Source organism: Gymnodraco acuticeps, unplaced genomic scaffold, assembly GCF_902827175.1.
Source record: "Gymnodraco acuticeps unplaced genomic scaffold, fGymAcu1.1, whole genome shotgun sequence".
Taxonomy (NCBI): Eukaryota; Metazoa; Chordata; class Actinopteri; order Perciformes; family Bathydraconidae; genus Gymnodraco; species Gymnodraco acuticeps.
Genome location: NW_022992081.1, coordinates 772,821 through 916,999, shown reverse-complemented (window position 1 = coordinate 916,999; position 144,179 = coordinate 772,821). Strand labels below are relative to the sequence as shown.

General features: G+C 41.5%; 8 protein-coding genes across 11 annotated transcripts in view; 4 read left to right on the top strand and 4 right to left on the bottom strand.

Moving 5' to 3' along the window:
- The window catches only part of myh11a (myosin, heavy chain 11a, smooth muscle), a 30,788-nt gene extending 24,676 nt beyond the window's left edge, over nt 1–6,112 (bottom strand). The window contains 3 exon segments of the mRNA XM_034202398.1: nt 1,628–1,784; nt 2,011–2,375; nt 5,974–6,112. Coding sequence (XP_034058289.1) covers nt 1,628–1,784; nt 2,011–2,352 — 499 coding nt within the window. The 5' untranslated portion in view covers nt 2,353–2,375; nt 5,974–6,112.
- An 18,880-nt stretch (nt 6,113–24,992) lies between these two features.
- On the bottom strand, nt 24,993–27,178 carry cep20 (centrosomal protein 20). The gene is given in 5 exon segments (XM_034202456.1): nt 24,993–25,441; nt 25,443–25,503; nt 25,846–25,930; nt 26,266–26,463; nt 27,112–27,178. Coding segments are annotated over 5 exon segments (441 nt in total). The 5' UTR covers nt 27,140–27,178; the 3' UTR covers nt 24,993–25,372.
- A 407-nt stretch (nt 27,179–27,585) lies between these two features.
- abcc6a (ATP-binding cassette, sub-family C (CFTR/MRP), member 6a) lies at nt 27,586–74,237 on the bottom strand. 2 transcript variants are annotated; one of them, XM_034202454.1, is made up of 31 exons: nt 73,677–74,237; nt 55,936–56,112; nt 55,685–55,810; nt 45,307–45,444; nt 42,501–42,623; nt 41,288–41,349; nt 41,029–41,160; nt 39,773–39,979; nt 38,376–38,553; nt 38,034–38,195; nt 37,848–37,940; nt 37,105–37,308; nt 36,445–36,591; nt 36,231–36,318; nt 35,611–35,680; nt 35,403–35,529; nt 35,127–35,303; nt 34,864–35,031; nt 33,217–33,400; nt 32,818–32,902; nt 32,610–32,727; nt 32,273–32,480; nt 31,861–32,171; nt 31,372–31,571; nt 31,032–31,158; nt 30,578–30,679; nt 30,323–30,469; nt 30,040–30,198; nt 29,721–29,887; nt 29,415–29,609; nt 27,586–28,848 (listed from the first exon to the last, which is right to left on the bottom strand). In XM_034202454.1, the coding sequence occupies exons 1-31, from the start codon at nt 73,785–73,787 to the stop codon at nt 28,740–28,742; spliced, it is 4,602 nt and encodes a 1,533-aa protein (XP_034058345.1). In that variant the 5' UTR covers nt 73,788–74,237; the 3' UTR covers nt 27,586–28,739. The 2 variants fall into 2 exon arrangements, with proteins under 2 accessions (XP_034058345.1, XP_034058346.1); XM_034202455.1 differs by lacking the exon at nt 73,677–74,237 and adding an exon at nt 58,862–59,066.
- A 13,939-nt stretch (nt 74,238–88,176) lies between these two features.
- coq7 (coenzyme Q7 homolog, ubiquinone (yeast)) lies at nt 88,177–91,680 on the top strand. Its single transcript, XM_034202374.1, has 6 exons — nt 88,177–88,386; nt 88,902–89,080; nt 89,448–89,562; nt 89,796–89,935; nt 90,946–91,014; nt 91,193–91,680. The coding sequence occupies exons 1-6, from the start codon at nt 88,302–88,304 to the stop codon at nt 91,268–91,270; spliced, it is 666 nt and encodes a 221-aa protein (XP_034058265.1). The 5' UTR covers nt 88,177–88,301; the 3' UTR covers nt 91,271–91,680.
- Nucleotides 91,681–98,255: 6,575 nt separating this feature from the next.
- On the top strand, nt 98,256–100,460 carry LOC117537283 (protein ANTAGONIST OF LIKE HETEROCHROMATIN PROTEIN 1-like). Its single transcript, XM_034202466.1, has 2 exons — nt 98,256–98,610; nt 99,221–100,460. The coding sequence occupies exons 1-2, from the start codon at nt 98,285–98,287 to the stop codon at nt 99,765–99,767; spliced, it is 873 nt and encodes a 290-aa protein (XP_034058357.1). The 5' UTR covers nt 98,256–98,284; the 3' UTR covers nt 99,768–100,460.
- On the bottom strand, nt 100,446–102,130 carry LOC117537284 (transcription factor Adf-1-like). The gene is made up of 2 exons (XM_034202467.1): nt 101,684–102,130; nt 100,446–101,151 (listed from the first exon to the last, which is right to left on the bottom strand). The coding sequence occupies exons 1-2, from the start codon at nt 101,811–101,813 to the stop codon at nt 100,628–100,630; spliced, it is 654 nt and encodes a 217-aa protein (XP_034058358.1). The 5' UTR covers nt 101,814–102,130; the 3' UTR covers nt 100,446–100,627.
- Nucleotides 102,131–108,153: 6,023 nt separating this feature from the next.
- Nucleotides 108,154–114,294, top strand: notum2 (notum pectinacetylesterase 2). The gene is made up of 12 exons (XM_034202476.1): nt 108,154–108,348; nt 108,527–108,989; nt 109,181–109,233; nt 109,759–109,854; nt 109,962–110,022; nt 110,201–110,313; nt 110,389–110,491; nt 110,863–111,051; nt 111,428–111,528; nt 112,327–112,474; nt 112,572–112,619; nt 113,913–114,294. Exons 2-12 carry the CDS (start codon nt 108,529–108,531, stop codon nt 114,214–114,216), a joined length of 1,677 nt encoding a protein of 558 aa, XP_034058367.1. The 5' UTR covers nt 108,154–108,348; nt 108,527–108,528; the 3' UTR covers nt 114,217–114,294.
- Nucleotides 114,295–117,044: 2,750 nt separating this feature from the next.
- On the top strand, nt 117,045–121,083 carry rps15a (ribosomal protein S15a). 3 transcript variants are annotated; one of them, XM_034202490.1, is made up of 5 exons: nt 117,045–117,175; nt 118,000–118,137; nt 118,420–118,499; nt 118,876–118,961; nt 120,951–121,083. In XM_034202490.1, the coding sequence occupies exons 2-5, from the start codon at nt 118,005–118,007 to the stop codon at nt 121,042–121,044; spliced, it is 393 nt and encodes a 130-aa protein (XP_034058381.1). In that variant the 5' UTR covers nt 117,045–117,175; nt 118,000–118,004; the 3' UTR covers nt 121,045–121,083. The 3 variants fall into 3 exon arrangements, with proteins under 3 accessions (XP_034058381.1, XP_034058383.1, XP_034058382.1); XM_034202492.1 differs by having other exon boundaries at nt 117,157–117,180; XM_034202491.1 differs by lacking the exon at nt 117,045–117,175 and adding an exon at nt 117,202–117,370.
- The last annotated feature ends 23,096 nt before the right edge of the window (nt 121,084–144,179 follow it).

Below are 144,179 nucleotides of genomic sequence, written 5' to 3'. Positions count from 1 at the left end.
CACCCCTACAAACACAGATAAATCCTCCTCCTTCTTGTTTACTTCTGACGCCATGTTTACACACAATAGCTGTACTGGTAAAAACTATTATTTCCTGTGTCGCGGCCTCGTGGAATTTAAAATCCTCCAGTGAACACATATTAGTGACAGTTGCATTCTTAAAGTACTGGGAGGCCTTAAGCTTCCATAAAGCATTGCTTAGCTTGAGTGTGTTGTGGTTGATGCTTATAGTCAGTGCAGGAAGTATCATCAACGTGTTTCAATGTTTTGGATCAATGACTAGTGCAGAATTATTCATTTTTCTCAAACCGGGAATGTACATTTATAATTTGGTAGACTTAGCCGTCTTTATATCATGAATTATATTGTTATTGTATATTTAAAAAATCAAGTGTATGCTTCTCATGGGTCAAATCCTCCATATCATAAGCTGAGTGACTTGGCAGATGTATCAGTTTCTCCGTTTGCAGCCGCAGAGATTAAATGGTGTGTTTTTGGAGGATCTGGGAAAATCCCCACTTTCTTCAGAGCGCTTTAAACAATTACTTCCTAACTTAACTGTAAGTCCTGTCCAAACATCCTGTTTCATTGGAATACTCATCAAACCAAAGCAGAAAGTACAATCTCAAACTATTTCTCAAACCCATTTATAGGAACTTTTATTTCTCCTTTCTCGTGCAAGAAAAAAAACGTTTGTATTCACACTGACCGAAAGAGAAAAAAAGATGTAGAATTTAAATGAATGAGGAAGGGGAGGCTGCTGAAACAGGAAATGTTTTACTGCCCTCCACCCATCTCCCCATCCAGATGTCAACTCCTCTGAGAGATCATCCTCACGTCAACATGAAGTCCAGTGGGCACGACCCCCTGGAAGCACAAGAAACGGATTCTCTGGGAAACCAGCTGCTCTAAGGACTGATCCCAGAGCCATTTACTGTAAGCAGAGAGCACCACTCTGCCAGGGCCACTATCGTCACCTCTACAAGACGACACTGACTCTCAAATAGGCCATAGAATCATTCTTTTTGTCACACTCCATTACCAACTTCTTTGTAATTCATTAAAGCAGACAGATGCTGTGAACTATAAAGTTGATTTTATGCCGTACAAAATAATAAACACAGTTCTGCTTTTGAAACCATCAGCCTGACAGCGTTGTGGTTTTGTCAACATGACAGAGCTAAATGCTGCCGGCCACCATCACTCAGACAGAAGTGAGACATTTGACAGCTGATACCACAAGCTCACACTGATACCGAGCTCTTTAAAGCTAGCAGCAAACACTTCAATTTGACAGACATGACTTGAAAACACAAGAGGCTAGCAGCTTAGTTATGTGTGAAGACTGTCAATGAGTAACAATAGCTCTTATGCCACCCTTTCATGAGCTAGTTTCCTATCATTGATTCATTTACATTTGATGAGTTATTGGGTGTTGTAGCTAATACCAGGAAGGCTACCAGTCCCTCATAAAGAAAACAACCCATAGACAACTCTTAACATACACAACTCTATTACACACAAAATAACTGCAAACGAATGGAACGTAAATGATATTGCTGCTCCATCAGAGGGAAATGGCATAAGTGGATTTCCCAAAGAGATGGGAGCTTCGGGAACATCGTACCTTGCATCATGTTCCTGTAGGCATTATCAGCGATGGCGTAGATATGAGGGGGGACTTCATGTCGTTTCTTCCCTTTGTACATGTCGATGATCTTCTCTGAGTAAATGGGCAGCATTTTATAGGGGTTCACCACCACGCAGAACAGGCCGGAGTACGTCTGAGAGAAAAGAGGGCGAGAACATTTAGTGTGTAGAGACTCGTGTATGTTCGTGTTGTATTTCTATAATTCAGGAGACTTCAACAAGTCAGGGTCAGAAAGCAATGATAAAGACTTTGTGTCATAATTAAGATTACAACATAAGGTTCCAATTCAGGGAATGTCAGAGAGATACCCAATAAATATATAAATTAAGAGCATTAAGATGTTTTTACTGTATACTTACGTAAATAAGTCCAGAGAAGTACCTCTCGCGGATGTTGTGCAACACGGAGGCTTCGTTCAGGCAGGTGAGCTCCGCCATGTCCTCCACCTTGCTGAACTTGGGCGGGTTCATCTTCTGGATGTCGTCCTTGTTGACCGTCAGCTTCTTGGCACTGTCAGCCAGCACCACCAGCACCTCGTCGCCGTGCTCCTCCTTGATACTGGCCGCCTCGAAGCCATGCTTCTCAGACGGGATCCACACCAGCTTCCTTGCGGACCAGTCAGCCTGAGCCATGGGGCTGTTCAGGAAGTCTTTGTCCACAAAGAGGAACTTCTCATCATCGGACGGGGCCTTCTTGGACATCTTGGATTGAGTTGGAGGGCCAACTGTTGGAGGAACCAAAGATTAGATGTTAGAAAAGAGCAAACAGTTAAGGAAGCAAGGACCGAAGGGAGCTGAAACGGAAGGAAGGAAGCAACAGAGGAAATAAGGGACAAAGCAAGAAAGAAAAAGATATGAAGGGGCAAGAAATTAGGCTATATTCAGAGCGTTAACATTTTATAAAAAAGGTTGTTATTGCAGTTAAGCATCAATTGTGATGACTGTATTTTAGAGAAACACTGCACAACTCAAACTGTATCTAACACATCTTAGCTAACTATATCTCTGCTGCTCGTTGTCCGTTTCTTTTTTGGGAGTAAAAAGACAACAGTTTGTGCACAGGGTTAACTGAACACGATGAGTTTGATCTCTTAGTATGCTACAAATGCTACTAAAGTCACCTCCTGCCTGTGATTGTAACTCAAAGGGTTAACATGTTTCATCCATCGGGGACTTCCAGACTGCAGTCATTCTCACACCCCCTCTCAAGCCTACACTTTCACATATGCCACAAGGGAGACGGATAAACAATTCAGCTCCCTAATTTAGATAGAAAGATGAAGTGTGGGAAGTTGATTTGGATTAACTCAGTAACAAAGAGAAGTACATTTTGTTAACAGAAATATCCTTAAACCGTAAACACTCACTGGCATTTACTCGTACTCAATTACAAGTCAGTGCCTAATTGACAACATCCATGTTTTCCATGTCTTCCCCCTCCATCTCTCTCTCTCCCCCTGTCTCTCTGCCTGGAGGCTTCAGTCTCGTGCTGTGATGACCATATATGGGCCCCTTCTCTGGAGCACGACTCTTTTTCTGCGGACCTAAACAGCAAGGCAAGTGAACTCCCAAACAAAGCCCATATAGGGAATAGTATGTCTCTTGCTGGCCTCGTCGTTTACTTGAAAATGATAACAGCGAGGCGGAGAGCCCGAGGGGGGCCCGGGGCTTTAACTATCATGCTTCATATGGGACGCCAGTGGCATTCATTTTGCAATGCTACAGGCAGTGTAAACTATGAACAAGTGTCTGGGACTCAGCCATGTCTGGGAGTAATACCTGCAAAGGTGCAGAAATGTACGTGAACCCAACTACAGTAAAATATAAGCAAAACATAAAGCATGGTAGCAATTATTTTTAAATGTCACATTTTTTGCACTTTATGTCTTAATGTGCAACAATACAAAGTTTGTCTGGTGAAATCCTACATTTGATCAATATTATGATTGAATTGGATGTTTCTCCCACTACTAAGCAGGGAATTAAGTGTTTCCTGGATTACAGACTATGAGTCACTCCTGTCTACAGGTTGTTACCACCCTTTCCACCCCTCTGTACACTGACACTGGCATAAACTTTAATTGAGTGGGAACTATGTAAAAAAGCCAAGTGCCTCCTGAGAAAGCCTGTGCATGTTTCCCAGGGATCAGCCAACCCCCAGGGAGCAGCCAAACCAAACTACCCAGAAACTACTGAAATGTATTGCGTGAATATTAACAGGCCGACACTTCATATTTGTCAAAAACTACAGAGCCGGCGGATAAGTCCAGTGAACTGTGCAAACTTCTGAGGCATCAAGGAAGGGCCCAGCTGATGCTTTGATGATCAGCTATGTCTCCAGATAAAGTAAACGCACTTTTCCTGACACTCCCCCCTGCGATAAAGTATGTGCAGACAATCAAGACCCTCCTCCTCGACCCCTTTAACTCTCCTCACCACTGAGGGTTGATGTCTTTGTAAAGCTTGTTCATCTCTCTCTCTGTTGTGTTAACAGAGCTTAATACTCAGCCAGTGCATATTGAAGACAGCTTTCTGGAGTGGGGTCACAAGATAACAAGGTGATATAGGCTGAGGGGAAATGTAAAAGAGGATAAGAACGTCACTAGGCTCTGTTTGTCAGCACTTTGTGGCATTATTTACCATGCCGCTTTAATAACTAATGTGTTCACATTCTTACAATGAATGACTGAAAAAAGTTAAAAACCCTTATTAGCACGCAATCTCACTGACCTGCTTAGATCACTGCAAACTATCAACTCATAGCAGTATCACCTTACTGTTAAGATCATCAAATCCTCAACTATTATTGTTGGCCACGATTCTCGAAAACATCACACCAAGGCTGAGAAGAGAAGATGTATACAAATCTACGCCGTGTCCAATAAAAATGACTTTATTTTAGAATCTGTCGTAAAATGATAATAAACAAGTGGAAATGTCACCCAGGAGACCTCTTTCTATTTGGGTGAAAGACGTTGACCTGCAGGGCCTGTGAATGATTTCACTCATTTCCTCTCTTGGCTATTTCACAAGCATTCTTCCTGTTATCATCTTCCTAATAATGCATTTGTTTGATGATTAGTATTACAGCATAAACATAATCAATCATAAAGACTGAAATAGACGGCTGACACTTGGTTTGTCCCATTAGAGAAAACCTCCTCATGTAGGCGTATGTCAGTGACAGTCTATTTAAATTGAAATATGGAAACCAAATAACGCTTAAACACATAACTTCTTTCTCTTTGTTTGATGCATTGATGTTAAAAACAACAAGTCACAGGTGACAGTACAAGCATTCATTGTCTTGCCATTTTATGACACTTTGAGCCTGAACCATCATGACCTGGGGAGGAATCCTAGTCTGCTTTCTAGGAAGAAGACATTGTAATGAAGTCAAATTAGGCTAATGCTCGTGTCGCTTTTAGCTGATGAACATTTAATATTAGACTGACAAAGGTATGTTTATGTGGATGTCACCAAACAACTCATTAATGTACAAAATGATGTAGAGAGCTCACTAACTTTCTAACTAACTGGCATTAAATGAAATCACACGGTAAGGAAAGGTTTAATACACTTTCAAAACCACCACTGATAGGTTTCATTGGGGTTGTGTGAAAACTGTCAGCTCTCATTACAGTGTATGCATTTTCAGCCACAACCGTTTCAGCAGTATGACAGACAGGCGACTTTAAACAACCATATTTGGAAAACAGGAAACTCCATGGTTAGAGTCCCCTCCTACTGCAGTGGTGCAGCATAATGGACCACCGTTTTTTAACCTAGTTCACCTTCACACTTATAAATATAGAAATGCAGCTGTTTGAATGACATGTATTAGTCTCATTGCATAATGTAGCCTACTGCAAACATGAGCTCCTGACTAAAGGTCTCACTTTTCTCAACAAGTGACACAAAATAAGTGAAGTAAATTGCTATAGGACAGCTGTCAACAATGTAAACTCGTGAGCTAAGCTAACATTTTTCAAATAGTAATACCCAGTGGTGGAGGAAGTACTCGAATATTATACTTAAGTAAAAGTAATAATTGTAAAAAATGTACTTAAGTAAATGTACTTAGTTACTTCATACAACTGTTGATATCAGTATTGGAACATTAAGTGACAAGAAAATGAAGTGTTCCAGCAATGTTCAATGTACTAATTTATCATTTCGACACATACAGGAAAACACCTGGAACGAATGCATCTTTCTTAAACAACGTTAAAGTTAAAAAGGTGTGAGAGGGATGAGGTTTGACAAGTGTGCACTGCAGCATCACTGCTCATTGAACGACACGCGACACAAACGTATACTTACATGAGTGAAGAAATGTGTGTTGAGGGGAGCTTTGGGTTTGGAAAGTTAGGGTCTGGAGCGGCCGGCGTCGACGAGGTACTCCAAAAACGAACTGTCCAAATGACCCCCGTCAAATTCAGAGTCGTACCATTTAAACAGCGCACTGTTTTACGAGGGTGGAGCTGCACGAGCTGGACCTCCTCCTCCATCATCTTACAGCAGGCAGCATCCGCGAGCAGGGCAGGAGGCAAAGACATGCGCACTGCAGACATGCATGTGCAGATATGCAGAGGAAGGTATGTTGTGAATGAAGAGAAAACTGCTCATGAAATGAAAATACAAAATCAATCGATATAATTAAAAGGTAAACTAAGTAACTTATATATTATCACTGCTGTTGACTAGCTCTGGCACAAATACTTTACATTTTTCATTGCGGTTTTGTTAAGTAGCCTATTAGCATTTATTTTTTTCACGTCAGGCTAGCAAACGTCATACTTTAAATCCAATACATTTATCTGCTAGAGCTTTAGATACTTATTTCCAGATTGAGATTTGACAAAGGCTATAATAAACGGAAACAATTACATTAGCTACTCACGTGTGAATGCATCAGTAAAAAACATCAAAAATATAACATATCCTAATAATATAAAATAGGACTAGGACTTTTACTTGTAATGTTGGTAAAAAATGTATAGAGCAGGTGTTACTTATAACACTAACAATGAGGTCCATGTTTGATGACAAAGAGGACTTCAGCCGTCGTTAGTGTTATTATTTACACCTGTGCATTTACTGTGACATACTTTAGTAATTAGTATTTTCTCCTTAGAGATGAGACATTTCTCAAAAAAAGGAAACACTTGTATATGACTGACACACAACAACTAGAACCCAGTGGCTGTGAACTCCACTTCCACACCCTGTATTGTTGATAGATTATGCAATCTGCTCCCACTCCTCATAAGGCAAACTGTCCCCAGCACAGGAATCACCCTTTACTGAAAACGCTCCAGAGAGATTCCCCCCTGAACATAGCTCATATTTTACAAGATGACCGTGTGTGCACAACCAACATATAACTTCCAACGTCATGCACTTCGCATTCCACTATCACAAACAGCCCCCCCCCCCCCCCCCGCATCCCTCCTGTTGCAGCTTCTTCCCAATGGAACTTCCTATATAAGGACACCAATCTATTTGCTCCAATAAATCAAGCTGCTGGTTGGATAGCCCGGGGTCTGTTTTTTTCCAGAGACATACAGCACTGTGCTGGTGTGTGTGTGTGTGAGAAACCTAATGACACACCAAAGAAGCAGCATGGAGGACCTCAGGGCTCCCTCTCTGGTCAACATCAAGGAGGCGGGATGGCGTTAAGGAGGGAAAACAAGGGTGGAAAGACTCAGGGAGGGACAGGGTGAGATACAAGGCAGGGGAGGGATGAAGAGCGAGAGGAGGAGGAGGAGGAGGAGGAGGAGGAGGAGGAGAGGAGGAGGAGGAGGAGGAGGAGAGGAGGAGGAGGAGGAGGAGGAGGAGGAGGGAGACAAAGTAGCAGATACACTGAACAGAGAGGGTGCAGTGTGTGCCATATAAGGACAGTGGGGTCTGTGTAACTTAGAAAGTCTAGTGCAGACGAGCACCCCGAGCCCCAGTGACTAAATATGGTCCAGCAGCAACAGCATTGTTCACACAAACAAAGTTGTTTCTCTACCTGCAAGTAAGCTTGGTGACATTAACACGGTTTATGGCTTATCAATATATACTACTCTAAGGCAACAAGGGAATATGCTGTCAGTCTGACAAGACTAGATTTCCATTGTTGTAGTGTGAAAGATGCAATTTGAGTTTCCTGCAGGGGAGACACTACAGGGGTTAGGGTAACATTTTAAAAAACAGATACATGAAACGTTAGGTATTAAATGATTAAATATGTGCTAAAGCATACAATTCAAGAACAGAAATCTGAATTGTGAATTAAGCAAGGTTTTATAGTTGTATAGATGTTTTTATTACACAATTAAATCAGAAAATACTTACAACCGTTGTAATAAAACAATTTTCCCCACTGAAACTTCATATAAATCAGGCTATGATATATAAACAAACCCCTCTGTGAAAACTATAGATAGCAATGAAACTGTCAAGTGTGGTGTGTGAAAGTAAATGGATCTTTCTGGCTACGATTATGAGAAAATACAAATTCTGATAAACGGCCTCTAAAGATACATCATTTGTAAAATTCCTTACATTTTGCATGACTCTATAAGGGAATATGGTACAACAGATATAACCACCAAACTTCCCCCATTGATTACTGACATTATACATTCATATTTTAAATTGCACATTTTCTGAAATGTTTAAATGTGCATATGAGGCATTATCTAATGTTAACTTAGTGTAATATTTGGGGAAATCAATGTAGAAATCTAAGGATGCAAAGAGTGTGAATTCTGGATGTTTTCTTTCCACTCAACTAAAAGAAGTTCAGTCAGCAACATCACCCAAAATCCTAAAAATTTACCAGGGCATGAAGAAAAATGTTGTTGCCTGGCGGCCTATTATAGTTTTTAGGTTCATATTTGTATTTTGTGCCTCTACTGCAGTGTTTCTCAAAGTGGGGGGCGCAGAGGCATGACAGGGGGGGGTGCGAGAGACCAGGAGGAAAAATGGTTTCGAAAATAATATGATACAGTACAGTACAAGTACGTCTGGGTCTCTGCGTTTCATTCAAGCTCGGCTCTGTGTGTGTGTGTGTGGAACGAGCCATTTTGTGTACGTGCACGAGAGAGAGAGAGCGCACCGGTGCCGGAGATCGTTGTTGTTAGCTTCTGGTGCTAGCGAGGGGTCTCAAACGTTTTGGTCACGATTAATGTAAACAATTATTTCCGAGGCACACGTTTATATGATCATTATAGTTATACAAAAATAATAGAATAAATGAAAAACAGGTATGAAATACTATATGACAGTAAAAAAAGAATAAAGTTTAAAAGGGGAGTGATTTGTAAAATATCCATAAAGAAATAGTACATCTGCTTACAGTTCTGTTTAAAGCAACCCGGTATCACGGCAAGACTTGAACATGTGACGATTTACCATGCTGGGAGACGTGAAGATGTCACGATTTCGTCCCCTTCAAACGTGACAGCTACACGGTATTGTTAACCCATGTTAACCAGTGGAGAAATAACCGGAAATACCAAGCAAATGCTACCCCGACGTAATGATTTATTTTGTAATAGTCACACTCGATTACGGCGATTTTCTTGTTGCCCCAGCTGGTCGACATCTCTTTTAGCAGAAACAAAGGCTATATTAATGTATTAAATCGATGTTAATCCGTGCGTGTGGATGTGGAATTAACGGACGTGACGTTGTGCGATTGAGTTGCCAAGCAACAGCTTCGGTTCATGTTAATTTACAAACTATTCAACTACAACCGTAGTTATATTTAAAAACATGTTAGAAGGCCTCACGAAATACTTGAATGCACATTAAAATGTAAATCTGAAGGAATGTGTGTGTATAACAAAATACATCGGTCATTAAACGAAACCGGAAACAGACGTAGGCAAGATCCTCAGCTCGATGATTGGATGGTTATCCGCAATGCATGCTGGGATTTGGTGTTTATGTGATGTGAAATCTGAAAACGTTTTTTAAAAATACAATAATACTTTATTCCGAGTGTGCTTGCTTTTCTCTTTGAAAGTCATCACATAACGGCATTGTAATACACGGTTTCGGCTGCATTAAATATGACATATCTGCCGTAATTCTCTATTTATAGAGCCCTGCTGAGAAGACTTCTAGACAAACAGGAGAACTGCCGCCAAAACTGAAGATGTGACGTGGATCATAAATATATCAGCAATTAAACAACATCTTACATTTATTTTTCACACAATGCGTCTCCTTGCAGTATCAACACTAATTCGGCTGACTTTTATATTTGATCCAATTGGTAGATAGGCTGTATTTACACCATAACCGTGCAGAGCTGATAGAAAGGGACACCTGGTGATTAAAGCACGTTATTGAATTTTATTATTTTATTATTAGATATGAATAGGATCCCTATAAAGTATATTCATTACTCATTATTCTCTACTAATAGTTCATTAAAGACTGTATATAATGACTAGTTTGCACATCCCTTTCAAGATTTCAAGATTTTCTAAGCTAAGGTTTATTGACATATCATATTATACACAACTACTGTGTAGTTATGCAATGAATGAAAAACTTGGGTCGCAGGTTCCTCAACAGTGCATTACAAGACATCTATCAATATGTGTGTATACTCCACCATTAAACTGTCATTCTGCACATTTCTTATACTATCTACATACATCTTATAAGAGTATAATACATATCTATAATATCAGTTTAATAATAAACAAATAATAAACAAATAAGTGCTTAAACATAGTTAACATTGCAGGAAAGCAATATATTAGACGTTAAGTACTTTGTCAGGCTTAATATTTATCTGTAGATACAAATGTCACTGTGTGTGCTGTGTGCTCTGCATGTGTGACCATTAAAGAATCAGAATCAGAATACCTTTATTAGTTCCACAGAGGGGAAATGTGCAGCGTTACAGCAGGAAAGAGCCACAGACAGCTTAGTGTTGCATATCTTACATGCGATAAAAAAGTACTAAGTTAGAATAAAATAAACAATATGCTAAAAAAGTATTAAGTTATAATATAATAAACAATATGCTAAAAAAAAGATAAAAAGTTACATAATTTTCAAAAATACAGATCAAAAACAAAACGGCATATATATTGATTTAGTGGCCAGGTATAAATTACACCGTTATTAATGGCATATATATATTGCACATATAGCACATATTGCACAAAGTTGGTTTGTATTTAGCAGCAAGGGGTGATATAGTCTGTGTTGTGGTGTGTGTAGGAGGGTCTACTAGGGGCAGTGCTGGTTGTAAAGTCTGACCGCTGCAGGAAGGAAGGACCTGCGGTTTCAAGAGGGTTTCATCCCTCCATATTCTTCTTAAAGCTTTTTTCTTATTCAAAATAAGACCTTAACCTAAAGTACTCTTTAATGTTTAAATTAAGCCTTATTAGTTTGTCTGTTTTGCACATCCTCCTATTAATATCTTATAATAAAATAATACAATTCAATAACGTGCTTTGACCACCAGGTGTCCCTTTCTATCAGCTGTGCACGGTTATGGTTTAAATACAGCCTATCTACCAATTGGATCAAATATAAAAGTCAGCCGAATTAGTGTTGATACTGCAAGGAGACGTATTGTGTGAAAATAAATGTAAGATGTTGTTTAATTGCTTATATATTTATGATCCACGTCACATCTTCAGTTTTGGCGGCAGTTCTCCTGTTTGTCCAGAAGTCTTCTCAGCACGGCTCTATAAATAGAGAATTACGGCAGATATGTCATACTTAATGCAGCCGAAACCGTGTATTACAATGCCGTTATGTGATGACTTTCAAAGAGAAAAGCAAGCACAGTCGGAATAAAGTATTATTGTATTTTTAAAAAACGTTTTCAGATTTCACATCACATAAACACCAAATCCCAGCATGCATTGCGGATACCATCCAATCATCGAGCTGAGGATCTTGCCTACGTCTGTTTCCGGTTTCGTTTAATGACCGATGTATTTTGTTATACACACACATTCCTTCACATTTACATTTTAATGTGCATTCAAGTATTTCGTGAGGCCTTCTAACATGTTTTTAAATATAACTACGGTTGTAGTTGAATAGTTTGTAAATTAACATGAACCGAAGCTGTTGCTTGGCAACTCAATCGCACAACGTCACGTCCGTTAATTCCACATCCACACGCACGGATTAACATCGATTTAATACATTAATGTAGCCTTTGTTTCTGCTAAAAGAGGTGTCGACCAGCTGGGGCAACAAGAAAATCGCCGTAATCGAGTGTGACTATTACAAAATAAATCATTACGTCGGGGTAGCATTTGCTTGGTATTTCCGGTTATTTCTCCACTGGTTAACATGGGTTAACAATACCGTGTACTGTAGCTGTCACGTTTGAAGGGGACGAAATCGTGACATCTTCACGTCTCCCAGCATGGTAAATCGTCACATGTTCACGTCTTGCTGTGATACCGGGTTGGTTTAAAATGGGTGTTGAGAGATGTATCCATAGATCTCTTCATGTTGCTCTCAAAGTGCAGATTGATGCTTTTAACTTCAATATTTCAAAAAAATCTTCCCAGGGGAGCATGGTCCACTCCACACTTATAAAAATAGCACTTGACCCCTGCTTACACCTATATGCCGTGAGCTGATTATCGAGCCTTCATTGTAACTGTTGCGGGTACACTGTGTATTTGCGTGGGCTTGTTGCAGTAGAAAATTCAACTGTAGCGACCGGTACATTAATGGGAAACCCTTTCCTTACATGTTTGAGCACCCTCTATGAAACGTCAAGCTACCCCACAGCACCCCCAAAAGAAAATCTCTGGTGCCGCCACTGAGCCTGAAATGTGCTGTGCAAAACAAGCTCATTGCAGCCACTAATGCTGTGATAAGACTTTTTGCCAAACATCAGCATTTTCTTTCCTTTCATTTTTTTGCACAGATTGCAAAGTGGCAAAGTATTATAACTTATTGTTCTAGCAAAGGGATTGCACAAATGTATTTATTTTTTGACCACACAGACTTATGGAGCATTGTTTTATTATCACTGTTCTAGCAACGGAATGCACACGTTCATATTGATGTATTTTAATAAATGTTAACTTGGCCCATTACGTGACTATTTGTGTTGGGGGGGCCCGACTTTTTTTTTCTCCAAAGGGGGGCCTGACAGACAAAGTTTGAGAACCACTGCTCTACTGTGACAAAAAGGTCTTTATTTTGCTCATACAGCCTGTGCTGCAGCACCTCTTTTCACCCTATGTCTGAAACCATAGTCCAGTCTGCTCAGATTGGTTAGCTGGCTGGCTCTGTTGTGATTCGTTAACCGCTTAGAGCTGTCCCGCCCCTTAGTTTATCACTCACAATAGGCGCTTTCACACCAAGTACTTTGCCGTACTTAGTTCATCAGAACTCTTTAGTTCTGATGAACTAAAGAGCAGATTGCGTTCGCAGCGGAATAAATCCCTGAGGGAGGGAATTAGGCAAATGAAGCCGCTGGTGTCACTTCTTCTGCTTTGGGTTTACTGCAACCTGATCTCACCAGAATGCGTGACTCCACCACGACTCCTTAACACCGTATTGCGTGGTAGAGTCACGCATTCTGCTACATTTACGTGTCGGCACCACGCAAAAAAAACCCAATGTAAAGTGAATGAGGCTCTTTTGTCGTGGTGCACACACGCATTTCTACAACGTCCCGCAGTGAGTTTTTATTCTATAAAACGTTTTTAAAATCTACTTTATAGCTTGTAGTAACTCACGGGAGACTTCTTTTATTTTATTTGTATTCATAATAATTTTTATTTTTCGTCAGAATGTAAAAATTATATTAGTTACGAATTTTTGTTTTCAAAAAACAGTGTGTGTAATACAACTGTGATTTTTATTAAATTAGTTAGTTTTTAAGGAAGGCCAGAGCTTCAGCTGTGTCAAATAGATTGTTCCGTTTAGTTAACGTTATTTAAAAGATAATGATCATGTCCCCTTTATTGTATTACGAGCGTCCATTCCCATTGGATAACGGAGAATTTTACACCCGGAAGTAAGTATTCTCCTTACTGTCGATTGATTTTACAGTGATATCTGAACTACTCATCAACTCAAAAACACCAAATTATCCTTGTTAATTACACAACATTGATTGGTTTAAAATGTGTACAATGCTTTTGTATTTTTCCCCTTCGATTCGGAGAAATTAATATTTTTTCGGAGTTTTTGGATGGCAGAAGACACTACACTACCCAGAATCCTCAGCTATCGTTTGGGACTACACCATGTGCTTAGCTTGACAAACCCCGTGATCAGTCCTCAAGCTCTGTGATTGGATGTTAGAGTGGCAGTGCGCGAATTTTACACGGAGCGTCAAAAAGCACCTTGAAATGGAATGAAACCCATCGACGGCACACTATTCAAAACAGGAATCGAACGTGTCCTATCCCCCCCACCCCCCCCCCCCCACCCCTTCTTAGGTCGCAGGCTCCTCCAATAGTGCAACACAATAAAACAGATACACAGAAGAAATAGTGCAATAAGAGTCTATATACAAGTTATTGGAATCTTTTTGATTCCAATCACTTGTTAGTTATTATTAGTTAAAGTTATTTAACCAGATAGAAGCATTGAGATACAATCTCACTTTCAATGCTGACCTGGCCAAGAAGGCAGCAACGTTACACATAACACATAACACACACATATAAAAGAGAACATAACTAAGAAAACAAAAGACAAAAAAGCAGTCACTACATTGTGAATATGATATATTAGATACATAATTTCTATGTAGCAGCCAGATGAATGTTATGGATGTTGTTTCAAATATCAGGTGTTTAATAGTCTTATGGCCTGTGGGATGAAGCTGTCCCTGAGTCTGGTGGTTTTAGTCCGGATGCTGTGGTACCGCCTGCCAGACGGCAGCAGACAGAACAGTTTGTGGCTGGGGTGGTGGGGGTCTTTTATAATCCTGAGGGCTTTCTTTAAGGTTAACGTGGTGTTTTTACTGCACTACATTTATTTTAGTTACTTTACAGATTTGGATTAATGATGTGAAATATAAACAACCCTTAAATCAGACTTTAGTTACACCTGAGTAAAATTCAGTGAAGGTGATTGTCAAGTGCCAACAATCAGGAGAGATATTTGATTGAGAAGACTAAATATGTATCTGCAGATCCGTATAAAGCATATGCATTACTCGTTATTCTCTAATCGTTAATTAAAGACTGTATATAATTGATATTTTGCACATCACTTTCAAGATTTTCAAAGGTTTATTGACATATCACAACTACGGTGTAGTTATGCAATGAATGCAAAACTTGGGTCACAGCAGGTTCCTCAACAGTGCATTACAAGACATCTATCAATATGTGTGTACCTCCATAAACTGTCATATTCTGCACATGTATTATTCTATCTACATACATCTTATAAGAGTATAATAAATATGTATAATATCGGTTAAAATAAGTGCTTCAACATAGTTAACATTGCAGGAAAGTTAATTGTTAAGTTCCAAAACAAACCATGCAATATATTAGACGTTAAGTACTTTGTCAGGCTTAATATGTATCTGTAGATAGATACCCCCAAAGCTTTTTTCTTATTTAAAAGAAGACCTTAGCCTAAAGTATTCTTTAATGTTTAAATAAAGCCTTATTAGTTTGTCTGTTTTGCACATCCTCCTATCAGGCACTAAACTGTTTTATTGTAGATATCACTTACAGTATCTTCTTGATATTTTCTATTCTATATTTATATCATTGACCTTCTACTTTCCCGCTATTTTGTATATACTCTTAATATTTAAATGTTTTCATCAAATATAACACATTCAAAAGTGCTTTACAAAAATGAAAGACATTAAGAAAAAGGCATTTTAAACAGTCATTAAAAAGCAACATAATCTACCTGCATTGCAATTACTCCAAACATGTAATAACGTGCTTTAACCAGTAGGAGGTGCGGGTTAAAAAGCTGTCAAGTTTACAGTGTTAACAAAATAAAATATACTGCTGTTTCTGGTTTAGTTTACGACGGATATATTTTGTTATTGTTTTTATATTTGTAACACAAAAGCGATGGAAAAACCCCACAGCAACACAGAAAATATGGTCTTAACAGTCTGACCCAGCGGTCTAGTAGTTAATAAAAAACAATAATCTCAAAACAGATTATTACTACTAACTTTATTGTGAAATTAAAACAGAACGGTAAAAGAATAGTTTCCGGTCTATTCTGATGCCCGATCTCTGTAGATAAATAAAGAACTACGATAGATGTGTAATATTTAATGCAGCCAAACCATTTATTACAATGCATTCATGTGATGACTTTCAAAGAGTAAAGCAAGCACTGCTGAATAAAGTATGATTTTATCTTTTACGAAACGTGTTTTTTTCATATGGAATGCAGTTGGAGGTCAACCAATCACAGAGCTTGAGGACTGATCACGGGGTTTGTCAAGCTAAGCACATGGTGTAGTCCCAAACGATAGCTGAGGATTCTGGGTAGTGTAGTGTCTTCTGCCATCCAAAAACTCCGAAAAAATATTCGTTTCTCCTAATCGAAGGGCAAAAATACAAAAGCATTGTACACAATTTAAACCAATCAATGTTGTGTAATTAACAAGGATAATTTGGTGTTTTTGAGTTGATGAGTAGTTCAGATATCACTGTAAAATCAATCGACAGTAAGGAGAATACTTACTTCCGGGTGTAAAATTATCCGTTATCCAATGGGAATGGACGCTCGTAATACAATAAAGGGGACATGATCATTATCTTTTAAATAACGTTAACTAAAGGGAACAATCTATTTGACACAGCTGAAGCTCTGGCCTTCCTTAAAAACTAACTAATTTAATAAAAATCACAGTTGTATTACACACAATGCACTGTTTTTTGAGAACAAAAATTCGTAACTAATGTAATTTTTACATTCTGACGAAAAATAAAAATGATTATGAATACAAATAAAATAAAAAAAGCCTCCCGTGAGTTACTACAAGCTATAAAGTAGATTTTAAAAATGTTTTATAGAATAAAAGCCCACTGCGGGACGTTGTAGAAATGCGTGTGTGCACCACGACAAAGGAGCCTCATTCACTTTACATTGGGGTTTTTTGCGTGGTGCCGACACGTAAATGGAGCAGAATGCGTGACTCCACCACGCAATGCGGTGTTAAGGAGTCGTGGTGGAGTCACGCATTCTGGTGAGATCAGGTTGGTTTACTGGCAGGCCGCAAACAACTTCACGGCATATACTCAAGCACCCAGGAAGTGCGCCGGACTCAGATGAAAATATTCGTGCTGGCCTAACGGCGGTACTACACTTCCGTTTGGTTGCCAGGCCCGGAAACACTTTTTCCCATTGACTTACATGGGGAAAGAGTGGTCTGTAACTCGTTGGATAATTTTTTTTTTAAACTAAATAAACTACCCAGTATGAACACTTGTATAGCCCTTATTAAAAACATTCGTTCCTCAAGTTGTAAAAATGTGCTAATAACGTTATTCTGAGAGTTATTTCCCTCTGCATTATGAACGCGCATCTAACCCACGGGACCGCGCCGCCCAGCACATTCATGTTACGTGTCCCGACCAATCAGAGCACACTGTGCTCACAGGAAGGGTGGGGGCTGAAGCTATTGGAGCTACAACGAGCCGTTAAAGGCAGAGAGTGAAATTCAGTGAATACACGTAGTTTACAGAGATGCTGTTTGAGAAACCAATGTGAGTTGCGTTTATCTTTACCCATGGATGCACAATAAGAACGTACCCATATCGTCTTACTGCCATCCCACGGAGCTGTAATAATGGATATATTGCACATGTTTGCTGTAATTCATTATCATACTACATGGGCTGTATGATTAAATCTTGTACCGTAAATGTTGTATAAAATAAAGTTAAATAAAGTTAATATTACCGACATTATTAACGTCCCTGTAGCTTCGTATTGCACTAAGAAGCTTATGCAATAATTATTTCATGCTAAATGAAGCTCTGTTGGATATCACTAGATCCTGTTACAGCGTAATATAAGTACATAACGATTGATGTGTACATTAGCATAATTACTAGCTAGCCGCTAACTGCCGGTGTCAGTACCAGATATGTTCGGGCTACCAGATATGTTCGGGTGTATTTCCGTCGCATCCGTCATCCGTCATATTCGTCATATTTTACGGCAACTCAAGAGGGCCATCACGGTCAAATTCCGAACATTTAAACATAGCCGACACTTCATTCTTTACTTTGTCCGTTATTATATGTAGAAGATTATACTTTTTCTCCGTCATGTTGTTTCCTTAGAAACAACTTCAAACAGGCATAGCCTACACTTCATTCTTTACTTTGTCCGTTAATATATGTAGAAGATATTAATTTTGTAATAACAACTAACCGCTAGCCGCAAAGCTAGCATCACAGCCACTGCTCCGTTTTCGGAGACTTTGCACACGTTTTTCACAAACATTTTCACACGCTAGGAGTACTTCCACTAGCTTCGTCTTGATCTGTAGACGTGATTTGATGTGTCGTCAGTGCTTGAATTGGAATGAAAAAGGTGCCAGTACTCTAAAATCAGCAACTTTTTCAAGTCAATTTTATATATACAGCCCACAAACAATAATTTGGCTACTATAATGCTGGTGGGTTTGTCTCTTTACTACTGTATATTTTAGAAAGGTTCACTGTACTTAACATTTTTTATGATAGGCAGCGGATATGGCTAAAGCTCAGTAAGGTCAATATTAACTGAAAATATAGCAATCAAAGTCTAGATCTTCTGCTGAAGACACATGAAGCTGAGACCTTTCAGGTGAGAGCCCCTCTGGTGGTGTTCAACATTAATGACAAGGAAACAAAGCTCTGGTCAGAAGCATTTTTTATAAAAAGCTTTAACAAAATTAAGTATTTCTGTACATTTTGAATGCAATCTAACTTTCCAACTCAGAAAACGAAAAACGAAAAAGTGCCAAAAGTCTTCTCACATGGCTGAGCTGCTTTGCAATATACTTCACCACTGAAGAATACAAATATGTATAAAGTAAACTATGATGCAATCTAACTTTCCAACTCAGAAAAATGATAAAGAGCATGAACAAAGAACATGTAAAAACAAATGCAAAATTTGCACAATCTAAAATGAGAAACTGTAACTGCAAGTAACAAAGTCTGAGCCATGGTAAATAGTTACATTGAACACCAAGCTGATCAGATAACTCCCTGGTTGGTCTGAAGTCCTTCTATCTCCAGGATCTGTACAAATCGGCACATTATGCCAAAAGTCTTCTCACTAGGTGAGCTGCTTTGCAATATACTTCACATTGTTAGAAAAGGCTCCAGAAGGCCTTGGGGACATCAGTATCAGGGGCTGGAGCTGGACAGGCTCTTTCATCAGCACTTCTCCTTCCCTTTGCCAGCCAGGACCTCACATACTGTTCCGGATTGAACTGCCCTAGTGATGGTCCATTACATTTAATGAAAACCAGGCTGGACAGTCGGCTGACAGAGAGAGCATTCCTTTTTGCAGTAAGGATATCGTTCATGCAGCTGAATGCCCGCTCACACTCACTAGTGGAGACAGCGATGGTTCGGACTGCTTTCAGTAGAGGCTCCATGGCAGCAGGTGTACGGGATGCCCTGGTTTCCTTGTATTCGTGAAAGCCCTGAATAGTCTCTCTTCTGTCCACTTTCAGCACTTCGCACAAACGTAGCACCTCTACGTCCCCATACTGTACGTCTAACTCCTCTTCAGGCCAACTTCCAGGATGGATAACTTTCATGTCCTGGATTAGCTGATTGTCCCGGGCCTCCCGGCCATGTAATGGGATTTCTCTTGTGCTGACATGAGAGGAGCTTGTGGAAGTCATTCTGTGTCTCAGATTATCTACCATACTGCGGAAAAACTGACCTGCATGAATCTGTACAAGCCTGCCATTCTCACGCAGGGCAACACCCTTGAAGGACTTCTCAGCTTGAGCTGTATGAACTGTAGTCATGTGTGGGCCAGGCATGGTGACCATGGATTCAAAAACTCGTATTTCTCGAGTTAAGAGCCTATCTGCTGTAGGCAGTGTCATCTCTCTTTTTTGGAGTTGCCGAGAGAGGTCGCTGAGCTCTGTGAGCGCATCGTACATCAGTCCCAGATTGCTGACAAACGTTGCAGATGTGAGCACATCATCCAGGCCCTTGTACTTTGCTCTGTCTCTGGAATCCCTGCTCGTGTCGTTTGCAGCATTTGTGAAGTGATCATGAAGCACTCGGTAGTTTTCCCAGACTGCTCTGACGCTCCTTTCACTTGAAGCCACCCAGCGGATGGACAAAACACGCCCTATCACCAGGAGACGCTGTCCGACTGCTTGCGCACACTGCGCTAACTGCCTCTGATTTTTGGGGGAGGCATGGAACAAGGAATAGAGTTTGTCAAAAAAGATCTGGAAATGATTGAGCCCTGAGACCTCCTTGACCACATCCCCAACTGCCAGCTCTAGACGATGATTGGAGCAGTGCCACACAAACAGGCTTGGGAATTTACTACACAACTGGGTAGTAGCAGCTAACGTTAGAGGCTCTGGAGGAGGCGGCGGAGCTAGTGCTAATGCTAATGCACTAGAACTTGGAGCAGGAGGATCAACAAAAGAAAGCTCCCCATCAGACACAATTTCCAACACAGGCACAGCATTCTCTGTATTTGAAGTTTCTTCCGGCGACAACCGCTGTCTTTTTGCACTTTTATTAATCCACGCTAACATTTTAGAAATGCTAATTTGTGACGTGACTTGCTTTCCTTCTCTCGGGGGCGTGCCTGCTCTGTTATATCACTCTACATAGCCACCCACTGGGTGGGAGTTGCACTGCATAAAAACAACACACGTGCATCTAGGTATGTAAATTGTAAAGCATTAAAACATGGTTTTACTAACAGTTTTCAGTATGTTGTTACTTCGGCATTATTATTATTATTATTTTGAAACGTGTATTACTATTAAATCACGGTCAAATAGGTTAATTTTGACATAGTCGTTTCCACCACAGTATTTACATGGAGAAGATAAGCCCCGCCCCCTCTCCAGCACGTTCTGTTTGAATGACAGGAGTAAACAGCTGACAGCCGCTGTGAAACTCCAGCGGTTAGAGCGATGAGAATGTCCGTTCGGCACCTCATGACGCATCTACTGAGTACCGGGCGGCTGTATATATATATATGGATGTATAATAAGAACGGCGGGAGAGTGTTGAGTACTGGCACGGTGCATGAGTACCGGAGTACCGCCAGCATGCCGGTACTGAGCAAGAAGTGCCGGTACTCCATGGGTCAGAACCAGAAGTGCCGGTACTGCGTACCGGTGAGTACCGGCCCAATTCCAGCACTGTGTGTCGTGTGTCCCCCAACTCCTCTCTCAAAGTTCAGATATTTAATAAAATACTCAGGGGAGTTTCCTGATTTTTCATGCCCAAAGCCAAGCACTAGGCCCTGGGTAAATTAAGAGGCTGATCTCGGGCACTTTTGTCCACTTTCCCTGGTGGCCGAAACTCAAGCCAGACATCCATGGAATCGTCTCAGAGAGTAGATGATCAGTGGGGCCTTGTTTTTACTGAATGATGTGTTTTTTTATGGGGAATTCAAATATGAGCTTATTTTTAGGATTTTCGGAGACTTTGCACACGTTTTCACAAACATTTTCACGCTAGGAGTATGGGAGTACATCCATTCGCTTCGCCTTGATCTGTAGATGTGATTTGATGTGTCGTGTGTCTCCCAACTCCTCTCCAAAGTTCAGATACTATATACAAATACTAAAAGTAAATAAAACATTAAACATAATGACAAAATAACAACCTGAAATATATGTATTCTATCTACACATTTCGTAATTATCTAATCTAGTGGCCTTATAAAAGTGTTGGCTAAAGTAACGCAGAATATATATATTTTTTAATTGTAAATAATTAGAAACATTATTTATGTGCACAAGCACATGGGACCCCACCATAGCACCCCACACATAACAAGCTGTCCCGAGTTCCTCCGGCTGCAGTTCCGCAGACGGCCAGTGTGTGGCAGCAGAGCGCTGGGAGCAGAGGGAGGTGAGTATATGACGGATATGACGGATGACGGATGCGACGGAAATACACCCGAACATATCTGGTAGCCCGAACATATCTGGTACTGACACCGCCTCGTTCATATCAAATCCATGATAACATTTACGTGTACGCAAATTGACGTGCTTAATGTGAACGAGCATTTTGGTTAAAGTTGCGCATGCTCTATGAGTGCACATACGGGTACTTCTCAGGCATGCTGGGTAATCTGTGACGTTTCACTCTCTCAAAAGTTGGGCCATTTTATCATCATGCGCTAATGAGCAGCTCTCATAGGAATGAATGAGGCCCCGCCTCCCACGCTGTATCCAGTTCTTATTATACATCCATGCATATACTGCCACCCGAAGTCCCCGGCCGGAAGTCCCCAGAGTTGGGGACTGGCTTCAGTAGAAGCTGCTGGGACTCCCAGCAGCTTCTGCTGAAACCTTCCGAGTAAATCGCCAGAACGCCGACACCTCCTCATCTCCACCGCTCCCATGTTTTATTTTGTGTTGTCATAAATGAGTCTCTCTCCGTTGGTGCGCTGGGATAATGCTAATGCAGGCAAATAAAATGGCGGCTTCACAAAACTTTTTGGGAGTTTTACGGGGCGTGGTTTGCAATCCGCCCAGTCAATCAGACATAGGAACCTTTTTCTCCCATGAAAGTACCTGCTCTCTAGCAGGGACTGAAAAGGGGGTGGAAAGGTTCTCATGAACTCATTTTAGTTCCGGATGTTTTTGGTGTGAACGCACATTTTCGGAACTATATCGGAAGGGAAAAGTACTCCGGTGTGAAAGCGCCTAATGTGTTGAAGCGCTAGCCAATAGAAGCGCAAGTTTTACATTGTGATGTCGTTATGATACAGAGGTAAACAAAGGACTCCAATGAAGGCGTTTCAGGCAGGGGAGAGAAACTCCCTTTAGAGGGAACTTTGGGATATTAGCACTTGCAGACCATTGCACATGCACAAAAACCGATAAAACCCACTAAATAGAACCCTTTTACATGCAGTCTTTTTTCTGCATTGCACTTCACCTTATGTCAATGCTTTGCTCTGCACATATATAACAGGATGTGATGTACGTCCATGCGAGGAGAAGTATAAGGGAGGAGAGGAATGTAACAAAGGAATTTAAGTGGAAGTACAAGGGCACTGGGTACTGACAAAATCAGTCTCTCTTTAACTTTAGCCAGAACATTCATCCTCCCCTTGTAGTCTGAGACGGAGAATAATGTCTTCGGAGCCATGAATAAAGCTGAGAAGTCCTCAGTGACAAGGAGAGGAGGTGCCGGGAGAGGGTGGATTAGTTCACAGTCTGTGATTTAATGATAAGGCTAAGAATTACTCATAATGAATCTAAATAAGAGCCTTTCTCATCTAATATATTAAAACATGATTCCAAGTAAATGTATGTAACAAATTACATTAAGCCCAATGGAACCAGCCACAATATAGTTGATAGTATATAAACGGTAGAATAAATATAGCACAACATGTAATGTAGTTATATTATATACAACATGTTTAATGTTCTTCCTCACCTTCATGTCCATAGATGGGCATCTATTGGAGAGAAAATATGTTTATGGATATGTTTGACCCTCGTGGAATGCAATTGCTTTCTAATTTGATCCCAGTGGAAAACATCAGTCTACTCTGCTACAACTGCATTAGATACTATTTACACAGCTGTCGCGTTTACACACAGCTCAATTATACAGTGGAGAGAATTGCTACCTATTATAGGGCAAACTGCCAATCCAACAATCATGTGCCATTGTTACAACTTCCTACGCTTATATAGCCACTTTCAAAAGAACAAGCATATCTGGTGCCAATAAACTAGGCGTCTGTAGTGCCTTTAAGGGCAAATAATGTTAGCTCCAAGGAAGAGATGTAAAAAGGAAAATCACAGGAGAGTTCCCAGATGAGGCTCACTATGACTCGTTTCAGCACTACGAAGCGATGAATGACTGTGAAAAGTCAAGAATTCCTCTTTTTGCAGAAATTAAAACAAGTTATATTTGTTTTACTTACTCGCCCCATCAGAGGAAAAATCTGCAAATCCCACTGCACATTATGACCTCATTCTTTCAATGAGCTTATTTGGGAGCTATGATCTCATCAATCAAAATCATCTCAGTATTGAGATGTGCAGATATGGTAGAGACAGCATAAATCTTAATTTAGTAATGGATTATTCATCAGACTAAGTGTCCAACATCAGTAATCAGGCTGAGAAATAAGTGACTTGGCCTCAAACATAATCAGTTCCAGAAAAGCAGCGCTCCAAGTTGTGTGAGATAAGAACCTTAAGTTCCCTTAAATGGAGAGAGAGGAAGTGAGATGCAAAGAGTATTGGCTTGTTCTTGCAGTCAGTGTTTGTGTGTCCAGCACGGGGCATAGTTTGTTGGAAGAACTACTTGGCCCTATTTTCATGAAACTTGGTGGAAGGGTGTAGCTTGGGTCAAAGAAGAAACTGTTTTATATTGGAATGGGGCCAAATCCAAGGGCAGACACAGATACGGCATTGGCGGAGGTGTACATATTTTTGTTGATGTAGCTTTTATGACTCGCTTTAATCAAAGTGAGGAACCTCTTTTCTCTCCTATACAGTTCATTAATTTCAGTATTGCCCTCATTGCTATTATAGAAATTGTGAAGACTTGACAGGCCTGATTCTTAAATTGAACCAGCAGGATTGTAGCTACATACAAATATCTTAGAGACTTGTAAGGCCAAGATAAAACATCTTTAAAATCAGGAGGTATCTGACTATTACAGATACACAAGGGACAAGTAGAATTCAGGCATGCATGGGTTTGGCTGCTCACAGGAACACAATGAGTGCCAACACGTGAAGACAATCACAGGAAAGTAACTGAATGTGAATTTAGAAACCTTTAACTTCCATGTGCAAGTTTTTTAGCGCCTTGATGAAAACTGCATGAAGCAAATGGTCAGAAGTACCAACTGTACCTGATAATACATGTGTGTGTGTATACAAACAACAGAGTATTACAATGTACAAGAGGATAAAATAATGTGTTAGTGAACTGACTTAATGTGAAAAGGACGATCATTTAAAAACACGTTATTATTAGAGTACCCTTATTTGATGCATAATTCCACATGCCACAGATATGAACAGACACAACAGATTACCTCCACTAAAAACCTGTCTTCAGCTCTCTTTGGCCATGGTGAGGCTGCCCCCATGTGGTAGTTAATAAAATAGTACTTCCACAAATGTTTTCGACTCAAACAAGTGAATACATATTATTTTTTTATTTTTGAACAATTAAAATAAATTATAAAAGTATCAAACATTTGTAAAATAAAATAGAGAATGTTATCTTAACTTTCAGTCCTGAATTATTGAAAAACCATGCAATAAGGACTAATGCATGCTGAAGCTATCAGTATTGCCAGATATTTTGACCTAAACCAATAAAAGGTCATGTGAGATAATCGGCAACAAACTGCATGAAGCATTACTAAGGATTTGAGCCTTTCTTTGACCAGCATTCATAGAGTCCATGCTGTAATGCCTGTGGATTACACTCAATGAAAATGGGAGATTATCATTTAATCCTGCCAAAAGACAGTGTTGAAAGGCCTCTCAATGCGGTTTAAAAAACACCACCATTTATGCATCAGGTCCAGGTACAGTGTTGCTGGCAGAAGTCCCAGCAGGCAGAGAGGCACCTCGCAGAAAACACCTTTCCAACATTATCACCGCTGTTTACAAAGTGGCTCACCAAGCCATAGAGGAGAGGTCTGGAGAGAAACATTTGAAAAAAGTAGACGATGTGTGATAAACATTTCAGGGAAAAAGACCTGATATGAAAGTGACGAAACCCCTTAAACTGCTGCATGTAAGCAACCCCCTGCTGAGATCATATTTCACAACACAAAATTATTATTATGTTTTTCCAAAACACTTGTTGGGACAAGAAATTATTGAAAATCTCAAGGTATTTCAAGCTAAAAGGATGAAGACTGTGATGATTTGAAGAGCTTATGTAATTATTATCCCATAACTGACCATACCCCCCCAGACTTAGTAAATATTAAATATTTGAACTCAGTGTGTTGGACAACAGATTGTACTGCACTCACACAGACTTGGAGCTTGTATCCTCAGTGACCTTCAGCTCATTGGCCAGGAACGGTCTGTCCAAGGGAACTTCAGGTTGGCATGACTCTGAGAAAAGAAACACTGCTGAGTTAAGGAGTTATAAGAATTTAGAAATACTTAATTGATCCCCTGGGTTGAATTGGGTTTTGTTACAGTGCAGTTTGTTACCATTAAGTCTCAAAACTGAAGCTGAAATCTGTCATCTCAGTCGGCTTTAAGAATACAAATGTGTTTTTTGCATAAAAACACTTTCACTTTGTAAATATGCTCTAGTTTTTTCACTCATTGATCACTTCAACACTTTGTAAAGGCTCCCTAGAAATGATATTTTTGGCACGTGTGTGTGATATAGTGCCAGAATCATTAAGTGACTATATAATCAGAGACTATTTTTCACCCACCTGCTGTCAGGACTGAAGCAGTATATCTGTACTTGTTGAACTCCAGGTACTCCTGGATGAGCTCGTTGATGAGCAGGTTTTCGTGGGACAACGGCGGGCGAGGCTCCCGCTGGTCGTCCAGGGCGCTGAACACCTCTGCCCGGATGCGAGCCTTCAGCTGGCCCAGCACACCCCGGGACTCCAGCGTTTCCCTCACCGCTAAAATATTCAGGTTATTTTGAAGTGATAAGTAAATTGTGTGAACTGACCATCAGACAAAATTATTGGGAGCTTGCGTTGCGTTAGTATGTTCTTATAATCCGCGTTTGACCAAATGGGCGGGTTTTTCTAATATATGCCGTACTCCACTCAATAATCTGCCAATATAAGGTTATTTTACTTACTGACAAATATCTACACATCTTCAAAGCTGACTGCATATAATAAAATAAACATTAGATACCACTCTTTAATTCGGAATACATTTGATAATTCAAACTGTCTTGGTTTCATAAATAAAATACAATTTATTCCTACTCACAGCTTCGACCAAACGTAATGGCTCGCTGGCTACTGTTAGCAAGCTGGCGAGCATTGTGAAATGAATGAAAACCTATAATTATGTTGGACATAGGCTGTATTTATATGTGCCGAATGAAAATGTAGATGTTAGCAGTAGATACAATGCCTCTTATCTAGTAAAAGTGTTGGATTTTTGAATGGAGACGCATACATACGAGGACGTTAACTTAGCTAACCGGTGTTACTAGCAGTTTGACTAATGTGTTTGCAGTAAAGAACTTGTGGTTTATCAATTCGAGTTGGATTTAAAAGTAGACACAATCATAAATTATAGTGAACACTTACCACACTTCAGTTCAGTGATGGTCGCCATTGCAACAAGTGTAAACAAACGACTGTCTTCCACTTCTTCTCATGCAATATATCTCTGCCATCTGGCGACGAAGTTGTGTAACTACAACGGACTGTTTAATTAGACCCAAAACATCACATACAATCTTTGCAAACCTTATAACAAACACATTCATATATAAGTGTTATATGCATTGTGATATTAAGATGTATGTTTATCTTTAAAGGATGAGCAATCATTCCGTTTCTATTCTTAAGATTATTAGAGCACAGTCACACTGAATATATGTGGATTCAGAGTCAAGCCTATCCATGGTTGCATGCATCAAATATGACCATTTTTAATTAAATTCACTTTGGATGAACTCTGATGCAGAAGTAAGTAGAATTTGATTAATACAATACGTTAGACTCAAATAGACTTTATTATTCAGCTTGATAGTACAAGACAGTACATTAACAGTAAACGTGAAAAAAATAATAAGCTTATTATAAAAAGTATAAATATAATACAATCCTTGAAACCTTAAGGACACTTAATACATTTTGTCAAATGACATAAATAAACTATAGGCTTTCTATTATTGTCAAAACCAGTTTGACAAAAACAGTAAATGCCTCTTCTTTGAAAAGTTCATTGGGTTCTTTATTTGAATCAAGAGTAAAGTTCAACGTGGACTATTTACACTCTGTCATGTCAGCACCATAAACCAATATTTTTTTATATTCTCTGCACACAGCCTGAGATGTGTGGTGAGGGCAGAGAAACAATCACACAGAGATTTATCACTATTGTTTTGAAGAGAAATTCTCTTCATTCATGGTGGTTTCCACTACCGGCGTCAGGTTAAGTCTGACCAGCAAGGTCTCTATTGACTTTCTTTATGTGTTTACTTTGACAGAAATAAACAACAGCCACACCATAGTTGGACGATTGCTAATGTGTTGGCTCACTTCAATGTTTTTCTGTTGTTTTTACCCTGACGTATAAAAGCTCCAAATTGGCCGTTTCCAGCAGAGATTTTGAAAGGCAGTGAAACCTCACTTCCCCTGGGTTTTGCCAGGGTGAACCTTTTGAAGGTCAAAGTGTTTCCCATTCCAGTCTCTGGGGCACAAGAACAAATATCAGTTTACAATTACAAACTTGCCTCTTTCTTGGTATACAAGGCTAAGAAAAGTGTGAGTAAACATCAACGTTTGAGCCTGAGACAACATCATAAAAATATGTCATGTGCTTTATAACACTTACAAAAATCTACAAAAATAATACAGCTCCCATTCCAACAGAGAAAAAGTCTTTATGATTTGTGGTAGCTTGTAGCTCTGGGCTGAATCCTTTCATGTAAAACACGGACTCTACTACTATATATACAATATTAATAGCTTGGAGACTCTACAATCCACTGTAGCTTTCTTCTGAATGTTCATCATCTGAGGATAATAATATCTGTAGTGTCTGTCAAAAACCAGCGCCAGCATCTGTTCTTGAGATTAATTGAAAATGCCCTCATGGAGAGGCATTTTTGAGCTGCCACAAAGCTTGAAATAGCCCAATTTCACGTTAGCAAATAAGGTGCCACATCTGTACACCAGCTGCATGGAACGAAGCGCCCGTTGAAGACTTAGACCAGCCCGGCCTCCCGGCACATCCCGTAGAACTGTCCCCGCTGTGCGATGAGGTTTGCTGGAGTGTCCATCTCAGAAATGAGGCCTCTGTCCATGACGATCACTCTGTAAAATGATAAAATAGGCGAAAAGACAGGTTATAAATCCAGCATTTTTTCTAAAACAACCACTATGACATATAAATATGGAATAGGGCTGTCAATTTTGCGCTATCAAGGCCTATGACTGGGCATGGGATTAACATTTAGTTATGTAGTTAGTGGATTGTATTGTTGCAAGTACAAGTTAATTTGCTTTTCAAAATAATGCTGTCTTTAATAAGACCCAATTTTTACAAAAAACACTTTCCCTTATTCTGATTTAAAAAATGTTTTCTTCAAACATTTTCCCAAAGAATTACAAATGTAGATAACAGGTTCCCAGAATTCAAAATAATGCTTTTCGATTGCATATTTTATCTGGCCAACAGTAAAAAAGGTCCAAATGAAGTTAGGTTACAGTGATACATAAGAGATAAGAGCAAATCCTTACATATATATTACAAATATTTGGTATTTTCATTGATAAACAAAATACATATATAATCCTAATTATTTTTTATTTCTTTCAGGCAACTAAAAGCCCCAAAATATCGTATCGCATGGTATACCTCTAAGTCTATTGTATTGTACCTTGTGTAGTCCATGATAGTGTTGAGGCGGTGAGCAACGGTGAGTACAGTGCAGTCGTCAAACTGTGTGCGGATTGTGGACTGGATGAGCATGTCCGTCTCCAGGTCGACAGCAGCTGTCGCCTCGTCCAAAACCAGGATCTTGGTTTTCCTCAGCAGGGCCCTGGCCAGGCACACGAGCTGGCGCTGACCCAGACTGCAGAGACAAAGAAGAGGGATAAATCACACATTAGATACAATGCATGCAGCCTGGGGACAGACAATGCATAGTTGTTTATCTGCATTGCTTTAAGTCATATCTGTATACCTGAGGTTTTCTCCTCCCTCTGAGCATTCGTGGTTGAGTTTGTCTGGCAGATTTGAGATAAAGTTTTTGAGGTGGGCGAGCTCCAGCGACCTCCACACCTCCTCATCTGTGTAGCTGTCAAAGGGGTCGAGGTTCATCCGGAGCGAGCCTGAGAACAGCACAGGGTCCTGAAAGAAAGGAAAACAGATGTTATTCATCACCAGACTAGTAGCAGGATTATTACATTGTCTTATTCTGCATTGGATACGTTTTGCAGCTTATGCAAACAGTTTATGTGATGAATGCCAGGGCTTAGTTTCTGTTATTACTGCTGTCCCACCTGAGGAATGATAGTAATGCGGGATCTGAGGTCATGCAGTCCGATGTCAGCGATGTTCACTCCATCGACAAAGATTTTTCCTTTCGCTGCTTCCAAGATCCGGAAGATTCCCAAGGCAAGTGAGGACTTCCCTGCTCCTGTCCGACCCACAATTCCAATCTGAAAAAGGACATTTAAAGTCAGTATTTATGTTGGACGTATTTATATGATTCAAGCAACTTGTCTTCCAGAAATCAAGCCCGGTAATAATTGCAAACTGTTTTGATCATACGAGATGGCTCACCCTCTCTCTTTCATGAACTTGCATGGTAATGCCCTTCAGAGCCAACTCAAGGCCTTTACGGTACTGCAGCCCGTAGTCCTGGAACTCAATCGCACCTCTCTGAGGCCAAGCCAGGGGCAAGGTGCTGCCTTCGATACTCCAACTCGCCTGAAAGAGAGAATAAGAGAGGGTGAGTAAAGAACAAAAGACCTCCTAAGTTATTGGATTCAGTGTCTTCAGCAGTGATTTGTTTATGTGTGCAGCAGGAACACTGACCTCTTTAGCAGTTTCCGCATACTCATTGACCCTCTCCACAGACACAATGTTGTTTTCCACATCAGTCCAGGCTCTCACTATCCAACTCAAGATTCCAGTCACCTGAAATATCAAATGCAACGAGGTTTTACTTTAATTATGTTCTTGCCTGAGATGTACATGCATTTGCTGGTTGAGTATTTCAACTTTTCCCATTTTAGCCTTCAAATTGCCACATGTACAGTAGCATGCAACTACAGTACAGTCCCACAATATTGTGCAGTGTCTGTTTTGATGTTAATAGGATAGTTTGGATTGTCTGAACTAGGATTGTACTTAATGATAGTCTTTATAATAGCAACAGTAGACACCTCAAAAACTCTAAAGTATCCCTTTAATAGATCGGGTATTGGGACACCTCCAGAAGTGCTGTGTGAGAATGTGTGTGAGCGTGTCTGTTGGCAGGACCTCTTACCTGGAGGGAGTGTGACACAGCCAAACCGACTATTCCTGGGCTCAAGGTGCCTTTTCCCATCACAGAGAGAATGGCGGCAGCTAAGACCACACCATTACCAACAAACTCCAGATTGACTGCCAGCCACCTGTGGATGTTATATTGATTTAGCTTTTAGGAGGCAAGTACCAAAAAGTGTCCTCATTTCTGAAGCCAGAAGTCATTTTTAGCCATGTAACAAAAAGGAATCGCCACAACTCTTGGTGCTATGAGTCATCACCGTCCCTTATGAACTGTGAACTGAGCGAATGGATGTATAAATGGATTGAAAGCACATGATAATGATCATATAACAACTCACCGAGTGGCCACAAATCGGGGGAAGTAGGAGGTCTGATTGAAGTCCACCCTCTCATTAGCCTGCTGAATGAACCTGGACTGCTCGCCGAAGGCCCGGATGACGCTGGCGCCCTGCACCGTCTCGTTGAAGTGCGTGTAGATGGGCGAGCGGCTCACAGCCTCCAGCCTCCGCAGCTGACAGGATGTGGCGACGTAGAAGCTCTGTAGCCCACAGTGGAAAAGTAAAACACCAGCTTTAACGAAGGGAACCAAAAGAGAGCGCTGAGGGATTTCCCATAATTCCTAGTGAATGTGTGTAACGTCTTTGTCAGCACGTAGGGAACAAAACACAAGTGTATGGCAAGATCAGCAGGGTCGGTTTGGTAGCCGGAGCTTTCCAATAACACATTGTAATAGAAACCAGCTCTTGCTGACCCGCCTAAACATAATACTCACAAAGAAATAATAAAGAATAAAGTCTTTGTTGTTTAAAAGTTGGGGGGGAACGTACCTGGACAAAGGCGTAAAGGAAAGCGAGGGGCAGGATGATCACGGCCGCAAAGGGTGTCGCCATCATCACAATGATGCAGACTTCCATGAGTTTAAAAACGTAGCTCAGCATCATCTTCAAGCCTTCTGGGACCATGCAGTCGATGGCGTCGATCTCTTTGGAAAAGCGGTTGAGTAGGTTGCCACTGGGCGTGCACTCGAAGAAAGACATTGGAGAGTGCAGCACGTTGATCAGCAGGTCCATATGCAAGTGGCGGGAGGCGATGATACCGCAGATGGAGATGGCGACAGTTGTCCCAAAGATCGCAATACCTGAAAAAAGGGGAAAGATGTTTAATCAAATCATTTGAGGATTAACAAACAAATGTCAACTGTTCACAGACAGTTTGCCAAGGAGGATTAATTAAACTGACCTTGCACAAAACCCAGCGCACCAAACACGGTCAGCTTGAGGTCCGTATCTGTCTGGGTGCCGTTAATAATCGGGTCATCAGCCCACATGCTCAGCCAGTAGTTGTAGGCCAGTGAGGCGCCTTGCTGAAAAGCATACAGGAAGACGATGGGGATGATGCTGACCAAGCCGATGGTCTTGAAGTACTTCTTGTACATCGCCAACCTCACCTGTTATAGAACAACACAACATGAACCAGTCAATCTCAAGGAATAATTTTGTTGGGTAATGTATTTTTGGGCAATAATGTCCAATTTCATACCATAAGTGTTGAAGTCAAAAGCAATGTTCAGACTTACCCTTCCAGTGTTGGCCTTATCAGCTTTAGTGAGCTTGCCCAAGTCCTCTGGTACTTGTTCTTCGTCTGTTTCAGACACAGGCTCCATGTTCTGCAGGTTTGTGTTCGTGGTGTCACCCCTGGAGGACACAAAAACCCAGAGGTCAGTTTTGTAAACAAGTAGCTCGCAAAGCCAAACACTTTTATACGATTTCCAATTGTTAACGTACCCAATAAGTTGCTCCTGTGACAGATCTCTGGAGAATGGCATAGAGTCGACCATGCTGAGACGAGCATTGGACCTCCTGGAACCAGCTGTGAAAAAGGGATTATTTTTTTTAGGTTTTTATTGTGATTATTCATTTTTGAATGATGTTTACTGAACATTAGCCAATGATCTCATATTTGTCTGTCGGCAAGATAACGGAATAACTATGGGCTAATGTTATTAAAATGGGATGGTTTAACATGGGCCAAACAAGAATGGTTTATATCTTGGAGTGCACAAGTACAAAACATTTGTTTCCAACTCGTGTGGGATCACCCAAGCAGCATGTGAATGCACCACTGGATTTGGCGGAGTTGTTTGCTCTTCAAGCGCCATTCTAGTTTAACATAATTGTTCTCACCTCTCTGTATGGCGCTCTCTTTTCGCTCCGTGTTGGCGAATGTGTGAATGAAGTCGGCGAAGGCGCCATGGCGGCTGAGGAGCTCCTGGTAGGAGCCGCTCTCTGTGATTTCTCCATCTACCAGAACAAGGATGAGGTCAGCCTGCGGCAGGAAGCTCATCCCATGGGTCACTAGGATGCGGGTCTGTATAGCCAGCAAAAAATATCATGTTAGCACAACCCAATACCAAATTAAGGCTTTCTTCAAAAAGAAAAGTGTCAGCAAAGTGGTGGTTTCCATATTATGATAACAACAGAGAACCGCAGTGACGCCTCCTAAAACCCGGAAGTAAGTTAGCATTGGTACCACTTCCGGTTCCTTCGACAAAAAGCAATGGGATTTCTCCATAGGATTTAGGAAAATAGCTCAAAATAGGGGCCGTTTCTCAATCGCGAGGATGCTGGCTTGATAGTCGCGTACTTCCAAGTCACTTCCTTCAGAAACTAAGCCAGTATGCTTCCATGCCACGGCTTCGGAAAACGAAGAAGAATGGAACAGACTAACAAGTGTGCCACTCTCTCTAACTGTTTCAACATAAACTGTACCGAAAATAAATACCTCACGATGTCTATATAATTATGAACTTGCTTTACTTTCACGGAACACATTTTTGGTGATAACAAACAAAGTAACATATTTACCAATACATGTTCTACGCCACTACATAGGCCTACTTACATTTAAATGTGTGCTGCGTCAGTTCAGCCATTCTCCGCAAGGGTTTTTGAAATTGGTCCGTGTGCAAAGCATTGTGGGGATTTTAAGGACACGAAGTCTGTCCATGTGCAGCCTCGAAATTACCCCCAAACCAAGGACGCGGCCTCGGTGGAATTCCAAGTATGCTGGAGATTGGAACAGTCCTTCGGCGGCACTCGATGACGTAGCATCCTTGAAATATTGGCTTGGAAGCCAGTTTCCTCGAGATTGAGAAACGGCCAAGGTCTATGTTTGACACAAATTGAAGAGACAGATCACGTTTTGTTCTACGACATTAAATACATCAGCAGTGACCCCACTGGTGATTTTTGAAGAGTTTACGTGTCTGAAAAACGATGGTTGTTAACAAGTGGCTACAGAAGTTGTCCAGGCTGTTTTACGTCATTACACTCCCGATAAGTTTGTTTGCCCTGTTCTGCTTGAAAGCAAGTACCTGCCTCTTGCAAACTGTTAAAACAAAAGCTTCAACTTGTACAATTTTGTATCTGTATTTTTGAATATGGATCTTAAGTTGGCGTGACGTTGAAGCAGCGACCCTGCTGTAGTTCGTTTATAGCATAACGTTAGCATTTTGCTTCTTGCGACTAGATTTATGATCCGAAAATTATAAAAGTAGGGTAGACATGTGGAGATTATCCGGCTGAACAAAACGTGATCCGTCTCTTAAATGTGTCTCAACCACAGACCTTATTTCGAGCTATTTTCCAAAATCCTATGGAGAAATTGCATTGCATTTTTGTCGAAGGAACCGGAAGGAGTTTACTTCCGGGTTTTAGGATGCGTCACTGTGGTTCTTGCATGCCGCATGCTTGTAAGTGGATTAAGGATTGTAAAACTATGTTTTGGCTCTTTGCAGCTGAGTTGCATTTGGTTTTTATTACATAAATTACCTTGTCCCTAAGGACTCCCTTTGGTCCAACGACTTTGTCAAAGATGTGTTGACCGACATGTGCATCAACAGCCGACAGAGGATCATCCATTAGGTATACATCGGCCTTTCTGTAGACGGCCCGAGCCAGGCTCACTCTCTGCTTCTGCCCACCGGAGAGGTTCAATCCCTGCGTAGACAGAATCATTCAAAAGTTTCGATATACTCAGAGGATTGAGAGACAAGAAAGAAAATCATACAATTTACATTTCTCCCTTTTTGTACCTTTTCCCCAATTTCTGTAGCATCTCCAGCAGGTAGGATTTCTAGGTCTGGCAGCAGTGCGCAGGCCTCCAGCACTCGGTGGTACCACGTCTTCATTTTTTCACGGCCAAATATGATGTTGTCTTGGACTGTGGCATTCTGGATCCAGGCCTGTTGGGGCACATATGCCACGGAGCCCTGTGAAGACAGATATCCAAACCGAGACTGTCAGTATTTATTAAATGATGAAACCCACAACTAGGAATAGAACATGCTCTTGGAAAAGAAGCTCATCACCTTAACACTGACATGACCGCTCCTTTTCTCTGTTTCACCAAGCATGGCAGACAACAAGGAGGACTTTCCACTGCCCACATGTCCAACCACAGCAACGAGGGAACCTCGTGGCACATGGATACTGATCCTGTCAACAAAGAAAGGAAGTGTCCTGTAAGTCTCTTTGTTTTTCTTGTAAGTTAACTATTCTTTTATGTGTAATTCATACCTTTTAAGACATGGAGGGCCCTCTGCAGACCAACTAAAAGTGCCGTTTTCTATCACCACGTCTTCACCATCTAAACAAAAAAGAAGGGTTGAACAAAAACAACAAGCCCTGCAATAAACACTGAAGACAGGACAGGTCCTTTCAACCTGAACCACAAACAAACTTTCAAAACAAAACTCCACTTTGAAGTTACTCGTCAGATTACAGCCTGGGCATAATTACAAATGAATTTGCTTAATCATTCAAATTACAGAGCTGATGCTTTTTCAAGAGCTGTTTTAGGAAGTGTTGACAGGTTACAGACAGAGGATTGCCGTATTTTTCTTTTTTATTCCTCTATGAATCATATGTCTGATTTACGTTCAACCGCTAAATGGGAACATCCTATAATTACCCTGTCTGACAGTCAGCCAGGGACCCAGGAAGTGACAGCGCATATGATCCATACAAGGCTGTGGTACTCCAAAGATAGAAACAACTAAATCCCGTGGTTGAATTATATTGATTATGACAGTGTAGAAATGAAGGCAGTTGTGGGGAACAAATTGGTGAAATTAAACAGTGTAGAAGAGTAGTTTATTCATTTAGTGTTAAGGTTTATACATCGGTGGCGTTCTTACCAGAGGTCGATGGAGCTTTTGAGACGTTTTCCACCTTCAGTTCCTCAGAGCACAGGTACTTCCCCAGACGCCTCAGTGAAACCATAGCCTGAAACAGAGTCAGTGGTTTTTTAGCTCCATCATATCAAACCCATCAAATATACCTCATCAGGCACCATAGATGGAGAGAAACATCTGAGCGCAATCAACGGTTATAAATTGAAACGTCACCTACCTGCATCGTCGTGCTTATAGCGAATGGAAGCTGGCTGAGCGGAGTCTTCAGGATGTTGATCAGCGCCATTGAGACAAAAACTTTCTGTGCATCCAGCACATTCCTGTCATCGAGCGTCACATACACTCCGAACATGGAAAAGGCAATCTTTCGGGAGAAAAATATGGTAAATGTAAACTTTTACATGCACAACTTGTGTTATCTCTAGAGACATTCCTAATATAAATGCAGATCTTGATGAGGGTTTTCATTTCTGATACGGGTCACATACATTAAATATACTCATAAAGTTGTCCAATACGGTTTTATTAATTGGTTTCATAACGGATTAATTGTTTGGTCCCTTGAATGCAAAACAATTGTGAGTCTAGAGGTATGTCTTTATATATCTTGTTTTAACAGTCTTAATCCCAAAGATATATATTTTAAAATTATATAAAATCTGGAAAAGCTAGAAATCACCTTAATAGAGAGGCGGGAAATAGCATTTTCTGACATTTATGTATAAAGATGTAAGTTTAACGATTATTCGATAATCAAATTAGTTGGTCTGTCGATCAACTAATGATTTTTTTTAAATCCTTTGAAGCTCTTAACAATATCAGTTTGAGGTCTGTTTTTAGATGTTTTATTGGTAGCTCCTTGGAATTGTGCTCTTACCAGAAAAGAAGAGGAGTTAAAGGATGCAATGGAGATGGAATAAAGGATCTGAGATTTCTTCAGGGCTTGGAGCTCTTTTTCTCTGTGGCCCAAAACCTTCTCCAGGAAGGCCTTCTCCCAGGCGTAGAACTTCAGGATCTTTATTCCGTTCAGGATCTCATTCATCAGTCTGATGCGGCCATCCATGCACTTCATCTGGATCTCCTGTGGACCAGACACAAAGGTTTTTATTAAAATATACAACCCAAAGCTGAAACTGCAGCACAGTAGAAAGACAATTACCAGACCAAAGCAAATACATGCATTTGTGAACATGGGTTTGTCTGCGCTCGTTACAGCTGTAGTAGTTTTCCTGAACATCTTAAAACTTGTTTAATTTAGTAGGAATTTATTGCTTGTAACTTTTTGGTGATTTTTACGACAAGGAAACAACAAAGGGTCAGGAATGTGGTCACTGCATTCAAGACTCAGTTCGATTAAATTAACATAACATGTACAGAACCCTCTTTTGTTTTTCCAAAGAAATGAAAAAATATGTTTTCCAACTGCCCACCTTTTCCTTTCATTGTTTTTCAAGCACTTTATATGGGTCAGACATCAAAAGGACAAGAGAGAATGTACCATCCAGGCCAAACTCCCACGCGGCTCTTCAGCCATGATCTAAACCAGCTGTGGCATCCCTGACCCAACACGCCAGATGTGGGGGCTACTGAAGTGTAAAATACTCCTACAACTGCTTTTACCTGGAGCTTGCTTCTTTTCTTCGCTATGAACCCGTTGAGTGGAAAAATGAGAATGACAGTGGCGATTCCTGCGAGAGCCGATGGGCCGAGATGCTGAAAAAAACAAAGAATATAAAGATGTCAAAGCTCCTTTTTAAGTTAAAACAGTTGTGCATGAATGAGTCATTGTGAAACATTTTGACATACCTGCCAAAGGAAGAAGAGACAAAGAGCAATCTCAATAGGAGCCAGCCAGACAGCGTTGAAGTAAACCACAAAGTCCATGAGCTTCTGAGTGTCAGCCGAAACCAGATTCACAATCTCGCCTACGGTGCAAGTCCTCCTGGCAGCGCTGTTTATCACCAAAGACTGGATTGTCAACAAAAGAGACAAAGACATTTTAACCTTCAGTTGTCCACTATATATTCACGCCCTCGAAAAGACCTCAGAGCATCATTCATCTTAGAGACTGCTTTTGTTGTTGATATTTAAGGTGTAATTTATGTGGCGCTAAGAGGTCAGCGGCTACTTGTCCGCAGATAAACCCACCTTCCTGTAAACCAATCCCATGACAGCGGTCTTCACCCTCATTCCCACTGTGAAGCAAGTGTACATGTACTGATGGCTGAAGAGGGACTGGAGACAGGACAGCAGGAACATTAGAGTGGCGTAGAAGTAGCCTTTCCACAGTGGAGCATCTTCGTCTCTCATGAAATCCAGAAGAAGACTGTGGAGGAAGAAATTATGAGGACGATTACACACTTTCAGATTTGATGTAGTGCTACCATAACCCTTTTCCTATGTACGATTTCCCCTGGAAAGTAGTGAATGAAATCAATCAATCAAAGCAGACAGCCCTGTCAACATGATTTTTTTAACTGTGTTTTTTCATTCAATGTGGTGTTATATGACTTTCATTGTCTGCCTTAAACCAGTGGTTGCTGGCCGACTGTTCCACAGAAAGTAGCTCGGGTTGCACAACAGTGCTCAGCCTGCGGCCGGCTGCCCTCACACTTGGCCAGCGGCTCACTTATTGTGGTCCGACAGCATTTCTGCCTCCTCTTCCTCTCGGCCTGCCGTCCTTGCTGGAACACAGAGGACTGTTGTCCCGACTACTTTTCCTGCTCACAGCTCCATGACCGTAATTAACACTTCCACTGATGCTGTGCTGTTCATCAACAACAACATTCCAGTCTGGCTAGTGGGATTTGGTTAGGCATGACCTGCTTTTTCATTGCAGCCAGCTTCTGTTGTCGTGTGGTTGTCTGAGTCTCAAATCATTGAAAAATAAGATGATGAAGGTAATATATTAGGTGCTTTAGAGTTTTTACACTGTTACACTATCTGTCTATCTAAACTGTGGTATTTTCCTACAATCTGCCAAACCCATGTTTCTTAAAATAATGCCAGGAAAATATGATCTCTTTCACTTAAATCGCTTAAATAAATTGGATGATTCAACCCCCCAAAACACAATAAAACCTATTTTTACTCCTGGGCTGCAGTCCATCAAGGTCATTTGAGCTTGAGCTGAGGTTTAGAAATATGGCTGCAGCATCCCTTAATACAGTGCACGCAATGCCATTTGGTCTGGGACTCACTACTAAATATATCATTAAAAAACTCAATAACAACATCTATTTGAAAAAACAAAGCCGACATGGTTACTTTGAACTCAAACCGTTTTATGAGCAGTTTCTTTAAGAACTACTTGTTATCAAAACACAACTGCCTGATTTATATTTTCAAACGGAAGGAGCAGACTATAAGCATTTGGGATTTTATACAATCTTGTTGTTTTGGGTGCTGTGTGCACCATAAACCAAATACCCTTGAGCTGTGGGGTGCCGGATTAATATACAGCTAATAACTCCTAAAATTGGCAGCTTTTATTTGCAAGATTCGCTGATGATGAGAGTAAAATTAAGATATTGGGTCACTCTTACCTGAGCACCTGGGGGATGGCGAACATGAACACATCGTGGAATATGATGCACAGGGTGCCGGTCAGAAAGTATTGGCCGAAATTGCGTGCCAGCGTCCTGAGCAGGAAGAAACCAGAGCTCTGCTCCTTCTGCAGCTTCCGGAGGAGCTGCGCCTGATCCGGCAGTCTGCTCCCCAACGCCACGCCCGACGCTAAGGCCTTCTCCTGCCTGCCAGAGAGAGAGAAAGCATGTTACAGACAACACATCTGTGTCAGAGATGCCCGAAATTATGCTGGCGCCTTTCAAGCTTTTACTGTAAAACAGACTGTAAAAAAAACCCTGTTGTTAATCATACCATCACCAACGGACTCAAGAATTCACCAGCAGTAAAAAGCATTATTCACTGACTGATTATTGTACTTAACAAGGGATCTTCAAAGCACAGGATCATGTTAACAAGCTTTGACACATGGCTCTTGCCCTGACATTATGCTGCTGTATGTCCTCAAGGGACTCCTTTGGACCTATTTCTGGCCCAAAATGCCTCTGTTGATGAGTTGTCCCGAATGTCAATTTACCGCAATCATGACAAGGCATGCTTTGCTCGGGTCATTAATTCAGCCAGCACCATGCTGACTGTTGACCACATTGCAATAAAATGAAATGGATTATTTGGCTGTTAAGCTGTAACAATAGAGAGACAACTGAGAGACACGTTATGTTGGATCACATGCGTGGGGCAAAATAACCATATGAGCCTGAGGAAACAGAAAGAACACAGTAGGACAAGTCGGGCTGATTAAGATATTATATGGATTTCGTGATTTGAGACTAGATATGGTCTTAGATTTTGGATATTGTAATGTAGCATACATTTATTTTCCTGGTTTTAAAGCCTGCATAACAATAAATGGATGGAATTTCCAAATTCACGAGAGAGTTCCAACTGTTTTATGTTTATGACCAACATTTCTGTAAAACAGTCTCTTCTATACTTTCGTGTTTTTTGCTAATTAGGAAATGTTAGCATGCTTATTCGCTAAACTAAGCGTGTTAGCTTTGTCATTGTGAGCCATGAAGCTCAAAAATAACAGTATAAAGCGTTGCAGACAGAGCCCTGTTCATTGTAATGAAGGTTGCTAGGTGGTGCATGAAGCCAAACAAATTTGACTTCCTAGTATAAAAATACCTGGAGCCAACGGTGATTTTCTTTTTACAATACCAAATTACCAGGGTACCCTTTAATCAGCCTGAACTGTATCAACAGGCGTTCTCACTTTTGAAGTTCGGCACATTCATCCGTCCAGTTCTCTTCCAGCTCAGAGATGATCTTGCGCGATGTGTCTTCCTCCCTCAGCGTCCACAGGTCCTCTCCTGCCAGCGGGGTGCGATATCCTTTCACAACAAGCCTGAAGAGGATGATTCATGCACGTGATCGTCAACAAAACACACATATTATTGTAAACAAGAACAAACTGTCACTATAGTGAGTCAGCCGAAGCCCAAAACTGTGTGGGTTCTGAAGAACCATCTTACCCAGTGAACCACCAGAAGAGAATCTTTGAGAGGAAAGAGGCGTCTTGCACGGGACAGGGATTCTGCAACAGATTAAAGACCAGACTGTTGTTTTCGCAATAAATCTCCCACCACTTTAATGCTTTAAAGACGTACACACAGTCAGTTGATGGTTCAATGCTGCACTTGTGAGGAGTGTGTTAAAGAAGGCTAATGTGTGCCCTGGACAGTAAAGTGGTCCATTGTGGGGGGAGCAGAGGCCATGAACTCCCACAAAACAGAATAAATAGATTTCAGTGTTAGCACAGGGTGAAAATGACGTCCTAAGGTCTAGCGTAGACATAGCAGAAATCTGTCATCATGCTAAAACTGTCCAACACGTGGATATACACACACACACACACACAGAAAGTTTGCTCTCTCACACATTCTTTATGACTCTCCACCCTGCCTCCCCCTCACCAGGGTGTTTGCTCTCTTCATTACCAGTGTGCTCACTTGTTCTTGCACTTCCTCTCTTCTTGTGAGTAACTAACCAGAGCGTGGGTTCGGAGAGGAGGAGGAGGAGGTGAAGGTGAAGGAAGACGAAGAAGACACACCAAGGATCGACCAATGGGTGTGTCCACCCCACCAGACTGCGGCTTCTGCATCCTCACCACCGGCCAAGAGTTTCTTAGGGACTTTTCCGGCTATTTTGATTGTTACTCACCGGGGAAATATTACGCCCCTTGTCCATTTGATTGATTAGAAGACTCATTTTCATTCATCTGTCAGCTGTCCTGAATCGACTTGCTATTTTATGTTTGACAAAGTGTCATCTGGCCCATGATTGATGGCATAGTGAGATCAGTATTAGGCAATGCAGTTTTGATGACCCAAGGTTGGAGTAAGTGAGTCACCCTGATGGTATGCTGGACAACACACACACACACACACACACACACACACACACACACACACACACACACACAAACACACACACACACACACACACACACACACACACACACACACACACACACACACACACACACACTCCTCTCATAACAAGCCAAAGCAGTGAAGTGAGAGTGGAAGGAGGGAGGGAGGGGAATCGCATCATTTCCTCCAAATGGTAAAAATGTCTTGACAACAAAAGTTGAAAACCACAAGATAGCTGTTCAGGCCTTTCCCTGGGTATTGGATTGGAGTGGACTCTTTATGAAGGAAGTGGGATACATTCTCCTCTGCTTACCTTTTGAAATGTGTTTTTTCCCTCTGGAGGCTGGTCAGCAAAACAGCACAGGAAGAGCTGGGCCAGTTGGATTGTGAAATAGGAGAAAAAGGCGAGGTATCGTACGATATCAGATGCAATGCCCTGTGGAATAGGAAAGCACAGATTAAAGAGGCTGCTGCAGGGCTGAAAGTGCTTCAGGCAGAGTTCCTTGAGTTTATGGTCTCAAGTTGTAAGAAAGTTTTTCCATGTTTATTCTAAGCTCACAAATTAATTGGCTTTGTGGCTGTGCTCATGCCACAGAAAAATAACAAATACAATTTAACATTTATGTTAAATCAAGATATAGGGACTTCATCAGCATCCAAATGTATGCCTTTCAACCTAACCTAACAATCAAACAACATCCTGTGGTTTACAGCGTCATTTATCTCCGCTGTGGTTTGTATGCAGTTTCACAACAACACGAACATTCATTACATGACTTCCCATGCTTACACATTGTATAGCAGAGGATATGGTTTATACACAAAAAACACAGACACAATAAAGAGTATTTTTGACCTTTAAGCTAAATCAAGAGTGAAACCTAAAGTCTTTAATGGTGCACTTTATATAAATGAAGCGCAAGTTAAAGCTGCCCTTCAGTCATGCTAAGAACCCGTATCTGTAAATAGGGAGATTGTGGTTTCACAAACCAGCACCCTTACATTCAATCAAGGAAACAGCTGCAATATTAACCGCTCAAGAGACTTTTGTGAAATGTAGAACTTACATGTTATTCTTGACATACAGAAACGGTGGGGTTTGGCAGAGGCATTGTTTACTGGGTGAAGGCCATTGCCACAGCCTGTCTGTTGCGCAGCAGAGTGGCTAAGCATTAAAGTCAGAGCCATGGTAAACAGTAAAATTACTTTTTCAGAAGAAAAGTGTGGAGCTTTATTGAGAAAGGAGATACGACGGGGCCAAATGACAGGGTCAGGATGGTCGGAGAGCGGGTGGGTAAAAATGTATGTCAAGTGAATAAAAATGGCCAAAGGTCCACAAACATGAACTCAGTCAACTACAGCCAATTAAGCTGCAATGTGAATAACATACTTTCTTCATTAATATTTAAAATAATTTGCCATTACAATGCGTAACACAGCAGATAGAGAACTGTGCAGCGCACTTCTGTTCTTGTGACATCTATCTAAGAAAATAATATATATTTTTAATTAGCTTAATTACTATTAAGACAAAAACAAATTTCAGCATATGTAGTTAAACATTTTACAAGATATACTAATTGTGTTCGATTGAATTATTAAGGACATTTTAAGCAAAATGTCAGCAAAATTGAGATTCTAATTAGGCCTTCTAATTCGTCAGTAAACTGAGCAGCCTACAAGGAGTTAAAGTTGCAAACCAGTCACCCTTGCCATCTAAGTGCTGAACAAGGGTAAATTCAGCTAGTATTGGCCATGTTTTATGGTGTTTGGAGATTAACTTGAAAATCACGAAAGCCACCAATAGCAGCAACAGATTAGTCTTGTTGGTTAAATGTAGGCTATTTCAGCATTTGGCAAAGGAGTTTCCATATCTAATTAGCAATTATCAACTATTTTTTCGTCAAAGGCAAAAGACACTTTAAATTTGAGGAAAGGGTTGTCAAATATAATACGCAAACCAGTAGCCCAGAGACAGGAAATAGTGGAAACAGCAAGCCTGGCTTTTTACAAAGATAACAACATCCTTAAACTAGCACTCTGCAAAAACACGAACTGTTGTTTTCACTCTTAACGTATGTTTAAGTCCGTGTGCTAAATTTGGCTAATTAGCTTATTTAGCTAGCTGTTGCTTGCTAAATCTCAGTCATATAAACTTCTTGTTAATAAGTGGATTTACTAACTCCATCTTAACTTTGATTATATCTTCTGTTAGAAGCATACTTTTGAATTTCAGTAACATTCCCTCCTATGACCAGGCAAAATGTGATGGTAATGATGATATTTGAATCTTTAGAGAAGTTGATTAACAGAACACATGTGCCTATGAATTTGGTTAATCCATACAAATTATGTTGGAGGAATGTATGGGTGTCTTGTGTTTGAATGAAATTAAAACATCTGTGTCTAAATTGTAAATGAACTGGCATTATGTGTGGATGCATAGATTTCCATCTGGCTGTGTTTACAGCAGTGTAGGCCCATAAACACAGCGCTGACGTTCCTCTGGTCTGACCCTGGGCTGCCATGTCTCACCAGCATTTATCCCAGAGCCTTCATTACTCTCCCCCAAGCAGTGTGGGAATGTCACATTGGGGACGATAAAACAGAAATATGGATGTGAGTGTGTTTGTGTGTTTTTTATAGAAATGCAAATGCGCCTGCCCCACGAATGCTTAAATAGAAACGTACCCCATTTAGGCTACAACAATGATTGCAGTGTCTGACACGAGACACGGGAAGAAAAGACACTTAAACACACACAGGCTTGACCAGAATTGGCAGTGTCATCCTCCAACACTTGGTTAACTTTGGGTTATCTTGGTTGAAATTGGGGGATGAGATAAACTCTTTGCTGACACAGGGTACGTCTCAAGCTGTGCTGCTGGAGTCTTGTGTCTAGACTATGGGTGGGAGTAGACCTGATTAGATATGCCTGCATGGTGTTTGGACACTGCAAGTTCACTGAGTTCAAACCTGACAAACACTTGAATTGCCCTTCATTTTCAACTTTGGCTTTTTCTTGATGCTTGAAATATTGGCATTGACGGTATTTCTATTAAAGATATGGTGTAGTGGTACTATTCCATATGATTTGATAGGCTAAACCAAACACATACCTCGTCCATAGCCAGCTGGATCTTCGCCCTGAGAGGCACCAGGGAACAGATAACAGCCAAGACCCAGAACAGGAAGAGGAATATAGAGGAACGGCAGCCTCTTATTCTTTCCAACTGGATGATGCATAAGGCCAAGATCTAGAGAGGGACAGAGACAGAAAGAGTACTTGTTTGAATTCACATGAGTGGATCTGACAGCAAACGAGAGGAAACAACTTACTCCCCAAGACAGAAAGTGCTCAGATCTGTGATGCCACATTTTAGAAAAGCCTGAAGCAACTCAACATGGACAAGAAAATGGTTAATTTGAAACTACGAGTTGCCTTTTTGGATTTACATGCCAGGGAGATTAATTGTATTTTTACTATCAGGTCTCAATTTCAAACCAAGTGATTTTGTTGTTTTGGTGAATTTCTTTTCAGTTAATCTGTGGGAAAACATTTTTTTAAGACTGCCATTCAGAACTACTTCATTCAGTTGGAGGAAATAAAGTCCTCTCTCTCCTGTATTAACTGTGGGCATCAGTGCCAATGTTTCCATCACAGCAGAGGGTGTAATGAGATTGAGTCTGATCTAATGCAGCCAATGGTGGTTTTGAAAAAGAACTTGAGTTTCTGGGATTTCCCTGGCCGCAGGCGCAGCTGTGATCCGACTGACTACCGCTTATAAATGACACATGTATGGTATGCCGCATGCCCAGCACACACCGCTTTATGTTATTATATACTTTCCTTTAAAAAAGTTCTCAATGCTGTGATGTTTTTTCAAAAGTTGGCCTAATTCAGTGCTTGGATACAGCTGTCTGCCTGTCCTCAGGAGTCATGTATCTGCTGTGAACCAGCAATTGGTTCCTCTCTGCACGTTTGCCAAGTGAGACGTCACTTTGTCATGCCAGCTCATCACCAAATTTTGGGAAAGCTGGTTTAGGTTTCCATAATGATTACAACATTGGTAACTTTGGGATCAGCCACAATACTGTTATAAACTATAGCTGCCTGTTATTTCTGTAAGTTTTCACAACAACAACCTTATACATTTCATGTGAGATGTGTACAGAGTTCTGTGTGGTGGCCAAGAGGTTGAACATTTTTATGTGCTTAAGTGGAAACAAACAAACAACATAAAGGCTTCTCATTTACTTGCTGTGTTGACTCACTGATTTTTTCATTCTTTTGTTCATTCATTTTCTCTACACAGTATATTGAAGGATGAGTACAGATAGATAGGCACTTACAAACATACCTATGGGGAATTTAGAGTCTCCAGTCCACCTGACTGGACGTTGGAGCCAAAAGGCACACAGGGACAACGTGCCAACTCAAAGTCATGTGAAAGTCCAAGAAATTGAAGTGCTTTTGGGGTGGCAACACCTTTCAAATTGCACATGGTCAATCTGATCCGCATTTAAACCAAATAACACCACTTTATGTTCCAATTGTACATTGATTGTCCCCCCAAGTGTTGATCAACCTAACTCTCCCATGGGACTGCATGATCCCATGGGATGTATCAGTCAGCAGCAGAAAGCCCACGGTAAGAACTTTATGTTCTCAACTGCTGGTATACAAGCTATACTGATGTGGCTGAGGCAGCATCAGCCCCATCCAACCTTAACATTAGTGGGGAATTGTAAAGCTGACCTTGGGTCAGCATTTGAGGGCAAGGACCCTTCTATTCCTAGCCTTCCGCTGTGACTTGCCATACTGCTGCAAACCATCAGCCCATCTGTTTGTAGAAGTCAGTGGGTGGAACTAAGTCCATCACAGAGCCCTACCTTATAATTACACAGGAAGTGTGCAGCGCTTTGGGAAGGAATTGGAATTTACATCATGGTATTGCTGATTATAGTCAATGTCATGTGTGTGCTTTTCATCAATAGTGACCACGACTCGTTCGTGGGCTGCAAACTGTTCCTATACATTAAGTTGAGTTGAAGGGTACAAAACAAGTTGGTCGGAGAAACAAGCGCAGTGTTCTAGTCCTGTACCCGGGGAGCGGGTGGTGGTGGGTGGCTACAATCAAGAAAATGATATCCTTTAATAAAGATAGGTCTGGTAACTCCATTTAAAGATTGGTGACAAGCTCTTCATCTGATTTAGTGGATGTTTGTTTGTCTGATACATTTCATCCTCAAAATAAATGACCTTCATTTGAAATATGTATCTCATATCTGGAAATACAAGAGACGTCTCAGTGTATTTTGACCAAAACACGTGCTGCTATTTACTCAGAAGTCTGAAAAGACCACAGATGACCAAGGGTGTCTGACTTGGAGACTGTGCAGGACCTGTATAAGGCTGCAGAGAGAGAGGAAGCTTTGTGAGTACATGATTCTGTGGGTCAGTATTAGAGGCTCACTGGTTTACTACACCATGCCTTCCTTTCTGGACTCAGCACCCTTGTATGGCATTGTACCATCTTACATCACTCCTGCTGAGGGTAAACAGCATTTTAAACTTGCCATGCCACCCATGTTGCCAGCTGCACCCCTCTTCTGTTTGCTGCTACGTACTCATCAGTCAAGTATAATTTAAAATCTGCAGAAAATGAGTGGGATCAATGTTCTGAGAAACATTTTGGGTTGTTTCCATCAACACTGTCCACTGAAACAATCCTCTGATTGCATACCAGCCCTTGTTTTATATAAATAATATTCTGTTGCCCACCCTACATGCCACCCTGATCCAGGTAGGGTGGGCATTAAACAGGCATTGCCATTTAGATTTGAAATGTTTGGATGAAAAGAGTCAAACAACATTTTTAACTGTAAGAGCATTCGGAAAGCGTAGACCTCCGCCAAGTGCATTTCCTTAAAGGAAGAAATCATGGCTGTATACGCCCTGTGATTTGAATCCACACCAACATTTGATTGGTTCTTCCCTCGCCCATGTTACACCCTACATCCATCCAAGTTTGATGAAAATCGGACTAGTAGTTTTTTGTAATGCTGACAAAAAGAAAAACAATTAAATGAAAACCAAGAAGATTAAGAATAAAGATCTTAGACTGCATAGCTCTGTGCAGGTCTTGCACTAATTTGGATCTAAACATTTGAGTAGTTTGAGTAGTTTCTCTTCAGACCTGAGAAAGATAATCAATGTGCAATATGGATTCAGGGCATGGCTTTGTTTATTCAAAACTTCAGGTTTTCTTTTTCCAGGGTAAGGTTCGAATGTTTTTCGTCCATTATCATTTCTTCCTTTCCTGCATTACAATTAAACACGTCCGACCATACTGTAAATAAAGTCTTGGGCAGAACAATGGCGCTAAAAAAAAAAAGCTGGCGTCAAAACTTCCAGTCCAACAGCACACCTGTAGCCTATATAAAGACGGAACCTTTCTATGTAATTAGGTTTAACATAGGCTGCCATTGTGTTTCGTCACCTTTGTTGTGTTCGGTGGTTTTGTGTTTTTTTTATGGATGAACAGAAAGTTTGGCAGGGACTCAAATGAGCTCGATTTGAAGCACATGATTAGTCAATGCACTGCCACCACTGAATATGTGCATGCAACAACATGATTGAATAAGCAGCAACAAAACCGTTGATTCAATTAACTTAAATAGACTAACACTGGCCATCCTGCTGAGGTTCATGAGAAAGTAAATCCTCTCAGTTTACCACTGCTATGACAGAAATGGAGGGAAAACATCATGGTATACTTTGGAAAATAATAAAAATGTGTTCTTTATGACATATGGTCTCTCATTTGCACAGCACCTACCGATCACATTTTTCATTTATTGAAACTTTGCATGTACGTATGTATGCCGATTTCACCTCAAGCAGTAGCTGATGTCACATGTATCTGCGCCCTGATGAGTGATGGTCAAATACTGGCAGAGTTTACAGGGCGATGTAATATTTGCAATGCCTGCAACACTATAAATCTAACCTTGGATATGCATCTTTGCACCTGGGTGTCTTGCCAACAAACTTTACATACATAGGCTTTATAAAGTTTATACCCCTTCATTTGCCTGCACATCGACATGTGAGACAGGCGGAAATATTCCCCAAACTCCTCTGTAACCCAGAGCAACGCAGAAGGGACAATAGATGTGTGATTTCAGCCACAAATAATAAGTCAATAGTTAAAGCTTTTTCCTTAAACAAACCTCGGATGCACTGAGAGTCTGTTAAGCTAATGCATCATTACATTATTCCTTGGCAAACCTGATCAGGGATAAAACACTAATGAGTTCCATTTGCTAATTAAAAGAGACTGTTTTAATTGCTTTAAAGAGCCTGTGACAGCATCCCAACAACTGTTGTGCAATGAAATATTGGGCTACTAGTAATCTCGAACCGTCAGTTTAAAAAAGAAAAAGTGATACCGTTCCGTTAAATATCAATAATTTCGAACATCGCGGGGAAATTCCTTCGACTCATTTTGAAGTTTTGGGGGAAGCCGGAAGTGACGTCAATGCGGGAACGCTTCACTGTGAGGCGAGAGAGGCAAACACGGACAAAGTGTGTTGTCATGCGTAGAAATGGTGAATTACTGAGTTTAGGCACGTTAATAACGTTGTAATGAAGTTGACTACAGTATATTCATATTTGTCAGTGCTTTCATGTCAATTCGGCGAACATAAACATAAATGATCGTGGTGAAGATGATGATTAAATTAGGATTACAAATCGGTAGTGAGAGCTGCTGAATTTCCTCCCGTAGGATGTGATATAAAAACAAATCGATTATTTTTGTAGTTGTAAACTCAAGTGGATGAAACTACATTTATTAGTGCTTTCATGTCAATTCGGCGAACATATGATAGATTAAATGATCGTGAGGATGATGATTAAAAATCGTTTGTTTGTGCCGGTCTGCATTTCCTGATGAGAAAACAAACCGATGCTTTTTGTAGTTGTAGTCAGTGCTTGAATTGGAATGAAAAAGGTGCCAGTACTCTAAAATCAGCAACTTTTTCAAGTCAATTTTATATATACAGCCCACAAACAAGAATTTGGCTACTATAATGCTGGTGGGTTTGTCTCTTTACTACTGTATATTTTAGAAAGGTTCACTGTACTTAACATTTTTTATGATAGGCAGCGGATATGGCTAAAGCTCAGTAAGGTCAATATTAACTGAAAATATAGCAATCAAAGTCTAGATCTTCTGCTGAAGACACATGAAGCAGAGACCTTTCAGGTGAGAGCCCCTCTGGTGGTGTTCAACATTAATGACAAGGAAACAAAGCTCTGGTCAGAAGCATTTTTTATAAAAAGCTTTAACAAAATTAAGTATTTCTGTACATTTTGAATGCAATCTAACTTTCCAACTCAGAAAACGAAAAACGAAAAAGTGCCAAAAGTCTTCTCACATGGCTGAGCTGCTTTGCAATATACTTCACCACTGAAGAATACAAATATGTATAAAGTAAACTATGATGCAATCTAACTTTCCAACTCAGAAAAATGATAAAGAGCATGAACAAAGAACATGTAAAAACAAATGCAAAATGTGCACAATCTAAAATGAGAAACTGTAACTGCAAGTAACAAAGTCTGAGCCATGGTAAAGAGTTACATTGAACACCAAGCTGATCAGATAACTCCCTGGTTGGTCTGAAGTCCTTCTATCTCCAGGATCTGTACAAATCGGCACATTATGCCAAAAGTCTTCTCACTGGGTGAGCTGCTTTGCAATATACTTCACATTGTTAGAAAAGGCTCCAGAAGGCCTTGGGGACATCAGTATCAGGGGCTGGAGCTGGACAGGCTCTTTCATCAGCACTTCTCCTTCCCTTTGCCAGCCAGGACCTCACATACTGTTCCGGATTGAACTGTCCTAGTGATGGTCCATTACATTTAATGAAAACCAGGCTGGACAGTCGGCTGACAGAGAGAGCATTCCTTTTTGCAGTAAGGATATCGTTCATGCAGCTGAATGCCCGCTCACACTCACTAGTGGAGACAGCGATGGTTCGGACTGCTTTCAGTAGAGGCTCCATGGCAGCAGGTGTACGGGATGCCCTGGTTTCCTTGTATTCGCGAAAGCCCTGAACAGTCTCTCTTCTGTCCATTTTCAGCACTTCGCACAAACGTAGCACCTCTACGTCCCCATACTGTACGTCTAACTCCTCTTCAGGCCAACTTCCAGGATGGATAACTTTCATGTCCTGGATTAGCTGATTGTCCCGGGCCTCCCGGCCATGTAATGGGATTTCTCTTGTGCTGACATGAGAGGAGGTTGTGGAAGTCATTCTGTGTCTCAGATTCTCTACCATACTGCGGAAAAACTGACCTGCATGAATCTGTACAAGCCTGCCATTCTCACGCAGGGCAACACCCTTGAAGGACTTCTCAGCTAGAGCTGTATGAACTGTAGTCATGTGTGGGCCAGGCATGGTGACCATGGATTCAAAAACTCGTATTTCTCGAGTTAAGAGCCTATCTGCTGTAGGCAGTGTCATCTTTTTTTTTTTGGAGTTGCCGAGAGAGGGCGCTGAGCTCTGTGAGCGCATCGTACATCAGTCCCAGATTGCTGACAAACATGGGGGATGTGAGCACATCATCCAGGCCCTTGTACTTTGCTCTGTCTCTGGAATCCCTGCTCGTGTCGTTTGCAGCATTTGTGAAGTGATCATGAAGCACTCGGTAGTTTTCCCAGACTGCTCTGACGCTCCTTTCACTTGAAGCCACCCAGCCTCTGATTTTTGGGGGAGGCATGGAACAAGGAATAGAGTTTGTCAAAAAAGATCTGGAAATGATTGAGCCCTGAGACCTCCTTGACCACATCCCCAACTGCCAGCTCTAGACGATGATTGGAGCAGTGCCACACAAACAGGCTTGGGAATTTACTACACAACTGGGTAGCAACGCCTGTTCTCTTCCCTAGCATGACTGAAGCCCCATCACATGCAAAAGAAACGAAACACTGACCTAAAAAGTCCTCGTTAAAATCTCTTCCAAGACACTCCATTAACGCCTTTGTGATGTCATCAGCCGTTGTTCCATCCAACTCGATCAGCTCCCAAAAAAACGTTTCGGGCTCAGCATCAGCTAATGCTGAGCGTAGACACACAACAAGCACCGTTTTACCACTAATAGTGTAGATTCATCGACCAAAACACAGAGTTTTCTTTGGTTTTCTGTAATGTCTTTTGCCATTTTTTTTTCTTCAGCTCATGAGCTATGTGGTCGATGATTTCGCCACAGGTTTTATTGGAGTGCAAAACCCTGCCCACGTTCAGCCCATTCAGTTTCTGTACATTCAAATCAATTGGCATGTCTGTGAATGGCCGGCTATGTTTGCCAATTTTATATGTTCGAAAAACTCTGATAGTGGTGTCTAATTCAGATGTATGCATAGACTGCACTTGATGTTGAATAGTTTCACATGAAGCAGATGTAAGGATGTCAGCAGCTTTTACATGGGCTTGTGATTCTTTATGTTCTTTGATTTTTTTTCTCAGGCTAGCTTGTTGTTTGCCCTTGTCAACACCGAAATGAGACACTGCACACTCACCCCATTCAGTTGACAGTTTCAGTCCTTGTCCAGTGTGTATTCCCAAAGATTTGACATCTCTGCATATCCGACATCCTAGCTTCTTATCTTTAAGAAGGAGCCATGCATTGGTCTTGCAAAAATATTGCACCTGGTCCGTTGTCCAGCAGTCAGGTGCATCGCTTTGCCCGGTGTTGGTGGTGGCAGTTGCGCCAGCAGCAGCTAACGTTAGAGGCTCTGGAGGAGGCGGCGGAGCTAGTGCTAATGCTAATGCACTAGAACTTGGAGCAGGAGGATCAACCAAAGAAAGCTCCCCATCAGACACAATTTCCAACACAGGCACAGCATTCTCTGTATTTGAAGTTTCTTCCGGCGACAACCGCTGTCTTTTTGCACTTTTATTAATCCACGCTAACATTTTAGAAATGCTAATTTGTGACGTGACTTGCTTTCCTTCTCTCGGGGGCGTGCCTGCTCTGTTCTATCACTCTACATAGCCACCCACTGGGTGGGAGTTGCACTGCATAAACACAACACACGTGCATCTAGGTATGTAAATTGTAAAGCATTAAAACATGGTTTCACTAACAGTTTTCAGTATGTTGTTACTTCGGCATTATTATTATTATTTTGAAACGTGTATTACTATTAAATCACGGTCAAATAGGTTAATTTTGACAGTCGTTTCCACCACAGTATTTACATGGAGAAGATAAGCCCCGCCCCCTCTCCAGCACGTTCTGTTTGAATGACAGGAGTAAACAGCTGACAGCCGCTGTGAAACTCCAGCGGTTAGAGCGATGAGAATGTCCGTTCGGCACCTCATGACGCATCTACTGAGTACCGGGCGGCTGTATATATATATATGGATGTATAATAAGAACGGCGGGAGAGTGTTGAGTACTGGCACGGTGCATGAGTACCGGAGTACCGCCAGCATGCCGGTACTGAGCAAGAAGTGCCGGTACTCCATGGGTCAGAACCAGAAGTGCCGGTACTGCGTACCGGTGAGTACCGGCCCAATTCCAGCACTGGTTGTAGTACACCAACATGGATTAAACGTGTGTTTTTTTCACCACAATGTTGGGGAAATTAATGGATAAAATGCACGGATTATTATTATTATTATTCCCACTCCGATCGGGACACTAGGTCCACTGTTTCCCCGCAGCGAGGCTCCCCCCGTTAACAGTTTACGTGGGCTGGGTGCAGTGGCGGACTGGCCATCGGGACGAATCCCGATGGGCCGGTACCGAAGTGGGCCGGTCGGATAAATCACTAGCACATCCCCCATAGGCGGCGCGGCGCGTGAGGTTCAGGTTTGGGAAGGCTAAATAACTTATTTTACCTGACGCTGCCCGTCTCCGGCGTCTATAGAAAAGAGATCAACTCAGTGTGCGGAGTTTAAATCTCTCAAGTCATATTACAGGATAAAGGAAATACAGTTTAAACTGCCGTATTCAGAGAAGACGCCGACGTGTCGCACTTATCATTCATATTACATCATCAATCAGATCATCGATCATATAATATCATAATATATCATATATCTCCTTATCTGAGTCAGCTTCTCCAGCCGTATCTGGCCGTGCAACACTAACAGTGTCACATACTGTATGCAGAAGTATTATTTTAAGCAACACATTATGTTGACGAAACACTCGAGTCAAATGTAATTAAAGTCAGATCCACTCGTGTCTTAGACGTGAACGCGCTCTCAGCTGGTGAGAGAAACCCTGGCTTGATTTACCGAGTTGATAACCAGCGTCGTAGGACCGCTTAGCGAGATCTCGTTTGTTAGTTTGTTGTTGTTAGTTTGTTTGTTACTCAAACATATCCAGGGTCTGTTGAACTGGCTTCGTAGTACAGGGCACAGGTGGCTAGCAGCGCTAATGTCAAAGACACAGACATTGCATTATATTTGTATTTTACCAGGATGCAGTGACACAAATATTTACATTTACATTTACTATCTACAGCACCCGCCGCCCCTGACATCCCCCACTCCCCCCGTTGACAATTTACTAGCGGTACCGAAGTGGGCCGGTCGAGAGTCCCGGGATGATTTTTAGTCCCATTCCACCACTGGCTACATGACCGTATTATCGCCCATATTGACGCACCTAATTCCTAAACTTCTAACAGATACAACATAAACCGACCCTTCAGCCTCATATGAGCTCTCAGACACGTTCAAAATGAAACTGTCATCGCTGTCTGAGCTTGCTGCTGTGTGCACCATCGTGCGTTTACATGCAGATGCTGGGATCCTGAACGGTGCAGCTGGAGCGCTGTGCCCGCAATGACGTCACACATAATTTGGCGGGACTTGAAGAATCCCCGAGAAGATCCAGGAAATTATCAACATTGAAGGGCAGATTAATGGTTATCAAAGTACAAATATCCAAAATCAGTTCAGTAACGGTTTTCAAGGGGACAATATTTACTCAAATTGATGGGTTTGGATGATGGGGGAAACTCGTGTCACAGGCTCTTTAAAGTTACAAGCTATTTTAACTTTTTACTGGCCCGTGAACAGTTTTACAACGCTTATAAATTCTTCTATAGGACTTATTTTCATCTATTAATCACCTTGTGTTACCTTGAATTCTGTGTTCTCAACAGTAAGGTTTAGTGACAATACATGTGTTTGGATGGAAGTGAGCATATCACTGGCTGAATTACACTTCTGCTGTGATAGTTTTTAAACAAATGATTCTTCTCTGTTTTCTGATTCTTTAACTGCAAAGACATTTTAGAAAAACAAGACTTCCTTCAAGAATTCAATATTCAACTGTGGGGTCATTAACTGTATTCAATTAAGACAACATGCTTTGAGGAGATGACATTTGATTTCAATATTAATCGCTTTGCAGTATTAAGTATAGCAGTTAGTGTAAAATCAGATAAGAGACACGGTATTTACCACAGTCAGGCTGCGTATGATGGGGCTGAGGAGGAAGACCATGTGCTGCTGGATCTCCTGGCTCCTCTCCAGCAGGATGTAGAAGAACTCAACGAAGCCAAAGGATGCCAACAAGAAACCCAACACCTGAACACGGATGGATGGATGGAGAAACTTTACAGTGACCTTTGCCAACATTTATTTTTGATATTGGGGATCTTGTTGAGAAAAACGAATAAAAAAATCTGGCCAAATTATTTGCGAAGTCTCACCATCTTGGAGCTGCATAGGCAGGACGTTCGGATGCGACCGTGGTCATAGCAGTAGAGGTAAAGGCAGTAGAAAGGGGCCAGCAACCACAGATAGATACAGGGGACCCACACTAATACTGTGTTCTGGAAACACTGGGTCAGGTCCGGGTTGGCTGTGTACCACGTACGGTTCCAGTCCTACAACAGAGAGAAAGGACAGAAGTTCGACATCTAGGGAATATGCTTAAGAGGTCAAACTGTGAGTTTATATCCATCATCTGACAAGACAGAACATGTGAGAGCCAAAACCAGAGAACTCAGACTTGGTGCGCATCGTACATTTCACCCATCAAGGCAGTGGAGAGTGAAACCACAGCAAGTCACAGTCTGCGCCCAATCCTGAAAGAGTGTGAGGTGGAGGAAGCCTTCTTTTGCTCAGAAAGCTGAGTCAGTTTGGGTTTTCTTTTCTCACCACGTCTCTGCTTGTTCCCTAATTTCAGTTGGGCAATGTAAGATGTCAACTCATTAAAAAGCTAGGTTAAGGATTATACTAATAATGAAGCCGATAAACAATAAAGGTCCTGGCATCATAGGATCCGAACGTTGACCAAATTCTGCCAGGAGTTTGAGATTATGTAACAGGATAGGTTGTCTCTTGTACAGGAAATACATATAAAGGGGGCTAAGTGGCTTGTTGTTGTCTTGCTACCCTTGTTTATCACCCCTCTGGCCTAATGAGGGGCAGGGGTGTCTGGCTGTGCTAACAAGGCTGCCCTGCGGAGTCACCACAGGAAGTGGGTTAAGGCTTCTCGGCTGGCGGAGCAGTCTGGCCCTGCTGGTAGACTCCCAACTGGGATTAGGGACGGAGGCTGCAATTGGTGGCAGCTGCAGAGTCGTTATGTAATGCTGCCCTGCAGGTGAACCATGTGGGGCAACGCAGTACTGCTGCTCGAGGGGGGTGGTGTCCCTGCATGAACAGTTATTAATTCAAGTGTACGATCAATCACGACTAATTCCCACCTATGGAGCCACAAGGGTCTGAATCACAGTCTGACTGCCTGTTCACATCAGAGGTGGCCCACACCTCTTTGCCATGCATATACATTCCCAAGTGGCTTAATCTTTATAGATGATGCATTTAAGGTTCTGTAAACAACACAGCATTTCATATACTAGTGGTCTGTTTGAGCACCTATGTATCAAAATCCAGTGATAAATCTCTATAGAGGCAGTGCGTGGGAAGCTACTTTCGCAGACCCTTCTGACTCCTGCGGTCCGTGGCAGGCTGATAAACAGAACCCTTTTATGTAAGGACTGCAACTTGTCAAATGCTCTCCAGGCACTTTCTTGTGCATCTTGCCTAGTACTCATCCTGTTTCTCACCCTTAGGTGAAGTAGTTGCAGTTAACTTGTGGCCAACAGTTTAGCTATTTTTCACCGGAGAAACACAGTGATGTGAAAACAGTAGAGACTTTTGCTGTGCTGCAAATCTGCTGAATGTCCCCTTTTTATATTTTCTAGACTTGGTAGAGCAACTCGGTGGCTCATAATGAGTTCAATAAATTCAATAAATTCAACCATGCACTGGCTTGTGAGCAAAGAATAAGCATGTACCTAATGTGAGTAAGTGACGTGTATGAACCAAGGACCCTGTAATTTTAGAAGGCATTGATCAACTCTCTTGACAGTTTCACCTAGACCTTCTGTTTTTTTAATTATAGGATTGCTTCATCTAAAATTAAAGAATCTAAATGCACTTCTATCTCTTAGATAGGCCCCTTTTAAATGTCTTAAAAAGCTTGTATTGGTGTTTATAGGTCCAAACTCTTCTGCTGAGCTGGATTAGCTAGTTCAGTATTAAAGCCACATGTATCCCCATCAGTACCCTCGGGCTGTGACCAATGACTAAGTAATGACTCTGTTCCAAAAGTATGTGAAGGTTTGATTACTTTAGTCAATAACTGGAAGTACTTTGCAGTCAACGGTAGACAAACACATCTGTTAAAACATGCAATGTGGCTCATAACATTACATTTCATCTTTCATAACAGTTTAGTTATCCATTGTTTTAAGGGTTCTGAAAAAAACAGTCATAATGAGAAACAGAAACACAGAGGGAGAGGAAGGGGGGGGGATTAAGAGGCAAGTAAGGAGTGCATTCAAAAGTTTTGGCACACCAGCTGGATCGCGGCCATTTATTTTCGAGCCGGGATTCAGAATGTGGAGGTTTGCTCATATACAAGACTCAAAAGCTTTTCCAACAACATGAGCTCACTCAGTGTGGCGTATCTCCACCTCATTGTGCTGTACCACTGAGAACAGAGTGAATGCAACTCTGATACTCATCAAGGGTAAATTCTCCCATTCAGACTTGTTTTGTCTCCGATTTCAAATGCCCTCTTATAGCTACGTACATGACTGCAAACTGAGAAGGTCACTGTAAGCTATGGGGATTTTTTTCCTGGACTGCTAAGCGCTGCCAGCTAACATTTTAGGTGAACCCATCTCACCTGTTCCTGTTCTGCACACTATTCTTTTATTTTTCATTCTACTGTTTACCAATACAAACCAGTCAAATGCCAATGAGCCTTTAGTACAAGCTAAAAACACAAAAATGACATGCTAATGAAGCTAATTGCATTATTAATCCCTTAATCACATCCATGCTGAGGATCAAACAAGTTAACAGAAGTTAATAAGCAAAAGATCAAAAATAATATGCACATTAGCAACAATGGGTGCTCTTTATGCATCAACACAAACATTTACATGAGTATTTACCTCTATGGTATTTACACATACATATTAGCTTATATCAAACAAACGATTGTGTGACAGTAAAAACTTTCCTGACGCACAAAAAAATATCAAACTAGATAGGATTCTATATTGTCTGGAAATACACAAGAAATAGCTCAGGGTCAGTGAACGCATCAACAAAACTCACCCACAGAGGGTCCAGGCCACTGAGTCTGCAAAAGGCATCCATCAACTTGCTTCTCCTTCTTCCCTGATGCTCCACTTGTTGGGGTCGTTCAGCCCTGCTCCTCACGCTGGTTGTAGCACACACACTCTTCACCAGTATGTGTGTGTGTGTGTGTGTGTGTAAGAGACGTGAGGGTAGATACTTTAGTATATGTGTCCCTATTAGACTTTCCCTCTCTGGCTAATGGTTGTAAATCTTAGTTTTAGCTGATCCTTGCCTCTCTGTCTGGGTGGCACGAGCTGTGTTTATTAGTGTGTGTGTGTGTGTGTGTGTTTGAGTTTGTCTGCATGATTTTTCCTCCGCCTTTAATAAAACATCTTCTCTCAATGAAACTCTGTTTCTGTCTGCTGCTCTGTTTAAACTGCTGCTGCTCTGAGATCCTGTCTTTCTGACTCTCACTCCAGTCTGTCTGCTGTTTATGAGTGTATCCTTGTTGGGTGGGTGGAAATACCTCTCCCTCTCTCTCTCTTTCCCTCTCTCTCTTTCTCTTTCAATCACACCCCTCTCTCCTCTCCCACATCTGCTGGATTTCGATCAAAACACCACAGCAACTCCCCCTCATTGGGATGACAGTCTCACACCCAGACAGTGACACACTCCTCCCACTTTCACTCACTGCCCCTTACCTCCTTTCTCGCTCTTTCTCCCCCCCCCATCCTCCCCCTTTACCCACATCCGAAACCAGTCGTCTGACCACACAGTGTCTGTTTGTGCACAGACATACCTTTTAAACTGAATCCAGCCACACTCACACAAATGCCACGATTTTAAAACCTTCACTATATCCAGGATCTTATCAACCTTAGTCACTTTTGTGTGACAACTATTCATATGTAACACCAGCGTGGTGCAAAGTTTAACATATTAGCATGTAGGTGTGGAAACCCCTTTGCAAGTGGACACTAGCGCTAATCTATCATATACTGCATGAGTCACAAACTTATGTTTTTCAGAGCAGACATTCAGTGGAAAATGTAGAGCGGCCTGGATGGCGTAAACCATCACATGCAAGTATTGCAAAAAACTTGCTGATATAGGAAGGAAATGGAAGTCATTCAGTTAATAAGTCATCGTATAGGACTGAAACTTGCATGGTAAGTGGAAAATGTAAATTCATCATGGACCAAAAAGTGTCATGTTGAACTGAAGAGGGTTTATGTCGGAGTACATTTAGTCGGTATAGGTACCAGTGAGGGAACTAGGAAAGTGCACTGGGTAGATGTCATTGTTTGCGCACATCGCCCCCTCTTGCCTTATTCGTAAAGTCAGTGAGGAACAACTCTTTGTTGGAATCACATCTAAAGCTCAACAAAAACAGGCCAAGACTAAAGATGAACGAAAGGATGATGCTTCAGGGAGGACAAATGATTCAGAGCAGCAAGTCAAAGACCAGAGAAAACAAGAAGAAATCTTAAAGACTTCAGGACCTCCGGGACAGCAAGCACAAAGCAAACACAGAGACCCCTAGACCCCGTCCACACGGAAACGAAACGGGTTGTATCCGCTACAGTTCTCTATCGTATAGACGGTTCGTCCACATGAGGCCGACACGGAAATGCGGATAACGATAACGACTCCCAAGGTGGGTAGATCTGCGGACGCTCTGGGGGAACAAACGGCTCCGTGTGTACATCCTATACGATCATTTCTTGATAACGATGACGCCATAGCCCCGCCTCTCTCCACCTCTGCTGCTCACCCCCGCGTCACCCGTGTCATTGCTGATGTGTTTCGCCAACAACAATGGCGGATCACTGGGTTGCGTTCGTGCTCCAGACGCTACTGACCATGCTACAGTTAGTGCAAAATCTACAGCTCCTCTACCACAACCATCAGCAACAAGTGGACATGGAGAACTACATGAACTACATGTTGCTAAATCCACCGTGAAGAATAAACAGAAGGGCAACCATGGCAACCATGCTCGGGGGTCTTATTCGCTGCTTTTGGTGTATTTTGTGGCGGAAGTACAGCACCACTTACAGGCTCGGCATATGTACTACAGCGTCTCCAGTGGGTCGAGCGGTCTCGTGTGGACGGACACGTTTCTTGAGCCGATTCCGTGTGGACGGAAGATTTTTATGATATCGACATCGGTTCGTTTTCATTTTCGTTTCCATGTGGATGGGGCCCTGGTGGAGTGGAGGGGGTCGTAAAACTAGCCAATTGCCAGAAAGTCATTTTGTTACTCAAGCAGATGTTGATGTTTTGTTGAAGTTTTGTTTTAAACCGCAATAAAATACATTTTACAAAACAAATTTGCATTAGTGTGCAAGGCTAACATACTAATAGATGCAGGGGTTTACAGGGCAACATACATTATTAAAATAAAAAATAAATAATCCTTTACATATTCATCGACTTTTTAAAAAGAACCAAAAAGAGTGTGTGTGTCTTTAAAGCTCTTTGTAGTCTGCTGCAAAGCATCACAAATTGCGTCATGGTCAAGAGACAGGGGAAAACTTCAGCACAGCAGCTGTGCAGGAAAGTATGACAGCTGCACTTGACCAACACCACCACAGGGCCATCATCACCACAGAGAAGAAACATGGAAAGTTTCGGCAGAGAAGCAGACCACCACCAGGTCCTATGTCTCGCCACGTGCAAATGGGAGATTATTATTCTTTAAAAAATTTGTCATCACTTTACGTTTCTCCTCCAGACTAGTAGCAAGTGTTTTTATTCCCCATGTTAGCTGCTGGTGCAAAATGATGTGTAACATGACTGATAACAACATGTTGGAGTGGAACGTGTTGTTTTATGGATAATTTGGAGGTGAAATTAGGACAGGAACTTTTTAACAAATTCTGGTAAAAATATTGGTTAGAAATAAATATTTTGAACTGATGTGTGTTGGGTGTGCTTTGTTATGAGATGTGGTCAGGAGGTCAGAAAGTTAAGGATTACATTTTGCTCGACCCAACGTAACAGAACAGAATTGGATAAGTGTAATGTAGCAGTCAGACAGGTGTAAACAAAAAAGATATCCATGGTCTAACCGACTGTTGTGTTATGTCTCAGTCCCACGGCATGAGTGGAGTGTTGCTCCCATCAGGAAATGGTCCGAAACACCTCAGACAGTCTACCACAGCCAGTGGGGTGGGTGGTGTGTGTGTGTGTGTGTGTGTGTGTGTGTGTGTGTGTGTGTGTGTGTGTGTGTGTGTGTGTGTGTGTGTGTGTGTGTGTGTGTGTGTGTGTGCGTGTGTGTGTGTGTGTGTGTGTGTATGTGTGTGTGTGTGTGTGTGTGTGTGTGTGTGTGTGTGTGTGTGTGTGTGTGTGTGTGTGTGTGTGTGTGTGGTTGTTTACAGTACAATTTATTTGCTCCAGATAGCTCAGGGTTCAAACACTAAGAAAGAAAGGGATTTCTTCCCTTTCTGTTTTAACTCACATATAGCTGACATGCTTGATTGTCTGTGGCCAGATGTGTTTTCCAATCAACAGTACACAGATGACATCTGGCGCTTGGCTGCAGGAGGACTTTTTTAAGGGGCCCTGGGCATTGCGGTCTCTCGGGCTGTTAAAAAATGTGCATTTATATTCTAGGGGTTTGCAGCAGAGATAGTACCCCCCCTGTTGCACCCAGAATAAACTAAGCATCTGTCCAAGACACCTCAGCTGATCGGTCCCAGACTGCAGCCTGAGGTTGAGGGTGTTGCAATTCGTGGAGAAAAAAAACAACACTCGCCGAGTCGTGTATATGCAATGAAGAGCGAGAGCTGTGTAGCTGCTGGGACAGGCCCAAGACGCGTTAACGTACACAAACATACACACATTATGGGACAGCAAATAGGACCAAGAGGAGCTCTGTGCCAGCCGATGGCCAGACTGTTTACACCAGGGGGGGGGGAGAAAGTGACCGGCATGGACCTGATGGCAGGCTGGGACTGGAGCAGGGCCACTTGTGGTCATGGCGTGTAGTTGTAGTAATGTGGACCTGGCATTGGCGTTGAATGCAGAGGGTGGCTGCGGGGCCGGGGGAGGCAATGCCCCAGCCAAGTCGTGGTGAAGCCGTGGTTAACCCATCTAGGTCACTTACACTTCCTCTGGCCTCTCTCCCCGGGAGGAAAAACAGTCTAGTCAAAATAATGGTGTCATTTTGGCTTCTTACGTTTGAGCGAGGGGAGACAAATTTAGCAACAGCCAAGCAAAGGGAGGGGCTAAAAACAGATTAAGTAACAAGTGAACAAAATATCTGCTCTGTACTTTTTTTCTCTCTCGTTGCTTTTAAATAAGCACTCTAAGATCAGAGGCGCAGTTCTAGTGCACCATGTAAATTCAGATGTGTCAGCCTACGCAAGCAATTATAACTGGGCTATGTCTTCCGCTTCTCTCCCTCCCGCTTTTACCCTCAATTCCGTCTTAATCTGTCTTCACTGCTTAACTGTAGTTGAGACTAACCTTTGACTCCGGCCAGCTTCCTGTCTGTCAGCGGAACTGCTGTGCTTTGCTTGATATTATTAGGAAGATACTTTGTGAGTACTTTATGTGCATAATTGTGTGTGTCAGACCGGTTTCCTCAGTTTGTAGACACCAGACCCGTCTCACATGCCGCTGTGAGTGATATAAGTCAACAGGTATTCATCACCTATCTGCCTTGGCACCTGCTGGGGGAATAATTCATAAGATGTCCAAATACTGTTTGATTAGTCACCAACTGTTTAGAAATATTTACACACACAAAATAAGGTTTTGGCAAATATAATGTTTTCATTTTCTTTAGATTTATACGAGGTTTCTATCCAAATGTGTTCGGGCGGCAGACACCCTATCCGTTTTTAAGAGTGCGCTTAAGACCTTCCTTTTTGATAAAGCTTATAGTTAGGGCTGATTAGATTCAGCCCCTAGTTTTGCTGATATAAGCTTAGTTTGTCGGGGGACATCTTACTTCTTCCTTCTCTCTGTCTATACCTGTGTACTCTCATGTTCCGATTAACCCAGCTTCCCCAAATGTCTTTCTTTTTGGTGTCTATATACGCCGGGATCCGGAGTCATGGATGATCCTGCGGTCCTGTGTCCTGCATCGCGAGCCCTGGATCTTGAGTCGTGGCTGTGGTCCTGGATCATAGGTCCTGGATGGATATCCTCGTGGATTCATCTTCCTATTATACACACATGCATTTCCAAACATTTGGACTACCTATGTTGCAAATGTATTATCTTTTCAATTTACACACGGCATCTATTGCACGTCTGTCCGTCCTGGGAGAGGGATCCCTCCTCTGTTGCTCTCCCTGAGGTTTCTCCCATTTTTCCCTTTAAACTGTGGGTTTTCTTCGGAAGTTTTTCCTTGTACGATGTGAGGGTCTAAGGACAGAGGGTGTCGTATTGTCATACTGATATTTTGTACAAACTGTGAAGTCCACTGAGACAAATGTAACATTTGTGATATTGGGCTATATAAATAAACATTGATTGATTGATTGATTGAAATGTATCGCACGTTGTAATCTGTTTAGAGAAGTATGAAACTTATGAAATATTACATTTCTATTTGTTTTATGTATTAATGGGAGGAAGATTACATTTGTGTCGAGCGATGAGGAGTTTTTTTATTTGCTGCTACCATCTCTTTAGTGGAACAGAATCTTAAGTGGATTTTAAGTCACATCTTTCATGTAGTCAGTGGCGACTGGTCATTAGGGGCAGGTGGGGCACAGCCCCACCTAGTGTCAGCAGAAAGTATTAAAGATAATTATTACAACAAAATGCAAAAAATAAATTAAAAAATATATAAAATATATTTTAAGATCATGTTTAATCATCTGATTCGTCTGTACATTGCTGTTTTAGTCTGTGTTCTTCTAATTAGTGTCTACAGTGTGTGCCAATTGAGCTGTTTAGAGCCATGTGGGACAAAACCCGATCCTGCCCCTCCCTCTCTCTGTGAACGGTGACTGTAAAAACTACACTGCGCATGCTCAGAATATCTTCCTATTTAATGTGTGTGGCAAAAAAATAATGACCATAGGCATAGGGGCATAGAGCTGCCATCCCCACCATACGTCATCTCACATCATTCAGAGCTGATTGGCTGTAAGTACGTGTGCCGCGAAAAGTGTGAAGAGGAGACGAGAGAGCTGCAGTGAGGCGTCCTAAAACCCGGAAGTAAGCTGCGCATGGCTTCCCTCGACAAAAAAGCAATGATATTTCTCCATAGGATTTTAGAAAATAGCTCCAAATAAGGTCTGTGGGAAACATAGCTGTTAGATAAATGCACGTTTTGTTCAGCCGGATAATATCCATATGTCTACCCTACTTTTATAATTTTCGAATCATAAATCTATTGATTAGATTAGATTTATGATAGACTTTTGAAACTACAAGAACATAAGGAGGACTTTTACAAAAAAGTAATAGAGATTTTTGTCCAGAGGGATAAGCAAATGGACTTCATCTTCAAGTCAAGGTAAGACTGCAATTTTATTGAAAATGGGATCTTACTAAGAGAGAACAATTCAATATTTAAATGATAAAATTACATTTTTTGGGTATCCTTTTGTTGAACTGTCTGTTTAAAATTAATTGAAGCATCAGACAAAAAAAGCTTTTGAAAATAATATTATATTTTGATTTAGGTCAAAATATAATATTTGTAAACCTGAAGAGTCAGTGCCAGTGCCTCACCAGCCATGAACCTCACTGCCATGAACAGAAGCTTATAGACATCTACGTTTTTTGTGCCCCACCACTTTTGTACATATAAAAATGCCACTACGTCGCATTTTGCATTGATTGAGACATCAACTTATCCAACTCAGCCAAGCTTAAAAACGTTTTGAGGTTGTGTATACAGATATTCACCTATACAAAACATTCTCACATTTCCCCAGTAGGCTATATACGAAGCTACAGCCACTTACCAGTTAGCTTAGCTTAGCATATAGCATAAAGACTGGAACAATTGGGAAACAGCTGCCTCAAGGTAAATAAATCTGCCTACTAGCAGCTTTGAAGCTGTGTTCAGACTATCTAACTAGCTTTTGATAAGGCATTCAAAGTCAAGAAAAGTCATGTGTTGGGACTAAATTCAACCAGGGTAACACGAACGGACACCATGTTAGTGGGAAATGTATTAATTTGAGTAAAGATTACAAATCTGTTTTAGTCACATACAAAAGATGAGAGAAAAATAATTTAGTATTCTTTGAATAAAAACGTGCTAGCTAGCTGTTTCCAGTCTTAATGCTAAGCTATGCTAACAGGCGGTTGACCACAGGTGTCTTTTTTAAATGGACAAAGCAGTCTTGATCTTCTCATTCTAATTCTCAGCAAAACACTTAACAGGCATATTTTCCAAAATGTTGAATTCTTGCTTAAATGCGTAGACAAATCTCAACAGAAATGCTCGGAATCTGACCTTCACCATCTAAATTATATTCAGTCATTATATTTAAGGGTTGTTGCATTTCACAGCAGTTGGAGACGCTTTGGTTGCATAACACATTTAGAATTAGTAAGGGTAATTGCTGGGCAACAAGTTGTTTTTTTGTTATTTATTTTGTCACTCTAATCTCAGCCCGACATCTCCAAACCTCATGCACAATAAAGATGCTCTTTTTCTTCTCAGACAGCAGATGGCTGGCCATAATTCTCTCCACTGCCCTGGAACCAGAAGGTGTCTGGATGAGACTGTGCTGTGATTACCCTTCAGAGGAAAACCATGTGGGATGACAGCCAGCCAGAGGAAAGGCAGCAGTGGCACAGGATTGGTTTCTGGAACTCAGACAAACTATGTAAACAAACACGTCAATGTCAGTTATTTTTTGCATTATTTTGCTTGCTTAACTTTATAGGCTTACGTTTAAAAATAGTGAACCACCAATTTGAAGTTAAATTAAGTTTACTGTCAATAAATAAATTCCTTCAAAAATAGTTAAATTAGGTATTTAAGATAACTGGGTTAAGAAAAGGGGTGAACCATGTTGGCTGATATAAGACTACTTCATGTCTGGTGCGAATCTGGGAATACAGATGAAAAATTGCCTTTTGGCCAATTTATTTTATTACAGCAATTTCAATTATTTTGCTATACTTTAGATTACATATTAGATTTAATCATAAACAATCATATCCAATTCTCTAATATATCCATCAATCCATCCATCCACCATCCCAATCCAATGTAATCCATCCTAATCTGATCTAATCCATCCATCCTAATCTGATCTAATCCATCCATCAATCCATCCATCCATCCTAATATGAACTAATCCATCCATCCATCCATCCTAATCTGAACTAATCCATCCATCCATCCATCCATCCATCCATCCATCCATCCATCCATCCATCCATCCATCCATCCATCAATCCACATGTTAATTTGTCTTGCGTAGCATCTGCAGGAGCTTTGGAGTCTCAGTTAAACCAGGCAGGCCCTCTAAGTAAACACTGCCCAATTACTTTAACAATGCTTAATAGGATATTGTGGCTTCTCTCTAAATTTAAAACAGACTTGCTGCTCCCCGAAAATAGCAGCCAGTGGAAATCCACAAGCTGGTCCCCCGTCAAAGTTGCCCAATAACACTTCTGACTGGCTCCCCCTTAATAGAGCCCGGAGCCTGACTCCCACTCACGCAGTCATCTTGTGACGTATCAAGGCACCAGCTCATCACGAGTCACCGCACTGAAGTGGTAAGGCGAGCATCAACAAAAACAATTCCTTGCCCTTTTACTTGCGTATTGTCGACCGAGCCCTTCTAAAAATATCACCGAGAAAATCTGAGGGGGAGGCCTGGATTGTGGTTGTGACATTTATTAGGGAATCATCCACTCCCTGCGTGCTATAAAAACCTTGTCTTTTTCAGGATGGAAAACAAATGGGAAGAGTACAATGTGGTACAATGATGACCATCAGATTTTCTGGCTGGTGTTATTTTAATATTATATTTCTATGTTCTGACAACCACAGTACTCAGCCACAGCCATAATGCTGGTCTGTTCCACTTCTTATTTTATGATTGTTGGACAGCTGCCAGTTGTTTTGCACTCATTTGATTCATTGCTGTTTCACAATAACCGCTTAAAGTTACCATGTGCTCGATTATCACCATCCGAGCAGCAACCAAGTGGCAATATGACATTAAAAAATACTTATTGTTTGATCTTTGTGCACCAAATACTATATATACCTTTTTCAGGCATTTATACTATCCATCACAATTTTCCTCCATCTAAATTCAGTTTTTAAAACGCTGGGAAAATGAGAACCACACAGTACAGTAAATCATGTATCTGCCCACATGGCGTACCCAAAATTCAGCAGTGGCACTCATCACTCAGCTTCCTATTGCAAGTCCATTTGTACAGTGTGTACTCATATACTGGTAACCCACAGTTTTCACTCTGTAAATCAGAAAGTACAAACACGACTTCCTGAAAACCATTTAGGACAGCAAAGGCAAAGCATAAAGGGCCACATCCTGTGGCTAACAGGAAATGTTGGTTAAATGACAGGTTTGCACAAATGAAGGGCTTCTTGAATCCATCACACCCTGTAAATGGATTGTTTCCCTAAATGTACTGTATCTGCCTCTGTGTTTGAAAAGTCTGTGTAAATGTAAAAACGGATATGCTTATATTCTGAGCTACTATAGCCGCGTTCACACCGCAGTACTTTTCCCACTTTAGTTCCGATATAGTTCCGAAATGTCGCGTTCACACCAAAAAGAGCCGGAACCAAAATGTGTTCATCAGAACCTTTTTACCCCCTTTTCCGTCCCTGCTAGAGAGCAGGGACTTTCGTGGGAGAAACATTTTCCGATTGGCTGGGCGGATGCAAACCACACCCCTGTAAAACTCCAATGGTGAAGCCGCCATTTTATTATCCTCGTATTAGCATTATTAGCATTAGCCCAGCGCACAAACCCAGAGAGACTAACTTATTATTTCCATGTCAAAAAAGTCACAGTTTGTCTTAAAACTGTTGAAATATAAGACTATGGAAAATACGCAACTAGAAAGACTACAAATCCCAGAGTCGCGTAGGTGAATTTAGCTAGCTGACATTAACGTTACACATTACACTCGTGTTACTCACCAAAACCTTCTAAAGCCGGTCCCGCATGGTCGAACCGACTAACTCCCCTTGTGTGTATGTACAGTTCTCAACATGGCCAGACTTGTAGTGATTTTCACCTCTTTTAATACTTTTCGCTTCATTCTGAAAGAAAGAGGTGAAATGTGCCAACGTGACGGACATCTTGGTGTTGTCCCCTTCCGGTGGACCTCCATGGGACCTTATTTCAGAAAAAGTATGTATTGAAGTCAATGGAGAAAGAAAGATTATCTTTTGATCCCGTTTGAATTGTGCAACGAATTACACATATGATGTTTGTCAATTTAAAAGATAATTTTGCGGGTCAAAAAAATGCCGTAAAACTGTGAAGTAACAATTTTTTTTGTGTGAAGCGCTCAATGAACTACAACTCTGGTCTTGCACGAGTGTAATGTGTAACGTTAATGTCAGCTAGCTAAATTCACTTACGCGACTCTGGGATTTGTAGTCTGTCTAGAAGCGTATTTTTCATAGTCTTATATTTCAACAGTTTTAAGACAAACTGTGACTTTTTTGACATGGAAATTATTTTTTAAGATTGACAAACATCATATGTGTAATTCGTGGCACAATTCAAACGGGATCGAAAGATAATCTTTCTCTCCCCATTGACTTCAATACATAATTTTTCAGAAATAAGGTCCCATGGGGCGGAAGTAGCTGGGCGTGACTTTGCCACTTTACGCCGTGAAGTTGTTTGCGGCCTGCCAGTAAACCCAAAGCAGAAGAAGAAGAAGTGACGTCAGCGGCTTCATTTGCCTAATCCTTCCCCAGGCACTTATTCCGGTGTGAACGCAATCTGTACTTAGTTCATGAGAACTAAAGAGTTCTCATGAACTAAGTTCTCATGAACCTTTGTGGGAAAAGTACTGCGGTGTGAATGCGCCTTATGATTGATATGATCGACTCTTTTAGTCAGAAATGTACACAGTTTCTCAACAGGTCAACAATACGTGAATTATACAGCAATGTGCGGCAGTATCTCAGTTTGTGGGGGACTGGGCTTGAGAACCAGAGGGTTCCCAAGAGGGACATATTAAGTCTCGATCGCACTAAGTATGGAGTTTGGACTCGAGGCTGTAGAGCTGCCATGGTCTCTTTGAGCAGGACACCCAAAAACGGCTCCAGGGGCATTATACTAAAGCTGACCCAGAGTTTTGACCCCTTATAAAATGCATCTTTGTGAAGTGGTACCTACAGGAGGGCTATGAGAAACATTTCAACTGTGAAACTTCCTTGTGTTTATTGACAAAAACATCTTTGTTTTTCTCATTTAATTCTCACACAGAGCACACCTTCTTTAGCCGATGTGTCTGAGCTTGCCATTGAGGTAAATGTAATTTCTGTTGACGAGGGTGTACTTTTGACTCATTTTCCCAAGTTTGTTTACATGCTCCATTGAACAGTCTGGTCTCGGCTGGTCATGAATGTGTTTTCTCTATCGGCTTGCTATCTGAAAAAGCAGTAATTATCCGACTGGTTCATTCAGAAATCTCTGTAAATGCCTCAACGAGGATTGTCTGAACAGGCATGAGTTTTTTCAATTCCCCCACAATAAGGAACAACTGTTCATATTATCTCCCATCCCTTTGCTGTAAAATATAACTGAAGGAATAGTGCCAGACAGACATGGGCCATTTAACTTGTACCAGACGCAGCTAAATACACTCTCCAGTGTCCATGAAAACAGGCGGTTTAGAGTGTGATTTAACTAGGTCTGTACTATGCACAAGATAGATTTTTGAGTGTAAACATTTCGATAATGGAAGATAAATCACTTTCCTCTGGTTTAATCTTGTCGGCCATCTATAAAAAGGGGTTGGGTGGTGGTTTTAGAAGAGTTGGTGAATTTAAATCAGAAAATGAATCTCCTTTTTTGTATTTTATGACACATCTCGCCTTCCAGAGGGATACCACCAAACCATAAAATGGTGGGGGTTTTTTTTAAACAATGTTGCTTGAGTTTAATTTCTTTCTCAACCTTGTGTTGTAACAAAATGGGCTGAATAACTGTTGTTTTTAAGGGAAATACCATGCAGTTAAAGAATTTATATTGCACAGAGCAGCCTAACCAGCATTTGTATCAACAACGCTCCACCAAGATCATAAATAAAGTGACATGCAACGCTGGTTGGGAAAAAACAAACCCTGAAAGCCATCTAAGGGCACAATCCTGTAATCTTGCACTTTGACCTTCAAATTAAGATATTAAAATAATAACTAAGACTACTCTATTTTGAAGGACGAATTTGGTCTATCTAAAACACTAGAAGAATGTGCAACATCTAAATGTGAGACAAATGTCCCCAATACACACACACACACCCAGGGCCAATTCCACAAAGGCTTTTTTTAATGTTTCCAGTAAAGGTGATGGAGATCTTGATCCTGCAGGAAAATATCACACAGGACTCAAAAGAGCTAAAAATTGCCCTTCTCATAAAGCGTGTCACCAAATGTATTCTTCTCCTTAATTTTATTTGAGGAGAGGGTTGTCAAGAGCAATATTACGTGCGTAATCGCAGACACTGACACATACTGCTGTCATATATTCTACATCTGGATAAATAACAAATTTAACTTTAAAAAATCATGCACGCCACACACAGCAGCTTTGAGTGTCCCACCACACCAGTCAGGGACCAAGGGAGACAAGACCTATCATGTCTCCCCTCAGTGAGAGCAGACATTGTTGACTCGCTGTAGTCTCGGAGCGCTCAGCCTGCGTCCCACCACAGCTATGCACTGTCTGACCAGAGCCTCGGAGCAAGGGTGTGCAGACTCACACGTTTATGGATGCATGCAAACATTACACAAACAAAGTCAGAAACATATGCATACAGGTACAAAGACCCATACATAAACCAGTCTCACACTTTCTCTAGTTCTGTGGTTTGCCCTCAGATCCACTTTGTCACAATACACTGAAGAGCAGGAAAACATTCACTTTCTTTTGATGTTCCTGACCTTTAATTGTTCAAAATTAAGACCTTGCTATTGATTACCTCATACATCCGTTATACCATAATCTGAGTGGGGGTGTTTCCCGTTTGGGGGTAGATGTTACACCTGCCAGACAGTTCTCTAAGCTCTCTGGAAACCACCTTGGGTTGAAAAGCCCAGTTTCTTCTCCACAAATCCTCCAACCCTGGGGCTCAAGTGTGCCAGTCTGTCAACAGACATTAAGCTGGTAGTTTCAAATTCTACTTAAAGGACCATGAGACCTAATCCCCAAATAAAAGATACCTGCGTACAATAGCTTCTTTAGAGACTAGATTTTTGGTATTGGAAGCGTAACGGTTTAGTTTTTTAGTCAGAGTAGTATTGCCCTATCCGGTTTGAGTGAGCTTTGGTTGCAAGCAGGTAAACAGTACATGTGGAACACAAAAGAAGCGGTACACCGAATATGCAATCTTATCCCTCCTGTTATCCTTGGGGTCAATTTGACCCCATTCAATGTTTAACGTATCTAAAGAAATGGTTCACATTATTTATTTTTTTGCTTAGTATTTCATGACTTATCCTAATTTAGTGAGGACTAATGGTTAAACATAAAATGAACATGAAGATCTTTTTTATATGTCCTGTACGCACTTTGTACGCATCGGTGTTCCTTGGGGTCAACAGACCCCAGGCTGTTATAGACAGTAGTATAAAACATATAAAAATGTCAACATTTTACACATATTTGTGTTGATTGTGTAAAATTATATGGACGTGACTATTACATGCAAATGTATCATTGTAGTTATTGGTCCTTTAACAACATTACATTACATTACATTACATTGCATTTAGCTGACGCTTTTATCCAAAGCGACTTACAATAAGTGCGTTCGACCAACAATCAAAAAGATCTTACTTTAACATTTTATTTCAGTCAGTGAGATTTTATGGTGATTTAAATATTTTTCGATAGTCACATAATAGGAGTTCTGGATGTATAAAGGGGTCTGTGGGGGGGAAGGTTGGGGTAATGTTTTATTTAAATGGTTATTTAGGTAGTCAACTAAGATACCTAAAGAACCAGAGACATACTGTACATTTTGGTTAACATTTGGAATATGATCATTGTCTTGAGTTTTAAACTACTGGGGTCAAATTGACCTCAGAGGATAAAGGGTGCAAAGTAAATCTGAGGATAACAGGAGGGTTACAAATCTGACGATGACTAAGTTGTTTTTATTTGCTTAAAATTGGCTTGTTAACTGGTTACTTGTGAAACAATCCAATCATAGACGTAGCAACTCCATTCTCACATCTGAAATTGCTAATCCGACTGTTAACAACAATTGGGAAATATAGGCCTGAATAGCTACACTGGAACCCCAGAAATATTGAACTTCGCCCCCGAAGTCCTATTGCATAAGAACAATAGCCAATATATTGCGTTCGACATTATATCAACAGTAAAGTGATGTTAATCCCTTGAATGTTACCAACCACACCTGGGTTATCCTGTTGTATTTCACACAGGCTCCGCCCTCTACTGGACTCTATGGGTACTACTCTCTATCATGCTGTGCGTGCTTTCACCTACTGAGTTTACGTAAACGTAGCCGGCCAATCGGGGCGAGCCTACCTGAATGCGCGCGCAGGCCCACAGTATATAAAGGCGGCTACACCCAACACCCGCCGCCCACTATCCTTTTTTCTCGTCAGACGAGCTGACAACCGAAGAGTTAAACGAACGAAGATTAGAAGGAAAAATGGACTCACCATTACTGGAAGCTCGGCCATGCACCTGCCCTGGTTTGATCGCGGGCGCCGGTCTCCACCACCTCTGCTTAGAGTGTTTGGGGGACCAGGATATGGCCGAGGCGGTGCCATTCACGTCGCCATTCCAGCGGGGCGGATGACTCCGTTTGCCGTTGTCGGGCACTTCCGGGTCCGGTCCATGGAGGTCCACCGCCCTAGGTGATGACTATGGCGGCGGAGCGCAGCTGCTCCCAGCGGGCAGCAGGCTGGGCAGGGAGCTGAAAACAGCTCTGCCACGCTACCGGGTGACAAGGCGACTGCAAATAAACACGGGTGTGTTGGGCATCTCGCTCATTGCTGGAGATGCCCCCACCTCACCAGATCAGAGCGATTATTTGTAGCTTGATCGTTGTCTGCCGTGTGATATCCCGGTGAGGGATCACGCCGCATGGCACTTTCCAAAAGGACCGTGTTGTTGATCTCCCGGGCCGGGAGCCCCCGTGTTTACGGAAGGGCTCTTTGGATCGATTTCCTTGGTTACGTGGGTGAGGAGTAGTCGCAGCGTGGCTGCTTCTTGCTCATCCCCAGAGGAAATAACACTGTCCCACACTCCCCGCCCCCTCTGTAAACTCCAGTATAGGAGCCAGCAGGTGGGCGCGTGCACGTGAGTAACCGAAGTTTGTGTGCAAGAGACACACTCTCTTGCACACTGTGCAAGAGAGTGATGTGTGTGTGTGAGAAACGCATTCAGTTTGTTTGTTTGTAGCCTTTATTTAACCAGGTGAAAGCCCCTTGAGATCAAAAGATCTCTTTTTCAAGGGTGACCTGCAGGACATTAGTTACACATGTAACATAAAGTGAAAACGGTTGCATTTATCCCAGAGTAAGAGTCATCTCTCTCCACATTTCCACTTTTCACCATAATGTCCGTTTCAAAGAGACGGCATTAGGACAGAGCCGGCCCCACGGGAGCTGCCGTGGTGCGTTCAAGGACCTCAGTAGAAAATCGGCCCTTTTCTGTGTCAGCCCCGATGCCAAAACTCCCTTCTTATGGAAAGGTTTGGCAGCGGAGTAGGCCACCAGCGAATACTACAGCTTCTTAGCTTTGGCTCCACAGCTGCTGGCATGTCCCCTGAACACAGTTTTGTGGGGAATGGAAGCCCCACAAAAGCTGTGTACTGACAGAGTAGAGGGGCAGGACACTGAGACTGGGTTACTCACTCAAGCTTTGCAGCGTCCCTCCTCCATTCAGGGGCAATAGAGAGTCAAATCTATCATCCTGGGTGGAGATAGGTTTCCTTTAAACAGGAAGTCGAAAAGAGGCCCTGTTGCATGAACGGTGGGTTTATATATACAGTCTATGATTGTAACCCTAGTTCTAGAGTGATGTGTGTGTGTGTGTGTGAAAAATGCATTTAGTAAAGACTATGGCATTTATCCCAGAGTAAGAGTCATCTCTCTCCACAATTCCACATTTTCCCCATAATGTCTCGTTGAGATCGGCAAGGCCATTTTCATACGATGTTAATTGGACACCCATTATGAGGCGCGGCCCCTGTGACGGCCCGTACACACAGCAGCTTTTGGTGATTTGTCCACCGCTTCCAGCGCGTCTCCGCCCATTGACTTTGAATGGGGATGACGTCACTTTCCCTCGCTTGTCGCCGAACTGCATTGTGGGGGGGCGAGGCGAAGATTTCCAGGATGTTCAGGATTCCAAAGTTGAACAATGTTCAACTTTTGAGGCTGAGCTGGAAGCGACAGCCAATCAGATCCGTTTATGCAAATCTGACAGTTCAAGCGCTAGCCAATCAAACCGCGTGCAAGCTGGGAGAACCAGACCCGCAGTTCATTTCTATATTCCACAAAAATGGAGGAGAACTTAGTTATTGCGGTAGCAAATCACCCGGTTCTTTATGACCAGTCCCTATTTACTTACCGGGATACAAACCGGAGGAACCAGGCATGGAGGGAGGTGGCAGAGGCAGTGGGTGAAACTGGTAGGTTTTCGCTTGTTTGGGGATTTTATATCCAGTTTACTTCGTTGCTAGTTTACTTCGTTGCTAGCAAGCATAGACAGTATCATTAGCCAGCATGGAATGTAGCATAAAATAGCACCATAAACATTAATCTCATAAATGTTCAAAATGTTAAAAAAAATAAATGTTCATCATAGCCCTTCCTATTTGACAATGGTGTAGAAGAACCGGGTTTTTTTGCTTTGTATGTCGGGGGCGGGATATTCATGTGATATTCATGTGATTGGTTGTTGGTCGCGAAATCCCCAAGCTGTCAGACACGCCCAGCTCCAGGATTTTCAAGATTTGGTCAAAGCTGCTGTGTGGACACACCCAGAGCCGTATAATAGAAGAGTTACGACAACGGAAGTCCAAAAACGGTTATCGTCACGTGGTTCATGTAGACGAGGATCGTTCCCCGGAAGTTCATGGCGGGCAATGTGAATGCACTGATAACAGGAGATAGAACTACGATTTTTGGTAATTATTAGTGAATAAAGGTTTTGATTTGCAATATTTATACAACAAATCGATATGTGTATGTATTTACATCAATATGTTTTAAAAAATAAAATAGAATTTGCTAATATTAAGTGATAATATTAGGATTAGTGTGAACAACTAGTTTACATGTTAGGCTAACAGTGCCTTGTTAAAGAGCCTGTTGCTGTTTATTTATAGCTTTGAATTCTTTAAAACCAATATTATCTTCTTAAACTTGTATGGTAGTCAGGAGCATCACTTTCTAATGTTTATTGATATATTTAGAGGGAGGGGATCTAAAGTAATGCTTTAAAATTCAGATTAGATTAATGTCTACCATTTTCTTAAATTCATGGTAGTTTCAGTAATCCCATGGTAATTGAGGACACAAGTTATCTAAATGACTAATGTCATCTTTATGGCTTTCAGAAAGGACAGGAGACCGACAGGTCAAAGGACTAGCAGCAGCAGCATGATGATGATGATGATGTTAAATGTGTTGTTTTAGGAACATCCATTGCAAATACATGGAATTCAATAAACATTGAATAGCATATCATGCAGTTTGTCTGTGCCTTTTCCTCCGTGTTGTCCTGGTTTGCTGTGCTGCCTCCTAGTCGCCACCATGGTTTGCTGTGCTGCCTCCTAGTCGCCACCATGGTTTGCTGTGCTGCCTGGGGATGCTCCAATCGCTCCGAGAAAGGAGTACGAATGTACAGCTTCCCCACTGACACAGAGCGGAGGAGGCAGGAGCAATTTCACGACCAACAGCAAACAAATATGTGAGGTAATTATATACAAACACTGCATTTGCACTTTTTCACAAAACGAAAACCACACCATTGAGAAAGCTTAATGTTTTGTTTAATACAAAAAACAGGGAAAGGCTTGAAAAACACAGAGTTGAGACTCAGGGTGCAGGGTGAGGGTCTCAGTGCAGGTATTCAGGCTCCATTGAATCCCCCTCTGGTTCTTGTGCTGAAAGAGGGAGTAACAGACAGGAGAAAGGGTTATACACACCTATATAGCACACCTATTGGATGGGAAATTGCCTTGGGGAGATAAGGTGTGGTCTTTGTTCCCAACTGAAGTTATGGAACTTTATTATTTGTGAGTTTAACAAAGTATGACAAATGGCATCAGTAACAGATGTGATATGAATTTCTATAAAGTTGTCTCACATTCTTGGTCATATTTTATATACAGTATGTAATGAGTATAACATGTCCAGTAAGTATAAAGTGTTTCCTAATACTGTGTATTCAACCACTATGGAATATGTATGTGGGCAGACAAGATTCAGACACAGTTGTTCTGTGTGTGAAGTAACCTCAAGTCACTCCGCAGGCACATTTTGATGCAGACCAGTTTGTCAAGACAAAAAAGGGCAAGACTAGGCTGAGAGCAGAGGCTATACCCACCATCTTCGTGCATCGCCCTGTGGTCAAAAAGAGAAGGGCCCCTGCACCACGATTCACCCCGGGACCTGTATCTACAAAGCCCATAGCTCATGATCACAGCGATAGTGTGAAAGGTGACACAGGTATAATAAGTATGAACTCTTAGTAACAAAAGTAATATTTCTTATTTTTAAGTGGTATAATATTTTAAATGTTCGAACATTTACAGTGCCATGTCTTCTACTTACATTAGTCTCAAAGATTGAGGGAAGAAGGGATGAGGAGACTGAGAGAAAGGAAAGTGAGGGTGAAGAAAGAGAGGACATGGCTAGTGAGGAGAGACAGGGAGGGCGGACACCACCCACTCAGCCAGCAGCCAGTCAGCATACGAGGGAACCAGCAGCCAGTCAGCATACGAGGGAACCAGCAGCCAGTCAGCATACGAGGGAACCAGCAGCCAGTCAGCATACGAGGGAACCAGCAGCCAGTCAGCATACGAGGGAACCAGCAGCCAGTCAGCATACGAGGGAACCAGCAGCCAGTCAGCATACGAGGGAACCAGCAGCCAGTCAGCATACCAGGGAACCAGCAGCCAGTCAGCATACGAGGGAACCAGCAGCCAGTCAGCATACGAGGGAACCAGCAGCCATTCAAACAGATCTATTACAACAATTAAAGAGAAAATTAAAGAGCCAAGAAGGAATCACCAAAAAAGCAAAGGCTGCACTAAGAAAAATCAGGAAGGAAAATGCAGCTCTCAAGAAAACAATGAAAATTAGGGACAAGAAATATAAGAAAACGTTTTCAAAAGACCAACTGAAGGCATTAGGCAGACTCACCACAAAGGGGATGAAATGGAGCAATGAGACAATTAAGAAGGCTTTAAAAATTCGCTTTGCGAGCGGACCAACGGGTTACAAAACTCTGCAGGAATTGAAGATTCCCCTTCCAGGAATAAGGACACTGCAAATAAGGATGCAATGTGTTAAGTTTGAGCCTGGTGTGTTGACAGAGGTCTTTGATTTCCTAAAATTGAAGGCAGATAAATTGACAGACCTTGAAAGGGAGTGTGTGTTGACCTTGGATGAAATGGCAATCACACCAAGTGTGGAGTTAGACATGATTACAGGCAAACTGTACGGTGATGTGACTTTACCAGGTCACACAGGGGTGGCAACACATGCTTGTGTGTTTATGTTGGCTGGAAACACAACACGGTGGAAGCAAGTAGTGGCATATCATTACACTGGCAATTCTACCAATGGAGCAGAGTACAGGCCAATCATTATTGAGATAATACAGAGGGCAGCATCCATAGGGCTACATGTGCTTGATGTCACCACCGACATGGGTAGCCCTAACCGAGCCATGTGGAAATCCTTTGGGGTGGACCAAAATAAAACATCGGTGCCACATCCAGCAAAACCAGACAGGCAGCTCTATTTCATGCCCGATGTCCCACATCTGGTAAAAAATTTAAAAAGTGCCCTTGTCCGTGGGCAGGTCTTCATAATTCCTGAGGATGTTGTTAACAGAGAGAACCTCCCCTCTAACGAGGTTTCTGTGGTCCCCATTAAGGACTTATTGACCTTTCAGGAAGGGATGGCCTTAAAAATAGCTCCCCATCTTTCAGCTGCAGCCATCGAGCCAAGTCACTTTGATAAGATGAAGGTTGGTCTTACTCTAAATGTGTTCAGTAAGGCTACAAGTGCTGGGCTGAAATACATGGTGCAGCAAGAAAACTGCCCTCTGTCATACCTGACGACAGCGTGGTTCCTGGAGCAGGTTGATCGTTGGTTTGATCTGATGTCATCTCGCCATCCAATTACAGCCCTGAGCAGTCTCAAGATGGAGGAGTACCAAAAGGCCATCACCTTCCTCCAGAACATCGTCCATCTGTTTCGTGGGATAAAGATAGGTCAAAAGGGAGGTTGGAAGCCTGTTCAAACAGGGGTGATAATGGCAACAACATCAATTTTGGCCATACAAGAGGAGATGCTTACACAAGGACACAGGTTTGTGTTAACGTCAAGGTTCATACAAGACTGCCTTGAAAATACATTCAGCTGTGTGAGGTCTAAAAATCCTGTCCCAACTCCAGTGGAATTCCATCATGCACTGAGAATCATATCTGTGGGGCAGTTCCTCACCACCATTAGCTCTGGGAGCTACCAGGAAGACCACAGTAGCTTTTTGGCAGACTTCTTGGACACAGGGAAGCCAAAAATCACTCCATCAGTCAGAGTGGAACAGCTGATGGCGGTGAACAGAGCAGCAGCACCTGACCTCACAAAAACTGAGAAATGTATTCTCTTCCATCTTGCAGGCTACATCGTCCACAAAATCATCAAGTTTGCCAGCATCTGTGAAAAATGCAAAATTGCGACAGAGCACCATGATGAGAGTCCTTCTGGTGACAACAGCTTGTTAGTGGACTTGAAAGACTTCAAGGCAGGTGCTCTTTGTCGTCCCTCCCAAGAAGCCTTTGACTTCATTCACCAAATTGAGGAACTATTTAGGACCAAGACTGGTTCCTCCCTCATGCAGCTCCCCAACGCAGTGGGTGTCTTGGAGAAAGAAGCTCAGGCCCTCTCCAGCAGGCTTCCGTCATGCTGTGGAGTACAACAAAAACTCGTAAAAAGATTTATACGGCTGAGGCTGAGAATTGAGGCAAAACAAATCAGAAATGACAGAAAAAAAATAAAATTAAAAGATGGCCATTTTGGAAGCAAGAGCCAATCCAAAAAGGTGAAAAGGAACAACAGCAGCCAAGCTACCACATCCAGCAACCCCCAAACAGATCCACAGCTGCAATCATTTCCATTAGCCGTTGCAATGGAAATATTTGGACTAAACATTGCTCTTCCACCTGCCAGCACCCAGCTAACATCACTGCCCCTCCACCCGTAACATCACTGCCCCTCCACCCGTAACATCACTGCCCCTCCACCTGCCAACATCACTGCCCTCCACCTGCCAGCACCCAGCCAGAGGAGAGCAAACAACAAAAACAAGCAAGGTGTCCCGTCATGTACCTGGAAGTTTGGGTTGGCAAAATGGAGTAAGAGAGGGACTTGAAAAACCTTGGTGGCTCTCTACTCCTGTTGTTACAGTTGTCTTGGTTACAGCTCTCACGTGTTTTTTTGTTGCCATTTCCACATCTTTAGAAAATATGAAATAAAAAATTGAAGTGAAATCAACCTCTTCTCTGGAGAACAAACTTTGATTTCTCTGTCTTGTGAGTTTGCAGTCTTGCTCCTCCACCTGTAACATCACTGCCCCTCCACCTGCCATACAGTAGGTTACTAACAAGATTACTTATATAATACAGTGATATAATACATGTTTAGTATGCTTACTTATATAAAACAGTAGTATTAAACTTACCTTGTGTTTTCACACTCACTTAAGTCCCTCTCCCTTTGCCATCAATCCAAAATCAGCTGAGCTGCAACATTATACAGGCAAGTAATAATCAACATAATCACAAGGACACAATATGGCTCTGCTAGAAACACTCACTCTTACACGCACCAAAGTTATATTTATCTAATATTTAACTCCCTCCACCCCCGCATACAATCCCGTTTAGAAGCCCCTCTTCTCTAATTCAACAACGTTGGACCAAATGACATTAAGAGAACGGAATTTACAATTAAAAGGTTGTTCAACGTGTGTTGCTAACTTGCTTCGGTATCCTAGCTTGATCTGTTATCTGTAAACGTTCCCTAAATCTACTAATTTAGGGATAATCCACTGACATCCTTTAATACACATGTTAATTTGAATCAGATGTACTGATAATATCCGCAATATAAATCTTTAAACTTCTTCTTACCTTTAAAAGTCCGTCACGAACGGTCTATTATGCTGCAACTCTACAGCTCTGCTAGCCTTGGCGCTAACTTCCGGGGAACGATTGAGAGGCTCCACGATCCGCCATTGCTGTAAAAAAGTGGTCCATTGGAGTGAACGGAGATGTCATAACTCTTCTATTATACGGCTCTGGACACACCGTGAGAGTGGCCGCGGTGCGTTCAGGGACCTCCGCAGAAGAACAGTGGGTTACGTAGTGTAACTCTAGTTCTGGAGTGATATGTGTGTGTAAAATGCATTCAGTAAAAACGAGTGCATTTATCCCAGAGTCAGAGTCATCTCTCTCCACATTCCACATTTCCCCATAATGTCCGTTTCAAAGAGACATTCTCAGATTAATGCCTCTTTCTCTCTTAGAGAAAACAGCATTATGGCGAAGCGCGCGCTCTCACGGTGCATGTCGTGGTGTGTTCAGGGACCTCAGTGAAAAATCGGCCGTTTTGTTCATTGAGTGGAAACTGCATTATAGAAAAACGGCCCTTTCTGTGTCAGCCCCCCATGGGTCAAACTTCCTTTTATGGAGGGTTTGACGGCGGAGTGGGCCACCAGAGAGTACCACAGCCTCATAGCTGCGGCTCCGCAGCTGATTGCACATCCCCTAACACAATGTTATGGGGAATGGAAAATCAGTGGTGTATTAACAGGGCGGACGGACAGGACACTGAGACTGGGTTATTCACTCCAGTTTTGCTGCATCCCTCCTCCGTTCAGAGGCATGAGAGAGGCAAATCTGTCATCCCAGGAGGAGATAGGTTTCCTCTCGGCATGTGCTCTCTCAAGTCAGAGAGAAGGGGCACTATTCCCTGTACTTCCTGGTTCCCAAGAAGACAGGAGAATTCAGGCCCATTCTGGATCTTCAAATGCCTGCACCAGCACATTGCATGCAAGAAGTTCCATATGTTAACTATGAAACAGTTACTGTGACTGGTGCAGCCAGGCGATTGGTTCACAACCATCGACCTGAAGAACGCTTACTTTCATGGCGAAATGGCTCCAAAACACAGAAAGTATTTGCGTTTTGCCTTCCAGGGGGTAGCCTACGAGTACAACAGACTGACGTTCGGCTACTCCCTATCCCCACGCACGCTACGGCGCTGCAACCGCTGCGGGACCATGACATGAGGGTGTTCTTTTATCTGGGCGACCTCATAGTCATGGCCAGGTCCAGGGAATGGGCAATGTTTCACACAGCCCAATTGATACACCTAACCAAGTTGGGTTGAAAAAGAGTTGCGGTCAATTGGAAGAAGAGCTCCCCCATACCTCACCAGCAGGTAGAATATCTGGGGGTGATGCTTGATGCAGGCAGACTACGTGCCACCCTGACAGAAAGCAGACAGGCATCCCTGCTGCGGGCAGTCTGCAGGCTGTGTCAGGGGGCGACGGTGACAGCGTTGATCATCATGCAGACTTTGGGTCTCATGACGGCTGCTCACTCCGTAGTGCCACTCAGACTTCTGCATGCACGTCGCATACAGAGGTGGCTTACCGGCCTTCGTTTAGATCTCAAGACACAAACGACGTCTGGTGATCATCCCCCCCTCAGTAGAGAGCAAGCTCCGATTCTGGGGGTCCCCAGAGAATCTGCGGAGGGGAGCTCCACTGGGGCAAGTGACCTCCTATATCACAGTCTTTACAGACGCTTCAGTGACAGGATGGGGGGGGGACGTGCCTAGAGAGAGCTGTAGGTGGTTGCTGGCCTCTAACAGAGGCTCGGCACAGCAACCTCCTGGAGCTGCAAGCAGTGATGCTGGTCCTACAGCACTTCAAACCCTTAATACAGGGCAAACATGTGCTAGTGAGGAGCGACAACCGCACCACAGTGGCGTACATCAACAGGCAAGGCGGAGTCCGCTCAATAGCCTTGTTGACCGCGGCAGAGAACCTGTGGTTGTGGGTTTCACAGATTGTGTTGTCTCTAAGGGCCCTGCACATCCCGGGACGGGAGAACGGGGGGGGCCGACCTCATGTCAAGAGGCGGACCCCTGCCAGACGAGTGGAGGCTTCACCCGGAGGTGGTGAAGCAGTTCTGGACTCAGTTCGGGAGAGCAGTCTGGGGAGCGCTGTCTCAGGAAGCAGGGGCAATAGGGGCGTTACCCACTCTGGGCCAACCTCTCCAGGCTTGGCTCCTGCGAGGGACAGGCTGAGACAGGTGGGGCTGTCTGACAACGTTATTTAGACTATCCAAGCAGCAGGAGCAGAATCCACCACAGCCTGTTACAGGCCAAAGTGGGCGGGATTCCGGCGAAGGTGTGAAGAAAGGAGTCTAGAGCCTCTGCACGCTGGGCTCTATTCTTACCTACTTACAGATACTGGTGGACAGGGGGCTGGCTCATTCCACAATTAAGGTGTATGCAGCAGCCATTTCATCCTGCCATGAGGGATTTGGAGGCAGGTCAGCCTTCAGTCAGCTGCTTATGTCGCGGTTTTTGCAGGGGGTCAGGAGGCAGCGCCCAGTAGTGCACGCCTCCGCCCCACAGTGGGACCTGCCGTTGGTGCTTGAGGCTCTGGTCACAGAACCATTTGAGCCCCTGGAGCTCTCCTCCCTGAAAGCACTGTCATGGAAGACAGCATTGCTACTTGCCTTGACTTCGGCCAAAAGAGTGTCCGAGCTGACCGCTCTGTCGGTGCACCCAAGCTGCCTTTTGATCTGGGGTGACCGTAGCGGGGCGACACTCAGACCGAACCCCTCCTTTACTCCTAAGAGCCTAAGGAGTTCGTTCAGGTCAAGGGCTATTCAGTTAGGTGGCTTTAATCTTCCACCCCATATTGAGGCCAGGGAGGCTAAATTGCACCTCCTCTGCCCAGTGCGTGCGCTAGCATGTAGAGCGCACGGCTGCCATTGTGTGCTTTGGGGATGGTGTGGCAAGAAAAGCTCTCTCCAAGAAGCGCCTAACAGGATGGCTATGCGGGTGCATTACACATGCCTATGGACGGGCGGGGAGAGCCCTCCCCACTGGGGTCCGTGCGCATTCTACACGGGCTGTGGCTGTGTCAAACAGCCTTATTCAGCAGGGTGAGTGTAGAAGATATATGCACGTCGGCGTCTTGGTCTACGCCAGGCTCCTTCATAAAATGTTATCTCCTGGACATGTCTGGCTCCTTCTTGTCGCCTGTGCTTGCCGAGGCAACGCATGACTGGTGAGAGGGGGGGTGGCTGTGGGTCAGCAGGTGTCTGACCCTCCCCCCTGGACATGAAGCACTTGTGTTTTCCCATGCTCCTGAGGGACTCTGGAGACATGGTGCGCAATCAGCCCCATACAGGGCTGGAGGCAGGCTGGGAGAGCCTTCCTCACTATTGTCCATGCCCACTCTACACGGAGCGTGTGTGAGTGTGGGGGACGTGGTGCACTTATGTTTTCCCATGCTCCTGAGGGACCTGGGGAACATGGTGCGCGGTAGGCTCCAGATGGAGTCTCCGCACAGATCTTTTCCATGCACACTCTACACGAGGTAAGCGTGTGTGAGTGTGCCTTATCCAAATTGCGGCCCCAACTTCTCTACGGTTACAACCGGATGGGAGGAAGTGGGGATGCAATGGATGTTAGCCAAAAGCCGGTCAGGGACGGTGTAGTGGGTCGATGTTGTTGGATGACAGGGCGTGTATACATCGGGGCTCCGCCCACTGTACCCATAGAGTCCAGTAGAGGGCGGAGCCTGTGTGAAATATAACAGGGGGTTATGTATTGTAACCCTAGTTATATAAGCACAGGTGGAGCCCTCTACCTGGGGGCCCTGTCTTTCCTAGTCCGCTCGCTGAAGAGTGTATAGGATAGTGGGCGGCGGGTGTAGCCGCCTTTATATACTGTGGGCCTGCGCGCGCATTCAGGTAGGCTCGCCCCGATTGGCCGGCTACGTTTACGTAAACTCAGTAGGTGAAAGCATGCACAGCATGATAGAGTAGTACCCACAGAGTCCAGTAGAGGGCTCCGCCTGTGCTTATATAACTAGGGTTACAATACGTAACCCCCTGTTATGGGGCCCCACACAAACATTTACTGTTCAGGCGCACTTTGGCCCCCTATTGCCCTTCTTTGTATATTCTCTTTTTCCTCCACTATTTACAGTGTACCGCGGTGCAAACAGCAGACTAAAAATGGCAGCTTCATTATGAGGCAAGAGACCCAAAAAAACAACCACTATCCCTATTCTGCAATAATAATACTAGCAGGTTTCCTGTTTGCACATTTGGAATAATTTGATTACATCTATTTAGGAATGTGCACTATATGAACAAAGTAAAAATAATGAGGTACTTCAAGGTATTCTGCACCAGCTAAGGGCTGCAATCCCACAAAGTTGAAAGGCTTATGAAGACACATTAAAGGAATACTTTGGATGTTTTGAAGTGGGGAATTATGAGGTACTTATCCATAGTCAGTGTATTGAATACGGTCAATGACCATCCGTTCCCATACAGTTTGGAGAATCAGACAGGACTAATAACGAAGTGAAACAATGTAGTTCTGTGGATGCGAAATGTATATTAGTACCTAAAAAATAAAGCTTATATCAGTTGTATCAGCCACTTTCTGAAGGAAACTGAAGCCGTTGTTAGATTAGTATGCATCTATCAAATAATTTGTGTTATTGTGTGACTTTGGTGAATCTGAACTAAACCTTTAAAAAAACAAAGTCACAATAACATAAACAACAACCTGATTAAAGGGCAGAGACCGGCAACCTGTGCTGTGCTCAATAAAATAACGATTATTGTCAATGCAGTCAGATAGAAAAGGTCTTAACTTTGTCTTTGAAGAAAGCATAGAAGCATAGATAACGGCTTTAGTTCTTGATGGAAATAAGGGCCGTCTGACGGCAAGGTTAAAAGTGAAGTGAATACATAAACATGGCATACAATTTAACTAATATTGATTTTGTTGGGGAGGCCTTTCTTTTTAATGGCTAAAATACGTTTTCCTGCTGCCCTGCTTCCACAGCAGTACATTATGTTTGCTCTAATTGCCCTCAACATTTTTCATTGTTTTCAGCTATTTTCTGCAAAAAAACGAAATGGCAGACTGATACAGAGGGGTTTTGGGGCCATTGGGAGTTTGAGTCCCAAGGGAAGTTGCCTGCCTGGCCCTGTTATCAATCCAGCCCTTCTTGCACCTGTGACCTAAACACACACTAGCGCAAAGGGACAAAGGTGACGCACATGTACCGATGGGCAGCCACACATGCGTAGCCACCCACAGTCAGACAGACAGATAGGGAAACACTTAACTGGCGTCCCACCACAAACACACAAACACACACACACAGACAAACAGACATAATATAGATGCACGGAGCAAACACGTCAAATATTGATTCTGGGCTGACATTTTTGCATAAGTGTTATTTTTGCAATTTAAAATACAAAATATGATTGTTTTGCATGCTGTTGTGTTTGTAGTGCCACAGTGCAGGGCCACATATTTGACTGAATCGGAAAGGATTATGAAACCTGGGACCAACTGGAGTTTACAAAATTGTGCATCAGAAAGCCTTTATCTCTGCAACACTGCCATCTGTAGACCATCAATAATGCCTCTGATGTCTCAAGACACTCCCTCATTTTCTTTGCTTAAGTGCACATTGTCAGGTTTGGTCTTGCATAACAAAAGAAATGCACAAGTGATTTGTTTGAAACAGAAAAGCAGTGTCTGGCCCACAGGTAATTTTCTGTGTTTACTTTATTCTTTTAAATGCATGGCTTCCTCCCACAGGCCAACCATATTTAGGCCAGGTGAACTACGTGACCTCTGAATTGCCTGCCAAGAGTGGATTTCTCTGAGTTGTGTTTTAGCCACAGAGTGACCTGTCCAGAATGCTGATTCAGTGACCCTGCACAGAAATAAGCAGCGATAGAATAAATTGATGATCATACAGAACCCACATCTGATTCATACAACCCATATTTAGAAAAACATTAAGAAATGCTGTGAGCTACCAAAACAAACAATACTAAATGGTCATTTATACCAATTGTACTTCACTTACTAACCATCACATGTGTCTCTGAGTTAGTGTTTACTTTTTTTCTAAACCTTGAATAAAAAATGCAAGCAAACTTATTGGACCCACACATAACTGTTTAGTGTCCTGTCTGTCTGTAACTTTGTGTGGTAGTGTTACCACTGACAGGTCTCTCTTGAAAATGAGACCTTGTGTCTCAATGAGATCTACACCTGTATAAATAAAGGCTAAATAAAAAAAATAAAATAACTGCATGGGTCTTTGAGCAAATCTAAAGTCTTTTAGACAAACAAGTAACATCATGCCATCTAGTGACACATCTGGGAGCTGCACAGGCCAAGGACATGTAAAAACTAGTCATATATTATTACAGTTCTACAGTAGACTTTAGGGGTGTTTAATGTACAGCTGTAAGCCCTCCGTTCATATCGACACAATTTGATGTAAAATCAAAAAGAAAAACATACAAACAAACAAACAAATTATTCGCTATGCTATCAGTAAAATAAATTCTCCAAGTACTATTATTTGACAGATTATATAATTACAATGACATAATAATAATAATCCATTAAGGTTCTATATTCCCTGTGTAATGTGCATGCTGAAGCACATATCATAGTAGTTTTGGAGTTCATTAGTAAATAGTTTGTTATTTTGTCAGATAAAATGTTGTGCATTTCAAAGACATACTTTGATCTAAGTAGAAACAAGTCTCATTCGAATATTTACCGTATTGAATAGCTTTTAAAACGAGCTCTAACTTTGTGAGAGGGGGCGTGGCACAGCAACCTCGTTACGTCATATCTCTGCGTCGCATCCACCTTCTGACATTTTCAATGACAGTTTGCACACATTTTGTTACATTTCTTTGAGATCGAAGGTGGTCACATCATAAGGTGACCGCTATGCACAGAGCTGCACATACAGCTGTATATTCCTGTTCTAAAATCGTCGGTCCAGCCATGATTCGCCAGTGTTTAAAATGCAGAGGTAAGGAGAGCTACAGCTAGGAGCTAAAGTGCTACACATGATAAAAACACTTGGGTCGTCTGGCCAGGGTGTGTATGTAGCTACAACGTTAGCTATGTTATGTATTGTTTCATAACAATTTGTGTGTTGCTACTGTATCATGCTTTCAGTCACAAGTCACATGGTAGCAGAATAGTTAGTGGACATAATGCAAACAGTGCAAACAGACTTGTTAACAGTTAACCACTCTTTAAAATTAAGTCGGTTGCTTTACAACGGGGGAGGGCTATAGTGCCTTTTCTTCAATAGAACTTTAAAATAACACTCATGCCACTTAAGTCTTTTTGTGAAAAGCATCCAGGCTTCGATCTGAACATATTGTACAGTTTTCTGTTGACAAATGAGCTCTCAGTAAAACTTTTGTTGCCTCAAAGTCCAAGAGCGAAACATAATTCCCTTATGGTTTCGATGTCTGTCTTTCTGTAAATGTCGATTTGTAATTGTGTTGTAACCATAGACTGTAATGTTTCATGAAGTGCCCCAGCAGCTGAGCTCACGTGCGTACAGTGTGGTCCCGACCCCACGCGACAGTGAGGAGAAGGAGATGCTGCACAGGATCCTGCGCGTGGATCACGCGGGTGAATACGGGGCCAACCGCATCTACGCCGGCCAGATGGCAGTGTTGGGTCGGTCGAGTTTAGGACCTCTCATCCAGGTATGGATAAGACTGAAATAGGACTGAATCTGCACAATGGATCAATAAGCATCACTGTTGATCTGAAATGTATGCATTATCCAGAAGGCATTTGAGGAACTCAAAACAAAATTGAGATGCTTAATACTAAAGAAGCACTGATGGAAAAGATGTTTGATTTAAAGTTTAGATCTGACACTGAACTCTATTTAGGTGAGTTTGGTAAGCTTTATTAGGTGTATATTCAGTTCTAGCTTAGTGATAAAGACAATAGAAAGAATAAGCTGTAGAGAAACTGTAAACAAAAATTGTATTTATCAAATGTTATGTGTTCAGGACAAGAGCTTTTGCGTCATTGTTTACTCCCTATGTTCATGTTTGTCTTAAGGAAATGTGGGATCAAGAAAAGGTACATCTTGCAAAATTCACTGAGATTCTGGCAGAGAGCAGAGTCCGCCCCACAGCGCTGTTACCCTTCTGGAACATCGCTGGCTTTGTATTAGGTGAGTACAGCTTTTAAGCATAAAGCAGAGTGTTGTAGGAGGAGAAAGCAAACATGTCATTGTCCACCTACATATTTGAACTTGATGTTGACTGCGTTGACCATAAACACGTTCTTACAAGTTTCTGAGCTTGAACCCTATTTAACAAGTTAGTCTGCTCTAGTTTTATAGGCCATTTGTAGTCAGCTGTAAAATCCTAAATGTTTAGTTTTTCTGTTTTTAAATCTGCTCAGGTGCGTCCAGTGCACTGCTGGGAAAAGAGGGTGCCATGGCCTGCACTGTGGCGGTGGAGGAGAGTATTTCAGAACACTACAACAGCCAGATAAGAGCTCTGATGGAGGAGGACCCCGACAGATACACTGAACTGTTACAAGTGAGTCAGCCACTGTTGTACTGTATTACTCATAGTACATGCTAACGCCTTTTTGTGGTGATAAACGATACAAGCAATGTAAACATTTTTTTTTACATATGGTATGGTATAACACATAAACAAACATGCATTTTAACAAGCGTATGTATGTATGAATGTATGAATGTACATACATTACATACATACATACATTTTACGGGCTGCATGTAGGGATGGGTATCGTTTGAAATGTATCGATTCCGGTTCTGCTTATCGATTCCGGTTCTTATCGATTCCCCGTTTCGATTCCAAAATTGTAAAAGAAAGAGGTCAAACGTTTAAATAACAAAAATATATTTATTCTTTTAAGCTTTAACTGAAATTGTTACAAATAAAAATTATACATGCAATACAAATGTATTGCACAATAGCTGTGCTTTATTTTAACTGAGCTATGCCTGTGGCGAGCTATTAACAGGCATTACACTGTGCCTTGTCTTTTTCTTTTTTAGTGTAGTGGAGCCTCACTTCAGAGCGTTTACCGAGACCCATCTTTGGTGTTATGAAGTGACTGAGCTCGTGAACTGTCTACGGGAGGGCGGGGGGAGCCTCGCTGTCAGCGCAACTTACATGATGCCGTTTTAAAAAATGAAGGGCGGTGCCGGCCGTCAGCGTACCGAGCCGGCCGTCAACGGCCCGCTGACGACCGGCCGTTCTGTGATTCTCCAGAACACACAGATGGCCAGTCCGCTATGTATTCCACCGGGTCACCGCGGCGCAGACGGACCCGGTGGAATACAGGGTCTACCGCGTTTAGGAACCGTTAAGCAGAACTGAAATTGTGTATTTTGTATGGGTACCCGGCATTTTCTTATCGGTTCTCATCTGGAACCGAGTTTCGGTTCCCAACCCTAGCTGCATGGTTAATAAATATATATACATACAGATGTGAACCATACGATGATTTAAAAAAATAAAAGAAACCAAGATCGATGAGTTCACTTAATGAATGCTCGTTCATATTTTTATAGGTAATAAAGGAATTCCGAGATGATGAGATTGAGCATCATGACACAGGATTGGAGCATGATGCTGAATCGGTAAGTATATTTTAATTTCCTTCACTCCACAATCACTCACACTTTGATTACATTAGAGTCAAAGTACAGAACACACAATCAGTAGTCATTTCTTTATGTATTCAGCTGTTTTTGCAGTAGTTTAGTGAACATCTTTTAAAGTCTTATATTGTTTTATCTTTTTTGTTTTTTGTTTTAGGTACCTGGATACTGGATACTTAAAAATGCAATTCAGCTTGGCTGCAAAGCTGCAATATATGCTTCTCAGCGAATCTAACATTGTGATTGGAATAATGGACTTTCTCTGGATAATATTTGATATGTTGACCCAGTATATATAAATGGTTTGAATTAGATTGTTCTACTTTGCAAGATACAAACATTCAAAGCAACCTAGATGAATCATAATGTCAAATCATGTCTACAATGTATAAGACATGGACAGTTTAATTAAGTGTGTTGGTCAATAAGCTGCATTCAGACCAAATTGTCATTGGTTGGTACAATCGCTGGTTTTACTTTCATAAGTAGAAAAGAGAATCATAACATCATTTTTTGGGTGTGGGATTGTAAATGTGTGCAAGAAAGACAAAAAGAGACAAAGCTCATGTCTTTAAAGAATGGGTAATTGTTTTGCTGCTTTTACAAAACAATATAATATCCAATAAAGAACACCATTTGTAACAATTGTGTCTGTTTGTTAAGCATAGATCTTCCCACAAATGCAAGGGGGAGATAGAGAACACGTGTATATTCTATAAAAACATGCATTTAAATACAGGGATAACAAGCACCCCCATAGCCACAAATCTACTCTTCATATGCTTTGAGTGCGAACATACCAGAATTGGCATAGTTTAATATGTTTATTGTAGTAAATAGCCAAATCATGTTTTTGTTTTATCTATACAAATAAAATACGTGCAGGTGTGCACTGGTCTGCTTTAAATCAGTTGTCATTAAAGTATAAAGTAATTAGGTTAAAAATAATTGAATATGCTGTAAATGATGTCTTGTACGATTATGGGCAAAATTAATCTTTATTGATTCATCAGTCATTTATTTTCTAGATTTATCGATTCATTGTTTGTATAAAATACCATCAAATGGCTTTTGACGTGTTGCTTTTTCAAATTTAAATGAAAGGGCACTGCTTTAAAATTCCATGTTGTGCTTATCCTGCCTGTGTACAAATGTATGCATCAAAATGACGCTGCACCTTTGAATTCAGTGATTCAATGACCTACAGAAGCATTTAGCTGATTCAAGATGTTAGATTATTGTGCAGCAATGGACAAAAGACCTCATTCTTGCTGTACACCAAGAGATAAATACCTAGAATACATGTAATGAGGACGTATTGTTACGAGCATACACAGCCATCACACCCTTCAACATACTCTCCTGTTTCACATGTAATAGTTCATATATCAAGCTGAGCAATGACTTGTCATCCTAGGCTAACTGCTAAGCCTCCTCACACAGCTGTTCTGCGTACATTATGTCACTGAGAAAGAGGGATTGACAGGGGGCTTGTCAAGGGGCCCCTAATCTATTAGGCCTTTCAGCAGGTTGAGCAAATTGCTCATTCCCCTCTTAGTCAATATCAGTTTGTCCTCACTGTACATTGGGTAAGCACCAAAAGCCTTTTTATCCATGATTTGGCCTTTTCATCCACTGGCGACATGATAAGGGATTTATGGCAGGCAATGGGGGCTGATGAGATTTAAAGAAATACTTTGATGGTGTATCGTCTTGGCTCTAGTGAGGGTGGTTAAATTGAAAACGTCATCCTATGAAGGCAGATGCTTAACATTTGAATGGGAAAGCCAGCATACTCTATCAAAGGGTCAGGCCATCACGAGCTGCAATACAATGTACTAATCAAGTCCTGAACCCTAAACCCAATTCTTTCACCATTCTTCCATAACCTTTAACCTCATTGGTGGTTTTCATGATAGACATAGAACTTTGTTTACAGTTCCCTCTGCTTCACTTTCAGCTTTGCGGTTACACTGCCAGTTGTTTAGTTCGAGCTGCCTTGCTTTTCTATTTGCATTGAGTTCAGACCGAAAGTCTTGTGTGGGCGAGGGTCCAAAAAAGTTTGGATTATATTTTCCAACAATCTAATTTCTTACCATCCAGCACGTTGATTGAAAAACTTCCACGGTGTTCAATACTGTTGAGATCTTGTCATTGCAAAGGCCTTGGCAATAGATCATCATCGATGAATCAGCCAATCTCTAAAACTATTCTCATCATTTAACTACTGGGCCTGGGGACCATGAACAAAAGTACATGGTAATCTCCATGTACTTTTGTTCATGGTCCCCAGGCCCAGTAGTTCAAAACTTTTAATCCATATCTGATCGGATCAGATTTGGATTTTAGGTAGTTCAAAACCAAAAAACAGGATTGGGATCATTTTGATATCCGATCAGATCAGGAAATCAAATCCAAGCTTTAATCTGGATCAAATCTTCAAAACGGGTAGTTCAAAATCAGTTTGATCCCAAACAACTGGATTATCTTGAGTAAAATGTACTGTACAATTTATTTAAAAATATCTTTCAATATAAATAAGATGGAAAAGTTTGTTAACTGAAATAATACACCATTTTAAGCCTTCATGGCAGATCAATTTTATTTTTCATTTTTTGGTCACGTTTGTGATGGCCTATTTTTATTTTCAACCAAATGTTGATGACATAAATGTTTATGCTCATGAAAGTATCACAACAAAGATTGTCAATCACAAATGTAATTTAGATTAAAGAAAAAATATCTTCAACAAAAGAAAAGTCCATCATCTGTCATCACCTTTCAAAACTAATTGCGGACCTGACCAAACCAGTGAGTTGGAAAGATGGACAAAAAGGGGCCTAATTTTCTATCTGCTGAGACCCATGCACTGCTGCAGAGTGTAAGGAATAATTATGACTCCATAGTTGGTAGCTTTAACAGAGAGGGTGGAGCGACTAAAGTAAAGAGCGGAATATGGATGGAAGTTACTGACAATGTGAATGCCACAGGATCTGGACACAAGAGGACGGTGGACCAAGTGAGGTTGAGGTGGAAGAATTTGAAGCAGCAAGCTACCAAAGACCACAGCCAGGCTAAACACCCACAGACGGGTAACAAACCATATAAAAGGGGACAATACAAAGATGTGGTACTTGATATAATTGGTGATTAGCAGTCACAATCTTTACATGGAATACCAAACGTTGTACTGGATGGTGAGTCGCAGGTATGTGTGATTTTATCCTTCTCCCTATAGAACTACAATTATTATCTTGTATAATTGCTATTTTCATAGTACTACAATGGCTATGTTTCAGCATCCTTGTTCTTATAGTAGGATGTAAACAAGTCCTTGTAAACCTCACAATTTTCCAGGAGCTTGCATGCTTTTGATCATCTTATTAAGGGGTATAAAGTATATAGAGAAACTTTCATTTCAGGTAGTCAATGCACCTGATGTGACACACACCATTGAAGATGAGGTCCTCCTGACCCATGTGGATCCAGAAGCTGGACCTTCAGCCAGGCCTGATGACACACTGCAAGAGCCACCACTAAAGATAAAATGCAAGCGCACCAGACAACCAGAGCAGAGGGATGATGCCTACGAGACACTGCTGAGCCGTGAAACGGAGAGGGCATAGATGCAGATCCGTCTGACCGAAGAACAAATACAGCTGTGCCGGCTTCAGCAAACGGAAACCTCACTGAGAATTCAGCTCCTCAAAGCACGCCTGGATGATCCCGCTGCCTTTGAATTAATGTTTTTTTGTTGTTACCCTAGTGGGTGTATTTTTTTGTATTACAATTCCATTATGATTTGATGTCCTTTATGTATTTAAAAATAACAATTAGACATTATAGAAGTCTCTGCAATGTGGTCTCTTGTCTTCCTTGTATTCTTTTTCATATCCACTAGATGGAGATCGGTAGGATTAAAGCACTGATATTCAGGATCTAGTAATCTTGAAAAGTCTGAATCTGGATCAGGGTGATCCTATCCTGAATTGCTTTGAAATACCGGGACAAAATACGGCCGAGTTGTCTGATCCTGGATCATAAAAAATGGGATTTCAAAATCTGATCGGATCTGATTGAGATTAAAAGTTTTGAACTACTGGGACAGTTGAAACCTGATACATTTTGAGATCATACTTGTTGATCCCCTGTCCAATATTTTTTGGTTTATGACATTCCCATCAGCCTCAGCTTTAGTTTTGTGCTTGTTAGCATTGCTATTGTTTGCAATGAGATGCTGATATAAACATACCAAGCACTGAAGTACAGCCTTACAGAGAACTAGCATTACTTTTAAAAGCATCTTAACCATATGTGATCTGATTATCATTATCTTTGAACTTTTCCAACTTGTTGATGAACTTGTATATTCAGGTCTTAATTCACCCCCCTGTCTGTACTAACAGTTTCTCACGGAGGTGAGCTGCCTGTGACCCAGGTTCACATGCTCGGATCTATTTTGCCTAGCATGAGGTAAGAGGAGCTATTTTAGCTGGAGTGGGTTTGCATATTAGACATGACCTCAAGGGTTAATGTGACGTATGGCCTCCATTCCTTAAAAATAGTTTTTTCTTTACTGCCCCTCAGCCTAAGTAAGAGCTGAAGTTATACAACCGCATCCCTGCGGTGTGTTATGATGATGGCCATTATGAGCTGGTTGTTTAGTGCAGCCTGAAAACATGAAATAAAATGCTGTGTATTGTAAATCTAGTCCAGTAGTCATATACTTCCTTTCTTACAATTTCTGCATAATATAAAACAGCAATTAAAATGTATCATGGCTATGGCTTATCAAAAAAGACTTGAATGCATGACTGTCTAGTAATTCCTTGAAGGTGGGGTAGGTCATTTTGGAGAAACCTGCTCGAGTGCGCTAGAATTTAAAAATACACAGCCGGAAAAAATCTGCCACTTCCTTACAGAGCCCCTCCTCCAACACACACGAACGCTCACATGACCAATGAGGGCACGAGATAAGTTTGTGCACAGATGGAAGGCTGACAGGCAGGTAGGCCATCAAGTTATTTTAGCCGGGCCGGGCCGGAAGAGCATTCCATGGAATATAAATTATCAAAAAGTGTATCTCAAGCCAGTTTTCTCAAACTTACCTACCCCACCTTTAACCACTTTCTTTCACTTTCATTTGTGTAATTGACATTTTATGAATTGCTGACCAATGAGTCCCTTTGAGGGTCCCTGTGTGCGGCAACAATTGTTTCTACGAGCTACAAGTAGAGTTCTGACTCTCTTCACAGAATAAACACAAAGATTATTATTGTACGAAAGTCATAAGAGGTCACACCGATTTGCATAAGCAATATGAGAGCATGCACAGCTTTACAAGAAAGTGGTACAGGATGATATATTCTCTCTGCCCAAGATTAATAGTGCTGACAGTTTTATAGCATGGTGCAACTGTTTAAATAAAGCTGCAGCTCCATCTGTGGTACCATTTTGGGTGATGAAATTACCACTATATAAAAACAGGAGTGATGACTCAGTCAACATAGGTGTTAATAACCACAAACCATCCACTTAACATCTAAATTAGCTGCCACTCTTTAACTGTAGATAATCCTTTTATAATATTTTGTTATCGTATGTGTAATTTTTTATTTCAATTAATCAGAGATTTGCTTTATGTGTATGGGGTTTAGGAATTCATGTGAATTGCTTAGGTTCTTTTCTCAAAATGACTCAAAGGAATCTGCTGAAGCACTGAAAGAGAAGTTGGCAACTTGAAAACAACAACTTGAAAAGGGCAATAAAACTTAACTAAACTGGGACTGTCTTGCTATCCATGAATAATGTGGTTGTAAATTTTGAGCAGCGTGAGTAATACAAATTCTCATAATTCATAAAAGCTTTCGGATACAGATTCTATTGCTTCTTGGATTGGATATATGCAGACTGTTAGTCAGCAGGCCTTTTTGAACCAACAGTTTGCATAACGTCCATCTGGACTTACTATGTTTCATTTTAAAATAACCATACTGTAATAGACTCATTGTGATAGCATTCCATCAGATTTGGTTAATGTGCTAATCCACAAAGATTAAGTCTCACATTTGACAATGATAGAATATACTGAACAATCATATAAACATCTACTGTTCTTTAATAAGATACAATTGTGCCTTTGGAAGAAAAATCTGCATGCAGGGAAACAGTAAAGGCCCAGTACAAGAGACACAGGAGGCTTATTGTTGTGTTTCCCCTTGAAAGACATTATGCATTTAAAGGCGAGTGGAAATATATTATATCTAAACTTCTTCCAACCTTGTGCTTATACATTGTCTGATTGCGTAGTGTCCTCTGAATGTAAACAGCTTTCTTTATGTTGGACTATAATGTCAGTTTGAGACTGTTGGCTTTCTCTCTGATAGTAAAATGAGAAGATTGATACCACTCTCCACACTGTGTGTAGAGTAAAGAGATACAGCCTGTTAGCATAGTTTTGTCAGGTTTGGGGAAAGTAGGACCCAAGTTAAAAATACACAAAGGTCAGGTAACAAAAAAAGAGCTTTATTAAAAAGCCGATGACAGGAAAAACAAGAAACGTAAAATTAACAAAACCGGGAAGCAGGACAGACAGGAACAAACTTACAGAAGGGAAAAAACGGGCAGGTATCATGGAAAAATAATTGACGACCAGGTAACCAACATGGAGGGTGACAAGAAAGACGACGATCGGACATGGAGCACAGGGGAAGACAAGACTAAATACACAGAAGGGTAATCACAGGACAAGACACAGCTGGGCAGGGGAGGCAGGAACAAGGGCAACAGGTGAACTCAATGAGGCACAATCAGACACAGGAAGGAAGATCAGAAACGGGGAGAACAGAACTTCAAAATAAAACCATGACTAGACACACAAAACTAAAATCATGACAAGTTTAAAGACTCCTAAGGAAACAGTTAGCTGTCTCTTTCCGAAGGTAACAAAATCACTTAAGCTCACGCTATAGTTTGTTGGATATTAATAAAAGCTGGTTTAGTTTTATGGGGGAGAGGGGGGGTCAGTCTTTATGCTATGCTAAGCTAATTGACTGCTGGTTGCATCCTCATATTTGGCCTAACGGGCCGGCCACACTACAAGCGTAAAATTCGCTTCCAACGCCCCAAGATTTACGCTTGGGGCGTTTCTTCGATCCCCGCGACCAACAACCAATCAGAATCTCCATGTGAATCTCCCGCCCCGGACATACAAAGTGAAAAACCCCGGTTCTTCTCCACTATTGCTAAAATGGATGCCGGTGTTGTAGCAAGGGTAAGCAGGGTAACTCGTGTGTGTGCAAGGTTGCATTTAGTGTATACATTGTCTCGCATGAGGCCGTGTAGTGTGCGTCGCTTCTGGGTACACCCGATACTCCGAAAGCGTCTACAAAGGGGGGAATACCACCTTCTCGTCCAGGAGCTCCGTCTCGATGACCGCCTTTTTCAGAGGTACTTCAGGATGAGCAAGGAGGTGTTCGACGAGTTGCTCGGAAAGGTGGGCCCACTGATTACAAAGGTGGACACCCATCTGCGTATGTCAATCGGCCCCGCCGAGCGACTCGCCATCTGCCTACGGTACGTTTTGTGTATTTCTACTTCTTTAATCTGACTCTGTATAGAAGGAGAGAGAATGCACGAATGATGACTGAAGTCTGTGATTTAGTTCAGATTTAGTTCAACATTAATTAAGATATCTAGGTAAACACAGTATTGCTCCCCTGTGTACATGGCGTGTGTGTCTGTGTCTGTGATCAATGTGTGTGTGGGGATCTGTGTGTCTGTCTGTGTTCAATGTGTGTGTCTGTGTGTCTGTGTTCAATGTGTGTGTCTGTGTGTCTGTGTTCAATGTGTGTGTCTGTGTTCAATGTGTGTGTCTGTTCAATGTGTGTGTGTCTGTGTTCAATGTGTGTGTCTGTTCAATGTGTGTGTCTGTCATGTGTGTGTCTGTGTTCAATGTGTGTGTGTCTGTGTTCAATGTGTGTGTCTGTTCAATGTGTGTGTGTCTGTGTTCAATGTGTGTGTCTGTTCAATGTGTGTGTGTCTGTGTTCAATGTGTGTTCAATCTGTGTCTGTGTTCAATGTGTGTGTCTGTGTTCAATGTGTGGAGGGGGGGATCTGTGGTCTGTGTGTGTGTGGGGTCTGAATAAATATATTTTGTAATCATGTATATATCTTTTTTTCTCAGGTACCTGGCAACTGGTGACTCGTACGCGACGATAGCCTTCAGCTATCGGGTCGGGCGTTCTACAGTGGCAGTCATTGTCAAGGAGGTTGCGGGGGCCATCTGGACCGCCCTGGTCGAGGAGTGCATGCCGGTACCACAGGTGGAGGATTGGAGAGCCATCGCTGCTGGGTTCCAGGAGCGCTGGGAGTTTCCCAACTGTGTTGGTGCCATAGATGGGAAGCACGTCGTTATCCAGGCTCCAGCAAATGCAGGTTCCCTCTACTTTAATTATAAGTCCACCCACTCCTTGGTACTGCTGGCTGTGGTGGATGCTGAGTACCTGTTCAGGGTAGTGGATGTTGGAGGCTTTGGGAGGAGCAGCGACAGTGGGAGCCTGCGGAATTCTGCATTTGGAGAGAGCCTCCGAGACGGCAGTCTGCAGCTACCACCTGACACCGTCATCGCAGGATCAGAGCGGCGGGGCCCTCTCCCCCATGTCTTCGTTGGAGATGAGGCATTTCCGCTGCTGGACAACCTTCTGCGTCCATTCCCTGGACGTCACCCGTGAAAGGAGGTTATTTAACTACCGCCTCAGCCGTGCCAGGTTGGTGGTTGAATGTGCGTTTGGCATCCTCTCAACCCAGTGGAGAATGCTCAGGCGTGTCATCACCACCAGCCCCGAGGTGACGGAGTTGTGTGTGAAGGCTGCCTGTGTGTTACATAACTTCCTCCGCAGGAAGACCATTGATATGCCATCACGCACACCTATCGCAAGGTCCACGGATTAAGTTACTCCAACCCTGTGTGATGCACCGAGGATGGGCTCCAACAATGCCACACGGCGATCCATCCAACAGCGGGAGACCTTCTGCTCCTACTTCAACGAGGAGGGGGCAGTGCGATGGCAGGCAAATGTGGTGTAGGCCCATATTTGTCTCCAAACCAAAAAGCTCTTTTAAGAGCTACCCATTTTCTTTAAAAAGCAAATATTCCAAATGAGCCATTTTAAAATCAACCATTCCTAATAAACATGTTTCTTGAATTGATATCATGATATAACTAACAACCTTTTTCCTTCAGCCTCATAATTTTCATCAGGGTTTCACCTGAATAATTACAGAAGACAGCACATTATATATCGACATACAAGAAGCTCCTGGTATGTTGTAACTGACAAACCACATGAACAAGTCAAGACACAGTATAGCCATAACATACTTTTAAATAACTTTTATTTATGTGATGTTGTGTGTGATGAGTGATGAGTGAAAAAAGATGTAATGTGGATCAGTATCAGTATCAGTATCTAATTAATTAATTAATTATTAATGTCCATTTCTGTGGCCTCCAGGACCGCCTCTTGTAGCTTCATTTTCAGTCTCATGCTGCTCGTCCTGCTCAGCTTTTGCATTGCAGGCCAGAGACTCCTTAAAAAAAGGAGGTCCTCGTCTTCCACCTCCACCACTGGTGGTGGGGGTGGTGGTGGTGGTGGTGGCATGGCCAGCATCGGGCCGACAGCAGGTTCTCCTCAAAAGGGGACATCTCCCTTCCCCTGCTCTTCTTCCCCCGGAATGCTGGCACACTGGCCGGCACACCGTCTGGCACACCGTCTGGCACACTGGCCGGCACACTGGCCGGCACACTGGCCGGCTGACTGGCCGGCTGACTGCTACCTGGCTCTGGCTGGCTTTCCAGACTGTCATCCAGGCTGTCACCCATAGAGTCTTCCTCTTCTTCTGCTCCGGTGGGTGGAGGCAGGGGTTGCCGGGGGAAATTGCTGGACGTCTCACGGTCCAGCATGAAGGGCTTTAAAAAGCTCATTACTGCCACGAGACGCCAGGGTTTAGATCCCCCGGAAGCCCCTGCCCCGCTACTTTTCCCTTCCTTCTCCAGGATCCTCTCCCTGCGGTATCGGTCCCTGAGGGACTTCCAACGCTTTTTGCACACTTCGTCTAATAAAATGAAAATGAAAATGAAAGAATACAGTTAATTTCTTGAATTTCAGAAAATGATTGCTCCATTAATGAAAACCAAATCCCTTTCAATTGCATACAAGGTTTTACATGTCACACTTTATCAGAATCAAAAACAGGTTTATTGCCAGGTAGCTTTGCACATACTAGGAATTTGACTTGATGTCATGGTGCATATATACAAAACAAGAAATCTAATATAAAACACAACATGTATTGTACAGTTAAATTGCAAAAAGATAAAAATTAAATAAAGCAGTAATTTACATGGAAATAGAATGCTAGGAATGAATTTTTGCATATATATATATAACTAAGAAATGTGAAAGGAGTATGACATTGTGTGCATTAATGTAATGCAATATAGTCTATGATGTGGCAGCGGATGATTAACATGTATGTGATTAATGTCTATGGCGCTATTTTATGCTAAATATACCGGCTATGTTTCATTAGCTATGTTAACATGAAGTAAACTGGATATAAAATCCCCAAACAGGCGAAAACCTACCAGTTTCCCCCACTGTCTCTGCCACCTCCTTCCATGCCTGGTTCCTCTGGTTTCTATCCCGGTAGGTGAACAGGGTCACATCAAATAATACAGGGTGATTCGCTACCGCTACGATTATAACCTCGTCCATTTTATTTCAAATATAGACATGAACGGCGGGATATCTCAGGATATCTCTCCCAGCGTATGCGCGGTTTTTGATTGGCTACGGCTTGAGCTGTCAGATTTTCTGAAACGGGATTTGATTGGCTTACGCTCACTTGTCAGGAACCGAGAGAGCGTTTCGTGCGTAAAAAGTTCAACATTGTTCAACTTTTTACGCGCGAGACGCTCTCAAAGTTACGCTTGCCTTCCCGTGATGCAGTTCGGCGAAAACGTGAGCGGACGTGACGTCACCCCATTCAAAGTGAATGGGCAGACGCGCTAGAGGCGTAATTTTACGCCTGAAACGCTTGTAGTGTGGAGGGCCCGTAACAGTCTACTCATCCAACTTTTGATAAGAAAGCAATTAAGTTTAGCTTTTAATACCATTATTGTACAATAAAATGGCTTTAAAGAGCACATACTGTACCTCCGCCAATACCATAAGTCCTGTCCCACATGATATGCAAATCTTCAAATGGCACCACTATATATTTCTCGATCAACAATTTATATAAAGATGTGGATTTGCTCCAAATTTAAATGAGTTTTTACTTTGCCCATGTGACACCATCCCACACAGTTTCATGAAACTGGTGACAACAAACCCCAAAAAACCTTGGCAGAGTTAAATAACTTCAAACAGTTATCCACATTCACTTTCTCTATGTTTTCTGCCTGGGATTTCATTACCTAAAGCCTTATACAGTGTGCTGCAAGGTCTGTCAACCTTTGGGAAGACTAACTTTGTATCCTGACATGATATGGCATGGCAAGCATGGACATATTGATATTGTGTTTTAACGGAGGAGCTCAGCCCACTTGACTGCCCGGAGCAATAAAGCTAACGCAGATGCTAACTGTCATGTCACCATAAATGTTATTTGAAATCATGTGCATACTTACAGTATGAGAGTATGCATTGCTCTAGAAGTGAGGGGCCATAGATTTGAAAAGACTCAGTAGAGACTTTCATATAGTTTTGGTTATCCAGGTCAACTGTTCACATACACCAGCATGGGCTGAAAAACAGCCTCACTCTGACAGGCTACTTTATAAATAGTAAACATCTTTACTGTTCTGTGGTATGTCTATTAATATGAATACCTGTAGAGTAATGTCACTTTGCTTTGGATCACTCTGGATTGGAAATGCTTTTCTGGTTTTACATATTGTTTCTTTTTTGTGACAAATACGTAAATATATGTTCAATTGTTGTGCTGAAAGATGCATGTGCACATGTCCATGTGCACCTGGCAAGTTAAACCTATGATAAATCTTTATGGTGACTGAAGGGTGTGTGGGCTGAAAGAGCTGTGACCACATGTCCACATGTCTTCATAACACATGAGGCAAAGGGCTGACATCACTGCAGCTAGAATCTCTGATTTACGGCGTGCCACAGAGTGCCATCCACCAATCCTTTTGGAGAAAGAAAAAACACACCAAGGTCAGTCCTCAATGAAGATTCATCAGTACAAAGTTCAGAAAATAACCTTTATAGTGATAAAGATAACCCTGAACAACTTTTAGATATCCTGGAAGTGCTTTTATAATCTGTTCCTATTTAGCAGTTTCAGTAGGTAAAATATAGAGCCACAACAGTCAAGACCAAAATGACTTTTAAGTGCTGTTACACCTCACAGTGCTACCATGCTTCTTAAACTTATATATTGTGCTACTATCAGGTCATCAATTTCCATCAATTTCAATTGCACTTTGTATTTAGTGCTAATAAGCGATTGTTAGCATAGCAACTCAGATGATGACAAATTAAAAAAATAGACTTGCTTAACAACTTAGGCTCCGTTTACACGGAGACGAAACGGAGAACGAACCGAATTCGATATCAAAAAAGTCTTCAGTCCACACGGTATCGGCTCAAGAAACGTGTAGTACATATGCCGGGCCTGTAAGTGGTGCTGTACTTCCGCCACAAAATACACCAACAGCAGCGAAGAAGACCCCCCGAGCATGGTTGCCATGGTTGCCTGATTGCCCTTCTGTTTATTCTCCGCGGTGGATTTAGCAACATGTAGTTCATGTAGTTCTCCATGTCCACTTGTTGCTGATGGTTGTGGTAGAGGAGCAGTAGATTTTGCACTAACATCTGTAGCATGGTCAGTAGCAGTAGCTACTGACCATGCTACATGCCTTCTTCGTTATCAGGAAATGATCGTAATAGGACGTACACAAGGAGCCGTTTGCCCCCCCAGAGCGTTTCGTCCGCAGATCTACCCACCTTGGGCCCCGTTACCGTTTGAGGGCTCCGTTTCCGTGGTTCCGTTACAGCCTCGTGTGGACGAACCGTCCATACGATAGAGAACTGTAGCGGATACAACCCGTTTCGTCTCTGTGTAAACGTGGCCTTAGTTTATAAGCATTGTCATTGATAACATATTAGCATTTAGCATTTAGCTCAAAGTGTTGTAAATTCAATGAAACACTGATATCAAATGGATAACAGCGTAGACATCAAGGTGACATTTGTCTGTATCTTCTCTTGTACAGCTGTTTACCCTCCATGTCGTGTGATAATCGTATTGTTGATCAGGTGTGAAGATTTATGTAAAGGACCTATTGTCAAGTGCAGGAGCTTAGCATTGTGTGACCCTACCGCTAGTATTCATCATTGAACTGACAGGCCTGGTGGTTCATCCAGCATGACTCCAAGGCCACGTAGCTGCACCACTGTGTCATGAGCCCCAAAGGCAAACTGTTAACTTAAGGATAGTATGCAGCCACCCCACCCACTTCCAAACCAATGTCCCAGTTTGACAAGAGAACAGTATTGAAGGAATACTTTACATACAAGTTGAACATTTGCATATCAATTGCTCACCCCATGTAACATTGAATTCTTGAATCCATGAATCCATGGTGAAGTTTTAATGAATTTAAGTAAATAGGGGCTGCTTTTAACAACACCAAAACGATATGAAGTCATCCCATACAAACTCCTACAAAACTTGTGCAGTACAATCCCACTCTCATTTGACCAGTAGATTGCAATGCATTCTCACTAAGCAGTGAGCACATGTCTGGATAAAACTGATGGTTTAATAAAGTTTAGCTATTGTTAAATTCAGCCCCCATTTCCTCTAATTCATTAACACGTTTTACGATTCTTTGTTTACCGTGAAGTTTTCTTCAAGAATTAAATGTTACACTGGGTGCTTGATTTATATATGATCATGTTGACTGTTATGGATTGTGATCCTACTTGAGGAGGAACATATTTTGGATGAAGGTCCTTCTGGAAGACCAATAAGGTAGACAGTAAGCATCGTTTGGCAATGAGGGGTTCAGGAGAAGGAGCTTCTTGCAGCACATTTAACGTATTCACGTCAGCTATCCTTTTCTATGCCTGTTACATCACCCCCAACCTCTCCAGAAACCAACACCTTGTATCCCTGCCATCGACCCCTCCTCCATTAATCACACTGATACATTGGCAGTCAGCAGAAGGTTACCACGCAAGGTCTCTTAACACCTGGTATTAGGGATAGTTTTGCTCAGCCCACCTGCTAGCCTCCTGCACTTTACACCGATCCCGCTAAGACGCAGGCTGTCGTCCTCTCTGATTGAATGGAAAGCTCCGACAGTGTTTCTCCAACCAGGCATCAGCTCTCTCGCCTGAGGCTCGTTTTCATGTGGCTTGTAAAGATGCCACCTTTATCTGCTATTAATCATGGGCTTCTTTGCCGAGCTATGCTCTCCACTGCTGGTGACAACATAGATTCAGGGTGATGGTTGTTGCAGATTGTCAAATTACACGCAACATGGCAGGGGACTCTGCGAAGCATGATGGTGGTAAAACATGTGGATGTAACCTCTTCATTGTTTGAATAAGAGGTTCATGGTGTTTTGGAGTTTTATCTGTGAGTGGCCACATTTCTATTCAGTAGTGTGATCATAAGAATCCAGCACATGACTGCCTGTGTCTGGTTCGTTGTTCTTTGAAGCCATCAGCCGACAAATAAGCCAACTCAATGCCCAGCACTCAGCTTTTGAGGCCAGTGATGACACAAATGCTCAGGAGACAAAGTGCCCGGACCACCCAGGCTTTAGGTGTCCTGACCTTGGAGGTTGGCTGTGAAAAATAACAACACAAGAGGTAAAGGAATGCCTACTATGCTGCACAAGGAGTCAAACTGTTGCCCCTGTATGGGTGAAGTTCAACATGCTTCATGAGCCCCTCACAGGTTATGTAACCTAGCCTGAAATTAAAGATAAAGACATGCATGTAATGTGTGTGTGTGTGTGTGTGTGTGTGTGTGTGTGTGTGTGTGTGTGTGTGTGTGTGTGTGTGTGTGTGTGTGTGTGTGTGTGTGTGCGTGTGTGTGTGTGTGTGTGTGTGTGTGTGTGTGTGTGTGTGTGTGTGTGTGTGTGTTGTAGATTTTAAGAGGGACAGTGTTTGATCCATGACAAGTTGTGGGAGTTGAATCACCGCAGTATTACCACACAAATTCACTTATATCCATTGATCTGAAGCCCTCTGTGAAAAAGGTATCATTCTGTCCAATCCCATATCAAAGAAAAACAAAATAGCAGCAATGCCATCTCTCTGATCGTGACATTCTAGCGCAATGATGATAGATTTACAGCATCTTCTTTCGCTTTTAAGCTATTTGAGGTATCTGTTAAACACATTGTTGCATTGATTTCTGGGAAGACAGATGGTGGTGTGCATGCTTCAAGACAACTGAAGGAATGAAGAATTGTTCAGCTCGGTAGATCAAATTCAGTATAGTGATGACCTTAGGGTACATTTTTATTGCACGTAGGTGCATACAATCTCACAGACATATTTTTGAGTAGCTTTGTTTTCTGTCTGGCGATAGTTGAAAGTGGCAAAGAAATGCTTGAAAATGATACAAAAATACCAAAGCAATGAGAGAAACCTTGATAAATTCCTCTGCCTTACAGTAAGTCTTTAAATGGTTAGGTCATTATTGCAAACAACATGTATGATAATGATTTTCTTTTGCCAGAGATAAATAATCTTCAACACATCCACTAAATACAGATATTCTGATAGTCATTATATGGTACACCTTTGACCTAATCATAATGTTTTTATATGTGCCTATTGAAATCATTGTACAGCCCTTCACCTGTTACAAGGTTGATCGTGCAGTGTGTGTACTGTTGTCACTGTGTCCAGTACCCTTTGGGAGATGTAAAAAATAATTGCTTTAATTGTAGTGGATTCTTTCTGTTTTAATGTCCAAAACACATTGTCATACCTCCTTGCCACCCTGCAATACTTACAGCCCCAGCAGCCCGGTGTAGCCTCTGGCCTTCCAAGCAATCATTATTTGATGTGATTGACACGTCAGGATGGTGTGCATTTCACTGTTGAGAATTTTAGAGCCCTTGGCCTCGTGATCCTTTAGCGATCAGCGGTACGTCACCCTACAGCCATCCTAGGGGCACAAGGCTGGATCTACAAAAAAGCAAAGCGGGGAACTTCCCAGGGCCCAGAAGATATAACAAAAGTTGAATACGTATCATTAATACAATGGGTACCATTGAAGTATAATATCAACTGTTATAGGTGGATCCTTCATCTTCTGGTTCTGTCCTTCATTGGTTTATCTTGTTGTCAGAACAACATACTTAAAACTCTGCTCTGTATGTACCCCGGGGTCTATAGGGGCCAAACTAAAAATATTGCCCTGTGAATTAAAATATATAAATACATGTTTTTTGATTTATCAATGTTCATAAACCAAACAATTTCATTGGAAATAATCATTACATTTGTTTTAATGTTATGTTTTATCAAACTCCTATAGCTACTGTATGTGTTGTGTTTTGAAGAAACTGTTATTTAACACATTTCTGTTATTATTACTTATAATATGTATAATTTTCAAAGTTTTGGGATCATTGCGACAGCTAACTAGAGTGTACACCACCTGTGCCATAAAAGTGCATGCTAAATCGATTACTATGCGAAAAGCTTACGGTACTATTCATTCCCGTGTCGGGAACTGTTTGAGGTGTGTGCTCCAATGACCCCTGGGTCACATTCCACGCAAAGGGGCCATGCAGTTATGCTGACCATGTAAATGTTTAAATCAAAACACTGGTAATAAGAGGTGGAGGGTGGGAGGGAGAATAAGAGAGACGATAGGGGGAAGGAGAGCTTGTTGGGAGAGGGCTAAGGGTGTGTGCAAAGACATGAAATATGTTGAAGAGACACGTGTGTTATCTTTTCTCCTCGCCACTGGTCGACCGGTACCTCCCCTCACGGTGTGTCGTCAGCAGATTATCTCAGGGCCTGGCTGGAGTAGCAAGGGAAAATGGGAGGACATCTGATGGTGGCACTATAAAGCTCACTGCTGATTTGTAGGCTTCATTAAAACCTGGTCAAGGCTTCATCAATTCTCCTGACTGGCATCCTCCTCTCAAACCTGCGCTCTGAACTTCTCACTCTCTCATCAGCAGCACTTGTTATTTGCCTGACCCCTGCAGTGCTTCAGCAACAGTCCTCCAAGCTGATTCTTCTTAAAGAAGTAAGTAAATTCCTACGTTGAAAAGTTATTGATTTAAATTAGAAAACAAGTTATGGACGATTAGTTAAAAAAACAAAAAATATCTATGCCAAGCAAGATCTTTACGTTAGGATAAATACTTCTGAAGACAGAGTATGAGTGATGTATGTGTATGTGTTTTCTTCTTATTCTGCCTTAGATATGAATATACTGGGCAAGGTTGCGTTCTTGCTTTTGATCGGTGGAATCTGGTGTCAGAACAACCGCAACAATGCTAAACCTAGTGGTAAGTCCCCCAAGAAGTCTGGTGGGAACCAAGGAGGTGATGTTGGACAGTCTCCCCCCGTGGTCAATCTGACTCCTGGTAGCACTAGAGGCACTGGGAGTACTGGAGGCACTGGAGCCACTGGGAGTACTGGAGGCAGTGGAAGTACTGGAGGCAGTGTAAGTACTGGAGGCAGTGGAAGTACTGGAAGTACTGCAAGTGCTGGAAGTACTGGAAGTGCAGTAAGCACTAAAGGAGCAGGAAGTACTGGAGGCACAGATGAAGCCACACGTGAGGGTGTTGCAGGAGTTCGAGCTGCTGGACAACAGACAGCTGATATGAGATTGCAATTCCTCAAGAACACCCAAGTTACATGCAATGATGGATCCGCAGCTGGGTGAGATGTTCCGGATGTTTATCTCTCACTTGTTTTCCTGAAATCCTTAGCAGGGAAGTAAGCTGTTTTTGTCATTTGCTTGCCTGTCGCAATACCTTGATTTTAGAAGCACAGAGCATCATGGTCTCCTTCCATACATGGCTGCTTTATCGTCACCATCCCCTCATTCCTGTTTATTTGTGGTTGTACAGGTTTTACCTAAAGGAGTTCAGAGGAAGTCGCCGATGGCTGATATTTCTGGAAGGTGAGTATTTTAAAACCCAACTGGATAACTTGGTCCCCAAAGGTCAGCTTGTTTTGGCGTGATGCCCCCATTGGAATTTTGATGGGGATGTCATCTTGTCCCGCCATCTTCTGTTTTTCTCCTTCTTTGGTTGCTGCCTGTCACTTAGATAGACTTGGAATGGGGGAATGTAGGTGGATTGGTCCCCAGTTGGACTTATGTGTGTATCCTGGGAGCATAGCAGACATGTGCATCACATTTACGAAACACAAACATGTTGGACTTTGTTTTACAAGATTTTTAAGTGTATTATTCCGAATAGTAGAGTAAATAGTTTTTTCTAAATGAATCAAGTCAGATACCATTCAATTATGCACTATAAGTCATTCATTCGTCTTCTTGGTCGGACTCTGAGTGCATATCATTAGCAGACCAGGCTGCAGGTACAGTCCTCTTCATTCCTCATGGGCCTCTGTGATGTGCTAACAAGGGTCTCCCATGCTGTGCCTGATGATACTGTCTAATATTAGTCTCTATTATTTTTAGGTGGCTGGTGCTGCCACAGCAAAGAGACCTGTGATTCCAGGTACCAAAATATACCCCGACTAATGAGCTCAACGGGGTGGCCCCAAACAAAAAGAGGTAGGTCAGCCAGACAGTTCTTAAAATGCACTTGGTGTTGCTTGTTTTAAGATATCTTACTGAGACAAAAGGGAAATCTGTCTCATCTTTGATTACTGGATTGACAGGAACTGGAATATTGTCTTCTCAAGCAGAGGAAAACCCACACTGGAATAATGCAAATATTGTGTAAGTACTTGTTTGTGCTCACTATATGTCTCATCGTGGCTCCTTCAGGTATTCGTGCAAACACAAAAATCAAATGTTTTAAAGTTTGTCAGACAGGGACTACTCTCCATCAAGTTTTGACAGGTCTAAGCTATATATACAAGTCTGTTGACATTAGTGATTGTGTCCATTTCTCTAGATTCATCCCGTACTGTTCTAGTGATGTATGGAGTGGCAATGGGCCTGCCCCAACTCCTCCTCCAAGGCAGCGACAAGGCAGAGAAAAGGAAAGAGATAGAAATACAAATGCAAGTAAGTTTCTTCAAGGTTGTTCTTTTTTTACTAGTATGGTGCTCTGAATCAATTGACATGTTTTCTTGTTATCAGCTGAGTACACCTTCATGGGTTCCCTGATTATCCGCGAGGTCATCAAAGACCTCATCCCCAAAGGAATCAAACTGGCGAAGGTTGTCATGCTGTCTGGCACGAGGTGAGTTTGTTTTATCATTCTGACGCTGACCACACCTTTTGGACGAGAGCGTGCATTCCCCCGTACACTCTGGATCATTTCCAATCTAAACATTAAACGAGAGAAGCTCTATTTTGGGTGCATCCTCTTGTCAACAATAAAGATGTTCACAGTCATCTGTGGACAATGACATGATGCCTATTAAAGGGACTTGCCCTGCAATGGTCCACATTCCTCCCAGGTTAGCACCATGGCTGTTGGAACTTCCTTGAGCATTAAAACAGGATCCACTGTATGAATGCTAAAAGCTGGGATGCCCTGTCGTTTTGATACCACTAACAAATATTCAACTCTGAAGGCCAAACTTATTTATTGTCTTTGCTCCCCTGCAGTGCTGGTGGAACAGGTGTTTTGCTGAACATCGATAGGGTGGCCAGTCAGCTGGAGCTGCTCGGTGCAGAGGCTCAGGTCCGAGGCCTTGTGGACTCAGGATGGTTTCTAGAAAGTAAACAGCAGAGATCACCAAACTGCCCAGAAACTATCTCCTGCTCACCTGAAGATGCTATCAAGATAGGACTTCGGTAAAGTCATGCATTTTTCAGTCAGACCATATTTTGTAATGAAATAAATACTTTTGTATTTGAAAACAGTCTTTTACGTATCTATGGAAACCTATTTTCTCCTGGATTAGGTTTGTTTGTCTGTGTACATTTCGAGGGAGGAAATTGGGGTTGATGGATTAATAATAGAAGTGTAAACTTTAAACTGTTAAAGATTGCAAAAGTAAACGTAACTAAATTGAGAATGAAGTTCTACGGGAACGACACTTTGTATGATATAGCGTTGGTTATACTGTTGACTCTAGTGCTGTTATGTTTGCCTTTATTGTGTAATGTATTTTAGCATCTGAGCACTATATGTGTGTGTATTGACAGTGTGTTGTGTTTTTTTTCTCAGACTGTGGAATGGGGTTGTGCCTGACAGATGTCTGCAGCTCTATAAGAGAGGAGAGGAGTGGCAGTGCTTCTTTGGCCACAAACTGTACTCCACCTTGACCTGTGAGAGCCTCATCCATCATCTATCTATTGGAGCGTCTATATACTTATTCTTGTTTAACTACCATGACCACTAACTTGAGGATGCTTGACCTCACACTTGAATTAACTTGTCAATGCCTATCTTGGCAGTCATATAGCTAGGAGGGTGATCCATTTGACACAACACATACTGCCATATAAGTCCATCACTTTCTACTTTATGTTTCAACTCGTCTGATTACGCTACAACGAATGGACTTTTCAGTCTTTGTTTTAATAGTGTCTGTCCCATTATGAAGCTCAGGAAAAACACAACTTTTCCTTCAGCTTCTACAGTGGTGTCACCAGTGATTTTCGAAACGTTCAGAGACTAAAAGCGTCTGGTCACTTTGTCTCGAGGTGAACTTGTTTCCAAACAGTTGCCTAAAAACAAATCATTTCGGGCCACCTTGTACATGTAATATCAAAATGTATTCAATTTAGCTTTGTTCTGTTACCGACTAACTACTGAGAAATATATTGGTCTCTCTAGCTGTTAAATGCTTTGATACAGTATGTTCACCCTGTAGGATTTGCAAAATAATTTGATCTGTCTGCCATTAGGTGCAGAGAAGTTTCTGTACATAGGTTCGGTCTAGCTTTTGCAGGCAGTAGAAATAATACAGTAAACATAAAGAAGCTAAAGGGAACTGTCGAGTGACAATTCTCTACAGGTTCAGGACTATTTGTGTCCTATTTCATATTGCACATAATCATCTTACCAATTCTTAATATAAATGTATTGAGCATCTAAATATGAGCTTTTTGTCTTCCCTGTAGCCCCTCTGTTTGTGATGCAGTGGCTGTTTGATGAGGAGCAGCTGAGAGTGGAAAACATCTACATGGGCGGTCATAGTCTGTCAGAGGAGCAGTGGCAGTACATACAGAATTTAAGCAGGGAGCTTAAGAACTCACTTAGAGAGGTCACGTAAGTTCCCAAAAAGCTGTCAGAAGAGTAATCCGATAACAATTCTTCTCCTATGCACCATGTAGTTCAAATATTCTTCTGTGTGTTTTTTATTCAGGGCTGTGTTTGCTCCGTCCTGCCTTTCCCACACAGCGATCACCAAAAGGTAAGAATGGATGTTTGACTTCTGTGATGGTAAAACACTTTAACGCCTTCCCCTCATACTTTATTCACGTCTGCACCGGTAATCATCTCTACCTAGTGAGCTCATGCTGCTTTTTGGTGTGCTCGTTCATCACACCACATTCTTCATGTCACCAAATGCCATTTCACACTTTCTCTAACCCCTCTGTACCCCTTGAACACACTCATTATTTTGTTACATGGATGGACATGGGTGGGTCTGCCTCAGCTCAGTTTACAGAGTCGGGCTAAGTTACAGGTATTTATTATAGGAGATGATTCTTTATGGGAGGTGCTGAAGGTCCAAGGTCATTGTGGGTAACTTTGCATTGGCTATTCTGTGATGTAACCAAAGACTGTTAAAAGAAGTGGCAGTAGTCACTCTGACATAACCTATTTGTATATTGTCGACTGGCTGTCGCCATCTTGTTTTTAAGTAGCAAAAGGGATTATAGATTGGACGAGAGGATGGAGGTTGTAACAAGTGAGACCGAGTGACGTTAATACAGTAAACATAAAGTCAGGAGAACTAACGAGAGCTATTTTGCTAGCTTGGTTAGATGGGGTGCATTGGTATTTTACATTAACTGAGATATTTACTAGGATGGCTATCGAGAACAACAAGTTAAAAAAAACTAAACATACTTAACAGTAAATATAAAAGCCAACTTCTTAGACTCTAGTCTAAGGCTTGGACTATTTTTATTACACCCAACTCTGGACAGCACTTTGGGACTTACCTGTCAATAACATGACAGCCACCCTAAATCATACCATTCTATTTTGTCTAATTTTGTCTAAATGTGACCATAATTTACAAAATGATCATTATTTAGTTTTCTATGATATTTTAATATATATAGTGAATTGAGACCACAAACATATTAGGAACATGTTTCCTGAGGCAAACCTCAAGTGAAAAGTTTAATAGATTTCTATACAATCAGACTTCTTTTCTTGCATCCAGTGGAGATGGCTATTACAAGAATGCAGGTTTAAGGCACTTCCAATAGCTTTACTTTTCAGAACTGGAGGTTGACACCCTCTTATTACCAAGATAATGCCCCAAAAGTGCGGCTAAAGCACTTGCAAAGCCTGCATCAGACCATGAAGTTACTGATGACACTTTCCTGATCATCAGTTTTTAACCTTATCGGCCACAATCTATATTCATTGTATTTCATTGCTTTCCGACAGCTTCTCCCCCACACTTTGTTTCCACATTTTCCTTGGTTTCTTTTGAATCCCTAATTTGGTTGTATTGTGGTTCTTCTAGCAACTGGATGAGTTTCAAAGTTAAAGGCACCTCTTTACCAAGAGCCCTGCACTGCTGGGACAGGAGTCTGGAGGCAACCCGCAACAACAGAACCCCTTCCAAAGGCTGTCCATTCCACCTGGTTGACAACTGCCAGAGGCCCCAGTGCAACCCCACCTGCCCAGCCTTGGTGGACCAGACCACCCAGCAGGAGCTCACCCTGTTCCAGATGCTGGTTGCTATGGGACTTGACCTCCAGAGGCTGGGCCTAGATCCCCAGGGAGATGCAGATGCTCTGGCCAGCATGGTCAGCAATGGTGGCTAAGTGGTAGAGCAGGGTTTCTCAAACTTTTTCATACCAAGGACCACTTAACCAATAAAAAAACACTTGCGGACCACCTAACTCCACAAATATCCAAAATCACATCGTTTTTCTAGAACAGATTACAAATCGCCTGAAAATGGTACAAACAAGTGGCAACATGTGTGATGAATGTGTTTCGCTGGGCTATATCATACCATCGAAAGTGAAACTTAAGCTCGCTCCATTGCGGAGATATTCCCGCGAGAGTGCGTAAAACTTTAATTTATTAATTTATTTAAAATGTGAAATTGTACCAATATACTCACGGACCACTAGGGGGCGCTCACGGACCACCAGTGGTCCGCGGACCACACTTTGAGAAGCACTCTACCAGGTAGAGTGATTCGCAGTTCAAGAGAAAGCCAAGCAAAGGCTTGATGGAAGAAAGAATGTGTTGAAATGTTTATGTAACCATAGAAATAGTACAGAAATCTGGTTACTACGTTGTGCTGCTCAGCATTCCATTATGCTTCATGTGTTACTGAGTCTGAGTGGTTTGGCTGTCCCTCTACTGGACACAAGAGGAAAGAGCTTTGGGCCTGAATCTGAGGCGTTTCAGTTGTAGTGCTTGAGTAGCTTTGAGTTTTAGCAGACGGTCGGACGTACTGCATCACTCTACATGAAAATCTAACTTCAGAGCACAGCGGTAGAGTTGCATACTTTTTAATCTAATAAATGCTTTCACACAGTGTCAGAGACACAAACGTGTTGCTTTGACAGGACTCATTAAAAACATTTACATACCATATACTATAGTCAGGATCAGCTTGAAAGAAATATGTATTTATTCTCTTTCAGTCTTGCTTTCAATGCGATAGCAATTATTCACACTTTGAGTATTCTGATTCGGATTGTTAAAATATAATATGAAAATAGAAAATATTTTACAATTCAGAATCACAAAAAAACTGTACTCACGCATTATTTTTTGCAAACCCAGTTCCAAAGAAACTCATTCTGATTTTTGTGACTTACTGTATAGTCTCTAGCTCTTGATGCTATGCTAACTATGCTAAATATATATATCTACATTTTATGTGCATGTAAGACTAAAGTGTGTATATTGTTGTTCTAAGTTGGCCAGCAGAAATGTACCTATTTGACATGGGAAGTATGCTACTGGTTGACCAATAGAAGTTTTTCATTGGCCGATGCTGATGCAAATATTTAGAGAGCAGGCCAATTAATTGAAAACGGCATTAAACTGCCTACCACTAGAGAAGAACTCTCTAAAAAACAACATCAACGCTGTGGTTATTCACCACTCAGTGGTCAGGAAACTCTATAACATTGACATAATACAGACTCTGTATTGCAAAACATGTATTGTTGTTAACATTTAAACTCGTTCTTCTTTTACAATATCATGCATGTGTTGCAAGAAATGTATAGAAGTAAATGTAACTGTATTTTTAACTTTTATTTAAGACCTGTAATAACTTTTTGGTAATCACTTGGATTTGACAAGAATTGTACCCACTGGTAAGAAATATTGCCATGTTGTTTATGATAAAACAGGGAATAAAGATAATGAATTGTCTCTTAGATCATGGAAAACACTCTCGTGGGGTTATCCAATTCTGTTTGTGTATTCTCTTACATTTAATGTAATGCATTCATAAGATATGTGTAAAGGTGCAATGAGAAGATGCAAAATAACTGTTTTTTCATAGCTTGTGTTGTTGTCATTGGTCCTTATCAAATAAACGAACATGATTCCTTCTTCATCTTGGCATTTTATTTTTGACCTTGAATTCTTTGATTCAATTATTCTAAGTGTGCCATGAGATATGCAAAGTATCTTCAAAGCTTTTAGAAAATGATCATATCCAAATAAATCATCTTTTGTAACTCAATGTGTCCAAATCTCATGTTAATGGATTCTCTATTTTCACCCATAATTGGGTGTACATAAATAATTTGATAAAGGCTTTGTTGTTTATCATGATTAAAACTATATTGCATGTAATGTGGGGAATTAACACGTCTTTCATTCAACTTCATAGGCTCTATATACAACTGGAGTATAATTGTAAAATACTATGTATGCACAAAGTTGCCGCTATATTTTTTACTTTCGTTTTCTATCAAATGAGCCTATCAGTTTTGCCCATGCGAAATGCATTAAAATGGATAGATATGCACGCATGCAATAATTCTTCCTACTCACTAGGTGGCACTGCTTTAAATGTAAACTTTATTTAAATTAATTAACTTTTTTTTTTTGTACAGTGAATAGCATAGGCCTACATATAGAAAAAAAGAGATATTTGGGGCTATATCACAGTACAAAATAAAATAAAGCATGCAATTATTACGTTTCTTAATATCCTTTTATAAAATAGTTTAACATATTATTTCACATACAACATTCTTTTCTTGGGCAAAGAAAAATAAACCAGACACCACATTTTTAGCTATAATGATATAAAATAGGCTATTTACATCTGATTCCATATTTAAATATAAATTACAAATCTACAAAGGTCTTGCTGGATGTTCGTTCTTGGTGTTGGAACAATGCTAAAATATGTGTTAACTCTGTATCAATGGTTATCACAGAAAGAACAGTTCGTGTTCGCACATATAAAGATCCTGCCCGTATAGTGACACGATGAATGGTTCTAGATGTATATGTATTTAATTATACGCAATAAGAACACAATTATTAAATAAAAGTAATCACGTCATATAAACACAAATTCAAGCCACTTTACGGAACAAATAAGTAAATGTGAAAATACTTTTAGTGTCATTTTAAAGTGGAACAGTGGAGGTATAACAGGTTACTTATCAAAGACTTAAATATAATTTGGTGCTGGACTGGTGTGTATCATCTCGATTTAAAACGTCTTGGATTTTCTCCCATAATGCCTTGCGGTTTTTTCCGACTTCCTCTTTCCGCCATATTGCAGAACCGGTAAGGTGCTTTTTACACTGTCACCTCCAATCCTTTAAGTATCTAAAGCATCAGAATGTTAAATGTTGCATTTATACGATCATCTTGAAGCCAAAGCTCATATTAATGATTTGAGGTGATTATCGCTTCGTTTAGTGGAACAGGTTAAACACATCTGGACTATACATTTCATCGAGCAGCTCGGCCTGGTAATCGGTGCGTTCAAGGCGCCTTTATAACTATTAGCTTTGTGACCAAATACGTGTCTATTTAATTTCAAACACAAAACCTGTAAGCTTTACAAACATATTCGTGTGTAAAATATTCCGTACATGGTTGACATCACGTTGACCATTGTGCGCGCTGGTGTTGGGAGATGCTCTGCTTGTCTATTTGAAATGTATTCGGCTAGGCTAAGTAGCCATTCCGTGTGCTCATGAAGAACCATGCTGTGTTGGGATTCTGCGTTTTACTATTCAAGTGTCGTTTAACTTAATGCGAGTAAAACATGTTCGTATCATTTTTTTCGTAACGTAAGTTGCTATGGTTAGCCATGTTGCTATTACTTGTTGGTGCTACAGCTACGCGTCGTTAAATCAGTGGTGCTAGCAAGGTGTAGCTAACTCGACATAACGTTTGGGGCTCCACCTCATGTGCCATCATTTCTAAATAGTAGGAAAGAGGGTTTATGCCCAAACTTGTATATCAGTCAAAGTATGAGAGAATGACGGCTCTGGGAAAAACAGCCCTACAGGATAATGGGGAAATAAGCACAGCTCATTTCCGTTGGTTGAAGCTCATCTGTGTCACTCTTTAACATTAAATTGTGGTCTTTGTGTCCGCAGGCATCATGGTGCGCATGAACGTACTCGCAGATGCTCTGAAATGCATCAACAATGCTGAGAAACGTGGGAAACGCCAGGTCCTCCTCAGGCCTTGCTCCAAGGTTATTGTGCGCTTCCTAACCGTCATGATGAAGCACGGTGAGTGGCTGCTAAGTTCTCTGCTATGAATGAATAGTGTTTTGGTGTCATGAAATGCTGACTTAATAATTTGGCCATGTGGCAGCTTGTTGCTCTGGTCTAGAACTGAACTGTTGTTAAGCTGGAGAGAGTTGCACATTACAAAAGAGTATATGATTGTTAAAAGTATCTCTGTCTAGATTAATTGCTGCTGAATTTGATATTTCAATCAGTTTAGAATATTAAGCTCATCGGGGCGAGAGTCGTCTTCTTATTGTTGTTGTTTGTCATCTGTGCCTACAGGTTACATTGGCGAGTTTGAGATCATTGACGACCACAGAGCCGGGAAAATCGTCGTCAATCTCACAGGCAGGCTGAACAAGGTAAAGTATTTTAGACCCAGCTCTGAAGTATAAATATACTTCTCCTTTTGAGACACTATAGGGTAAATGCTAATTGTTTGAATTGGCTATTCTTGCACATGTTAACATGAAAGAAACACCAAACTTAGCTTTTTTTTTGCGCTGTGGCTGTTTTTCAAGCATCCTCCAAATAACACCTCTAGTAACTATCCTCCAGACATAGTTTTTTCAAGCATCTACTTTTATAAATCTCATTACTTTAGTGTGTGAGGTTGATGCTTTTTATGGTAGGAAAGTGGTAAATGCAACATCCAAGAGAATTCTCAAGTTTTCACAGATGGTGCATCTAAAGTATTTAATTTCTAGGAGTACTAACTGGAGTTTCTTATCTTTTCAGTGTGGAGTGATCAGTCCTCGTTTTGATCTCCAGCTCAAGGACCTGGAGAAGTGGCAGAACAACCTGCTGCCCTCTAGACAGTTTGGGTGAGAATCAGACACTTTTTTATTACTGAATGTCGGTAGAACTGTAGCCCTGAACCCACTGGATAGGAGTTTAGTCCCAATGCTCCCTTGTTTTACTCATCATTAGTTGGTAACTACCGTAGCTTGGCATCATGCTTAACTTGCCTGCTATTGCTTGGCCGTCCTTTGGTGTTGCTCTGGGAAAAGTTTTTTTTTATCAAGAAATGTAAATGTACTGGAAAGGATTTTGCTCCCAGAATTCTCCTAGGCTGAAACTAACTTTTAAATGAGAAACATTCAGTGATTGTACTGAACTAAAGTACTTGTTACAGTTTTTAACTGGGTTTTTAAAAAAAACAAACATTTATTTATAGCATTGGTTGCTGAAAGTAGGTATGAATGATATAAGACATTTCCCAGTATCATTCTGTATCTGCAGAAAGTCTTCAGGATATGTTGGTTCAGAGAATACATTGTGGTGTCCTACTGCAGAAAGTGTTAATTCTGCACCCCTTAGCGATTCATGCTTCTACTTTTTTGGTGCGTGATGCAAAATAAAAACTTGTACCTGCAATCTAAATGCTGCTCCAGTTCCATAATGAACGGAGTCCCCGCTGCCTGCTAGATGCAGGGGACCCTCTCCCTGTGGTACAGATACTATTGACAGGTTTACAGCACCCCTTCTTACTGATCAGGGACAATGTCGGCAACTCGTTCCAAAATTTTATTTTATTTTTTCTTCTACTGCAATAGATAGCCCGGGATAGAAAAACATTATACAACCCATGAGTTTATACTTGTTGTGAAGTGACTGCTGTTCATTTATTTAATTCATGAATTGAAGCTGAATTTAAAAACTAGAAATGAGTTTGTCTTGTATGTTAATTGACTAATTGAGATGGCAGGCTATCACTTTGAACACACAGTATGGCTTTTTAAGTTTGAATCTAAAGGGAATGTGTGCTCTAAATGAGTGGCAGAAGCTTTTGTTTTTGAGAAAAGGTGGTATTTGTTGAAAGTATTTATCTCACTATAACGGCAACAAAGTTCTTGGCACTTATTGTTGCTGCCGAAGATGGTTTTTATCTTATAGATGGCCTCATGCAGTCATAGAAGTATTAAATAGTCTTGACGCCTTAACTCTGCATTATTGGTGCATCTCAGTTTGATGTATTGGAGGATATAGCAGAAATGGGGAGTGTATGTGAGGGTCATGAGTTGGACTGAAACTTATGTTGACATTTACTGGATAACTATAAAGTAATGGTATCATGCTTGTAGTTAAAATGATTTTCGCATGCTCTCCAAGCAATGTAGTAAGAAAGAAACTGAATGTGCTTTCCCACATGGATCGACGGTCATCAGTTATTAATTGAATTTGTGATGCAGCCTCATATTTCCTTATGTCCAGAGAGGCCAGTCCATTTGTTTTGCTACTTTAAGTTGTCTGATCCCACCCTAGAAGACGTATAAAACTGATTTTAACACGATTGGAGTTAACTGTCCTCATTCACCTGTGGCGCTCGGTCAGTTGCAAAAAGAGATGCCCTAAACCCAATCGTACCCAGAGAGAGTATACTATTTACAACTCTGCAAACTAAGGATCTCCCCTTAAGTTGTTTATTTTCTACAAATGTAACTTTCAAAATAAAGAAACCGACCTTCTTAGTAAATAAGAGTAGGGGTTACTCATATGTTCAAATATGAAAGTATATTGTGGCTTTTTAAAGTATTTTCAGAATTTGTTTTCAGTCATTGATTTTGGCCCTTATTTAGATAAATTAGAATGATGGTTCAAGTCAGTAATCCAAAGGGTGTTTAAATTATTGTATTGCGGCTGTGGTTTGGCTTTTTGGTTGTATTTGTACTAGTTTGTATGTGATAAATACATTTGTGGTCCATGTGAATGACATTTAGTCATAAGTCGCACAGTCTGTCTGACCTTATACACTTGCAGTTAGGTGGATTTGCTCGAGTTGTATAATAACATAGTAACTTTTGTTTCCACAGATACATTGTGTTGACCACCTCAGCTGGCATCATGGACCACGAAGAGGCCAGACGAAAACACACGGGAGGCAAAATTCTTGGATTCTTTTTCTAAAATGTAAAGAACTGCAAATAAAAAAACAACCAAGTGTAAGCTGGAAGTGTGCTGTGATTTATTCCAAACATAAATGTCTGTGGACTCAAGATTGTCAGTTTAAATCAGTCCTTTTTAAAAACAAGACAAAAATACATATAGTACACACAGTAAAACAGAATGTAACGCAAGCCTAGAAACTGAACAGCAATAGGTGACCTGACAACATTACGTTGACATGCTTAATGCGTAACGTAGCATCCACATACAGTTCTTTGGGCTTGTGTTTTTTTTCTTCCTAAAACTGCAACATGAACCTGGTAACAAATAGAGCAAGTACAACAATCAAGAAAAAATAGTAAAAACTATCATATCATTAAAAAAAAAAGCAATAGTTTTAATAGGCAACAGTTGGCCAAACTGGAAGGCCACTGGCTATAACTCAAATCATGATTGTATATACTATATGAAAATCGTTCACTTCACTCCGAAATGTGAATGCTACATTTATTGTAAAAAAAATATATATCCACTGAGTTTTTAAGCAATCGGAGACAGTATATCGCAAGCCAAAACTTAATTTTGTAAAAAAGGATTTATTATTTAATGCAACATGTTAATATATTAGATCCATGTAAGACTGAAAGCATGGCAGCTTTTGATAAAGCCAAAATGGGAGTTAACTGAAATCTGTGGTCAATTGCCCCCAGACCCGGCGCCAGAACAAATCTACAGAGGGCATATGATTTTCATGGGAGGGCACACCAAACCGTCATGGCGCCAGAGATTTTCTTTTGGGCTGTCAGGGCCTTCTCGGCCCTCTGTGAGGGCCTAAGATATTCTAAAAAATAATATTTGAAAACATTAAAAAAAAAACTTTTAAAAAAAATATTTTTTTTTTTTTTTTTTGTTGTTACATTTTTCATTAGTTTTACCAAAATAACTTGATTTATTTGTATTTAAAATAATATTTCCAAAGAAATAAATCCTTCGAATCTGCCTGTTCAGTTTCTGTTGGAATGTGAAGGGTTAAATGCCGTCTCTGCGAGTTATGTGAAGACGGGAGAGCTTGTTGGTCCCTCTCTACATTCACAGAGGGCCAGTAACTCAACGAGAGAGTAATGTCAAATGACAGTACAATTGACCAATCATATCTTCCCTCTAAATGGGCGGGCTTTATTTTCGCTGACTTTATGACAAGTTCCGCCCGCTGTGAGGTCTATGCAAGTGGTGCAGTGACGCTTCCTAAAACCCGGAAGTAAGCTTCGCTCGGATTCCCTCGACAGAAAGCGGGTTTTGGAAAATAGCTGGAAATAAGGTCAGTGGAAAACGAACCTGTTAGATAAATGCACGTTTTGTTCAGCCGGATTATATACACATGTCTACTCTACTTTTATTATTTTCAAATCATAAATCTAATCGATAGATTTATGATGGATAGATTTATGATTAGCATAAATTCGTTCTTGATGGCTCATGTCAGTGATAGTGATGACATCGTTGCGAAATTATTAACCGAGTCATTTTCAAGATTGAGTTAGCCTACAATGATAAACTGGAGTGGCAAAGGATCAGCTGAATGGACCCGCAAGTGCTTCATCCAAAAGGACAGGAGGATGGACTTTGTGTTTAAGTGATTTGATCATCAAAGGTAGGCATACGTCATTTTCAATGTGGGCCGCCGTGCCGACTTAATTCATTTGTAATTGTTACTTGGCTGTGGGTGCCCTGTCATGATAGGTGTTTATATAAATGGTGTTGTTTTGTGTGGTAGAGGGTCACTGTCATTGATGCGTTTTGCACCCCGGGCCGCAGTTTTGATATTCCGTTGAAATATACGCTGTGACGTAATATCGCTTCTTTTCTTTCGAGGGAAGGGGGGGTCAGAGGGCCTAGGTATAAAAGTCACGGCTCGCCACTGCTTTTGGGGGTGCTGTGGGGTAACTTGACATAGAAGGTGCTCAAACATGTTCCCATTAATGTACCGGGCTACAGTTGAATTTTCTAATGCCACACTCCCCACACGCACATACACAGTACCCACAACTGTTAAATGAAGGCTCGATAATCAGCTCATGGCATATAGGTGTAAGCTGGAATAAAGGGTGGACCCAACCTCCTCTAGGGGGGTCTGGGGGCATGCTCCCCCGGGAAGATTTTTTTTTTAAATATTGAAGTTAAAAGCATCAATCTGGTGCACTTTGAGAGCAAAATAAAGAGATCTATGGATACATCTCTCAACACCCATATGAGACAGAACTGTAAACAGATTTTCTTTTTCTTTATGGATATTTTACAAATCACTCCTTTTAAACTGTATTCTTGTTTTACTGTCATATAGTATTTCATAACTGTTTTTCATTTATTACTCTTATATTACTATCTGACATCACATACATCGTAGCATTAAAGTTCACAGTTTATTTATAATTGAAAACATTTTTATAAATAATAAAAAAACTTGTTTATTGGGGGAGGCCAGGAGTGTCAAATGGGAGGGCCTGGCCCTCCCACGGCGCCAGGTCTGATTGCCCCTCACCTGACTCGTTAGAAAGCGAGGACAAGACAAACTATACATCAACCTGTTGTGTTTCCTTGCCTAAGTGGCACTGCAGAACTGAGAAAGTGATGTGACATGTATCAGTCAACCTACCAGTGGCGACTGGTCATTAGGGGCAGGTGGGGCACAACCCACACCTAGGGTCCTTCTCACTTCGGTTAAATGGATTCCTTGCGTCCCTCACTTGCGTCGTTTCCCTGTGACTAGTCCCTCCCACCAGGGAAGCATGGAGAGACGCAAGGAAACCACGAGAAGCAGGGAAATGAGTTTTAAGAGCAATGGGACATCCTTTCCTCCGGAGCGTCACGTGAAGCAACGTCCGTTTGTGATGACGCTGCACAGCTGATCGTCTGACAGCAGCTCTGTCCCCGTTATTTCCACACACACCCCCGCCTCTGTTAGTACACATTTACTGACACAAACATTTGTATCATCTGTTGTAGACCCAAATACATTAAATAAAATAAGAACTCATTCTCAAAAAAGATAAACGCCATTCTTAAAATGTGCAGGTCTCCCTTGTCCTTGCTTTCACAATTTTCAAAGGTCCTTGAGAAATTGTTTGTCCAAAAATGTGATAGTTTTATTGAAAAAAAAGAGTTATTGAGTGAGAGTCAGTATGGATTTAGGAAAAATCGATCTACAGCTTTAGCTTTAATGAAAATAACAGAAGAAATTACAACAGCTATAGAAAGAAAGAAATACACAATAGGTGTATTTATTGACTTAAAAAAGGCATTTGACACCATAGACCATTACCTATTAATTTCGAAATTACATAGATACGGAGTGAGAGGAGTAGTTCTAGATTAGTTAAAAAGTTATTTAGATAACAGACAACAATATGTAGAATTAGCTGGTAGTACATCGGAGTGTATGAACATAGAATGTGGTGTCCCGCAGGGCTCGGTTTTAGGGCCTAAACTTTTTATTTTGTACATCAATGACATATGTGAAATGTCAACATTATTGCAATTTGTGTTGTTTGCAGACGACACACATTTATTTTGTTCTGGAGATGACTTAAACATTTTAGCAAAGTGTATTGGACATGAAATGGTCAAACTTAAAAGATGGTTTGATGAAAATAAGTTAACCCTACATTTGAATAAAACGAAGTTTATGGTTTTTGCTAATAGAAAAAAAGATGAAAACATTTCACTGTCCATTGATGGAGTTTTTATTGAAAGGGTTTCTGAATTTCGATTCTTAGGTGTGACGCTGGATGAAAACCTGACATGGAAATCACACATAGCACATGTTAAAACCAAAGTGTCTAGGAATATTTCTGTTCTAAACAAGGCAAAGTATTTGCTAGATTACAAGGCATTGAGGATGTTGTACTGTTCACTCATTTTGCCATTTTTCATTTATTGTATAGAAGTGTGGGGCAACACGTATATGAGCAACATAAAGCCATTGTCAATATTACAGAAAAGGGCAGTAAGAATAATTCATGAAGCTGACTCAAGAGAACACACCAACAGACTGTTTTTTAAGTCAGGACTCTTGAAACTCAGAGACATAGCTGAGCTCCAGACATTATCAGTAATGCACAGGGCAACAAGCAGAATGTTACCAGCATATTTACAACAGTTGTTTGTTTTTGGATCAGACAAGGAAGACCACAGAAGGAAATTAAATTTTAAGCATCCATATGCAAGGACTACTCTTAAACAAATGTGTATTTCGGTAGTTGGTGTACAATTGTGGAATTCTCAACACAAGGATCTAAAGAATTGTATTTGTATTTTTCAGTTAAAGAAGTTGTATAAATTAAGAAAGATGGGACTATATGAAGCAGAATGTGAATAAGTCGATGTACTCTGGTCCTTCATGTTTTTGATGTCTTTGATGTGATGTCTCCTCTGTATTTGCGGGTCCCATTGCCATTGTTATTGTTGTTATTGTTATTATCATCATGTGTCGCTTTCCACCTTCTTCTCCAGTAGGACTCAGATGCGGGTGTTGCACTTTTATTTTCCTTATACATGTGATGTTTTGGTGGTGTTTTGTTTCTTTCCGTTAACCGTCAAGTGGGAAATAAGTATTTTTTGTGTGTTTCTCTTAGTATCCTAAGATACTGTTATGTTTGGCTGTGAAAAAAATAAGTATTATTATGAAGGGCAGACCATCTATTTGTATTTATTTGTTTTTTTTAGAAAGGGGCAGGTCACATAAGATTTTATTCTTCTCCCTGCTCCTTTTCGCTAAATGGTAGAGTCATGTTTTGTGGCAATTATTGTACATTTCGTTTTGCGTACCATGAGCGGGACAAATACAAATGAAATGAAAAAGAGATCTATGATCTCAATGGGACCAATCTGGTTAAATAAAGGTTTGAAATGAAATGAAAATAAACGAACAATAGTTTGATTAATATTGATTAGAGTGCACAAAATAAATAAAATAATTGAGAGAAGAAAAAGAGATATGTTATCTATAAACCCAGTTAGATTAACATTCATTGGATTGCACACTTTGTTTGTTTGTGTGGATATGTAGCACATTAACATTTTAATAGCACTTAATGACTGACTGAATGGAAATGACAATAAATGAAAATGTAAAACGAAAAAAGCGATCATGAAAATGTTTCCAAAAAATGAATAAAATGATTTTTGACCACTTTGTTGTTCAGATATATCACATATTTGTAACTAAATGAAACATTAATTGAAACAAAACACGGTATAGACTGAGGAGTGACTCCCGTGAGGTTCATGTATTTTCTTCACTCCGCTGGGAAACTGCTCTCATGTCAAGAAGCATCAGATCAGTGCATGCACTGCATCGTCCAATGAGTGAGCGATACACAGTAAGGGGGCGGGGCGAGTATCTGAGGATTTCATCGGAGGATGGTCTGGTGGTTCCTCGATTATAGCTCCTCCATTATCGCGCCTCGCTCCTCGCTCCTCCGGTAAAAATAAGGCCATTGGGACGCTACTCAAGATGGCGCAGACAAATCAACTTCCGGTGAGACCGAGACCGAGGAGCGAGGAAATTAAAAATAAGAGAAGTGAGAAGGGCCCCTAGGTTGCGGTCCAAAAATCAGCTCCTAACGTCTATCCCTTGACCTCTGTGAAATGTCACGGGGTTAAGGGATAGTGGATAGGAGAATTCAAAAGGATTTAGGAGAAGAGACTGCGGTAGAGAATCCGACTGCACTTTCACTATCCGACGTGTTTATGATGCGCCAGCGGACGTCATAAATGTGCGTCTGCTGCTGTGGGGAAACTACAGTTTTCTATACAGCGGACTACAACATGGATGTTTAATAAGAACGAGGGACTACTGTAAACTCATCTAGAGACTCTGCACCGTGCTCTGGTGCTGTTGCTTTATGCTTTATGAATGTGGACAACAGAGAAACATATTCTTCATGAACAAAGTTGAAATCTAAATAAAAAAGGAAAGTGAAACTTATGCTCCTCACCCTCTCCCTCCGGTCCACATTAATACAAATGTGTAATCTGTTTTAGTCTGTGTTCTTCTAATTAGTGTCTACAGCAGGGGTGGGGAACCTCCGGCCCCCGGGCCGTATACGGCCCGCCGCGAGACCATTTGGTACGGCCCTCGAGGTAATTTATAAACACATGCAAAAAATTAAAGAAATCTAGACCGCAAAAAATTAAACAAGCGAGTGCCTGTTTTTCCTAGCCACGGTCAGGGTCCTTGAACACAACACGAGCCTAACGTGTCATCACGTGGTATATGTCTCGTCTGATAGGGGTGCTGGGTTGCATTCCAATAGTCCATTTAGCTTAGGAACCTTCCTAACGGAGTGAAATTACCCGGAAGTACGTCAGTGGCAGTCATGATAAGTGCCGTTCCAATTCTCCAAATGAAAGGAAAGGAGGTTTCAAACTTCCTTTATAACCTCCTTTAGCTTAGGAACCACTGGACCTCCCTAACCGAAAGGAGAGGAGAAAATGCTGCCCCACAATGCATTGCAGCCGCAGCATTTGCCGTCACTCAACAGTCGGCCGTTCACGGAAACAACCGATTATGACCGAGAAATGATATCATGAAAGTTACGGTGCTTATTAAGCATTTTAAAACGTATGTGGTAAGTTGCCAAAGTGCTTTTTTCTGAACGTTCATCAGTATTATAATCAAAAAGAGAAATATGAACGTTAGTTTTTACTGAAATGATCAAATAAAGTCAACATTTCACAGTCTTTACTGAGCTGTGTGGGGTTTGTTCAACTTTTAAAAGATGTTTGAATGGTGATATACACAGTGATAGATGTTAAGGACTAACGTTTATAATAAATACATTTGTATTGATTTTAAGATCTTTCCATAGTTCATACAATCATACGTATTGGGATCATTTGTATTAATGTGGACCGGAGGGAGAGGGTGAGGAGCATAAGTTTCACTTTCCTTTTTTATTTCAATTCCAACTTTGGTCATGAAGAATATGTTTCTCTGTTGTCCACGTTCATAAAGCAACAGCATCAGAGCACGGTGCAGAGTCTCTAGATGAGTTTACAGTAGTCCCTCGTTCTTATTAAACATCCATGTTGTAGTCCGCTGTATAGAAAACTGTAGTTTCCATAGTTTCCCCACAGCAGCAGACGCACATTCATGACGTCCGCTGGCGCATCATAAACACGTCGGATAGTGAAAGTGCATTCGGATTCTCTAAAGCAGTGGTTCCCAAACGGTGTGCCGCGAGGCAAGTCCGGGTGTGCCGTGGGATTTTGTGACAACCATACGTTATTATTGCAATATACAACTACACAAAAATAATTACTTTTTAATTTACTATATCAGTACTTTGTAGGTTTATATGTACGTAATCTGCACGACTTGTGCGTCCACATCTCCACGTGCAGTGCTGCATAAACATGGCTGAGTCAGCGATAACTCTCGAGGGGTGGAGGTATGCCCATTACTTTGAGTTCGTCCGAAGAATAGACAGGAATGTGACGGTGAGGTGCAAACTGTGTCCAGGCCAGAAGCTGTTATCCACTGCTTTAAACACCACGTCAAACCTCAACACACACCTGCAAAGAACACACGCTATTTGTTGTTTGTTTATATCACGTAGTCTGTTCTTCTTCTCTGTCTTCCGGTTGTTGCCTGTTTTGAATGACAAATACACACTACCGTCGCCTGCTGGTAAGGAAAGTTATTGCCACTCACGCATGCGCAGTTCGTACGTGCTCGGCGAGTAAAGTAACAAGTTACTTTATGTAGATAGTAACGAAGTAGTGTAATATATCGGCAAAATATTTAATAGCACATGTTTCAATGCTGATTGCTGAAATGTTACATTTATAATTTGTAGTTCAGGACCATGGACAATGCAGCTTCCTTGCATTGACAGTTCTCTGTGCTGAATTTCTGCTGAGTTTCCTTTGCCTAATTTTTTATTTTGTGACCTGTCTGGTTGAACTGAGTGTGTTGCTGTTTGATGAAGCCTAATTTGATAAAGTTTCAAATTAATTTCTGAAATATTTCGTTAATAAATATTTCACGAGTAATATAGTTGTCTTTGTCACATTTTATTTGGCATTAGTAAATAATTATGCACATTTACAGATATTTTACATGATATGAGTGATAACACGTGTTATAAGGGCTATTTTGCACAATAGGTGTGCCTTGAGATTTTTACTTGTCCTTTGGTGTGCCTTGGGCACAAAAAGTTTGGGAACCACTGCTCTTTACATTACATTACATTGCATTTAGCTGACACTTTTATCCAAAGCGACTTACAATAAGTGCGTTCGACCAACAAAATACAACTTGAAGAAAACAGAATCATATAAGTACATCAGGCTTCATAGAGCAACAACATTTCAAGTGCTACTCAACTGGCTTTAGATAAGCCAGTCCTTTATTAGTATAAAAGTGCTTCGTTAATAGTTCTATCGCTCGAAGTGGAGTCGAAAGAGATGAGTTTTCAGTTTGCGCCGGAAGATGTGCAAGCTATCTGCTGTCCTGATGTCAATGGGGAGCTCATTCCACCATCCTGGAGCCAGGACGGCAAACCCACATGTTTTCGCCGATGGGAACTTGGGTCCCCCTCGCAGCGAGGGCGCAGCGAGTCGTTTGGCTGATGCAGAGCGTAGTGCACGCGCTGGGGTGTACGGTTTAACTATGTCCTGGATGTACGAAGGGCCAGATCCACTCGCTGCATGGTAAGCAAGTACCAGTGTCTTGAAGTGGATTCTAGCAGTTACCGGAAGCCAGTGAAGGGAGCGGAGGAGCGGAGTAGTGTGGGAAAATGTAGGAAGGTTGAAGACCAGACGAGCCGCTGCATTCTGGATGAGCTGCAGAGGTCGGATGGCACATGCAGGTAGACCAGCCAGGAGGGAGTTGCAGTAGTCTAGGCGTGAGATGAGGAGAGCCTGGACCAGAACCTGAGTCGCTTTCTGTGTCAGCTGGGGACGTATCTTCCTGATGTTGTAAAGCGTGTATCTGCAGCAACGGGTTGTAGCAGCGATGTTTGCAGTGAAGGACAGGTTGTTATCTAGGGTCACACCCAGATTCCTTGCAGTCTGAGTCGGGAAAACAACTGAGGTGCCGATGTTGATTGTTAGGTCAAGAGTGGGACAATCTTTTCCCGGAAGGAAGAGCAGCTCAGTCTTGTCAAGGTTGAGCTTGAGGTGATGAGCAGACATCCACTGAGAGATGTCAGCTAGACAAGCAGAGATGCGTGCGACGACCTGGGTCTCTGAGCGGGGAAAAGACAGAATTAATTGGGTGTCGTCAGCGTAGCAGTGGTAAGAAAAACCATGCGGGCTAATGACTGATCCGAGCGAGTTTGTGTACAGGGAGAAGAGGAGGGGACCAAGAACAGAGCCCTGAGGGACCCCTGTAGTTAATTGACAAGGGTCGGACTCAGACCCTCTCCAAGTCACCCTGTAGGTACGGTCTTTCAGGTATGAGGTGAGGAGGGAAAGTGCAGAGCCTAAAACTCCAAGTTTTTGGAGAGTGCGAAGGAGGATCTGATCAAGTCTCTAAAAAATAAAAGTCTCATGTCTCTTCTGGTTGTAATAAGCCTTCTATTGTCTGCTACTATCCAGTCTGTTAAGAATACTGCACAGCTATATCTAAGAAATTCAAAGCATTTACTGTATTATTATCACTCCTATATCTATTAGCATACAGTATCAGTACTGATTAGTTGTTTGTTATATGATCACTTTAAACAGGCTATTGCAATGCAATATGAGGAAAAACATCACAGTTTAGCTAAATGCAAACAACTTATAAGCAAAACACTTCAGAATCAGAAATCAGTATCACAAATACTTTATTAATCCCCCGCAGGGAAACTGTGTTAAAAGTACTTACAAGTAAACATTTGTTCTGTGCCATTTGCAACTAAAAAACTATTGCTGCAATATTATCTGAAATATACTGAACTGGTGATATTAAAACATGACCTGTTCCAAAAGAGATATCTACCATTAACACCATTTACCAGCCAAATGCTGGTAAATCATGCAAGTGGCTGGTACTGTATGTTGCACACACCAGCCAAAAATAACAATGGCAATCTATTGAGTGGCTGGTAAAATTTCATCATGCACTAGGCTAGCCATTTGGCCAGTGGACAAAAATGTTAAAATTTGACCTCTGCAACCGTATTGTTTAATTACACTGGGTCTCTAATTACATCTTTTAAGTCTACTATAAATAAACATATTCCTCTATCCTCTCACTCAAACCCAGTGTAATGGTAACTTGATAAACCTGTAACATTAACATTACGTGGTCAACAATAAACCTGTAACCTGCCTATAAACCGACAGATGTATTTATGTATGTAACTCATAGACTGTATATATAAATGGACGTAGGGTCCGTGACGTCACCCACCGGATTCTGCAGAGTTGCCGTGAAGCCCTTAGTAGGCGGAGTCGGCCACTAACGGCTCGACTGTGACGTCAGAGTCTAATCCCGCCTGCTCCAAATAAGGGCAAAGAGGCGGAGCCGAGGCGGGACCTGCTGCCTCCGAACTGGAAGTAAACAGAGCTAGCTCAGGCTAAGAAGCTAAGCTAACAAGAAATACATGCATACCAAGTTACTGCTAACAGTGTAGTTCCCCTATATAAACGTTACATTCATAATCAAATGAGACAATCTGCAAGAGAATTAGCTATATGTTCTTAATGCTTGTCATTCACACGTTGAGAAAAGACGGACTCCACCGCCCGGAGCTAACGGAGCTCCGTTAGCTCCGGCGGCCACCACTGGGATAATCGGGTCCCCTATTAACATTTGCTCCCGTTTAGCATTATGGGCGTCATAGCCATAGACTATACAATTCTTACCCAAAGCTGAATCTTAAACTAAAATGTATATGTATGCATAAAGGGTTACGTCCTTAGCTGGCTAATAAGTAACAAGCTAAGCTACCAAGCACACAAACACCTGCGAACGGGGTTAACATGTATAATATTATCATTTTAGACTTCTTGGAAGTTCTGTTAGTACATTCAAGCGCACAGCACGACATTTTAATTGTCTGGTATTTGTAACAATATTCCCTAAAAGGCACAATCACCACGAACACGGCTAAAGCTAAAGGGTCAAGTACAGTACTATGACTAACTAACGTTGTAGCCTCTATGGTTGTAGCCTAGCAGAGTGGACAAGTTGCTGTTAGCTGACAGTGAGGCATGTACGTGTCCATCAAAGTGACCACGCCCTAATTTATGCAAGAACTGTAAGACCTAATATAAATAAAAGGGTCGTGTTAGAAAACAATTCACTCACAGATTCATAATCATGAAGGTGGAATCTAACTATATCGATAATAATATTTATTGCATCCATGGGTAGAAACATGTTTTTTTCTGTTGTAAAGTTGGGCATTTTAACATGGGGGTCTATGGAAATTGCTCCTTTCTGCAGCCAGTCCCTAGCGGCCCATGTATGAACTGCAGTGTGTGGCACTTCCGTATTGGCGTCCCGGCTGTTCCCCAGAGTTTGCAGCTTGATGTAACTATGTATTTTTCTACGTTTAACGTTAGCCAGTAGATGGTGGCAGCGGAACGTAATGATTAACGTTACCGACCTTTTTTATGTCATGTCAAGAGTTGGATGTCAACGCCACTCAACGCAAATAAGTGTGACAAGCAAACATTCACACATATTTTCAAATATTCAGTTACAAAGCTAGTAGCAAGCTAAGTTAACATTACATAGCTGATGCTGAGCTAAACATGTTTGCTAACCGTCCATATGCGTTAATGTGACTGACCTCTCCGGGTGAGTTTTCAAGTGCCTGATGAAATTTGACGTTGTTGCACCAGCATCCTTGATTTTAATATTGCAGACTTTGCAGTGTGCGCTCCTTTTGTTGGTGCCGCCGGCGTTTTGTTCGAAGTTTTTATAGTTTAACCTAATTACAAGCGGTACAGCTGCAGGTGTGCCGCCGGTCGCCATGGTGTTACCATGATGTTAATGTTAAAGGTGGGGTAGGTAAGTTTGAGAAACCGGCTCGAGATACACTTTTTGTTATATTCCATGGAATGCTCTTAACATCCCGATAGCCGGCCCGGCTAAAATAACTGGATGGCCTTTGTGTGTGTTGGAGGAGGGGCTCTGTGAGGAAGTGGCAGATTTTCTCCGGTTGTGTATTTTCAAATTCTAGCGATCTCGAGCCGGTTTCTCAAACTTACCTACCCCACCTTTAATACGTCAAAAATAGAAAACACAATGATTGTTCACGAGTCCCAAAACACGAGTCCAAGTCGAGTCCGAAGTCTTTTGAGCAGGAGTCCAAGTCAAGTCTGAAGTCTCTGTGTGTGCGACTTAAGTGCGACTCGAGTCCGAGTCACAGACTCGAGTCCCCATCTCTGCCCAGTTCTGAAGGAGAGCACCAGAACGCCGCCGGCACTTCAGAAACTGCAGTACTCATAAGGAGCCGTACACATGCCGCAGTTTCTGTGTGGCTGTGTCTTTAGTTGAAAGCCCAGTGGCGATCTGTTCATCTGTCATACTAATCATACAGTCAATAACTTTGTTGTTATTAGCATCTGGTTAGCTAGCTATGCTAACGAATATAAGAAGCTTTTTCTCCAACCAGTGAGGTAAAGGCACATCTTTATATGATCATTATAGTTATACAAAAACAAGAGAATAAAGTAAACAGGTATAAAATACTATATGACGGTAACAAAAAGTTGTTATTAATAAACAAGAACACAGTTTGAAAGGGGAGTGATTTGTAAAATATCCATAAAGAAAAATAAAATCTGCTTACAATTCTGTTTCATATGGATGTTGAGAGATGTTTCCATAGATCTCCTAATGTTGCTCTCAAAGTGCACCAGATTGATGCTTTTCACTTCAACATTTAAAGACAAATCTTCCCGGGGGAGCATGCCCCCAGACCCCCCTAGAGGAGGTTAGGTACCCCCCCACACTTAAATCATGTCCACATGGATAGGAAACTAAATACATTGGCACACATCTTGTGTCCATATCTTTCTGTTTTGGTGGTCATGCCACACCGTGCAAGTGCATGCGCGAGTCATGGTGAGATATCTGGATTAAGAGGTTGCTTTTTCTTTGCACAGCATGAAAGAAAGGCGAAATTAATGGGCAGTGATTGTAGTATTTTTAAGCAGAGGTCAATAATTTCTACAGCCCCCGGAGGATGTTGAAAAAATTGAAATGGCCCTTGAGAGGAAAAAGGTTGCCCACCCCTGGTCTACAGTGTGCCTATTGAGCCGTTTTGAGCGACGTGGGTCAAGCCCCGATCCAGCCCCTCTCTCTCACTGTCAAAGTGAATGGTTGCTGTAAAAACTACACTGCGCATGCTCAGAGTATTTTTCTATTCAATGTGTGCGGCAAACACATAATCACCATCACTGTGCTGACATACCTACCAAACGTCATCTCATAATTCAGAGAGCTGATTGGCTGTAAGTACGTGTGCCGCGAAAATAGTAGTTGTTTGTGAAGAGGAGACGAGAGAGATTAGCCTATAGCGATTCAAATCAGTAAAACGGAAAGAAAATGAATGAAGTTGACCATCTACTTCAGCTTTGGTAAGTTCATTTTATGTCATATCTTTTGTTGATCTTCTGTGTTTTGCCTATAGATGAGAGTAACACCTACGTCACTTCCGAGCAAAAATTACGGCCCCGCCGACTTTTGGGGGGAAAACAACGCTGTCATTTGAATGGCGGTCAATACAAATTCTGAAGTTTTTGCCAATCCGATCAAATTTTTTGGAAAACCGTGGATTTTTGGATCTTCAAAGAGCCCGATTACGATGGCCAGTCAGGCAAACAATTACATTCGATCATTGGTAATCGACAATCGGTCTTGATATATGGTTAAATTAAAATCAGTAGGCGAGGCTGTAATTTCTCCAGCTGTTACTCTCATGAGCGAGGCGGAACATAATAGTTTTAACATGCCAAAAAGCTGCTGTGTCGTTTATTGCAACTCAAACATTAAAAATAATCAAGAGTTCAGTGTTTCTGTACTTCCTCTAAGAAGAAAGGACAGTAAAGGAAGAGCTCTGTGGCTTCAGGCTTGATCGCCATTCAAATGACAGCGTTGTTTCCCCCAAAAGTGGGCGGGGCCGTAAAGTGACGTTAGAGATGTTACTCTCATCTATGAAAATCGATAGCCTACTGCTATATTTAACCATATATCGAGCCCGATCGTCGATTTCTAATGGCTTAATGCAATTGTTTGCCCGTCTGGCCATTGGAATCGGGCTCTTTGAAGATCCAAAAATCTCCGGTTTTCTTAAATTTCTGATCGGATTGGCAAAAACTTCAGAATTTGTATTGACCGCCATTCAACTGACAGCGTTGTTTTCCCCCAAAAGTGGGCGGAGCCGTTATTTTTGCCCGGAAGTGACGCATTTGTTACTCTCATCTATAGGCTATTGCTCTCAGGGCCGTTTCTTCCTATAGGCGGACTATGCAGATGCATAGGGCCCCCGCGGCCACTAGGGGGCCCCCAAGCTGAAAGTATTTTATTTATTTATTTATTTTATTCATCCGAAAAAAGTACAATTCATACACACAAAGATGAACAAAATTAGTAGAAGCGGGAGGGCTGAAGCATAGCTTATGGAAAGTAGCCCTAAGAAATAAAGAAAACAGGAGAAAAAATTCAATAAAAGTTAGGGCAGGAAAACAATAAATGCATATACGAAAACTAGATATAGCGTCATTTTCTGCACATGTCAATAGCAGTTTCAACTATCTTTTTTTGGAAATGAAAATACTATTTATAAATATATACATATGTACACATGTACTTGGCAAATTAATAATAATAATAATATATGCATAATTGCATATAAACATTGTGAACACTTATTTTCAAGTGACTTTTTTTACATTCGTATGTTCACGCTGTGGTTTGGAACTGGTTTTGAATATTATTAAGCATTTTGTTATGGAAAATGTTGTGCATAACCAGTACTATTTTAAGCTGTACTATGTCAACACATTTTAATAGATTGAGTTTTTTGAAATATGGGACCACAGACTATTCGTAATGTTGTTATTTTTTGTAGATTTGTTGAGTACCTGTTTCCCCATATTTCGGAGCAGTAGTAAAGGTAAGGGAGAAATAGACTGTTATAAAGAGTATTTTTTCTTCAAGAATGTTCTTAGTATGATACAAAATACCTGTTGTTTTTGACAGTTTAGTCTGTACATAATTTATATGGTGCTTCCAATTGAGTTTTTCGTCAACAAGCAGTCCTAAAAATGTACATGCACCAACTTTTTCTATCTCCGTATTGCAAATCCGTATAATGCAGTCATTTCTACTCTCAGACTTTGTATTGAATAACATGTAATTTGTTTTGGCCACATTAAGGGATAATTTATTAACTGCAAACCAGTTACATAGTATTTCTAATTCTGCATTCACAATTTCAACAAGATTGCCAAGATTATGATGGGAGCAGAGAATTCAAAGTTCAGGTTCAGCCTCAATATATTTGGGGAGAATTCAAATGAGCCGTCTTTATTTGTAGACAGCCAAGCCCCCTCCTGTGTTCGGTGAAGCATTATATGCTTAAAAATCCAATGTAGGATATAAACACGACTAAACTGCAATGATAGCAAAGCTGCAGCTTGTGTTTTTGGGGTAATAAAGTCCAAATTATCTTTGGGCTGTCAGCCAATGAGTGACGTCTGAGGAAGATGAGAAATGTAAATTAAACATTGTTGAGAAAATGCTGCATCTCTTGCATTTGTTGACGTAGAGGAGCCTTATTGTTTACCTTTTTAATATAATTTTTTGTAATATTCAATTGCTTGGTTTTCGTGAAATTAGCCTGTTTTCCTATTAAAGTGTAACAGATTGATGCATCCGCCCATTGTAGTTAAAAAAACTGTAAAAACTAGGGCCCCCAAACAGCATCTTGCATAGGGCCCCCAAATAGCTAGAAACGGCACTGACTGCTGGATCGATTGATATTGTGACCTCGGTGATGAGTGTTTGTGTTTTCCTTATATCCCCCCTCTCTCTATCGGAACCATGGATAACCTACAGCTATTTGTTTACGTGTTTAAAAAAGCACCAGAAGCTTATACACATCTAAGTTGTTCGTGCCCCACCACTTTTGTACATATAAAAACGCCACTGTAACCTACTGATGGCAACCTTTTGAGAAACCTTTGTTATTTCCCTTGTGAGACCACAAGACCATTACAGAAACGTTAGTGCAAGTTTGTAACATGACTGGAGCGCTGTCCTCAGAGGGCTACATCCACAAACACTATACACATGGCAGTGCAGAGGTTGGCTCCAACTGCAGACGGATCTCTAATAAGGAAATCCATGTTGTAGCTGAGGCCCAGCTGCACATCTCTGCTACACGGCTGCCAGGTTGTAAAAAAAAAAACCTGGCTTTCTGCCGCTGCGCTCTCTCATCAGTGTGACCTTTTCTGGCATCTTCAGTGCATTTTGTCTTGTCCCTAACCTCTGGAGTCAGCTGCTGACCTCACATTAGACCCTGAAGAGGAGAGAGGTAACAGCCTGCTAATGCAACATCTCTGTCCATGTGCTCCTTGTGGGCTGAGAGCGAAAATACCGTCTGCCTCCCTCTTGGGCTCACAGCACTCTAGCCCTGTCTTGTAAAAAGGTTTGAAGATCAGGGATAGAAGAGCAGGATTGTTGGCTTGAAGTTAACTTTTTTACAGTCCATCAACAGAAGGAAATTACTTAAAAGGAAAATGCATGTACGAAACAAAATGCACCCCCAAAAAATAGCAGAACTTTGAAATATAAAATATAAATTAATTCATGTTTTGTTTTCAGTTAGTATGAAATATAATTTGACACCAGATAAGAAATGCCAGTATTTCCTGGGTTATTTTGTTCAATTTCATAGTCCTGAAACATAAAACATTTTTAAAGGAACTTCTGACAATAATTTCACGTATTCCAGCAGCACACCTTTGCACGCTACAGTATCACACTATTGTGTAATGTCTAAATTACATTTTTTGCATTTTCATTGGACTCAAATATTACTTGCCTAAATAGATAATCCTGTTAGATGTTTCATATTACATTTTATTTTTCAATTTTATTTTAACACTTGAATACAGTCCACTTTGGGATACAACTTTAAAAACTGTATTTGGAAGTAAAGGAAAATCTAATTGAAATCGAGTTGACATTTTTCATAAAACAAATTACTACAAATCCAGCCCTACAATGCAACTTTACAAGCATTAGCTGTTTTCAGGTTATTAATTAAATATTCGAATAAAAGATAAAAAAAATATCCTTCTAACGTTTCTGTTATTTTCAGTATAAAGGAGCACCATTTCCAATAATTCTGAGACTAAAGCAAATTAATATATTATCACTAGCTTCACAGCATGAAGTTAATCACAGTTCATTGATGTTTGATTTCTCATAGCCAGGCCTCTGCTAACAATATATTTATTTAAGATGGACTCCAGGATACTCTGCAACTTCTACAGGTGCACCATAGAGAGGATCCTGACCTTCTACAGGTGCACCATAGAGAGCATCCTGACCTTCTACAGGTGCACCATAGAGAGGATCCTGACCTTCTACAGGTGCACCATAGAGAGCATCCTGACCTTCTACAGGTGCACCATCCTGACTGGTTCTGCCTGGTACGGCAGTTGCACCGCCCTAAACCGTAAGACTCTACAGAGGGTGGTGAAAACTGGGTGGTAAACGTTTTTAACGGGCCTAATATGATATTTAAAATGATTCACTTTTAATGAATGAACTGCTTGTTTCGTTGCTTGAGAAGCTTGTTGACATAGTGTGGGTTTGTTTCTACAAGTACAGTTTTAGGGACACAAAAGTTAGAGGGGCAGCTGGGGGGGCAAGGCTCTACAGTGGGGGGGGGCAGCTTCCCCCCGTAGATCCGCCCCTGCCTACAGCTATTTGTTTACGTGTTTAAAAAAGCACCAGAAGCTTATATACACATCTAAGTTGTTCGTAACCCACCACTTTTGAACATTTAAAAACGCCACTCCGATTTATAAAACACTGCGCACGCACGTCCTACGCCAGTTTCCCTTTAGAAATCACAATCAACTCAAAATGCGGCGCAGCTTTTGCGAGCTTCACGTAACGCCCATATTTGCCTATAAATAGTCAAAGAAACGCCCCGTATTAATATTAATTTTGACTGACTGCAGGAACAAGATCGCAGGAAATGACGACAGAACAGCTAAAAAAGACATTTCACACCGTGGGTGTTTCTCAATGTCGAGGACGCTTGCTTGGTAACACATGTCTTCCGAGTCACTTGCTTCAGAAGCTAGGCAAGAATCCTATTGCTGCTCCCGCTGTGCATAATCTGTGTAATATGTAGCCAATAAATTCCACATTGTTGGTAAAATAATATTTTGGCCTGCCCCGAATGTTTTTTCTGTAGCCCCGGACAATTCTACCTCAATAATATAATACATTAACCGTGCTTTACGTCAACCTCATCATGACACTAGAGAGGACGGTAGGACTGTAATTTCCCGTGTTCAGTGAATGCAACAGAGGCAAGACACCAGGGTTGTTCATTCTAACCCTATCTCCTATTCCTTGACCTCTGAGTGAAACGTCACAGGGGTAAGGGATAGTGGATAGGAGAATACAAAAGGACTTAGAAGAAGAGACTGCGGTACTTTAGAGCAGTGATTCTCAAACTTTTTTCAATAATGTACCCCCTTTGAAAAAAAAATTCAGCCATGTACCCCCTGATCAGCGCAAAAAGAATTTGTTAGGGAAGAAATGCCTATATAAAGAGGTACAGTACAGTACAGTGCTGCACCATCGGTGTCTGATTTATTAAAACAACAACCTTGTAACTGAGAAACATTTAAATGCTACATTTCAAATGTTTACAATCCATCACTAAATTCATGGCAAACCAATTTTAACATCATGCAATAACACTAAGACGACATTAGTTGCATTGAACTGATCTTTTTAATAAGTTGTACTTACAATGTAGTGAGAAACATGGGTTTGTGCTTCACTGAGGATCTTTGTTATTCTCAGTGACAGGAAGGCCACTGCAGTTATTACACTTCGCGTTTTGAAATATGTGTAACTCTGTTAATATAAAACCCACTCTGCTCAAACTTCGTTACATTTCCTAAAATTGGTATTTATTTATTTTTTCAATTAACATAAAAATAAATCTCACGTACCCCCTGCAGTACTCCAACGTACCCCTAGGGGTCCGCGTACCCCCATTTGAGAACCACTGCTTTAGAGAATCCGGATGCCCTTTCACTATCTAACGTGTTTATGATGCGCCAGCGGACGTCATGAATGTGCGTCTGCTGCTGTGGGGAGACTATGGAAACTACAGTTTTCTATACAGCGGACTACAACATGGATGTTTAATAAGAACGGCGGACACATCTAGAGACTCTGCACCATGCTCTGATGCTGTTGTTTTATGCTTTATGAACGTGGACAACAGAGAAACATATTCTTCATGACCAAAGTTGGAATTGAAATAAAAAAGGAAAGTGAAACTTATGCTTGTCACCCTCTCCCTCCGGTCCACATTAATACAAATGATCCCAATACGTATGATTGTATGAACTATGAAAATATCTTAAAATCAATACAAATGTATTTATTATAAACGTTAGTCCTTAACATCTATCACTGTGTATATCACCATTCAAACATCTTTTAAAAGTTGAACAAACTCCACACAGCTCAGTAAAGACTGTGAAATGTTGACTTTATTTGATCATTTCAGTAAAAACTAACGTTCATATTTCTCTTTTTGATTATAATACTGATGAACGTTCAGAAAAAAGCACTTTGGCAACTTACCACATACGTTTTAAAATGCTTAATAAGCACCGTAACGTTCATGATATAATTTCTCGGTCATAATCGGTTGTTTCCGTGAAACGACGGCAAATGCTGCGGCTGCAATGCATTGTGGGAAAGCATTTTCTCCTCTCCTTTCGTCAAGGGAGGTCCAGTGGTTCCTAAGCTAAAGGAGGTTATAAAGGAAGTTTGAAACCTCCTTTCCTTTCATTTGGAGAATTGGAACGGCACTTATCATGGCTGCCACTGACGTACTTCCGGGTCATTTCACTTGTTTAGGAAGGTTCCTAAGCTAAATGGACTATTGGAACGCAACCCTGAACAATCAGAGAGTTGCATGGAAATAAAAGTGTGCATGTCATTCAAGCTCGGCTCTGTGTGTTAGTGAGTGTGTGTGTGTGTGTGTGTGTGTGTGTGTGTGGCAGAAATAGCGCATTTAGTGTGTGTGTGTGAGAGAGAGAGAGAGAGAGAGAGAGAGCGAGAGAGAGAGAGAGAGAGAGAGAGAGAGAGAGAGAGAGCGAGAGGCGAGAGAGCGAGAGAGAGAGAGAGAGAGAGAGAGAGAGAGAGGAGAGAGACAGAGAGTCGAGAGAGAGAGAGAGAGAGAGAGAGAGAAAAACAAGAATACAGTTTTGAAAGGGGAGTGATTTGTAAAATATCCATAAAGAAAAAGAACATCTGCTTACAGTTGTGTTTCATCTGGGTGTTGAGAGATGTATCCATAGATCTCTTAATGTTGCTCTCAAAGTGCACCAGATTGATGCTTTTAATATAATATTTCAATATTTTTTAAAAATCTTCCCGGGGGAACATCCCCCCGGCAGTGGCGGTTCCAGACCAATTTGACTGGGGGGGCCACTGGGGGGCCAGTTATTTTCTGAGGGGGGCACAATAAATGCAGGACGAAAAAGAGAACTAGACGGTATGAAGTAATTGGGCATAAGAAAACAATGCAATACAGTATTTATTTCAATACACTTATTTATTTCAGATAGATCTTATAGTTATTACTGTTAGCTTCAGCTTAAGTTATAGTACCATTTTTGCACTAACACCATATCATATTTATATAAAAATAAAGGCAATGAACAGTTACATCTCTACTTTACATAAGGGTGTCTGCATCCCAGGCTGTTGTTTCCTTCCCAAAATCTCACATTACAGCAACAAAATCCTGCAGTTTTTGGCAAACCGATCAACAAGTTTACGCAACAAGAGTACCAGAAAATATACATTTTTAAATCCACAGAAAAGGATTTAATGTAAAAGTCTACAAATCTTAAATGTTAACTTTAAATGAAATAAAATACATGGATATAGATAGAAAACATAGATTTCAGATGTATTATTTCCCATAAGCACAGACACGTAGGCTATTTAACAAACATGAAGACTGAATACAGAATGCACACCTGTTCTGCACGCGCACACATTTCTAATAAACGTGATATCTGGAAAACACACAGATTTACATATAAAAATAAAGGCAATGAACAGTTACATCTCTACTTTACATAAGGGTGTCTGCATCTCAGGCTGTAGTTTCCTTCCCAAAATGTCACATTACAGCAACAAAATCCTGCGGTCTTTGTGATTTTTGGCAAACCGATCAACAAATAAGTCAAGATTAAAAGCCTTTGACCTCCTTGACTCAATACTAAGCAGACCCAGATTGCTCAGTCTCTCATCAGTTATGGTGGATCTGAGAAAAGTTTTGACCAGCTTCAATGTAGAAAAACTACACTCACAGTAAGCAGAACTGACTGGGATTGCGACTGCTATTTTGCAGAGTCTGAAGAGCTCAAAAAACACTTCTTTATAAGGCTCAATGAACTGAACAAGCTCCACTGTACTATCAGGTCTCTGCATCCCAGTCTTTATTTTCCTATCTAACATTCTGCTGAACTGATGTAGCTCATGCCCCAAGTCCTCAATATTTGCATCATACAACTGAGCAAATGAAAACAGAGTTGTCTCCTTCAGAAATACATCACTTTTGGGGTTAAGAGCTTGGATGCTACTCATCATGTCACAGTTTGTGTTTGAAAACCGTCTATTAAGCTCATTGAGCATCTGATCAATGACAGGGTAGAAAAAGGCTGTACGAAACCCGTGTTTATCTTGTTCTGTCTCTCTCTGTCCAACAGTAGTCAGTACGAAGCTTTCAGCAAGTTTAGAGCTCAGTCGTTTTTGTCGTTTTGCTGCTGGCTGTATTGCAGTATCACATTGCTCAGAAATGTTCAACACTTCATCCCACAAGTTATCAAAAAATGACTCCTGCCTGAAGTCATTCAATGTCTGAACTAAAGATCCAACTAAATCCACAGCCTTTGAAAGGTCAAGGGATGAAGACTGTAACATGTCAGAGAGAAATGTTGTTTCTGCAAACACTTTACGGAGTGTTACAAGATGCACAATGAATTCTAGATCCAACTGTGCCAGCAGACCACGTGCCTCAATAGATCTCTCACCATTGCGTTCTTGGGCTATGTCTTGCAGTACTCGCTTGAGGGCCGGTAATCTATCCATAATGTTAATGTTTCCATTATGCTACAATGATGGGGAGTTGTCTTTTCCCTTACTGTGCCACAGAACAACACAAACACTTGTCTTTTTATTATTTTTAGAGTAAAGTAACTTGTTACTAGTTACATTAACAATTTAGTAACTAATAAAGTAACTAGTTACTTTTTTGATAGCAGTAACTATAACTAGTTACTTTTTAAAAGTAACTTGCCCAACACAGGTAATAAATCATAATTTTTTCATTTTTTTCACTTTTCATTTTTAGGGGGGCCACAGGGGGGTCAGACGCCAGTGTTAGGGGGGCACTGGCCCCCCCTGCCCCCCCTAGAACCGCCCCTGTCCCCCAGACCCCCGTAGAGGAGGTGAGGTCCGCTCCCCACTCGTAAAAAATAGCACTTTACCCCTGCCTATATGCCGTGACAACACACTCTCACTCCATAATCGTCCAGGAGTGACGTTTGGTCAGTGTCCGTGGCGTGCAGTTGTGACGCTCCTAGGCTCCTTCAGCTTCATAAAGGGACGCAAATAGCTTTCAACTGATTGCAATGTATTCCCATCTGCGGCGGGATTTGACGCTCATGGAAGCACGGCATTCGTTTGTGTCGGCTGCCGAATTGTACACCCGGAAGTAAGTATTCCTCTTAGTGTCGATTGATTTTACAGTGATATCTGCACTACTCATCGACTAAAAAACACCAGATTATCCTTGTTAATTACACAACATTGATTGGTTTAAATTGTGTGCAATGCTTTTGTATTTTTCCCCTTCGATTCG

Bases quoted from the DNA above. Each gene is read 5' to 3' on its own strand.
- coq7 (XM_034202374.1), top strand. From the start codon at position 88,302: ATGCACAGAGCTGCACATACAGCTGTATATTCCTGTTCTAAAATCGTC. The intron at 88,387-88,901 runs GTAAGGAGAGCT...TGTTTCATGAAG, and splicing joins CCAGTGTTTAAAATGCAGAG to TGCCCCAGCAGCTGAGCTCA. The intron at 91,015-91,192 runs GTAAGTATATTT...TTTTTGTTTTAG, and splicing joins TGGAGCATGATGCTGAATCG to GTACCTGGATACTGGATACT.
- abcc6a (XM_034202454.1), bottom strand. From the start codon at position 73,787: ATGGCACCGCCTCGGCCATATCCTGGTCCCCCAAACACTCTAAGCAGA. The intron at 36,592-37,104 runs GTAAGAGCACAA...TTCTCCCGAAAG, and splicing joins TTAACTCCTCTTCTTTTCTG to ATTGCCTTTTCCATGTTCGG. The intron at 31,572-31,860 runs GTACGTTCCCCC...TGTGGGCTACAG, and splicing joins TCCTTTACGCCTTTGTCCAG to AGCTTCTACGTCGCCACATC.
- rps15a (XM_034202490.1), top strand. From the start codon at position 118,005: ATGGTGCGCATGAACGTACTCGCAGATGCTCTGAAATGCATCAACAAT. The intron at 118,138-118,419 runs GTGAGTGGCTGC...CTGTGCCTACAG, and splicing joins AACCGTCATGATGAAGCACG to GTTACATTGGCGAGTTTGAG. The intron at 118,962-120,950 runs GTGAGAATCAGA...TTGTTTCCACAG, and splicing joins CTGCCCTCTAGACAGTTTGG to ATACATTGTGTTGACCACCT.
- LOC117537284 (XM_034202467.1), bottom strand. From the start codon at position 101,813: ATGGACGAGGTTATAATCGTAGCGGTAGCGAATCACCCTGTATTATTT. The intron at 101,152-101,683 runs GTAGGTTTTCGC...TCATTTTATTAG, and splicing joins AGAGACAGTGGGGGAAACTG to ACGAAGTGTGCAAAAAGCGT.
- notum2 (XM_034202476.1), top strand. From the start codon at position 108,529: ATGAATATACTGGGCAAGGTTGCGTTCTTGCTTTTGATCGGTGGAATC. The intron at 110,314-110,388 runs GTAAGTTTCTTC...TCTTGTTATCAG, and splicing joins AGATAGAAATACAAATGCAA to CTGAGTACACCTTCATGGGT. The intron at 111,529-112,326 runs GTGAGAGCCTCA...TCTTCCCTGTAG, and splicing joins ACTGTACTCCACCTTGACCT to CCCCTCTGTTTGTGATGCAG.
- LOC117537283 (XM_034202466.1), top strand. From the start codon at position 98,285: ATGGATGCCGGTGTTGTAGCAAGGGTAAGCAGGGTAACTCGTGTGTGT. The intron at 98,611-99,220 runs GTACGTTTTGTG...TTTTTTTCTCAG, and splicing joins CGACTCGCCATCTGCCTACG to GTACCTGGCAACTGGTGACT.